General features: G+C 42.2%; 2 protein-coding genes across 6 annotated transcripts; one reads left to right on the top strand and one right to left on the bottom strand.

Annotated features, from left to right (window-relative positions):
- Positions 1–24,054: 24,054 nt before the first annotated feature.
- GALC (galactosylceramidase) lies at positions 24,055–71,102 on the bottom strand. Its single transcript, XM_036275702.1, has 17 exons — positions 70,896–71,102; positions 61,326–61,394; positions 61,012–61,075; positions 58,663–58,776; positions 56,618–56,757; positions 54,538–54,576; positions 52,950–53,080; positions 49,738–49,893; positions 46,441–46,565; positions 45,076–45,203; positions 40,956–41,045; positions 40,008–40,094; positions 37,701–37,851; positions 34,820–35,000; positions 31,333–31,496; positions 30,042–30,118; positions 24,055–24,811 (listed from the first exon to the last, which is right to left on the bottom strand). Exons 1-17 carry the CDS (start codon positions 71,088–71,090, stop codon positions 24,665–24,667), a joined length of 2,058 nt encoding a protein of 685 aa, XP_036131595.1. The 5' UTR covers positions 71,091–71,102; the 3' UTR covers positions 24,055–24,664.
- Positions 71,103–78,546: 7,444 nt separating this feature from the next.
- GPR65 (G protein-coupled receptor 65) lies at positions 78,547–93,047 on the top strand. 5 transcript variants are annotated; one of them, XR_004959313.1, is made up of 4 exons: positions 78,547–78,643; positions 88,061–88,190; positions 91,100–91,375; positions 92,250–93,047. XR_004959313.1 is itself a non-coding variant. In XM_036259784.1 (2 exons), exon 2 carries the CDS (start codon positions 84,038–84,040, stop codon positions 85,037–85,039), a length of 1,002 nt encoding a protein of 333 aa, XP_036115677.1. In that variant the 5' UTR covers positions 78,581–78,643; positions 83,596–84,037; the 3' UTR covers positions 85,040–85,772. The 5 variants fall into 5 exon arrangements, 1 of the variants encoding a protein (XP_036115677.1); XR_004959314.1 differs by having other exon boundaries at positions 91,100–91,346; XR_004959311.1 differs by having other exon boundaries at positions 91,100–93,047.
- Positions 93,048–144,179: the final 51,132 nt, after the last annotated feature.

Genomic DNA, 144,179 nt, shown 5'->3' on the forward strand with positions numbered 1-144,179 from the left:
CGGACCTCGGGGCTCCCGGAGCCCCTCAAAGGGAGGATGGGTTTGCGTGCCCGCTGCTGCTGCGCCCCCAGGCGCCACCAAGGTGCGGCAGGGGACACTGTCCGGGCTGCTGAGCCGCTGGGGCCGCTGACCCGTCTGCTCTGCGGTGTCCGATTTTCTCAGCGCCAACGGCAAGGGCGGCTCCCAGCTGTCACGCACTGGCCTGCACTGGCCTGAGGTTGCTAAGGCAACTCGCAGAGGTGCCCAGACGGTGCCCTCGGGGTTCCGCAGCTCTCAGGTCGGGGACCTGGGCAACTTGAGCCACCTCTCCATGCCTCAGTTTCTCCTTCTGTTTGTCTGGGAGATGACAAACTTTATAGAGAAAACAGTACATTATAGGATTAAATGAGCTCACAGTTAGAAAGCAGCCCAAGCAGAGGCCCTGACCCCCCTGCTGGAAGGGACTTCGCGCCTGTTCCAGGTCCTTCTTTTTGGCTGAACCGAGTGGCCCAATCCAGCAGCCTCTAGTTCCCCCGCCTCCCTGCAGACGGCCTGAGTCAGCTGTGCGGCCGCAGCTGGTGGGCTCACCTCAGACCCCCAGCCTCCCCCCTCTGCTCCTGGCTCTGCAGAGACAGGCGGAGCCCTGCCCTCCATCCCCAAATGCTTCAGCCGCAAAGCCACCTCCCAGCCCCAAACACCTCTTCCCATTCTCCAACTCTAGAATCCCTTGACTCCTTCTTCAGAAGATGTTCATCTCTGCAATGACTGTGAAAAAACAGGAGCGATCAAAATGACTAAAAACAGGGACTGTTAAATCCACAACCTCAACTGAATGTTCTATGGCTGCTAAAAATTACAATCCTGGAGACCAACTAAAAGTATTTGCAGCTCATTGTGGGACAGTGCAGACCACAGAGTGATGCTATACACACTGATTCCAGAGATGTCAGGACACCCAGAGAGGCGGAAGTCATTGTTCTGTAGGATATGAACAGTATGAGTGCTTTTTAAATACTTTAAATTTCCTTTTCATCGTGATCACGTGTACTCACAACAAATAAAATTCAGCCTAACAAGCAGGAGGAGCAGAACTTATTGAAAATTTCCATCTTAAATGGTTGAAATAAATAGAACGTCTGACTCTAAAAGTAATAGTGTTGCGTTCAATGCTACAGGCTTATGATAATAATAGCAATCATTTGTGGAGTACTTAGTACATGCCAGGCGTGAGCTAAGTACCTTTGCATGCATTAGCTCATTTAACCTGCATGACAGTACTTAGGGGATTAATTAGCCTAGTTTTACACGTAAGGATGCTGCAGCCCAAAGAAGAAAAGATCGGAGAGCAAGGGGCAGAGGTCTGTTTGGCCCACAAAACCCGTGTGTGCTTTTCGCTTACATTGCAGAGTTCATTCCTAACACAGCCAAGCACCCAAGCAGCGTTAGCAACATAAAAGTTTGGTCAAGTTTTCTGCCTCTTTTAGCAGTGCAAGCATGCCCAAATACTTCATTTGGGTAATTTATACGAGTGGAAAGTGCTTAAAAGCAGATTACGCTGTTCACATGGCCTATCTCTGAAATGCACTTAATGGGCTACAGGTAAACTATGTGATATTTATTAAAATGGACTTTTATAGCATCCTAAAGAGCTGTGATGGCTTCTCCGTGAATTTTAAATCTGCACTGACTTTATTTTCACTCTGAAGATATAATTTATGTGATTCCTTGCTAATACATTTCTTATCTGATTAGCATTTATGACAGGGCTGAGCGGCTGGCACACAGGTAGCGATGATGCTCTGGGCCACTGTGGAATAGGGAAGGGGGTGTGGACCCACTCCAGAGAGGACCTGTGGGGTTACACACGGACCCTGCAAAGCCAGTCAAGGCTTCAGGAAAACACCGCACTCGCGTTGTGTCATTTGGACCTGCAGCAGTTAGCACGAAAGGCTAATTTGTCTTAGACAACTGGTGTCCTAAAGTTCTAGGTAAACCAAGTTGCTTTACTGCATTGTACTTTTAAGGCCCTGAATAAAAATTGGCAGAGACCTACGTCCCAAGCTGCCGTGGAAAACGCACCCTTGCCCCAACAGTGTTGTCTGCTAAAATTAGGTTAACGTGCCTTTGATGAAAGAGGAATTGGAAAGTGGGGCAATGATAACTGGAGAGGAATAGAAAGGTACAGAACAATCCAGGGTATTTGCTTTGTTGTGAATAGAGGGCGGTTATGGTCAGGTTGTAAATCGGTTAGCCTCAGGAGTAATTTTACCAAGAGTTAACGGAACCCCACAGCACGCTGAGAACAAATCACCGGTGTCACCACATGCCCCAAAATCTAGACGAGATCGACGGTTACTCCCATTTCACCCGCAGGATCTCTGGGTGTCTGGGCCTTTCCACCACCTCTCATTCGGAGTCCTGCTTCTGCTGATGTGCCAGCTGTCTGGATTCTCCCTCCGTCCAATCCCTGCTCTGCACCGTGGCAACCCTGGTGGGGAATGTCAGTCCCTCCCCTCTGCACAAATCACTGTCTCTGTTTCTCTCTCACACGTTTACCCACAGAATCCACACACATCCATGCACACATGCACACACATGCACACAAGCACTTAGAAAAGGCATACACTCTGTGCACAGCACACTTGACTAAGGAGTTCAGCAAACCGGGAGGGCGGGAGAGATGCTTTAACAAGCAGCCCTTCATATTGAGCTCCTGTCACCTCAGGGCATAAAGTTCCTGAGCTCCCTCCCAACAGAAGCACTATGCTGGTTGCTTTTGTGTGTCAACCTGACAGGGCCACAGGAGCCGTCTATCTAGTTAAACATTATTTTGAAGTGTGTCTGTGAGTGGGTCGCCCAAAGAGGTTAGCATTTGCGTTGGTAGAATGAGCATAGCAGATGGCATCACCCAGTCTGTTGAGTACCTGACTAGAACAAGAAGCGTAGAGGAAGGCTGAATTCACTCAGCCCGACTGTTGGAGCCCGGACGTTGATCTTTTGTTTGGTTCTCCTGGTTCTCAGGCCTTCAGACCTGGAATATCCGGCTTGCAGATGGCGGATGGTGAGATTTCTCCATAATTATGTGAGTCGATTCCTTGTACGACATCTCTTTCTACATGTATGTATGCACATACATCCACGTGCTATTGGTTCTGTGTCTCTGGAGAAGCCTAACTAAGAGACTAGAGGCACTAGCACCTGGCCGGCCTCTGGCGCCCTCTCCAGGTCCCTCCGGTCTCCTCCTCCTCCCCACGTCTCAGTGTCTTTGCACAGCACTTTCGAAATTCCTTGGGTTATCTTGACTCCCCAAATGACTTGTCAAGATGCTTTCCTCAAATAGCTCTCTTCCTGGGAATAGTTCTGGTAGGAGATATTAAAAGAACACATTCTTCTACCAGCTATGCGTTTCTTTCTTCTCTGCCTACATTTTGTTTTATTTCTTTATAAAAATTAATTTATTTTTGTTACAGATGTTTCTCCTTCCCCCCCCCCCAGACACCCTCCTCCCTATCCCATGCTCCCCACCCCCAAGTATTGTTGTCTGTGTCCATTGGTTATGTATACATGCATTTAAGTTCTTTGGTTTATCTCCTTCCTCCTCCCAGCCTCCTCTGAGGTTTGTCAGTCTATACCATACTCTCTTCTATGTCTCTGGGTCTATTTTGTTCATCAGCTTTTTTCTGCCTACTTTTTTTGTGACTTGCTACCTAGTACCCAGGACACTACACAAATGTACATGACAGATTTGATAAAGCCCAGTAACAAAAAGAAGCATTACTTAAGTCGGGAACCATTCCATCTTTCTGGGTACACCCCTAATCTAAAGGATGTAGCTGCCCGGACCTGTGTTAAACACAGGGCGTAACGGTATAGTCCTTTGCTTGGGACCCAAACTACTCAGAGGTCCCCTCAATTCCACAGCTCCCAGCTTTATTCAAGGACAACTGGTCGTCCACCATCCACAAGATTTGAAGCCTAGAAGACAGATGTTCAGTAACCAAGAACACTGTTTGGGGGGGCGGGAGTCAAGTGCATGATTCTGTGTCAAAACAGAGGCCTGCTACCCTGGCCGGTCTGGCTCAGCGGTTAGAGCGTCGGCCTGCGGTCCATAGAGACCCGGGTTTGGTTCCCACTAAGGACATGTACCTTGGCTGCAGTTTGTCCCCGGCTCTGGTTGGGTCGTGCGGGTGGCGGCCACTGGATGTGTCCTTTTCACATTGAAGCTTCTCTTTCTCTCTCTCTTCCTCTCTCTCCCTCCCACTCTATATGAATAAAAAATGGAAGAATGTCCTTGGATGAGGATAAAAATAAAAACCAGAGGCCTGCCCAAGACTGTTTTGCGGGAACTAAAGAGAGCCATGCCAAGCAGGGGCGGGGGGTGTTTTCAAGATAGTCAGGTAGAGTGGGCGTGGAGGGGCTTGCTGGAGTGTCACTGCCAAACCTCGGTCAAATACCCAGATTGAATAGGGTAGGAAAGAATGGAATTCAGGCATAAACCCATGTGAGCTCAGAGTGGCAGGTATCATCTTTGCTGTGACGGAAAAAAGAGAGAAGGAGAGGACTGATTTCCTGGATCCATGACCTTAAACAGGGGCCAATTCTGGGTCAAAGATACTCAAGATGATGCATCAGAACAGCCTGCACCTCCACGACCACCATTTCTGCATCACCTCTGGAGCCCTCGGGCTGTCCTCTCACACTTCCCCGCACCCCCTCCGCAGCCCACATCTGCCCTACGCACACACACTCGCCCCCCACGGAAGACCGGTCCAGGCGACAGCCAAGAGGCCTCCCCCAGCTCTCAGGGAGAGCCGTACTTCACCCTGTGAAGACACCTGTCCTGGGGAGAGTTCATCCTGAGCCAGGGAACAGGAAGCAGGGTGGGCGCGATGTATGATGTGCCTGTATTTTTATCTGAAAAATCTCCCCTTTGTTCCAGAAATAATTCTCTGACTCTGCTGGCTGCTTTTTTCCGTACAAAGGGAGCAGTTTAGCCAAAGCTTATGAGCAACTTGGGAGGTACAATTTCCCTGCCAGTTGCCAAGTCACAAAGAAAATGCAACCTGTCTGGTGATAAAGGGGTCAGGAAAGAGTGGGACCAGGGAGCTCAGCGGAACGCTGCAGCAGGGAACCCCGGAGGGGGAGAAATGCGGGGTCCAGGAGGAAGAGCGAAGAGCTCTCCCGCTCAGCTCTGCAGCTAGTCACGGGAAGCCGGGCACAGGGTTTGGGGAGCAGACATTCTCAGGCCACATCTGTCACCCCAGCAGCAGCAGCAGCAGGCCCTGCGTCCTGCTCTCTGCCCTGAATCCCCTCTCCCTTGCCTCTCTCCTGCCACGGGGGCCACTCCTTCTGTCTTGTCAGCTGAGTTCTCTCCCTGGTCTCTGCACCCTGATCTCCAAACACCAGACTATCCCAGGGCTCAATCCTTCGGCCTCTCTTCTACATCAGTCCTCCCTCCCTAGCTGACCTCCTCCCTACCGCAAGGACCATCCACATCCAGATGACTCTCCGGTGCATAACACCAGACATCGCCCCTTAAGCTCAGATTCGTAGATGCAAATGTCTGCTCAGTATCTTTACCTGCACGTCGACCGTCAGCTCCAACATAACGTGTCCCAAACAGAACCTTTCGTCTTCTGCCCCAAACCTCGTCCCTCTCTCTTATTATCTCAGGAGATGGGAAAGCCCTTCTTCCAACTGCTCAGACTAAAATCTTAGTCATCCTTGAACTTTCTTCTTTACAGACCCTCCCCAAAGCCTACTGGTTAGACCTCCTAAATCTATCCAGCCTGCAGCCGCTTCTTACCTCATCACTCCCATCCTGGCAACCAGTCACCATCACTTAGCATCTGGACCATGTCAGTACCCTCCCAACTGGTCTCCAAGTTTCCATCCAACGCGCTCCCCTGGAGCGAGGAGTCGGATCAGACCGTTCCCCTATTCCAACCGTGCAAGGATTTCCAGTCTCGCTCATCAGACGTTCCTACTCGATTGGTCCCCTGCTGTTCCTCGTGTCTTATTTTTATTCTTAGCACTTAGTCATAGCTGCCATTTTATATCTCTCTTTTATTGTCTGGAACAGGAGTCGTCCAACTACAATACCCAGGCCAGCCATCTGTTTTGTAAATAAGGTTCTATTGGAGACAGCCATGTCCATTCATGTGTATTTCATCTATGGCTGCTTTAGTACAGAAATGGCAGAATTGAGTAGTGTCCAAGAGACCTATGTACCGCAAAGCCTGAAATATTTAGTATCTGGCCATTTATAGAGAAAAAAAAATTGCTGATGTCTGCTCTAATAATGTAAATTCCATGGAAACAGGGACTTTGTAAATCTTCAATAACTATTTGTTAAATAAATAATAAACAGGCAAAAGTGCAAAGTAGTGACTGGGTTTCTAACAACAGTATCATAATACGACATCCAAATGAGTGCTGTCCTGCAAAAAACAATAATCGGATCACTGAGAACAGATCCAGTTTTTTGTTTTTTGTTTTTAATCCTCATCCGAGGACATTTTTCCATTTTTTGTACAGATAGAGTGGGAGGGAGAGAGAGGAAGAGAGAGAGAGGGAAACATCGATGTGAAAGGGACACATCGAGTGGCTGCCACCCGCACGACCAACCAGGGCCGGGGACAAACTGCAACCGAGGTACATGCCCTTAGCGGGAACCGAACCCGGGTCTCTCCGGACCGCAGGCGGACGCTCTAACCGCTGAGCCAAACCGGCCAGGGCAGATCCAGTTTTTTTTGATACTGCAAATGGTTTCTGCCTCCTAAGAGAGGGGTCTCAAGTGGACTTTCAGGGAAGATGGTGTTTTGGTTTAGGAAACTATTTATTAGCAGATTCCCACCTGTGATCCCTGGGGAAGACCTCTGTGCTGTCAAGGTTGGTATTCCAGAATGTTTTGGTTAATAATGCAAATAGGGAGATTCTTTCCCCAGAGGTGTGGGCTTTGCGTTAAGCTACGGCAAACAAGCAACTCCCCTTCTGTTCAGATGCGAAGAGAAGTTAGCCCTGGACGCTGAGGGAGGGCGATGAGATGCGTGAGGCCTTCCCAGTGGCGAAGGAGAAGCTGTCCCACTGCATGGTGGCCGGCCAGGAGGTGGGCAGGGAAGTGGCCCTGGGAGAGACTGTCTAGGAACAGGTCTTGGCCTGGTTGTTTGTGGGCACTGACAAGCAGTGGTGGTTTTAAGTTATTCTCTGTGGTTTCTGGGTGTCTTGTGTGCTCCTAGGAATGACAGGATGAACTTGGCCCAGGCTAACATGGAAGAGCAAAGGGCAGAGGACAGTCCTTGCTCCCCTGAAGCCAAAACGGGGTGCTAGAGAGGGACACCGGCCCACGGAGCCATGCCCACGGGGGAGCCACCCTCTGAGGGTCGGCGGCAGCCAGGGGAGCAGTGTGAGCTCATTGCAGGGGCGGGAGAGCATTCGAGAGAACCGCGTGCAGGACTCCTGAGCACTGCTGAGAGACACCCTCAGAGAACTCCCAGAACTCCCTGGGGAGGACGCGCCTCCAGTCAAGACAGTGCAGACATTACAAGGTGGGGTTTTTTAAAGGTAATGTGAGCCAGGCCAGTGTGGCTCAGTGCTTGAGCATTGACCCATGCACCAAGAGGTCACCTGTTTGATTCCTGGTCAAGGTATATGCCCAGGCCAAATTCCCAGTGGGGGGCATGCAGGAGGCGGCCAATTAGTGTTCTCTCTCATCAGTGTTTCTCTCTCTCTCTCTCTCTTTCTCTCTCTCTCTCTCTCAAAATCAATAAAGAAAAAATATTTTAAAAATAAAAAAATAGAAAGAAAATGTGATCTTATTTTGGATCACAGCTTAGTGAGACCAGAACATTTAGCTTACAATAATATTAGCAATTTAAAGAATATTATTTCAATGACCACCATGAGTGTTGATGAAATCATTCCTTTAATAAATATTGACTGAGTGTCTACCATGTACCCATCACTGGGCAGGTAGTGGAGATAGAATGGTGAGCCCAACAGACTTGGCTGTGTTCTTGGAAGCATATAGTCTAGTGGAGGATGCAGGCAATAAGCAGAGCATTTGTGCATAAACAAATGCTTATGCACTTGTTATAAATTCTACATGGAAGAAGCACAAGGAGGAGACACCATGGGTGGGTGGGTGGGTGGATGGATGGATGGATGGATGGATGGATGGATGGATGGATAAATGGATGGACATGTAGATGGATGTGTGGATGGATGGATGGATGGATGGATGGATGGATGGATGGATGGACATGTAGATGGATGTGTGGATGGATGGATGGATGGATGGATGGATGGATGGATGGATGGATGGATGTGTGGATGTTTGGATGGATGGATGGATGGATGGATGGATGGATGGATGGATGGACATGTAGATGGATGTGTGGATGTGTGGATGGATGGATGGATGGATGGATGGATGGATGGATGGATGGATGGATGGACATGTAGATGGATGTGTGGATGTGTGGATGGATGGATGGATGGATGGATGGATGGATGGATGGATGGATGGATTTTCTGACATACCCTCATTCCAATTTTTATCCAGTCCATTATGATTTTCTGGTCATAGGTCATGCCTCATGCATAACTGGTTGGCCAGGTAACTGCATCTTATACTTCTAATGAATCTCTATCTTTCAATGTCAAGAGGACCCCACTAAGTGCAGACCCACAGATCCTGCTCCATACCCACTATGCCTCATACCTACTATAAGGAGAGAACATTCTCTTCACATCCTCACTTGCCAGACCAGGTCACTTTCTAAAACTGGGAAGGTGAGCGAGCCTCCAGCTGCCTCCATGGTGGTACAGCACTGTGGACTCACCAGCTGTTCACACAGGGACCCAAGGGAGCCATCACTGGGGGTCTCACACACTGGTGCTGTAAACACGGAGTGGACGTTCTCCCCAGGAGCTGCCCTGTCCAAAGGAACCTGCTCTGCAGACACCTCCCTACTGCAGAGAAGGGGGTGTTAGAACCGTCTCAACTCTGCCCCACTGCTTTTTGGTCACTTTCAATGATTAGAACAGTATAATTCCAGATCTGAAAGACCCCGTCTTCGTCTTAACTCTTCAAACTCATATGTGAGTCAAGCCCCGCCTGCCCACACTCCCTCTGTCTCTCTCCAGTTCCTGCTGCTGTGGTGTAGGGCAGGAAGAGCCCGAGGAGGCCCCGGCGCCTACCTGCCCAGCAGCCTGTGGCCAAGTGCCAGCCCCTTTCTGTTGGTGGCCTGTTTCTTCGTCTACCCCTGACTGGACAGCATGGGGTAGGGTTCAAAATGGACTCTCGAGAACACACTTGTGGATTTTTGTGAGGAGGAATGATCGTCAGGGCCCCCTCTTATGGGAAGTCCTACTGTGTCTATCTGTACCTAATACCCTCGGTACCCCCAGAGACCACAGGGACCCCTCTCTCCGTAGGGAGACCTTCAAGGCTGTCAGCCACCCCTCTGGGGCATGCCCGAGAGCTACAAGATGCTGCTATGTCCTTGCCTTGCCCCAGAGGTAGTACAGGCAGCGTCACTGGGGCTGCCTCTTGGCCCCATCGTCCCCATCCGGTCCCTGTGCTCACACTCCAGCAGCATGGGAGCTCGGGCGGAGGAGACACTGGGACAGAGGAGACCCCAGTTCCCACACTGGTGGAAAGAGGGATCGCTCAGGCCCCCTCTATAGAATTGGAATCCTCCTACCCCTTATTTTTGGGGAGCAGAGCAAAAGGAAATTGTCTTCACCAACAATGGCCACAAACAGACATACCCCCAGCGGTTATTTCTCTCCCTTGCCCCCAGCCCTCTTCCATCAGGGGAGAGTTGAGGCAACAGGAACGGGGTCCGTTCTCCAGCGGGAGTCTCTCAGAAAGCCCTGCAGAGAGAGGCTGGGCCTCAGCTGCTGGCAGTTCTCCGAACCTGGGGCACGGGGTCCTGAGCAACTTTGGGTCTCAGCTGTGGGGCTTCACGGGCAATTCTAAGGAGATGATCACACCCCATACCAGATAGCAGCCTGGTAAGCCTGTGACCCCATTTTCACAGCTCAAGAAAAAACTGAGTGAGAACATCAAAATTAACAAAGATCACTCGGGAAGGATGGGTGAAGCCGGAGGCAGGACCCTGATTGCCTGGGTGGAGCTCGTGGGCTCGGGGACAACTCAGGTGGGAAAAGAGGACAACTCGGCAGTCAGCAGCTGAGCCACACGCTCACGAGCCGCTGACAGAGCAGGAAAGGAATGTCGGCCTAGGCAGCCCTAAAGGGAAGAGACACGGGGGCCTCTTCCCTGTCCTCAGCACCAGCCACGCTGTACGTCTGACATGGATCGAGTCCCAGAGAAGGACGGGCACTTGGGAATCACACATGACAGCCCCTCCCTGCACCCCATCAGCCAACCCATGAGTGACAGTCTCAGGGAGGAGATGGATCTAAAAACAAACCCCCTCATCACAGCCGAGAGGAGCAACTACCGAAGCAGATGACCCCTGACCCCAGAGAGAACCAGGAAACATTCTCGGTAACATTTGTCCTGATTTTTTATTTTTTTAATCCTCATCCGATGACATTTTTCCATTTTTTGTTCAGATAGAGTGGGAGGGAGAGAGAGGAAGAGAGAGAGAGAGAGAGAAACATCGACGTGAAAGGGACACATCGAGTGGCTGCCACCCACACGACCAACAAGGGCCAGAGACAAACTGCAACTGAGGTACGTGCCCTTAGCGGGAACCGAACCCGGGTCTCTCTGGATCGCTGAGCCAAACCGGCCAGGGCCATTTGTCCTGAGTTTTGAAGCATAATTAGATCCAAAGGAAAATGTTAGAAGTGAAAGAGGAGAAACATCATCAGCTTTTCAAACAATATTATAATGGGGTGTGTTTTCTCTATCTTTACACCTCTAGTACCCAAGAATTCCTGAAATCCCCTATCAGAGATGATAAATTAATACCACATTCCCAAAACAGTCAGTGACAGTTACTTTTATCTATTTGAAGGGCTCTGAATTGGGGTAAGAGTTAAGACAGTCTCGAAGTTGATTCTGATCTAGAAAGGCAGATTTGGGGCTTAAAACAACTAATTTCTAAGGCTTTTAGCTGCCCTACAATGAAGACATCTCTCTAGAGAGAGGGACAGCTGTCACACGAGGGGTCGTGCAGAAACTAAGCCATCACACATCAGAGCAACAGAAGTGGGGTCTCGCCTCTCCTCCAGCCTCCAAAGCACTTTCCAAAGAACTCAAAACTTCCCTAATTCCGTTTTGAAGAGGACACCACTCATTTGGATGCCTCATTTCCCACATGTTTATTAAACAATCATCTCCAGGGCCCACAGGTCATCAGAACAGGAAACATCTGCCGTTTATGAAAAGAGCTAATACGCCAAATCGTCCGTCCGTTGTCAGAACCTCTGGTCGGGGGCTGGAATTCTTGCTCTGGGGATTTGGGGATGGCGGGAACAGGGCCACTGTCAAAAACATAAAAATTATAAGCTTATTTTTATGCTCCTAATGATAAAGAGAGGCACCTTCTCCCCTCAAAACCACTTTTTATTTTAACCTTCCACAGTGGTTGCCATGGTGATCTGAGCGCGTGCCCAACTCCTGCTTGGAGACCCCGGCTCCCTGCTGTGGTCCAGTGTGTTTCCAAGCATGGCTGACACTCCCAGCTTCTCTTCAGGGGTCTGGGGGCCCTGTCTGCCAATAGTGAGTTGTGTCTTATTTTAGTCAAAATAATAAAAGGGAGTTTCAACTCTCCTTTTGTTTGGTTAGTAACTTTTAAAAATGCTACATGGCACATTATAAACATGCACACATTCACACGAACATAAGAGCACATTTGAGTAAAATCACCTGAAATCCATTCAGAGAAGACCTCTTCTACTATCTTGAACACACTCTGGAAAATTCTATTGTTGTTCATATGTACAGTGCTTTTTATACAAAATAGATCTTAATGTACTTGATCTTTTAAACCTCTTTATCACTTGAAATGTCATGTCATGGTCATTGATCTTGAGCAACAAACATAACAACATCCACTATTCACTGAGAGCTAAAAAAAAAAGGAGGCATCATATTAACTCTTATAGTTCTCATAAAACCCCAGCCAAGGAGGTTATTATCTGTTATTATGCCTACTTTGCTGTTATTATCTCTATTTTACAAATGGTAAAACAAATTATGTTCCAAGATCATACAGCTGGTAAGTGGTAGAATCATGGTTCAAACGCAAGCACTGTAGTTCCAAAGCCTGTGCACATCATTGCCACCCAGTACCACCCTGAGCAATGTCTCTTTTTCAAAGGTGGTATGGTATTTTGTGGTGTAAGTGTACCATCATTTACTTTCTCAGTTCCCATTTGATGACACTTGGGTGGTTTGCAATACTTTGCCATGAAGAGCAGTACTCTGGTGCTGGGATATGCTCTGGTTAACTTCGTGAGCTCATTTCCTTTCTTAGCAGATAAGTCCCAGCAGCAGGATCGCTGAGTCAGAGGGTCTACTCTGCCCTCTACAAAGGCTTTCTGACCATGTCGTGGCACGAAGGTGCTTCTTTCCCCCATATCCTTGACAATATCAGGTTTATCACTGGTGATTTTATTTGCAGTTTCTTACTATAATAAGGTTGAACAGACTTTCATTTTTAATGACTTCCTGATTTTCTTCTTTTGAGTGACCTGCCTTCTCCATTGCCTATTTTTAAAATTAGGGCACTTATTTTTCTCCTAGTCAGCATCTCACAGCTCTTCATGTACATTCCAGGGTGTATCACTGTAGGCAGTAGACTGGCCCTTTCAACATCTGCTCTAATCTCCTCTTGCTGCTAAAAATCACACTTGCCAGACTCCCTTGCAGCTAAGATTTCCAATGTGATGTAATTCCACCACTGGGACCTGTTGGCAGGGATTTGAGTGAGAAACTGAGTCAGCACCTGAAGCACATATGACATTCACATTTACTGCTGTGGGGTCAGTGAGCTCAGTGGGACTCCTGAGCCAATGGCTCTGGCTGCAGCTTCCTGTTACTGGCTCACAGCTATGAACCCGGGACCTAATGACCAGCAGAGACAGTAGCTTCCATGGCAGCTTCCTGGGTAAACCTCAGCAGCAATTGCCCTGGTAGACCAGCTCAGGGATCTCCTCCTTCAGCCCTTCCAAGCATTCAGTCATCACTTAATTCCTTGTATTAAATTCCTTACTATTTAATAAGCCGGAGCGGGTTCTGTAATCTGCAACTGAACCCTGAACACTAAATGTTGAACCATGCTAAACACTTCTCATGAATGTTTTTCCAAGTTCGCCATTTGACTTCCAATACTGTATCCACTGTTCCCCTGCCGTTTACATTTTTTATAGTCATATGTTAAAACTCTTTTTTCCTTGTCTATAGCATCCCTGGTAAAACATCTTCTACCGCAAACTGATAAAAGCTAACTTTTTTCTCAATACAATTATTACTTACTATTTTCAATTGGTGTGGGAGGGAGGGGAGAAATAAGACAACTGCCATAATCATGTAGTCCCAGTGGTTTTTAAATGCCACCTATAGACACTTGATTGTGGACTTGATTCCATGCCAGGGGTTGGCAAACTTTTTCTGTAAAGAAACAGACAGTAACTATTTTTTGGCTTTCCTGGACATCTGGTCTCCATTGCAACTACTCAGCTCTGCTGGTGCACCATGAAAGTAGCCATAAATAATATGTCAATGGATGGGCAGGGCTCTAATTTGCCTTAGTTTGCGGATCCCATTCTATGTCCTCCATTTATTCCTGGGCCATTATCATGCTCACTGCTTTGCTACAACTTGAAGTCCTTTCTCTTTATATTTGCAGATTTTTTCTGGTCTATTCTTAACTATCTAATCCTCTGGAGGAACTTTAGAATAATTTTTTTTCGAGTGAAGAAAATCTTATTGGCATTATAATTGGAGTATAATTTAATTCATTAGTAAATTTAGAAGGAATTCCATCTCTACCAAATTAGCTTCTAATCCCCAATTATTCAAGTCTCCTCTGACCAAGGATTTTCTTCCTCGAAGGCAGTATAGGCAGAGATTCTAACCCAGCTCTGTCACTTGTCGGCAGTGTGACTTTGGGCAAGTCACTTCCCTGTCTTTTATTTTCTCACTAGTAAAATGGGAATAATAGTATTTCTTTCACAGAGTTTTGGGAGGGTTAAATGAGTTACCTGGAATATAGGGAGCACTGCTCAGTTGGTGCTCAGAACTTCCTGTTCCATCTCTCGAATCACAGTAGTTTTGCTGTGGGATTCTTACCTATTTCTAACATGGAAACGCCCTGGTTCTGGTGTTTCACCATTAAACATAATGAAAACAACTCATGGAATGATCTATTACTATATTACTATTTTGTTTATCCAGGACATGTATTGACTTTTATCAAATGCCTTTGCCACACCCATTGACATCAGCCTACGTTTTCCCTCCCCCTTTACCCATCAACATAGAGAATTACATGAGCAGATTTCCACTATCGCTCCCTCTTTGTTAAAATGAACCTCACTTGGCCATGGTGCTATCCTTTTCTGCATTGCTAGAATCTATTTGCATCTACTTTATGTAGGATTTTCATATCAATCTTCTTAGCAAAGATTAGATTTCTTAGCTAATTGTTTTTAAGTGCTACCCTCCCCCATTATTCTATACCAGTGTTGTTCTTGCTTCACAAAGATAATTCCGAAACTTTACCCCTTTTTTCTCTGTTCTAGAACATGTTTAAACAGCCTGAAGAACCATCTGATCTGCAGTCATTTCAAATTATCCAAGTGGGAACTGTCTGCACCTGATGTTTTATGACAAGTGGCTCAATCCCTTCTATGATAACTGGTCATTTTCTTTTTCTTTTTTCAGTTCCTCTTGAGTCAGTTTTAGTAAAGCCTTTTCCTTAGAAAAGCATTCATTTAGGCTACTTTTTCATTGGTTAGAAGATAATCTGCACTCAGATTTACTGGTTATAAAAAAAAAACCATAAAACAAGTTCATACTTGTTTGCTTTTTATTACTTCTTTCATTAGGTTTATTCAGAATTTTTAACTAAAAATATGCCCTGGCCGGTTTGGCTTAGCAGTGAGAGCATCGGCCCGAGGACCAAAGAGTCATGGGTTCGATTCCAGTCAAGGGCACATATCTCAGTTGCAGTTCGTCCCCGGCCCTGGTGAGGATTAAAAATAATAATAAATAAATAAAACAGTGCACTGTTACATACACCTCATTCTGCTTCTCATAGAGGCCTTCCCCTCCCTCCCCTGCCTCACCCTAATCCAGTGCAGTCTGAGACAGTCCTAGAAGCACCATTCAGTGTAAGCAGAAGCCCCGTGCTACCTGAATCAGGCACAGGAAGGGGGGAAGCCAAGGAAATCAGTAGCTGCCGGGGCAGGAGCCTCGTGAGGCTACAAGAATGCCTCTCAACCCTGACTACACATCAGCTCACCTGGATGCTTCTAAAGTAGATGCCAACGCCCAGAGCCCTCCCCAAACCAAATAAACCAGATCCTTCGGGTACAACTTGGCATCCGCATGTAGGTCTGCCCAGGTTATTGAAATGCACGTCACAGTGGAGAACAAGGCCCTAGAAGTATGGAGGGAAACAAAGCCTTTAAAGGGATGTGGCCACATGGCCTGTAACCCACACCGGACACTCAGACACTTGAGCCCTAGCCCAGGTCAGTCCCGCAGGTCAGCTTCAGGGATCCTGTTCCCGATGGAACAGCTTAGATTTTGCAGGGGTGTGAGAAACAATCACACCCTCACCACCCAACGCAGGCTTCAGGCACTAGAAATGCCTCTGGTACAAAAAGAAATACACAGAATTACAAAAGTGCTCTCCCCTCGAGGTGGAAGAACAGTGTCTGAGGCATAGAAACTTGTCAGTTCCTGTGGCTCAGTGGTCTCCTCTGCTCCCACACAAATTTGCCATCCCCGCTGATAAAAGATTTAGCATCATGGAAATAAATCCACAAGATTTCAATGTCTCTCATTCATGATCTAGATGCAATAACACCACAGGGTAGCATTTTCTTATTGAATGTGTGGCTCAGAAGAAAGTCTCTCAAAATCTCAAGCATGATAGGGTAGAAATGTTATGGACTAACTATTCTCCACACATTCTTACCCCCCACCTCCCACCCCCTCCACTATACCAGTTACCTTTGGCCAACCCAACAGGTCAGTTTTTTTCCTATTTTATTCTTCCATTTCTTTGTAAGGCTAAGTAACTTAACTTTAGTGCTAGATAACATGTCAGCTAGTCATGCTTTTAAAACTCACCATATTGACTCTAATACATCTCATATGATAATCAACGGCAACCCCCAACCCCCTGCTACCCTAGTAATTCAGGATGGAGTCAGACAGACTAGTCCATGTCCCGACACTCACTATGTTTGTATCCTTGGGCACGTTTTCAAGCTTCAGTTTCAAATATTACCTACCTCATGGGATTGTTATGAGGATGGAATGAGATAACTCATGGAAAGTGCTTAACACAGTGTCTGCCACCTCGTAAACACTACATCCACTCATCCAACAGCTATTTATTTGTTGAATTATATATTATGCATCAAGGACTCTGCTAGGCACTACGGACCCAGTGGGGCGTAATCAGACTTGATCCCGGCTTCCATGGAGCTTACAAACTAATTCTCAATAGATGCGGGCTGTTATTATTTCAAGATGCTAGGAACGGGAACGATCCTTTCACTGCTAAAAATAAATAGTGTGAGTGGCACAGCGAGAATCCGCAACCCCTTGCTTGGACTTGCTAATTCCTAAATGGCAGCTATCTCTACAGTTAAGGAAACAACCCAGCACTGAAGGGCTGGGTGACTTTCTGACTTTGATTAAACATGAAATGACAGAGCAGTGTGTGGACACAGGCTGAGATGACTGGCTTCCTGCTCCGAAGAAGTCTTCCTGGTGCATTTGAGGTCTACTGAAGACGCCTCAGCTCTGTGGGTTTTAGTTCCTTCCTCTGCCAAATGAGCACGCTCTGCCCACATCCAAGAACCCTTCGGGTCCAACACGTTCCAGTGACGTTAAAAGTGTGGGGTCTGTTTCATTTTTTTCCCCCTAATAAACCATGATGATCAGGCCTGCCCTCTTTAACAGAGCAGCACTTGAAAGTAACTAAGGAAAATGCCTTCCCACAGACTGAGACTTGAAGTCACGTTAAAATGGGTGCCCTGTGGCCGAGGCTGCCAGCCGCCTGCTCCGACGTGCTCTGCCCCGGCCTCCGCAGCCACTTAGCCCCACTTCCATTTGAAGTGTCCGGGAGCACAGCTAAAGACCTTATTTCCCAGCTCCTCCAGGGACTGTGGCTAGAATTTTTCTAAACCCCAGTTAATGACATGTAAGTAGGTCTTTCCAGTGTATCTTCTCCAACGGGAAGGGTCAGGCCCTTTTACCCCTCGTGAACAGCAATAAAAAATGGAATATGTGGGAAGTAAAATGCTACAGAACCATGCCAAAGAGGTATTTCCAAAAGTCAATTTCTGGAACAAACTTTTTACTTAAACATCACCATAACCCAGCAAGCAATGTGCACTCACTTTAGAGGATTAAGTGAATGGTGCTTATACCACTCACACTACTAGAGGGGAAAAGTCGTCAGTTAGACTGTAAATTTTGCGTTCAACATTCACTCACAAATGTTTATGGTCATTGAAGATTTCCCATGCACTCTTCTATCCTCTATGAAAAACCGCTCAAAATCTCCATGTTCTAAGTTACATTTTTATTAGAAAATGTAAGGCAAAACTCCAAAGAGATTTTATCTACTTTCATTTAGGAATTCCAAGATGCACTTCTAGGGGAAAGGCATATGTATTAGTCAGGCTTCTCCAGAGAAACAGGGCCACCCGGATGTGTCCACACTGAGGTTTATTTCGAGGAATCGGCTCATGCAATTGAGGCGGCTCCGTTCAAACCGGAGGGCAGGCCGGCCGCTGGAGACCCCGGCAGAAGTTCCCATTTGAGTCCAAAGGCAGCCGCTGGCCGAATCTCCTCCTCTTCCGGGAAAGTCGGTGAGGGGGGTTTGGTTGTTTCTTTTCAATTAAGTCCTTTAACTGACTGGATCAGGCCTACTCACTGTATGGAGGGCAATCCGCTTTACATGGTCTCCTGATTTAAATGTTAACCTCTTTAAAAAAAAAAAAAAGACCTTCATAGAAACATCTAGAATAATGTTTAACCAAATATCTGGGTGCCATGGCCTAGTGAAATTAACACATAAAATTAAACATCATAGTGTCTTAGTTTTATTTGTAAACCTCAATTGCTTGCAAAAATGACCACACTGGGCGTGAACCTGGCACAGAGGATGTGTGGGAAGAGGCCTCTGCAGGCCTGTGCTGGGACCCACAGAGGAGACTACACCTGAACAACTGAACTCAGCTCACCCAGCCTTGCAGCACATTCTCAGACTGTCTGGGAGTGTTACAGTTACACCTAGGGAGTAGCCAAGTTCACATCTGGAGTCTCTAAAGCCATTAGAAAGAAACAAGAGGGTGGAGATACCTTGAATCCTCCCATTTGTCAGCAACCTGACCCGATTCCCATCCCCATCACACAGGATCACAAGCAGCTGAGAAACCCTGCGAACTTCCAGGCCAGAGATTGTGGAAGTCCATCTGGGAGGTGCCACAGTGTTCCTCACACTGCAGAGCACCAACACACAGGTAAGTGTTAGTATCATTTACTTACACGAAATGGTATCCTCTGCCTGTGCCCATCAGGGTTTTCTGAGTGGCTGGCAGCCTCGTTACCAAACAGAGCAGTAAATCCACAGCAGCAAAACCACAGATGCCGAAGTCCACATGATTCCCAAAGCACGTGGCACCACCCTGCATATAAAATCTTTAATATGGGCTTAAAAACACTCCCCACATTTTGTTAACTACACACCACACAGTTCGAAAACAGATCAGTGCCATCTGTTGAAGAGATGCAGACGGTGGTAAACTGTCTTTTCAGTATAATCTTCAAATCACTTAATTCTATAATGTTTCCCTCTCCCTGTGAATGTAAAAACCATAAAGATTCTGTCGGAACAAAATCACTTCGACTGTCTTGCTCAGCAGTCTCCCATAATCCCTCAAAGTGTCTGCATTTTTTTTTTTTTTTAGTTGAGTAATAATGCCCAATTCTATGGAGCATCAAGTTCAATTTTATTGGAGAAGGAAGGAGAGGGGGAGGAAGGAAGAAGAAGGTGGAAAAGGAAGGGGAGAGGGGGAGAAGGAAAGGAGGGGAAGAGTGGGGGGAGGTGCAATGAGGAGGAGGAGATGGAGGAGGAGGAGCTGGAGGGAAAAGAGGGGGAGGGGAGGGGAGGGGAGGAAGAGGGAGGAGGTGGAGGGAAGAAGGGGAGGAGGAGTGGGAGGCAGAGGGGAGCTAGAGGAAGAGGAGGAAGAGAATGCATTTTAGAACAGCTTCAACTTATCCATGAACTTTAATTAAGAAAAAAAAAAATCTATTTTCAGAATATAATGAATTAGAATAACTGACATACAAGGAAAACCAGGCTCTTTCAAGTGAAAGTAAAACATTAGCAAGACAAAAGAAAAATCAAGTGCTAGGAAGAATCCACCTATGAGCAAAAACTGTAGAACACTGGTTTCTAAATCTCGCCTCTCAACTCTAGTCTAACTTGTCACAAGGTTTTGTCACCACGAGTTAAAACATTACCCGCAGTTCTGTGAGAGTGACAGTCTTTTTTTGAGCAGGTCATGTAGGTAGAAGAATGGGGTCTAGGCTTATCTGTATTACTTAAAATGAAGTCAAATACCACTTGCAAAATGATTTCACTTGAAGCCATTTTGCCAGAGTGAAAATGTAGAAGGCATTGCATGACCATTTTCAGTATGGGAAACAATGGGGGCGGGGGAACCACATTCATTTAGTAAACAATGACCTCTTCATGTAAGCAAGACGTGAATGAATTAAGAGAAACTCAGACTCAGCAGTCACGGAGTTGGGCCTTGCGGGCGGGCAGGTGCCTGTGAGCAGCCCAGCCACTGGGCTTCATGAGGCCGGAGCTCCAGTGCGGGGCTGGAGCGGTTCGACCAGAGTCAGAGAAGTAAGTAGCAGAGCTGCATTCAACCCACACGTTAGGACGCAAGTCCAGTACTCTTACCACGGAGCTGTGGTCTGAATGTTTGTGTCGCTCCAAATGCACCTGTTGAGATCCTAATTCTCCATACGATGTATTAGGATGCGGGACCTTTGGAAGGGTGGAGCCCTGATGAATGGGATTGGTGCTTTTACAAAACAGGACCCACGGAGCTAGCTCCCTAGCACCTTCCTCCCTTTGAGGACGCAGTGAGAAGTCTCTGTCATTTATAAGCTGCCCAGTCTGTTATCTTTTGCTATAGCAGACGGCATGGACTAAGAAAGAGTGTGAAGTAACTCTGTCGATCTGCAGAGTATTTTTCATCTGGAGGCTTGGCTTGGTCTGCTTCAATCAATACAATTCATGATTACCAGTAGCCACACACCTCTACAGCTAACATCACACTTAGTGGTTTTGCCCCTAAGATCAGGAACAGGGCGAGGACATCTGCTCTCACCACTTTCCTGCATTGTACTGAAAGCCCCAACTACTGCAAAAAAGCAACGCCAGAAATACAGCGGACATATAGGAACGGAAGAAGTAAAACTATCTGTATTCACAGATGACATTATTTTGTATGTGGAAATCCTAAAGAATTTTCAGGGGGAAAAGGGCTAGTAAAACTGATAGGTGAATTTAGCAATGCCGTCGGATTGCAGGCCAACATAAGAAAAGCAACTGTATTTTGACATATGCACAACAAATAATTGAAAAATGGAATAAAAAAGATCTTTCTTTCTTACAGCTGCATAGTACTCCATTGTGTATATGTACCACTGCTTTTTTATCCATTCGTCTACTGATGGACATTTGGGCTGTTTCCAGATCTTAGCTATTGTAAATAGTGCTGCTACAAACATGGGGGTACATATATTCTTTCTGATTGGTGTTTCAGGCTTCTTAGGGTATATTCCTAGAAGTGGGATCACTGGGTCAAATGGCAGATCAATTGTTAATTTTTTGAGGTAACACCATATTGTTTTCCATAGTGGCTGCACCAGTCTGCATTCCCACCAGCAGTGTACTACAGTCCCCTTTTCTCCACACCCTCGCCAACACTTGTTGTTTGATAATTTGTTGACGGCAGCCATTCTGACAGGTGTGAGGTAATACCTCATTGTTGTTTTAATTTGCATCTCTCTGATGATTAGTGATGTTGAGCATTTCTTCATATGTCTCTTAGCCATTTGTATGTCCTGTTTGGAGAGGTGTCTATTTAGTTCCTCTGCCCATTTTTTGATTGGGTTCGTTGTCTTCCTTTTGTTGAGTTGTATGAGCACTCTATATATATTGGAAATTAACCCTTTATCTGATGTATCATTGGCAATTATGCTCTCCCATAGAGATCTCTTATCCTTTAAGACAACATGGAGGGACCTGGAGAGTATTATCCTAAGCGAAACAAGCCAAGCAGAGAAAGACAAATATCACATGATCTCACTTATTTGTGGAATACAATGAACATAACAGTCTGAGGAATGGGGTAGTCCCAGAGACGTGGAAGTGGGGTACAGGCTGACAATCCCAAGAAGAGGGGTGGAGAGATAAACCACAGAACTTATATGCATGTATGCATGAACAATGAACATGGACAACAAAGCTGGGGACAGGGTGGGGAGGGAGGGGGAAGAGGGTATCAGTAGGGGAAAAAGGAGAAACATCTGTAACAAAAATAAATATATTTTTAAAAATAATAAATAAAAATAAAAATGGAATAAAAAAACAGCATTTACAATAGCATTACACTGTACACTAAAAGCTACATAAATTGCTGAGAGACATATGGAAAGCCAAAAAAATGTGGACATGGAACAGGCTCAGAGATTGAAGGGTCAATATTAAGACAACTATTCTCCCTAAAATGATCTGTAATTCCATAGTAATCCCATCAAAATTCCAGAAAGCTCTTGGCAGAAATATAGAAGTTGAGTCTAAAATTTATATGAAAATGTGCAAGGACCTAGGTTAGCCAAAACAGCTTTGAAGAACAAAGTTGGAGGGTTTAAACTGAGTTCAAAATTTACTATAGAGCTACAGTAATGAAGACACAGTGGTATTTGCCTAAAGATATACAGATTAATACACTCATAGTCATTGACTTAGGACAAAGGATGGTCTTTTCAATAAATGATGCTGAAAAAATTGAATATTCATAAAGGAAAAAAATGAACCTCAAACCTCTCATTATATACAAAAATTAATGCAAAATGGATCACAGATCTGAATGTAAAAGCTAAAATATAAGACTTCTAGAAGAAATCAAAGGGAAAAAAAAAATCCTTGTAAACTTGGGAAAAATATTTCTTAGGACACAAAAAAAACACCTACCATAAAAAGTGATAAACTGGACTTCCAAATTAAAATTTTTTATTCTTCAAAAAGTATGGACTTGGAAAAAAGCAATTAATAAAATATATACCTGACTTTTTTTAAAAAAAAGAAAAGAAACTTGCATCTGGAATATATAAAGAGCTCTTACAACTCAAAAGGACAGACAACCCAATTTTTAAAATGAGCAAAAGATTTGAACAGAGATTTCCCACAAGAAAATATATGAATGAAAAACAAGCCCATGAAAAGATGCTCAACATCTAATGCACCTACTACAAACCCACAGAGAGGGTTAAAATGATTTAAACAACAACAACATGCGGCATTGACAACAATGCGGAGCCACTGAAACTCTCAAACATTGCTGATGGGAGTGTCAAATCACACAACCGTTTTTTGGAAAACAGTTTGCCAGTTTCTTATAAAGTTAAACATTCACTTCCCAAAAGATCCAACAATTTCACTCCTTGGTATTTACCCAGAAGAAATGAAAACACATGTTCACATGAAGACTTGTCCACGAATGTTCAGAACAGCTTCATTTGTAATGCCGAAGACTGGGAGGCCACAATCTGTGGTCTAGCCACACGATGAAATGCTCTTTGAAATAAGGAGCAAACCACTGATAAACACAGCAACGTGATCAAATCTCAAAAGCAGTGTGCTGACTGAAATAAATCACTCGCAGAAGAGTACAGAGCGTATGATGCCACTTGTAAAGTGTTTGGGAACAAAGGACATGTGTCAGCGGTGACAGAACGCGGTCCAAGGCGGCCTGAGACGGGAGGGGGAGGAAGGCTGCACGGCGCACAGGTGAGCTTTCCGGAGCGATGGGGCGCTTGGCGTTTTGTTTGGGGTGCAGGTTGCATGTATGCATCCTTTATCAAGACTCACTGAACTGTATACTTGAAATGAGAACACTTTATTGTATGTAAATTATACCTCAGTAACATTAATTTTTTTTAATATGCAGGGATTAAACTAGAAATCACTTAGACTTCATTTTAATTTAAATTTGTTCTCTGTAATCTGACTTATTCTAATATTTAGTTTCTTGTGTTTAATAGTAATACAACATTTCATCTCTAGCCTACATTAAACCATTACAAATTCCAAAATCAAAGAATTTAGTCATCGTCGCTTTAAACTTTCATTATAAAGAATTCCAGAATTCACCTTATCCACATGAATAACTGAGATGTTTCTAGGAAGTACACTAATTGTTAAATATAAATTATACTTCATGACAAACATGCTTATCCATACTTAAATATAAGTGCATTTGTAGTTTACTGAAATAAATGCATCTAACCACACAAATACAAACTAGCAAATAGCTCCGTGACCCCTTCTTCTGCACGGCAGCACATAGAGAACACAGTAGCTCTTTTAGTCGGTTACCAGTGACGCAAGAGCAGACAGAATGAAAAGCACGATGAAATGAGACAAGAAAATTTGCTTCCATTTCATCTTTAGACCCACTTACAACATTGGTTATAGAGGTTTTCTTCTTCCTTCCAGCCACCTGGGAAAATGTTATAACAGGCAGTTATAAGGGTTAAACGACTAAAAGTTAGGTCTGAAAGAATAAAAAAATGCAGAGAACCCAATTAATCTGCTATTATTTATTATTGCTTTAGAGGTAGTTTATTAATGAGACATTTTTCAAATCATTCCACCCATCATATCTATAACTCAAAAGCATCATCATAAAAAGGAAAATAAGAAATACTTTTTAGAATAGCACGCTGAAGTGGTTTTCCAAAGGCAGCATTTCCAGTGTTCTTCAGCTTCCTACACGGCAGCATTACCTTAAGGACATCTGTTCACTGAGACGCACATCAGCACCCATAAATACGATCAGGTTACTGCCATCTACATGATCGCTGGCAAACGAGATGACGAGAGTGGCCTTAGCATTTACACCAAGGCTTCACAGTCTGGACCCCCCACAGCACTCCTAAGGATGGGGTCAATGTACTGTTTGAATTGTAGGGTACATACCAGGTGATGTGAAAGATTCACCTGTTTCTCCCCTTGAAATTCGTTCTAAAAATATCTTCCACAGGATCAAGTAAAAATATCTTTTCTCCTCATTTACTGTTCATTATTTTTAGCTTCCAAAGGCTCATATGTCGATCCATCAAAATAAGAATTGTTTTGGCTCTGAACCAAAACCCTTACAAAGGAAAGAAATAAAACTCCAAGGAGCATTCTGCAGTGCTCTGTGAATATCAGGGTGCAGCGTCCACATAAAAGTTGTCAAACTGTGCAAATTCAAAGGAGTAGGTCCCAATCGCAGCCCAGCCATTCTTCGGGAAATTCACCTGGATGTCTGACCAGAGAGACTTGCCGTTCAGCATGCCGGACGAGAAGCGACCCTGGGGAGAGGGAGAGGCACCCCTGGAGACATATGAAACAACTCTCGCAACTCTGTTTCCTAATAATGTGTGGCCCACAGACTAAGTGCAGCAAATACCCTTCTCACTTAAGACCTACTACGGGAAAGCAATTCCATGAGTTAGAATAAAAGTTTGAAAAACAGGAATACTTTTCCAAGAGGAAATTCTTATCTACCTATGAAAATAGTGTCCAAGACAAGGGATATCTCAGTATTTCCTTGGACTCCACCAAAATGTTGTCAAACCAACAGAAATGTGAAACTTTTCATCACATTATTATAAAACTTTAGACAGGAGCCCACTGAAACCGAAAGCGCTTGTTATTTACAAGCAGTTGCATGTGCACAGGCTGTGGCCAATCGCCACCGGTCCTTCAGCTATGACTGCTAGAGCCAAACGTCCATATAGTTAAGCCCTTTCTGTCCCCATGTACAGAAGATCACTTCAAAGTCATATGAAGAGCCCACCCTTACGTTAGAAAAATAGTCACTATCAGTGATGATTGGGGGGGGCGAGTAGGAAGGGAAGGATCCCTGGAAATCACTTACTGGTCACTGACAGAGAAAGACAAAGCAATGTCCTCTTCACATGGCTGTCATTCCCACTTAGCTAAGCGCCGGGCACACACTGAGAAAATGCTAGCTTGCTCTTATTATCATTATTACAGCACATTTGTAAGCACACATTCACAGCATACAATTACAGCTCAACATTTCATACTAGCGAAATTCAAAGGATGAAGAGCTGAAGAGCCAAAGCATGAGGACAAGAACTAAAATCTATTTTTAAGTGATGTAATGCAATGGACTTCAATTTAGTTCTTTCGTTTTACAGATGGAGATACTCAGACTTAAGATTAAAATATCAAAGTCAAGATTTACCAGCAGAGCTAGGAACGGAATCCTAGTTGTCAACATACACCCCTATCCCTACCACACGCACAGCTACCTTCAGCTCTACAAGTGCTTGTTGGACATCTCCTGCCACTTAGGAAACGATGAATGTTAACACTGAGCCAAGGGACTCACATACACAAACCACAGTGAGCACAGCCGCTGTCTCACAGGACCCCATCTCCTTGCCCCTGCCCCTCACCCCCCAGGCATAGCCCACCTGGCCTGGCTGCTCCTCACATCAGGCCAGTCGCAGGGCGCCCTCAGCTCACATCGCCCACTCCAGGAGGTCTCGCCTGACCTCTCTCTCTAGAAAATCTGGGCAGGGGAGCTACTTACCTCATTCCTCTTTTTTTTTTTTTTTTTTTTTCATAATTTTATTTATTGATTTATCTACAAGTTCACTGTCTTAAGAACAGGAGTCAGCCAACTCTGGCCTACAGGCCAGCCACCTATTTTTATCAATAAAATTTTACTGGAACAGAGCTACACCCATTCATTTACCTAGTGCATGGCTCACTACAAAAGCGGAGTTGAGTAGCTGCAAGGCAGACCACGTGGCTCACCAACTATCAAATGGTTACCATCCAACCCTCTGCAGACGAGCTCGCTAACCCCTGGCGGAACACAGGCTCTGCGAGCAGGGACCTCGTCTGGCTTGCTGGAGGCTGTATCCCCAGAAAAGCGCACATAGTAAATGCTTAACAAAAATATGTCAGATGAAAGAATAAAAACATTTAACCCTAACGCCACCTTACAGAAGTTATCTCCATTTTACGGATAAAAATCCAGAAGCTCAAAAAGGTGAAATAACTTTCTGGAAACTTCGGGATGTATCAGAGAGGTAACAGGAATGCTGGCCTGTCTGGTTCCACACACGCCGGCTCCTGAGAACGTTGACTTGGTCCATTCAGTGCTTCCAGAAAGTTATTTCGCCTTTTTGAGCTTCTGGATTTTTATACGTAAAATGGAGATAACTTCTGTAAGGTGGCGTTAGGGTTAAATGTTTTTATTCTTTCATCTGATACCTTTTTGTTAAGCATTTACTATGTGTGCTTTTCTGGGAATACAGCTTCCCACACATCAGGGACTGGACCAAACTTTCAATATATTGTCCTATTCAGTCTTCATCAGAAGGGTGTGTGTTCATATTACGGATGGGCAAACAGAAGATGTGCAATATAAAATACTTGCAAATGAGCACAACAGACCTCAAAGTCCCTTTTCTAAACACGACAACAGTGCTGAGGGTAAAGCACCCAACATGTGCTGAGAAGAAATAAAAAAAAATGGCCAATATTAGAGTGAGAAAATCCTCGTATTAGCTATAATTTAGCTAAAAAACAGACATCATAGAAGACATTGTTTTTGCTTTGTTGTTTTAGTTTACGTAGCAAATATTTGCATGCCAAATGCGTTAATGCACTTGGAATTTAGGATGCATGAGAAAGACAGGGTCCCTGCTTTTTCGGAGCCTACAAGTACACATGCACACGTGCACACACATGTGCGCGCGCACACACACACACACACACACACACACCATAGGACCTAAACGATGAGTGGCAGGTGAAGAATTAAAACAGGTCGCTGTGGTGCAGGTGCCCAAGAGACTACTTTAGCCCCGGCCGGTTTGGCTCAGCGGTTAGAGTGTCGGCCTGCGGTCCAGAGACTACTTTAGTCTGGAGCGCTGGAGAACTTTCAGAGAATGTGCAGAGTTGAGATGCAAGAGAGGAGCAGAACACACAGCCGACGGAACACACAATAATGGGCTGGTGGAGGTGGGGTGGGGGATAAGTCAGCAAAACCCCCACCCACCCAGTAGCGAGACCAGAGCTAATTTGTAAAAGTAATGAACCCCACTGTGTTAAGGAGACAGCGGAAGAAACAGCTGCAATCAGCAGAGTGGCTGCATCAGAGAAGCAGAGCCCAGACTGGGGATGAGAAAGGAACAGGGGAGGGAGGCAGGAGGCAGCTGTTTTCAAAAGCTCCTTTGATTTTTTGTTACTGTGTATGCAAAGTACCTAAAAAAAATTAAGGAAACTTATTTTTTAAATCCCCGCATGAATTCAAAAAATGTATAAAATTATGAAAAATAAGCCTCATAAGAAAAGTATAAGAATTACAAAAGTAAAAGGACAGAGTAGATCTTAAAAAATGGGGAGGTGAAGCCTGCTCTTGGTCCCATGTTCTTGTTCCTATGTTCTTGTTCCCATGTTCTTGATGGGGAAACACATTATTCTTTTAAAAAAAAGTTATGTTTGCCCAAATTGATGTATAAATTCAGTGTAATACTGGCAGCATTTTTCATGGTATTGAAAAGATGATTTAACAATTCAAAAAGAAAATTATATATAGAATAGCAAAGATAACTTGGGAAAAGAACGCGGGTCTTGCCCATGGGGTATCCACTCCGGCTCAGTCCTCTGACCTTTGCCAGGAGCCCTCCCAGGTGCCGGAGAGCCTGCAGTGAGTGAGACAGACAGGCCTGTCACTGCAGGGGCGCCACCTAGTGCAGGAAGCCGGGACAACACACAGACTCTCAGCGGGGGTGCAGGATGTCAGGAGGTAATCAGAGCTTTGGGGAAAAACAAAGCAGGGGAAGAGAGAATGCTATTTTATACAAGATGGTTGGGAAAGAGCTTTAAAGGAACTAAGGGAGCAAACCACGTGATCAAAGAGTTTAGAAAGTTAATGCAATTTAAAGTGTCATACTGGATAATAATAGACAAACCATGAAATATAAAGAACAGAGAAATGCTCAGAAACAAGCCTATGCCCACAAGGTGGCTTTTAAATCATAGGCAAAAGGTCAGTCATGATGATAGCTATCTATTTGTCATATATATATATATGTGTGTGTGTGTGTGTGTGTGTGTGTGTGTGTGTATATATATATATATATATATCAGGCTCTTAGCATTATGATTCACAAATAAATTCCAGATGGATTAAAGTCCTAAAAATAAAACGAATCCTAAACTTTGTTTAGCTTAGGGGGGAAAATGTTCCTAACCTAAAGAAAAGGGAAGGCCTCCTTAAATAAAACATAAAACAAATAAAGAAAAAGTGAAATATTTGACAATACCAAAATTTTACATTTCTATTCACAAAATATACCATAAACAAAATTAAAATACAAATCATGAGAGAAAAGAAGAAAATATGTGTAACACATTTAACAGACAATGGGTTACTACCCAGAATATATAATAAATTCATACAAGTCCATCAGAAAATGACAACACAATAGGAAAATAAGGAAAGAATTCAGTGGGTAATTTCAGAGAAAATACAAATGACCAATGAACATAAAAGGTACAGTGCCTCCCTACTTATCAAAGAAATAAAAATCATGTCTATTAGTTTGAAAAAATATCTTTAAGACTCGATAACACCAAATATTATTATAACTGCTATAAAAATGAATACAGTTTAGCTAGCAATAGTATCTGTTAAAATTTAAAATGCAAGTCCACTTCTAAATATCTACCCAAACAAAAAATAGAATATGTGCACCCTGAGAGACACATAAAGGCTCTCTCCCATCTATCTGCAAGTAAAGGCATCCCTTACTTCCTCAGAGCTCCAAAAAAGGAAGGGACTGGGGAAAAAGTGATGCCCATCAAGTGTGGTATAGTTAAATAAACTATGATGGTCAACGCATATTGATACTGCCTGAAAAGTTAATACTGTCATTTTTGGTGGTTGGGTAAGGAAAGAGAACAAGTTCAAAAAGTTACATGAATTCCATTTTTAATCTCTATTGTAATCTGAACAAAATAATGCCAGGACTATGTTGGCAGAGAGCAATATATTCATATAGAAGAATTTCTCCACACAGCATCTCTTAGAAGCATGTCAATCAATCATCCATGATCAGCCAGTGACTACCAAATATTTTTAGATGCCCATGGTACTACAAATAACCTGGTATCTTCTCTGACAAACATAGTCACAGACACCAACTTCTAAAATATTGTGCTGACAGTCAAAAATCAAATTATATTCAATCATTGAAAATAAATGTGTGACTTTGCTTATACCTATAAGTTCCCATTATAATCTTCATTCAAGTAAACTTGAAAAAAATAGTTCAGTTACTGGGGTGATCAAGTCAACAGCTGATGGTTCTCCTGTGGATTCACCCTGACGCATACTCTCATTCTAGAAGTGGTGGTTTGCTGGTATCCTGGCAGATTTTCTGCCTATTTCCATTATTGTCACACTACCCCCTTCTCATCTGTTAACAGAGGATGCTAGAAAGAGACAAGGGAAGACATCTTACCTGCAGGCATTCTGATAACAATACTTACCTCGACAGTTAAAGTGAGTGTATACCATTCCTTCACGGTAACGTCAACTTGCCCTACAGCATAGATGAGCCATCCCGCTGTAACACAAAAAGGTCATCTAAATCACAGATCACAGCACTCACTGTGGGCTCTCGGGTGGCATCTGTGCGGTAAGGTCGACCTCAATAAAGATCTACATTTTGAGATCTACAACTGATTTAAAACAAAACACCTTTCATTCAGGCATGCAACCAACATGCACACATTGAGATCCCACTCTAGACCACATACCATATGAGAGCTCACAGGAGAAGCAGAGAAATAGACTCACAAACCAACTGTGGTATCATGCATCAGCTTCTATAACTGCAGTATGTACCTGCCCCTGACTGAACTGTCTACGGAGCATAAGGAGGAGAATAAGACTCCCATAAGATTTCCAGCTGGGTAACTGATGACAGAGTAACAGCATTCACTGAGAATTAGAGAGAGAAAATAATTCATTAATTTGGGGATGTGTTATATTTCAGGGCCTGAGAAAAACCCAGGATGAGATGCCAAGGGGCCAGTTGAAAAGATAGGGCAGTGGGGACTGAAGACAGAGATTTAAATTCTCAGTCCCAATCCTGACGCCAACTCATTTTGAGACCTTGGGCAAATCAACGATCTGTTCTGGCTCTCTGCTTTGGACTGGAAAATGTGAGATGCCTTCTAATCAGTCACACTGTGATTATGCAATTTCTACTCTAATGTCCTCTTCCTCTCTTATTTTTAGTGCACTTATGAAGCCCTTTTCACCTCAGGAAGAGGCAAAGAGCAGCAAACCGTAGGAGAGATTTTTTTTATTAAAACAAGATGAAAGTCAGGAGACTGAGAACCAAGAAGAGTCAGCACCATAAGGTCTAGTTTCAACAGAGCAGTGTGTATACCAACGCCCAAGGAACTGGATGGACTTCAACATGAACCGAGTCTAAGCACCTATTCTGGATAAAACACTATTCTACATATAACAAGGGCTGTTAAGGCGAATGAGAAAAGGCATGCTGTCTTCAAATTATTAACTAAATTAGGGACTAGGACTACCCCATTTTAAGCATATCCATCTCCTTGTATTTCCACAAGCTCGGTGGCCACATTATCGTCGTGCTTTTACTGACAATTTTTCCTGAGCATTCTCTCCCGCTACTGCCTCACCCCAGTCTATGCCAATACCACCCTGACAGCCAGCTCAACTCTCTAACACCCGAAAAAGTTTGCACAATTTTCTCCTTTACTGAGTTGCCTCTCGTGTGCTGTAGAGCAAGTCACTTACCCAGATCACCTGTAACTTTGTAGGTTCCGTTTGCAAAAATCCAAAAGAAAATTCCTCTGGCACTTCTAATCAAGATACCACCTTTATTTACTCTTCCGGCAATGAACACACCTCCCTTCTCAGGGGTCTCTATGTAAACATCACACTTGATAGTCATATTGGACCTGCAGAAGGAAACTGTTGGTTAGGCTTCTAATGGTGATATCCCAGGGGCAGCACAAGGTGACATTTCACAGCCACATGCTACCGAATCTCCCGTGGAGGCGAGGCTGTGATTTGCTAGATCTGTGCTTGTAGCAGGAATGAGCCTCAAGAGTCTTCGCTGGTGATGGTTTTAAGTTTTACATGACTCAAGTCATTTCATTGTCTCTTTTAATGAACTAATAGAAAATAACATTGACTGTTTTTAAGTTTCTTAAGAATATTTCTCATCTCTCTATAATAAAACAACTTCTCGTCCTAAGACTATATCATGATAAAAGAAGCCATCTTTTGCTAAGAATACATACAAACTAAGTTTCCACACAAGTCTAAGCAAAAAGGTTTGTTACACTTTCACCAGCGAAGATGAGCAGTGAGGGCAATGACAGGAGTCTGGGGAAACATGAACGGCTCAAGGGCGAAGATTTAGGCTTAACCCCAACAAGACGTAAACACTCCAGACCAGATCTAGAATTATTTCTGTGCAAGGACGGAGCCGACTCTGTGCTGACTCTGCAGCAGGGGTTCTCAAATCTGAGCACACTGAAATCATCTGGAGGGCGTGGAACACAATTTACCGAAAAAAAAACTAAGAATGCCCCAAAACACAGGGTACCCCCCAAAAATGTATACAAGGTATCTGTAGATTCTATTACATTTTGAAAATGATATTTATTTTAATAAACACTGGTTTTCTAATTATTCAAAGTTGTGTATACATTTTTTGGGACACCCTATACACTGGAAATGGAGGAAAACTGGATCTAGAATTATGTGGCTTTAACACTTCTTGGAGTTCCTTCTTACCAATAAAATTTGCACAGTGGAATTTTACCACGTACACGAAAAGGTAAAGAAGAAGCGCCTATAACAGGTGCACAACGATAAGGGACATCCAGGCTTAATCCTGTCATCAGAGCAGGGCTACTTCACAGGAAAAGCCACGGAAGCCAGGTCTCTCCGGACGCCCTCCCACAGTACATTGCCACCAGCAAGAACCCACTAGCGATCAACATGCTCCTCACATCCCCACCGCTTTTCTGGCCCATCAGAGTCTGAAAGTGCTACAGACACAGTCCGCACCACGAAATCATTCTGTTTAGAGGGAGAAGACCAAACTTTTCTTTCCTCCGGCGCCCCGTTCCAGAATCAGTGATTCCTGCATCAGAACTTGCGGGCAATTTTACAGATGATGAAGTCAAATACCTGTGGTCTAGTCTTCCATGGCCACAATCCCTCAGTAGTGCTGAGAGAACGAAAACCAGCCCACACATTAAGCAACTTTGATCAAAGGGATGCGGAGTTCAGATGTGTGTAGCGATAGGTGACTCTGGGACTATCTTCAGATCCCAACCAAAGCTTACTAACACGATGGAGCTTTGGTGAAGTCTCCTTAAATTCCTGTGCTGGTACTTTACTACGTGTAAGTACGAGAGAGGAACTTCTCCTGCAAACACAGTCCAACGAACCAATGGCCCTGTGCACACTGAGAACTAATTCACTAAAACAGAACTATAGAGAACACGCATTAATGTTCCTTTCCGACTCCTAGGAATAAGACGATGATAAAACAAAGCTGTGAGGTGTGGCCCAAAGAGCATAGGCTACAGAACCAGAGAGATCTGGCCTCTCTCCCTGGTCCTGGAATTTACCAGTGTGGAATCATGGGAAAATCTTACCCCGAGGCCTCAGTTTCCCAATCTGTAAGCTGGGAGGATGGTACCTCTGCCATAGGTGGTTGTGGGAACTCACAGTGTTAATGTCACCTGCAGTAGGTTCCAGGAACTCTGCATAGCTGACAGTTCCTCAAGATACACAGAGCTGGGGACTAGAACTGTGATTTATAACAGGAGACAGGCAGTACAGAAGGGATAAAGATTTTCTGCAGCATTCCACAGATAAACAATTCAAGGTGCTTCTCAGAATTATATTCCCTCCCCTGTCCAATTTCTCAACTACTGATATGCCTGTTTGGTGGCCTGGCATTAATAGCTAGTATCACTAAACCTGGAATGCTTCTGTTTTATGTTTCACAGTGGAAATATACTAGCTAAAAGAAAAAATAGAAATAAAGAAAAAAACCTAAAACAGGCATAATAGTCAGTATATTGGAATTCCATAACTGACTTAAAGGGAACAGGGAAATTTTGGGTTGTTCATTATATTTTAACTGAAGGATAAATACAACTTGTCTCTTTACAAGATGCTTAAAGAAAATAGTTGAATAGTCCTACTGGTTTGGCTCAGCGGTTAGAGTGTCAGCCACGGACCGAAGGGTGTTGGGTTCGATTCCCGGTCAAGGGCATGTACCTGGTTTGCAGGTTCAATCCCTGGCCCCGGTTAGGGTCATTCAGGAGGTAATCAATTGATGTGTCTCTCTCACATCGATGTCTCTCTCTCTCTCCCCGCCACTTCCCTTCCACTCTATCTAAATCAATGGAAAAATATCCTCAAGTGAGGATTAACAAAAAGAAAAAAAAGAGTTGAATTCACTATCCAACTAAAAGCTCATTTCACTTTTTATTTTTTATTTTTATTTTTTAAATCCTCACCCGAGGACATTTTTCCATTTTTTGTTCAGGTAGAGTGGGAGGGAGAGAGAGGAACAGAGAGAGAGAAACATCGACGTGAAAGGGACACATCGAGTGGCTGCCAACCACACGACCAACCAGGGACGGGGACCAACTGCAACCAAGGTACACGCCCTTAACGGGAACTGAACCTGGGTCTCTCTGGACCGCAGGCCGATGCTCTAACCGCTGAGCCAAACTGGTCAGGGCTCATTTCACTTTTTAATAGTCAGGGCTCATTTCGCTTTTTAATATTGCCATCTACTGTCACCTGGTAAACAGATTTTTTACTAAGGCTAAAAAGGTGTAATTTTAGTGTAAATCCAGCAGGTGGCAACACCAGATCAACAAGCCAAAAAACAAACCAAAACACACACACTCAAATTATAAAGTCTGTAAATTAATGCTACATTATTATTGGATGCAAAAAGTCCTCAATTTTAATACTGAAATCATCTGCTACTGCAATAATCACTATTAAACTGGGCAAATTTGAGGGAAGGAAACTGACGCAGCCAAACAAGTTGCTACTCTGTGGCCACCATGATCTTCAACAACTATCACACACCTGTTAGGTTCTTGGATCAGGAGGGCTGTGGAAAGTCTTCATTTCAGAATGTGCCCAACAACATTACAAGATTGTTGATCTTTCCTCTTAAACTGCATTTAAGAGGAAAATTCAGTCAAAAATACAGTTAGAATACCACATTACACACCATTTGTAATCCCCGATGATGCTGATGGCGCTGTGTGCGTCGGCAGCCCAGGTGATGGGCCGCTGGTTGAGAACCTGGCGCAGAGTGAAGCGATGCTCCCCGTGGTCTTCCATATTTATGAAGTATTCAAACACGCCGGTCTGATCAGCAAAGTTCGGAGCTTCACTAAAAACCGGGTACTCTGTTCAGAATATAATAAATTCTCTGTTTAATATCCAATCTTTACAGAGTATTTTCTCTCTGAGATTTGATGCTACATTTTAAAATACTTGAAAATTTTTAGCCCTGGCCAGTTTGGCTCAGCAGTTAGAGCGTCGGCCCACGGACCCGGGTTCGCTTCCTACTAAGGGCACGTACCTTGGTTGCAGTTTGTCCCCAGCCCCGGTTGGGGTTGTGTGGGTGGCAGCCAGTTGATGTGTCTCTCTCACATCGATGTTTCTCTCTCTCTCTCTTCCTCCCTCTCTCCCTCCTGCTCTATCTGAAGGTAAATGCAAAAATGTCCTCGGGTAAGGATTAAAAAATAATAATAGTAAATAAAAATAAAACACTTGAAAATTTTTAAACAAGGAAATGAAACCCATAACCAGTCAAAGTTCAGGATCTAGGTTAATAAAGAGATATTGATTTTTACATCATCAGTATTCAATGTTAATATGATCAGTTTGACATACAGACTTTACATATTTAATCCATGCAACTGTTTAAGAGGAAAGATCATGAATTCTGGAGTAAGGCGGACCTGGGTTCAAATTCTACCTTAGTCTGTCCCCCTGTGCAAGTTGCTTAACTTCCCTGTTTCCCCAATTTCCTCATTTCAAAGTGGGGAAGAGGATAAGAGAATACATGAAAGAATGTATATAAACTGTGTATATAAGCCAGCCCCCAGCAAGGGCTCAACAAGAGACAGTTCTGCCATCTCTAGTAGCTGTCAGGCAAGGCTGTAGATCATGCTCACAGCCGTCAGCTGAGCTTTGCAGAAGGCTCACTATGCCAAACGCAGACTTGCGAAATTATGTATTTTCTTCCACTTCTAAAAGGGAGCAAAAATAGGTGTTAAGCTATCAATTTCTTCCTAGTTTTATTAAATTAAATTACAGTCTTACAATGATGAAGGCTCTAGAAGGGCAATTGTAGTCGTAATACCTTACAGCTATTTCTCACTCCAGGATTGTCCAAGCGTTTTCCCATTCCCCACATCATTTGAGATATTAAGAACCCTATAAAGTAGTAAAGCCTGGCCTATTGTTTTTAATTTCAGTTTATTTGCAGCCAATAAAGCATTACATATCAGGTTTGAAAGTTCAGAACTGCCTCTCAGTCTTCGAGTCACGGGATAAATGGCTGTGGTGCAGAGGTCCCGGTCACAAGGCGCTTCCCACACAGACGCCTTGAGGCTGCAGGCAAAAGAGCTACTGCTGCCGCCAGGGGCCGACCCAGACTGCTAGGACGCTTGAGGCCAGCCAGCGCCTCAAGACAACAGAGCACCACACTCTGCTGTGCAAGGAGGGTCACTGTGGTCTGTTACGCAAATGATTGAGAGGACAGGTCACAGTCCAAAGACCCTTGTACCCCAGTCAGCCAGGGCTCATTTCCTGGGAAAGAAGCTGACACAGGGCCCAGCCAGTGTGGCTCAGTGGTTGAGCATCGACCCACGCACCAAGAGGTCGCCAGTTCGATTCCCGGTCAGGGCACATGCCCAAGTTGTGGACCAAGTCCCCGTGGGGAGCATGCAGGAGGAGCCAATTGATGTTCTCTCTCATCAATGTTTCTATCTGTCTCCCTCTTCCCTTCCACTCTCTCTAAAATCAATAAAGAAAAAAAATGTTTTTAATCAGAAGCCGATGCGGGGACTACCGGGCAGGGGTGGTGGGAGTCTCCGTGCACGGTGGCACCAGCAGCCCTGCAGCAACAGGAGGCTCAGTCTCTCTCCAAACCCGGTCTCCCTTGCCCTTTCTCCCCTCAGCTACACACTGCAGGGGCCGAGCACTGACCCCATCTGTGAGTCCACAATGCCAGGCAACAACACCTAGCAGTCACCAGCTTCTGTCGATGACTGAGTGATCTAGGAATATAATGACACCATGCCTTTGAACTTTGCAAATAGTTTTCCTAATTTACCAATAATCAAAAGCTTTTCTAACAGCGTTAGGACAGATCTTCCCAGAACACCAGGAGAGCACACATGTAAAACTCCCAGGCACACGAGAGTGGACAATGAGGGGGGTTACCAAGGACAGCACAACTGCCCGTGAGCACTCAGTCCACTAGCACTGTGGGAAGACAGATGCGAAAGTGCCACAGATTCTACACAAAGGACAGTGGCTTTCATGAAAAATGGATGGTGGGGCAAGTAGCGACGTTGTAACTCTTAAGTTTCACCAAAAACAAGTTAGAATCCTAACTTTCGTCCTGACAATGACCTCATTGCTTTTGCTGGCACTGAAAAATACAGGGTCCTCAAGTTGAGATTCACCTTGAATAAACATAAAAATGAGGTCATGTTTGCCCTGGTCGGTTGCTTAGTGGTTAGAGCATCAGCCTACAGACCAGAGAGTCCCGGGTTCGGTCTCCGCTAAAGGCACGTACCTCAGTTACAGTTTGTCCCCGGGCCTGGTTGGGGTTGTGTGGGTGGCAGCCAGTAGATGTGTCTCTCTCACATCAACATTTCTCTCTCTCTTCCCCTCTCCCTCCCTCCTGCTCTATCTGAAGATAAATGCAAAAAGTGTCCTAGGGTGAAATTAGGTCATGTTTACCAAATGGAGATTTAGAGCTAAATGAACGTACTTTTCACAGATGTTCTGCCATAAGCTGCTTTGACAGGTGGAACCTCTCCACTACTGCCGAACACAGAAACCCAGTGAGTGTAGAGGAGGAAACTTACCGACATTGAAGTCATCCTTATAGACGCGTGGGAAGGGCTGGGACTCCGGAGGCACCGGGTAGCTGCCTTTGCGCCCGGTGGTGATAGTGGTGAGTGTGAAGACCTCGTCCTCGCGCAGCTCCACTGTGAAACTGCCACCGCTGTCGTGGAGCTAAAAAGGAAGCATCGTGGTCAAGGCACGGCGCTTGGGTTCATCTCATCTGGGCAAAATAGCTTTTCTCAAAGTAAGCTTCAAGACAAGTCAAATTCATTTCTGTTAGATCTTCCTAACCACTTGTAAAGGACATACCCCATATCATGGCCCTCAGAAATGTTTGTACGGTATTTTGAAGGTTTTATAAGATTATACCTTATAGAAAGCATTTTTAAAGGAATTTCACTACATGGAGGGAAGGAGGACTAGATGATCCCATAGTCTATTTCTATTAGTCTGTTCTTTTCCATTAGACTGTCTGCTCCTTAAAGCTTATATATATTCAATACACCTTTAGGACTTTACTCATTTTTTACTAAGGTAGAAAAATCCATAAAATCTCTGAATATTGACTCAGGTGTAAGTCCCAGAAAACCTTTTACTATTAAGAAAAAAAAAACAATTCATTCTATGTTCAATACATATTTCAATTAGCAAGTTAGGTTTATAACACATTTATGATCTTAGCAACTTAATCTCTTTAAGCCACAATTTCCTCGTCTACAGAATGAGGAAAAAATATACGTACTTCATAGTGCTGCTGTGAGGACTATATGAGATAATATTTCTAAAGTGCTCCTAGCCCAGTGTGTGAACTATGAGAAACACCTCCTCTCTCATACCTGCTCTATGCTAGAGGGTGACCTCTGGACACACTGGAGTCCTGTGCACAATTAATGCGGGCATTCGGTGTATGCCTGTTTTATAATATTTGAGCAGCTTTTTTTCTACTTTGAACCAAAGGGGTTTATTATATTCTATCTTTACTTTAATAATAAATTGTTGGTCAGATCTATGAAATATCTAACACCATAGTCTGATTCAGAAATAAGCCCAAATGATATTGTTTTTCCCATGGAGACAATCAAATTTTTATTATGCTATTTCTAGCAGTTTGTTGTACAAAAAAATACAGACTGTCTTTTTTTCCAGGAATTTAATATTAATGAATATTCAGTCATTGAGAGTGACTAGTGGGTTCACAGGATCTTCATAATTACCAGAAAAAGTAGCAGATTTGTGTCAATTAGATAAAGCGACGTGCTTGTTTGGCCAATCCATTCTTTGAAATACTTCCTGAGAAACCACAGTACACTTAGCACTATTGTAGGCACCGGGGATAAAAAGCGGAATAAGGCAGGGCCCGCCCTCAAGGTGTCCCGTGCAGAGGAAACGTGTTAAACTAGCCACGCAGGTATCCCTAGGTGGCCAGGAGCTAAGGCTGGCGGGAACAGCCCCCAAGGAAGTGACACTGGAGCCGAGTCTCGAAGGATGACAAAGAAATGTAGGAAGGCATCTCAAAGGAAGAAAAAGCATGTACTAAGTCACGAAAATGATTCAGTTGGCATGCCATGCTCTGGAAATGCAGAAGGCTCAACCCGTGAGGCCAGTGTAAGAGGACATGCATCTAGAAGGAAAGCAGTCTTTCCCCTCTTGAGGTGACAGCGAGCGTCACAGGCTACACAAAGGGACAGGAGCTTACAGGGAAAATCACTGAGGCACTTTGGGAAAGAGATTTAAACAATCAGATCTGCATTTGAGACACATCACTCTGGCAGCAGTGATGGGCCTGGAGAGTCAGACTGGGGGTGGGGCAAGAGAAAGGAGCTGAACCGAGCAGGAGCAGCGGGGGTGGGGAAACAGGACAGACAAGAGAAACGCGAGCAGGACAGAATCCACACTCCTGATCACCGGAGGTGTACAGAGTGTGAGGGGGAAAGACAGTTTCAAATGAGACTCAAGTTTCTGACTGGGGCAGCCAAGTGATGGTGGTGCCATTCACCAAGACAACTAAATATCTAGAAAAACAAACACACCTATGAAACACAAACTGCCTTCAAGAGGAGAAAGAAAGAAAGAAAGAAAGAAAGAAAGAAAGAAAGAAAGAAAGAAAGAAAGAAAAGAAAGAAAGAAAGAAAGAAAGAAAGAAAGAAAGAAAGAAAGAAAGAAAGAAAGAAAGAGAGAGAGAGAGAGAGAACGAACAATTGGGGGTAACTTTATCTCTATTAGGCTTCAGCTATAAAATCAACTATAAAATTAAAAATTCTTAATTAATTAATCCAATCTCTGTTCCCTTCTACTGTTCAGAATATAGGAATTTATTTTAAAACTACCCATAGAGAATCCAGTTGTTTAAAAAGAAATGTCTCAGATGATTTTCCAAGTCTGGTGTACCACACCTGTAGCTCTGGTATTTCACTCTGGGGAGAAAACACACAGAAAGCACAGCTGAGTGGTTCATCATACCCTTTGTGAGGATTTCCAACATTAGCACCAGCAAGAATGAACCAGTGACCATGCCCACTCTTTTTCCATCCACCAAAAGGCCCCCCTCGAATTTTAAATATTAACACTTTGAACATATAAAGGCATTATTCAAGCAAATATTTTATTTCTTCTATATCTATAGACTTTTGGCAAATGTTAAATGATTGTAAGGCCGTGGCTTCAAAAACACTCAATGTTATACTTGTGTAGAAGGCATTTTAAGAATGTTCGGGTATGAAACAGCAATTCTTAGACAATCAGTAGTCAGAAAGGGCGCTGTATTGTCTGTATTCAAATCTAACAATAGGTGGAGTAGCTAGTATCTGGTGTTTCTTGTTTTGTACAAAATACTGTAAAGATCAATGCCTGAAAACTCCCTCGACTACGACGCTCCCACTTACAAGAGCGACTTTCTTGCAAGTCCCTTTGCTGAGCGCTCCTCAGAGCTCGGAGTTTAGCTCCGAGTGGCTTCTGCAGTGTTCGACTAGAACAGTCAGCAGAAAGAAGACATCACGGCATTTGTCCACTCATACAAAAACTTTTTAAAAAAATTTTAGTAAACTTTATTGCAAAGAAAAAAAGAACACGTTATTTTAAATGATTTTTCTCACCCACAAGAACATGGGTGGCAACCAGTAACATTATTACACAACTATTTTTCTTTAAGATGCTAATGGGACAATAGTTGTCTTCTAACTGCAATATAGGACTTCACTTAAGAATTGCTAGCCTGTGATAAAATATATAAATTCTCAAAATCAGAACCAAAATAAAAGGCCCATGTATTTACTTACAAAAGAACCCTGAAGGGTGAAGGTGGCAAACTGGTGGGACACGTTGAAGTAAGGAAGCAGCGGCCGTATACACTTAGAGTGTTTATGGCTCTGAGGAGAAAAAATCACATAGGTTATCCAAATGATGTGCATGCCATCTTGGGAAACAAATCAAACATGTAATGCCCAAAGATTAACAGAAATTGTGAACGTTAGGTGACAGCTGTGAGTTTATTTTAAATGTTTAAAGACATTTTTCTAACATAACCTTTATTGAATGCGTCTGACTAGTCAAAGTGAAGCTCACTGGCATTTTGACAGAATCAAACTTTGAATTCACAGCCAAATTCCAGTGATTTTACAGCACACACATTAATTGTTGTTATAACTATTTTCCAAGTAAAATACTTCAAAAGAGCAAATGCTTGGGAGGTTTTTACTGAAAAGGCATCTCAACTAAATATAACCTTCAAATACACACCTAAGGTCAGCTAAATACATTTAACAAACAATTCTCACGTTGTCAACATCCTTTTTCACTAAACAGTCACTATATGGGCTCAGATGTCACGAAGTACGAGACATGGTCCCTACTTGAGGGGATTCAACAGTCACAGACACAGGGTTCTGGGCCAGGTTTATGGACAATTATTATTGGAGATTTCAATACTCTTTCCTCACTAACTGATACACAACTAGACAGAAAACCACAAGGATGCAGGCCATCTGAACACGGCCGAGTATCGTGCCTGGACTGACAGCGACAGATCACTTCTCCAGCGCCCGGAGAAGGCGCGTCCCTTCCCAGCGCACAGAGAGCATTGCCAAGGCATAGCACGTTCCTGCCGGTGAAAGACGTCTTCGTAAATTCAGAAAGGTTCAGGTCACATGAAATTCAGAAAGTGCATTCTCTACCACAGAACTAAGTCAGAAAAGAATAACAGAAGAACCTCTGGAAATTTTCTAAATGTTTGAAAACAAAATAACAAATTTCCAAATAATCCATAGCTCAGAAGAATATAAACATAAAAATGGAAAAATAAAAAAAAATTTTGAGCTCCATGAAAATACAACACATCAAGGTTTGTGAGATGTTCCTAAAGTAGTACTTAGAAGAAAATGTACAGCACTGAACACCTAGATTAGAAAAGAAGAAAGGATTTGAGACTTCAGCTTCCACCTTAAGATACTAGGAAAAGAGGAACAAAATAAGCAGAAGAAAGAAAATAATAAAAATCATAGCAGAACCCTGGCTGAGCAGCGGTTAGAGCTTCGGCCCACGGACCAATGAGTCAAGAGTTCGATTCCAGTCAAGGGCACGTACCTCGGTTATGGTTCGTCCCTGACCCTAGTCTCTGTCTCTGTCTCTGTCTCTCTCCCTCTTTCTCTCTCTCTCCCTTTTTCTCTCCCTCTCCCTCTTCCGCTCCCTCTCTCTCCCTTCCACTCTATCTGATGATAAATAGAAAAATATCCTCAGGTGAGGTTAAAAAAAAAATCAAAGGAGAAATCAATTAAACAAAACCCAATGAAAACAAAAAAGAATAATTAAAAAACCAAAAGCTCATTCTTTGCATTCTTTGAGAAGATCAATAAAATTGATAAACTTCAAATATTAACCCTGTGATTTCACTCTTACCTATATTCCCAAGAAAAATGAAAACACATGTCCATAGAAAAAGTTATACACAAATATAATCTCAGCATTATTCATAAAGACGGGAACGTCACCCTCATAAATGGTGGGCATGGAAAACATAGTACTTAATGTTAAGACTCAATGCTTTCCTCCTATGATCAGGAACAAGACAGGAAAAGCTGATCTCTCTACTCAATTCAATATCGTACTGAAGAGTCTAGTAAGTCCAATCAGGCGGAAAAGAAACTAAAGATATCCAAATTGGAATAAAGATGTAAAATTATTTTTATTTTCAGATCATCTACAAAGAAAGTCCAATGGAATCCACGGAAAAGCTACTAGAACTATATGTAAGTTTAGCAAGGTTCCAAAAAACAAGATTGTTACACAAAAACTTATATTACTAACCAGGCTGAGCAGGTTTTTAAAAAATAGATATTGAGCCCAGCTGGTGTGGCTCAGTGGTTGAGCACTGACCCCTGCACCAAGAGTATATTTCATTAAAGTATAAATAGATAAATTGAACTTCATAAAGATTAAAATCTCCTGCTTTTCCCAAGACACTGTTAACAAGGGAAAAGAGAGGCTACAGACTGGGAGAAAACCTTTACAGAGCACTTATCTGTAAAGGACTTGTAGTGATAATGTATAAAGAACTCTCAAAACTCAACAATAAAAAACCAACCCAATGAAATGCAGGATTGTTTGAACAGACACTTCACCAAAGATTACTGAATAACAAAGAAGCACACAAAAAGCTCATCATCATCAGTCACTGGGGGAATGCAACCAAAAACAAAATGAGATACCAAAACACACCTATTAATAACTAAAATTTTAAAAACTGATCCCACCAAGTGTTAGCAATAATAAAGAAAAACCAGAACTCTTATGCCACTGATAGGAATTTTAAATGGTACAGTCACTGCCCTGGCTGGTTTGGCTCAGCGGTTAGAGCATCATAGGTTTGGTTGCAGTTTGGTCTCCGGCCCTGGTCAAGTTTGTGCGGGAAGCAGCCAATCGATGTGTCTCTCTCACATCAATGTTTCTTTCTCTCTTTCCCTCCTTCCCTCCCTCTCCATCTGAAGATAAATAGAAAAATATCCTCAGGTGAGGAAAATAAATAAATAAATGAATGAATGAATGAATGAATGGTACAATCACTTTGGAGAATAGTTTGGCAGTTTCCTAAAAAGTTAAGCATAAATATATCATATTACTCCATGTATTCAACCAAGAGCAAAGAAATATATATCCACGTGAAATTTGTACACAAATGTTCATAGCCTAAAAGTAGAATCTACTACCAAATGTCCATCAACAGGTGAATGGGTAAATGAACTGTGGTATGTCCCTACAATGGAATACTACTCAGCAATTAAAGGAATCACACAACATGGATACTGAGTGAAAGCAGCAAGACAAAAAACAGTATACAGTCAGCCCTCGTTTATCGTCATTAATCAGTTCCAGACTCTACCGCTATAAATGAATTTGCATGAAGTAGGATTTTTTGTTTATATAGTATAGTGTTTGAAAAAACTGCGATAGAGTGAAACTGTGAAAGTCAAAGCGCGAAGTGGCGAGGGACAATGTATACTGCATGACTGAAGAAAATGCAAACAATTCCTTAGTGACATAAAGCAATGGCCAGGGAAATCACAATGTATGGTAAGGAGCAGGACAGAGGGATTATTTATACAGGGACATGAGAACTCTTGGGTGGGTGATGGATACACGTTCACTATCTTGGTTGTGATGATGGTTTATTGGGCTTATACATGTTAAAACTTATAAACTTTAAGTATGTGCTTGAAGGGGATCAGAAATATGCCACCCCAAAATATGCCACTTTGGTATAAAGATTACTTTAAGTTGAAGATATTTGAGACTCAAAAGATACGGGGGGAAAAAAGTCTTCTATGAGCTTCCCTTATTTAACTAAGCATCAACTTCTGGGAAATAAGGCTACCATAAAATTCCTTTTCAGTGTGGATTTACCCCCAGAAAGAAGGAATGGGAATAAAAACCTACCCCAAATCTCTAGGGGAGTTTTATGGCCCTGAAGGAGAGGGCAAGACCCAGTACAGTCAAACACTATCACAGACTTTCTCATCTCCTGTTTGTTCTCCTAAAAACCCATGTATCTTTCCCAAAAGTTGTGTATTTCCCCAAATGTTCCCTTTCTCCTTCCTCTATTAGGTACTAAGCTAGGCATATAAACCCAAATTCTAACCACCTCTTTGAGGTATTCAGAGTTGCTCTCACACATATATGCATTGTATTCACAAATAAATTCTGTTTTCTCAGGCTATTCTGTCCTTTGTCAGTTTAATTTGTAGAGCCCCAGCTACTGAACCTAAAAGGGTATAAAAAAATTTTTCTTCCTCCCCCACGTATTATTCATTATATGTATAATCTTCAAAAGCTGCTCTAAAAAAAAACAAGTGAGTTAACCCCTCCACCCCCAAACAACAACAAAGAACAACAACAACAAAGACTTACCATGGTTTCAATGATGATGGTAAGGTTACCTAAGCCATCAGTCAGAGCTACGTAGCTTCCTCCTCTCTCTAAATGGCCAACTGTCTTCAGGTAATACCAACCTGGTTGAGTAAACTGAGTAGTATGAGCTACAGAAAAGCAGAGAAAGACTCAAATAAGATAAAAACGGTAATAATAGGGATTCTTATAAACAACAAAAAATCTGTCTGCTGATTTGTGTCTGCTTAAGTCTAACAAGCTATTTTTTATTTTGGAAGAAAATACTTGCCAATTCCCATGTTGCAACTTTGGAATAATTAGTCCAGTTAAATGGTACAATTGTGGGAAAATTCTTAGACTGACTAGTAAAAATAAATGAACCATACTCTGTCATTTCAAGAATATTCATTGTTTTTTTCTAAGAGTAAAATTAAATGATCCCTTCCCAACCTCTGTTCACCTCTATTTGACCCATCTTAATATAACTACAAAAATAAGGTTTAGCCCTGGCCAGTTTGGCTCAGCAGTTAGAGCGTTGGCCTGCGGTCCAGAGAGACCCGGGTTCAGTTCCCACTAAGGGCATGTACCTTGGTTGCAGTTTGTCCCGGGCCCTGGTTGGGTTGTGCAGGTGGCAGCCACTCAATGTGTCCCTTTCACATTGATGTTTCTCTCTCTCTCTCTCCCTCCCACTCTATCTGAACAAAATATGGAAGAATGTCCTCGGGTGAGGATAAAAAAATAAATAAAGTTTGAAAGGTTAATAATGCATTTCAAAAACTGAGTTTTATGGTTTCAAACAAGTTTATTTCCACAATATATATTTATTGGGCACCTCCAATGCTGACCCTGAAAATGTGCCGAGCAACACTCTACGTTCTGACTCCACATCCAAAAACACCAATTTCAGCACCTAAGGAGTTAATCAACCAGGAAAAAAGCCAAAGTAGCATAACAGTTATTTTTAATTAAAGTTCCTTGAGAAACAGCAGTGCAAGAAGGACACTCTGATTCTCCTCTCTATTCCCCCAATTGCACCAGGAGGCAGGCAGCACCCTGCTGCCAGAGGTTGGAAAGTCAGAGCGGAGAAAGCTGTGTTCGGAAACTGCTTCGTTTCTTCACTAATTAAGCATTTGTGTTGTCTTGGCAGTTCTTCCCAAATGCGCTCTTTGTCTACAAGGTGTATCAACAGCCTGTTCTGATCACGTCTTAGGTCCCATCTGTGAGGCCTCCACATGAACAAACTTAAATTTGATTGTTTTTTCCTCCTGATAATCTGTCTTGTAAACTGGGGGGAATTTTCTGCCCTCCCGGACAATCCCCTCTAAGTATTTTCTGCTTTGTCTCTTAGAACAAAATCTAGGGAGCGAGAGGTGGAATGGGAGGTACCTGATACCCAGACAGGAGACTCTACCACATAGTGCCCGCTCCAGGGCTCCTGAGCAGTCATCAGGCCGCTGCGTCCGTATGGCAACTGTTCATAGTAACTGGCCACCAAATTCCAAGCGATTGTTCTGAGAGATTTGTTTGATAAAGGAGAAACACAGAACGGCTTGTGACAAAAATGTAACTGTCTAGAAGCCTACATAGTAAAAAGACCTACACATAATTTATATAAATATAGGTAAATAATGAAAAATGACCACCCAAAACATGAAAATGTTCATATACATTTTCCACAATATCCACTGTTGGATGCATCTAAATATTATTAATGGTGAATCACATAATAAAAAATTCCAAGCCCTGGCTGCTTTGGCTCAGTGGTTGAAGCATCGGCCTGCGGTCTAGAGAGACCTGGGTTCGGTTCCCACTGAGGGCACATACCTCGGTTGCAGTTTGTTCCCGGCCCTGGTTGGGTTGTGTGGGTGGCGGCCACTCAATGTGTCCCTTTCATATCAATGTTTCTCTCTCTCACTCTCTCCCTCCCACTCTATCTGAACAAAAAATGGAAAAAAAAAATTCCAATGAATATAAGGTGTACAATTTTCTAATATTTTTTTATTGATTTTAGAGAGAGAGAGAGAGAGGAAGGAGAGGGAGAGACAGAAACATTGATGAGAAACATCAATCGGCTGCCTCCTGCACGCTCCCTACCAGGGATGGAGCCCAAAACCTGGGCATGTGCACTGACCAGGAATCAAACCAGCAATCTCTTGGTGCATGAGACAACGTTCAATCAACTGACCCATGAAGATGTACAATTTTACTGTGCAGTGGTATAAACAGAACATGGATCATGCCCTACCAGTACCAGACATGTCACAAATTTGAGTCAAACACAAATAAAGGCTTTATCCATACCTGCTTTCCTTGTGATAGTCAGCCTTCTTAATGCCCCAGTTTCATGATATAATTTTATGAACTTGACTCTGGGTAGCTGCAAAGCTTTAAAATTGAGAACTCTTAGACTCTGACTGCCTGGGTTCAAATCATGATTCCACCACTTAACCTCTCTGGACCTCAGTTTCCTCATCTGTAAAATGAGGGTAAGAACTGCACCTAGCTCGTGAGACTGCTGTGAGAATTAGATGTACGAATTCATGTGAAGAGGACAGAACCAGGTCTGGGCTGTGGCACTGCTATGATTCTGCTTCATCTATGAATACTAATTGGGTCAGCTTGCTGGTCTGTATTTTGGTCCCTTCTTTCAGATGGCCACAGGGGTGCTGACCCCTAAGACTGTGACTCAGTGGTTCTCAGGAAAATCCAAGGGCAAAAGGGAAACTCTGGACCCTGGTACTGCTGGGTTCCTCACAGCTAAAAAGAAAAACCCAGGGCTTACACACAGAATTTTATTTTTCTTATCAAGTCCTCATCCATAACAAAATGACAGACTGACATTCTTAGAAAATCAAGGTCTTCTAATTCTATCAATGCAAGTAGAAATAATAGTCCCAATTTTCAAAAACCTTACTACCAGTGAAAATTTTAAGAGCTCTCACGATTTTACCCATGGCTTACACGGTGGTGGTATCTCCTCTGGCTAGAGCTAGAAAATATAAATTAAACTATCTGGAGAGCACTTTGAAATATACACAAATACCTTGAAAATCTATATATCTCTGACCCAGACATTGACTCCATTTCCAATAACACACCCTGCGGAAATAATCATAGATGTCTATAAAGATATCTGTATACAATTGATCATTTCAGGGTGTACTGAGCTGTTAACTAAAAAAGAAACAACTTCCATTCATCGGGAGAGGAGAATATTCAGTGAGGTAGAATATATTTTCGACATCAGTGTTTCCCAAAGCCTTGTGATATCAGAATTGCGTGGAGCACTGACAACCACCAGAGTCCCAGGAGCCTTCCCTGGAGATTTAGGTTCAGCAGGTCAGGGCAGCTGCCAAAGAATCAGTGTAAGCAAGTGTAGCAGGTGCTTCCAGAGACCTGGCAAGTGTGGGAATCTGCTTTATGTAAAAGAACAGATGTAAACATTAAAAATGATGAAGTCAAATTATACTTTAAAATGAGGAAAAGTTCATAATGCCTTGTTAAGTGAAAAGCAGCTTATTCCCTGACTGTATATAGTACAGTCTCAATTTTGTATTAAAATTTTATATATATAATGTAAATGGGAAGACATATCCCAGTGTTTTTAAGAATAGTCACTTCTGGATGGCAAAACTTGTGTGATTTTATTTCCTACTTTGTATTTATCTGCAGTTACCAAATTCTCTGCCTTGAGCATGCTTGACTCCCAATACCAAATTAAATCCTTAGACCCAAACTCTGCATGAGAAGCATCTTTTCTTTCAAAAAGAGAAGAAAAAGAACAAAGAAGGCTGTTAGAATAGCATAAGCTCACATTAACATCACAAAAGCATGTATTGGCTTGCTTTTGTTCTATTTATTTTTGTTTTAGAAAGCTAATTTGAATCTAATTATAATGAAAGCTTCTCAAAGATAAAAAATGCTTCCCTGAGAAGTAAAAGAGTTGTGTTCTATCCAGAACCTCTGTTCCGGAAACAGTGACACAGATTAAGTGGCACTATCAGGAATCAGTGTCTAGATGCCCGACAGTGGTGTCTAGTCCACAAGCACTTGTCTAGTCTTGTCATGAAAAATAAGGAAGGAAAGAAATTTCCAGATTAAAAGAGATTTTAGGGTCATGCCATCTAAATGCAATGCATGGTGCTTCACTGGCTATTACATTTTTTAAAAAAGTTATATATAAATAACACTTTTGAAGACAATTAAGAAAACCTGAATAGAGACTGGGTATTAGAAATGCTTTTTAAAATATTCTTATGCGCTTATATATCAAAATGATATTGAGATCATACAAGAAAATATCCTTATTTTTGGAGCAACATGGTATATTTAGGGTAAAATGTCATGACACCTGTAATTTTACTTTATAATCATTCATTAAATGTCTATATACACACACACAAACATATACACCTTGTTAAAAATCATAGAAGTGCATGAATTTTCCTATGTAGAAAGCTCAAAAAACCTGACTTTATTCAATACAGATTATATTCAAATATAGGAAAATAAATAAATGTAGCTTAGGTATAGATATAGGTATAGATGAAGCTAATGAGGCAAAATGTCTACAATCACTGAATCTAGGTTGTGAGAATATGGAAGTCCATTGTACATTTTTCTATTTATTGTGTTTTAGAAAATTTTCAAGGTAAAAACCTTTAAAAGTTTGTAATAACTTACGAAGTCATGTAGCCATTGACATAATTCTGATTCAAAATGCGACCCCAGCAGCCGGCGCCCGCGTCATTATTTAAAGTGCTAAAATCTTCAGACGCCCAAAGCTTCTTCCCTGTCAACCTTGCATCCTTGACTGAATGGGTACCAGGGTAGTGAGCTCTAGAAAAGAAAGGGTGGGAGGAAATGGGAAAAGGTCAAGATGGGGCAATTACATCCATTTGTTGAGTAACTGAAAATATATGTCTTCTCCAACGTGTTCTACTTTAAAACAATGGGCAGCTTGCAGGCAGATGTCAGAGTGATTTTAAGTATCTGCTTCCCATCCTGTGTCTCAGAATGCCCTTAAGATGAGATAAACCTATAACCATGTACAAAATGGGAAGGAAAATCATCGACGGATGAGAAATTTCTGTTTCTGGAAATCATGAAATGTTTGCAAGCTTGCTGCTAGATAGAGGCAGCAGGAGGCCACGGCCTAGAACACTCCAAGAGATGGATGAGGCAGAGACGGGACTCGGCCTTCCCAGGGGACGTAGGGTTTGGGACACTGGGAAAGGAAGAGTAAGAAGGAAGCCGCAAAGAAGATTAATGAGTCTGTTACATAAAGTAGTACTTCCTCCCTTTCTCCTACCCCTAGGAGACAGAGAAAGACAGCTTGGCAGTTACTCCCGGAGAAAAACAAAAAATAATAAAAACCCACACAGAGTTCCTTCTTGAGCAAACCACCTGGGAAAACCACAAGTTAGAATCCCAGAGCAGCGGTGTCTCACACAGGGCGATTCTGCCTGGCAGAGAAGGCAGGTTTGCTGCTGGTATCTAGGGAATGGAGGCCAGAGATGCTGCTAAACATCCCACGAGGCCCAGGCCAAGTCTCCACCACAAAGAATTATCCAGTGAAAATATCAAATATTTTCTGATTTGATGAGAAACCCTGCCCCGGAGAAATGAACCCTTCCCCTAGTCTAGCATTTGAGAGGAGTCATTCAGATGAAGCATAAATGTATATTTATGATTCCAAGAGCAAACCACTGTCATGATGATGATTGTGGAAACTATTGATTACTGAATAAAAACAACTAAGAAACGTCAAATGTGAAATAGGAAACAGACTGACAGTTAATACAATAATAAAAGAGCACATTAGCTAAATACCTTTAGGGACACGAGTATATACTTTTTAGGCCAACAATTATTTACAAAATATTTAATAACAACACAAGCAGATACTAAAGATTGGATTATCTCTTTGTGGTTTGGTGTAGCCCTATTCATTACATTATAAGAATGATTATGAAGTCCTGTTTTAGGTTGCAGTTATTTAATTCCATTCAGGTTATGAATCTTTTAAGAGAAGGTCCTATTAGGGAATTCATTATACCTAATAAAGATGGATTAGGGCACAACATCAATTTAGCATTTCATGACTTCATGAGAAAAAAGTATATATAATAGAAAATATAAAAAGAAATATTTGGAAAATGTGCGGTCCCACTGAGATTCTGTCGAGTCACTGACTTCAGCTGAAAACAGGCATATATACACTAGAGAGACCACAAGAATAAGCCAGCATCTAACAGGGTTAACACATCATTGTCTTGGCACCATAATGGCCAACTTGGAAAATCTGACTACTAACATTTGTAATAATATTAATTTTAATATTTTTTTTATATTTTCGATTTATTCTTCTATCCTAGAACTTCATTCTGTGATCATGACATTCAGCCTCAATGCCTCAGCCAAAGCCAAATGTAAGTTGGGTATATCTCTGGTTAAAATACACTTGTATAAAAAAAACAGCAAGACTAGAAAATAGTACATTATTATGTTACCAATAATTTGTAGATATTAGGATTATGAGTAATTATAACTCTATAATTTTCTCATTTTCCAAATTTTCTATAATGAGTATACATTATTTTTATAATCTGAAAAAGTATCTCCTTTAAAATTATAGAAATAGGTGTTATATCCCTCATTCAGAAAACAATAGAACTGTTATATTACATTTAAAAGCTAAGTGATTAAATGATCTGATTAAAGAAGGACAGAACTAATACTATATCTGGGTCTCTTTCAGTATCCAGTTCTTTAAGAATTGTCTAAGTGTATAAAATTAGGCAAAACATCTCTGTCACTTCACAGCATGATAAGGCCATGGGTTCATCTTTGTGGAGGCTGAGTAATAGGAACATGAATATTCATTATATTATTCTGCTTATATTTGTGTACATTCAAAATTCTTCATTTTAAAAAACCATTAGCAAGCAGAGTCTTCACAGTGAATAAAGAACAAATTCCACACATACATGTATTCTATTTTTCAAATGTTTATATACATTGTCATGATAGATAAAATTAAAATTCACTTTTTAAAACATTGCTGGTAAGGGTGGGAGTGGAATTGGAGGAAGGTGGTCGGAGGTAAAATTCCAGTTATAAGATAAATAGGTACTAGGGATGCAATGCACAACACAGTGACTAGATAACGTTGCCACGCAATATCTAGGAAAACTGTTAAGAGAGCAGGATCCTAAGAGCTCTTGTAACAGGAATTATTTTTTATTTTCTTCTTATTGTATCCATATGAGATGACAGATGCTAACTAAACCTATGGTGGTAATCATCTCACAACATATGTAAATCAAACCATCACGCTGTTTAGTTTAAACTTACACAGTGATATTTGACAATTATTTCTCAAACTAGAAAAAATAAAATAAATAAGGAAGGGGAAAAAAATACTGCTGGAACACAGTGAGGGCAAGGCCCAGAAGGCTGAAAAGTGGACTGGAGCAGGGTCAAAGCCATACTGCTAAGGACACATAACAAAAGTCACGGTCAGTGGTCACACCTCCCACCCACAGGAAGTCTGAGAATTAGGAATTAATTTCACAACATTGCTTTCTATAACTTCTAAAACTTAAATACTATTCTGCCCCTTAATCTAAACAAAGCCATGTTTTATTACTGCAAACATTAACACATTTTTTAAAAATTACTAATACCTTTCATTGTCATAGAAAATCCCCAAATTCATACATGTCAAAGAAAAAGGAATGAAATATCAGTCATACAAGCTTTCACTAAGTAAATACAAGAAAGCTACTTTCTGAAAACGTAATCCAATCGGGAGGAAAACACAAAAAGGAGGGCTCAGTCAACATTCAGAGCAAGCAGCGGGAAGCCCAGTGTTAAAGTAAGACATTCCTTACCCTACAACATCGACCACCTTCAAGAGCTCAGGGTCCAGCAACATGGAGGCAGAAATGGGTTCCCAGAGGTTATCGCTCGCTATGATTTTCACTCGCTGGAGACCTTGGTAGTTCAGCATTCTTCTTAAAACCTTTTGGAGGATAAACAGGACATAGGAAAGGTGACAAATGAGTTTCAGCTGTTGAATTACCACCAAGGTAGCTAAAGTATCTTCAAAAATCAGCATCCTAGACAATAGTGTCAATATTATTTCTCAGTAGAAGCATGCCTCCTGTGGAAAATAAAAACATTATTATCCAGATAACCCACTTCATGGGAATGTAAACAGAAAATCAACAAACCTATGAGGTTAAGATGCCTTAGAGGGATTTTCCCTCTGCCTTCAAAATTATGTTTAACCATCAAAATATTTGGGTGGGAAGATGGAAGTTAAAAAGAAAAAAATCATAATAGTACTACCCAGAAATAACCACTATTGTTTTGAAGTTTATTGTTTATTAGGAAATTTCTTAGGCAGACACAAAATAAAATTGGGGTCATATTAAATATACCATTTGGTAAAATGTTTTCAACTAAAATTTTATTTTTAGTATTTTCCAGTGTCTTTAAATATTCTATTACTGAAAATATTACAGTTCTCAATATTTTGTAACATACTAGAAATAATAAGAAGAAATTTTCCATTGCTATCCTCAAGTCTTTCACATGTGTAGACAGGAAAGGCAATAAAAATCTACCTGCAGAACTATCCACCCAGGGAAATTAAAAGCAACAGGCTAAATTCTAACAGGAAATAAATCGACAAAGAACCAAGAGCCTACTCTGGTGCCCAGTCCTGTCCAGAGATACACACATCCCTTTCCAACCACCACCCTCAGACCCCAGATGGGATTTTCTAGACATAATTTTAAAACCACATTACTGAAAACCCAAGGTAAATCTTAAATACAATGTAAATAGCAAAAATAAAATAAATAAGAGCCCTGCCATCTTTATATAAATCACTTGATTATATTATATTAATTTCTCCTCTTAGAAACAAATACATGCTATCTCCAGGGGCCATCTTACTACACTGTACGGAATATATATTCATAAAGCTTATCAAACCTGAGTACCTACATTCATCTGCCATTACTGCACTCTTTAAGTGGGCATTTTAACAAACAGGACACAGATTCCAATAAAATCTTGCTACAAAATGTCAATTACACACTAAAAGTTTTTATATCCTGAGATGTTTTACTGCAGGTAAACTAAAGGTTGAGAGAAAAAGAAATGGTTTAAACTGTTTAAAACAGCAGTTTTTCAAACCAGGTAAGTTGAATTAGAATACAAAGGAACTGGAACAGACTTGTAATTGTAAAAATATATATAAAATAAAATTTGGGGCTTACAGGGAATTACATATACTTTAATCAGGAATATAAATATTATTAAGGTTTTGCTCTAAATTGTGTCACAACTATCAAAACCAATAACTGTGCTGTAAAAATATACATAGTTTTTACTACTAATTTCCATAGAACCACAAAAGAATTATTCACTAATAACTTAAAGATGAAAAGATTTTTAAGTTGTACAGACCTTGATATAATTAATGTCAAATGACCTCTCATTCCAAATCTGTAAAACAAAAAGTCAAAAGTGTGAACTAAAAGATTTTAAGTGTCAGAAAACAGACATTATCATGAAATGCCATTTCTCTCATCATCTTTCATATCACCTGAAAAGGCATTTAATTTACTTAATGGGATGGCCTGTTATAGAATGTATTGATATTTATAAGACAACATAAATTTTAAAATTAAAATACTGCCCAGCCAGTGTGGCTCAGTGGTTGAGCGTCAACCCATGCACCAAGAGATGCCAGTTCAATTCCTGGTCAGGGCACATTCCCAGGTAGTAGGCCCAATCCCGAGTGGGGGGACAGCCAATCGAAGTTCTCTCTCATCGATGTTTCTATCTCTCCCTCTCTCCCTTTCTCTCCCTCTAAAATTAATAAAGAAAAAAAATTTTAATTAAATTAAAATACTATTTTTAAAAAGCTTAAAATATCTGTTGGTATCTTCAAAAACTATTTATTCCAGAGATTTCCAAAAATGAAATGTTCATTGAATTTTTCTATTAATTCTGACAATGTGCTATGTGCAGGAACTACACTGGCACTGGAGACCACAGGCAGAGGGTGGCTGCAACAGTTCCTACAGGATCCCTACAGGCACACCAGAAAGCCAACTACTGCAAGTACACTGTACAGGAGTAACTTTTTGGCACACACAGAGAATCACAACAATGTGCTACATCACAAAAGCAAACTCTTAATAAGGAACATACACAAATCCCTTAGGTTCAGGATCAAGAAGTATGGGGATTTAGAGCTGAAAGAGAACCTCCATGACTTCCATTTTGCAGTTGAGAAAAACCATCAATAGTCCAGATGGGCCTGGAGTCCAGGTGCTATAACTCTTTTCAGTCCCTCCAGTGATACAGGAAAGAGTTTCTTATCAAAGAAGCTCCTCACCATAGCATGTGATTATTAAGAGTCTAAAAAAGATGTGAATCACCCATTATTTACCAGAAAAGAGTTTCTAAGTGTGACTTTACAATAATAGGCCCAAACCTACATTTAGTCTCATTGTAGGTTAAAAATACCTTAACATTTAAGAAAGTTCTCAAATACAAACTGATTTTCAGTTATACTTTAGAGAAGGGGTTTAAAAACAAGTGTGCTCGTTTCTGGCTGACAGCCCTTGGCTCACCCTCGTTTACCTGCCAGTGTCTGCTCCTCTCTCAAACTCAAGAGCTTACAAATCCTGGTGTCCCTGAACATAAGAGTCACAGTACCTGCAACTCAGCAGGAGCTCAATAATTGCTGGCTGATGGTGTGAAAACGTTCAGGTCAGTTTTGACAGATGGTATATTAATAAACAAAAGGGTTTGGAGACCCACTGTGTGTGTGTGAGGCTCTGGAGGGTACAGGCAGTCGGAGGCATGCCTCCAGCCTGTCAGCAGACCAACTGGAAAGACAACATACGTGTGTTACACATTTTAAATCCTTAAATAACAGTTTAGGCCGATGGTAGGCAGATTTCGGCCAGCCTGCCAATCTGCCACACGGCTTGTATTTTTATAACCTGAGGACAAAAGATGCTTTTCCCAGTTTTTAATGGATGTGTTTTAAATGGTTATGTAATTACCTACATAATATCCTTAATCATACCTTGTGACCCACAAAACCTAAAATATTTACTCTTTGGTCCTTCAAGGATGTTTTCCACCCCCTGGTTTAGAACAACAGAAGACTCATAGAGAAAAATGAGATTAATCATTAAACAGTATAGTAAACATACTATGTTTTAAGAACTAGAGAAACTAGGGAAAGCTTTGAAGAAGGAGAATTTGAGCTGGGGTGATACCAAAAACAAACATTAAAAAAAATAGTTCAGAAAAGGTAAATACTTAATATATTTTTCAGAAGTGGAAAGAATATGGATAGGCAAAGAGGAGGAATTAAAGGGTTACATGGAATTAATTTATTTTATTGTCAGGTACCAACAGAACAAATTAGTCTCATGACACAAAATGGTTAGTCAACAACGTGCCACTTTAACAAAACTACAAATAGATGTCCAAAAGGTAAACATGTTTTAAATACATTACTAACCCCAATATAATCAATGTCCAAATCATGATAACGCTTGGCACCCACAATCCATGACATGACATAGTAGGCAGTCAGCTGAACATTTACATAAGGCCAGTTGAAATGTTTCCCCAGCCATCCAGGGAATGACCATGGCAACCCTGCGGAGAGGGAGAGTGGGTATAACAATGCTGGTACTGTGGAAAACAAAGAAAATAAACGGAACACAAGCAAAGCAACACAGATCTGGCTAAAGGAAAGACTATATTTCATGCACAAATTCTCAAAATCCCTTCCAGTCTATGGATGCTATAATTCCTTACAGAGCCCTAGAGTCAGATTCAATAACTCTCAATGCTCTTTCAAGAAAAAGAAATAAAATAAAAAAAACAGCAACAAAAAAAAAAAAACCCTCTCACAAAGATACTTACCAACAGAAAGAAATATAACCTTAAATTGTTATACTTAACAATTGTTATACTTAACTTCTTATCACCTAATATAGGGTATGTTCAATAACCAATTTATGTTCTCTGAGTTCAAATCAAAGAGTACTGAAAGGTTATGCTTAACTACTCCTATGAGGTAAGTATAATACAAATTCCTCATTCATTACCAACGCTACTTAAAATATAAATAAGGTAATCAAATAAAACTATTTTGTCCTTATATCAATATAAATGCCAATGACTCCATTGGGAAAATATACCTTTGTTAAATTATGTAGATTAAATAATCCACATTGTTCCAATACACTAATTATTAAGTAAAAAAATAAGAGTAGAGAAGCTCTAACTACAATTGTACATCCTAATTCTGTCACCAATATATTAAAATAAACTCAAAGTTAAGTTCCTTAACTGTTTATGTTACCAATCTAGTTCACCACTGAAAATTCAAAATCAAAATGACAAACTTTATTTTTCTAAACTCCAGAGGAATGCCTAAGAGTATTTACATAAGAATGTGACATTAAAATAAAGGAGCATTCTAAAACAAGGAAATGCCAAATACATTCTGCAAGCCCACCATGTGTAATTCTCTCTTAGATTCAGCATGCCAGATTTTCTGCATTTAAATGAGCACTGACCTTGAAAGCAACCCAATGGGTAAATAAGTACTAAAGTCAATGGTGCTTTTTACTGCTCCAAACATTTCTGGAATTGCTTACAAAAGTCCATTTACAAAAAAAACACACTGACTCCTCATTTTTTGAATTTAGAAAAATGTATACTTGTCCTTTAATTGTTGAAAGTCATTTTTAAAATCACTTGAAATCAAGTCTATGAAATACATCTCATTAATCTCACTGAACTTAGCCTGAATGTACTAGCCTGTTGCAAAAAAATCAAATTAATTTCAAATGATGAAAGTATGCCACCACTGTGTATGTTTGAAATATTTTACAAGTGTGTACACTGCTACAAGAGAACTGTGAAATGACAATAGCCCCATGTGAGAATCATCCAATGATCCTGCCACTAGAAGCCAAGCTCCACAAGGGCAGGAGTTGGGGGCTGGATTGTTCGGCATTTCCAATGCCTGGAACAGGGACCACCACATCACTGAGATTCAAAGCACACAAACAAGAAACCTTTAATATGTGCCACTTCTAGAAATGGGGTCTACTGCTACTACATGTAATATACAATTTTGCAAACAGTTGGAATGTACTGCTGCATGTAATAAATAATTTTATAAGTAACACTGCCCTTTGACAAATTTTGTTGAAGTAGCTTAGCATTAAAAAAAAACCCACCAGAATGGAACAGTTTCTAAATCTAATTTTGCCACTTAATAATTATCTGATCTTAAGTCAGTGGCATAACCTCTCTAAGCCTCTACTGCTTCTTCTGTAAAATGGGAATAATAATGCCTTACTCCAGAATTATTATAAAGATAAACAATAATATATAAGGGCAAAGAAAGGACCGTGCCTGGCACATGCTTTGCTACTGGTAGTATTAATTACATTATTAGTACTTCAGCATTAATAGAGCCTTTGTTCAGAATTTGAAAGTTAAAGGAAAACCTACTGCAAAAGTATGGCCAACTTCACTTCTTACCCATCAGTGTGATATTAGGGTTCCGCATCTTAGCTTCCTTCATTAACCACCACTCGTATCCTCGGAAGTAATTCTCATCTAATGCATAGTGCATGTGGGAGGGCTCGGTGCCATCTGAGTGGGAGAGAGCCAAGGGAAAGGCAAGTCCATCAGTGGTGCATCGTGGTGCCACTGGCCCAAGACACACAGACACACAGACACACACAGACACACACGCTTCACAGAAGTAGTATTGCAATTCCAGTCCTGAAGTGGGGTAAATGGGGGGGGGGGTATAAGCCAGGAAAAGATACACCAAACAACAATATATGCACAACCAATGGACATAGATAATAATACTGTGAGGGGGGGAACGGGAGTGGGAGGGAGGGTGTTAATGGGGGAAAAGGGAGAAACATCTGTAACAAAAATGAATTAATTAATAAAAATAAAGAGCAAGTACCATTTGACAAGCACTTGGGATACTGGGAGGGGAGTCAAAAAAAGAAAAATCTTATATAACTTGTGGCTAGATGATCCAAGCATAGTATTTCATCTGTTTTCATTATCCTAAGCATTGTGAGCATCTTCGGTTATAAAACTACAACTTTCTATTATAAGCAGTGTTGAAAGAAGGGTTGCCACCTCATGTAACTGCAAATTCCTAGAACTACATTCTGCTGGGCTTTTGGCCTCTGGGGTTTTCAAAGCCCCATTTCCAACCTCAAGTTCACATCACCTCAGTGTCCAGCTTCTCAATCGTGGATGTGAATCCCTGGGCTCCTGACACCAACTCTCACACTCTGTTCCTTTCAACATAAATTAAACACAAATACCACTACAGACATATCTGTTTAACAAAACTACTGTCAGCCCTAAACAGTTTGGCTCAGCAGTTGGAATGTCATCCCAGGACCAAAAAGTATCAGGTTCGATTCCAGTCAAAGACACGTGCCTCGGTTGCAGTTCGTCCCCAGCCCTGGTCGGGGTCGTGCAGGAGGCAACCAGTCAATGTGTCCCTCTCACATTGATGTTTCTCTCTCTCTCTCTCTCTTCCTCCCTCTCTCCCTCCCACCCTATCTGAAGATAAATGGAGAAATATCCTCAGGTAAGGATTTAAAAAACAAAATTACTTTCAGATCACTAACAGGAACGTAAGTACACAGACAATAGTCTAGAGCTCACTACAGTGGAATCTGACCTATAAATAATGAGCTATATATAATAATTGAGATAATTAAATTCATTTTCTTCCCTTTTTCCTTCTTCCTGGAAACTACTGGCCCATAAACTTTTTTTTTTAATCCTCACCCAAGGATATTTTTCTATTTATCTTCAGATAGAGTGGAAGGGAGAGAGGGAGGGAGGGAGGGAGAGGGGGAGAGAGAGAGAGAAACAACGACGTGAGAGGGACACATCAACTGGTTGTGTCCCACAGGACCCTAATCAGGGTCAGGACGAACTGCAATGGAGGTACGTGCCCTTGAGTGAAATCAAACCCACGACTCATTGGTCTGAGGGCTGACACTCTAACTGCTGAGCCAAATGGGCCAGGGCTGGCCCATAAACTTTTAATTGACTACATGTACTACACAAAGTCAACCAAAATGGTCACAATAAAGACTGAAGATTTGGTCGTTAAAAATAATTTTATTTGAGCCCTGGCCGGTTTGGCGCAGCGGTTGGAGCGTCGGCCTGCGGTATTGAGAGACCCGGGTTCGGTTCCCGCTAAGGGCACGTATCTCGGTTGCAGTTTGTCCCCGGCCCTGGTTGGTCGTGTGGGTGGCAGCCACTCGATGTGTCCCTTTCACATCGATGTTTCTCTCTCTCTCTCTTCCTCTCTCTCCCTCCCGCTCTATCTGAACAAAAAAATGGAAAAATGTCCTCGGGTGAGGATAAAAAAAAATAATAATAATAACTTTATTTGAAAAGAAAAAAAAGAGTTATATATGTGAAAAACTGAGTACTTATATTTTCACCAATTTTATTTAAAACCAATAACACCTTACATCTTTTACACAATATTAAAAGTTTATTTTTAAACTTTTCAATACAATTCCAAACTGCCCCCATGCTCTATCTAGTGAGTATAGCTCTTAAAAAACTGTGGATTTACTACTAATTACTTCAACTAAATAAACAATAAATCTAAAGTCCAACTATTGTTTTTGATAGGGGAAAAAATGCATCTTTTGATACAATTTTTAAAAAATAACTAGAGGGGAAAAGGACCTTAAGGAACAAATCTACTAAGCAATAATTAATATCAAAAAAAGTCAGTATTATTTATATTTTGAAATCACAATCCATAAATTTAAGTATAGATTCAAATGCTGAGGGGGGTGGGTCCCATTCCCCAGATATTCCTACCTGTTGTCTGCCCATCACCACCTATTTCGACTTTTAGAATATGCAAAGAGGCACCGAAGTTTGGCTGGAGAAAGAAGTGACAGTATTAACCTGTGACTCATTGTATGAAGGACGAAACACTTCAATTGCTTGCCTTTGATGTTACAAATGAGAAAAACCAAAGCAAAACTTCAAATAAATAGCAACTTATCCCAAAAGTAATTTGTCATTATTTTTTAAAAAACTAGAATTGTGAAGGTGATCAAATCCATGAGTGGATTTCACCAGAGTTTATAAAATATCGCAGCTAGCATTAAATAATTATTTTCCATTACCTTAAAGAGATAATCCAATATTTGAGAACGATAGGGTTCTGGGTAATTTATTAAAAGCCGGGAGGTTGCCTAAAAAAAAAAGTTTCAAAAGTATGAACAAAACAAATCCAATCATGAATACATTTTCATAGTACACTCCACCTAGCACACCCATATTTAGCCAGCTCTTAGGCAAAGCCGAGCTGTGGAAAGTCATTTCCCAGGTTATTTTTTTGCTTATATCTGTTCTACCAATCACTGGGCAAATGGGGCTATTGTTTGTCCAATAGCTAAAACACAGGTTCCGTACAAGCAAGTTTCTGTTCTGAGATGAGAGTTGGCTGGGAGGTAAGCTTGCTAAGTCTATTGATGAACCTCATGATTACAAATTTATCTTGAGGGCCTTGACTCAGAGGGTGTTTTTTAAAAGAAATGAGCCCTGGCCGGTTTGGCTCGGTAGTTAGAGTGTCCAGAGAGACCCGGGTTCGGTTCCGCTAAGGGCACGTACCTTGGTTGCAGTTTGTCCCTGGCCCTGGTTGGGTCATGTGGGTGGCAGCCACTGGATGTGTCCCTTCCATGTCGATGTTTCTCTCTCTCTCTCCCCCTCCCACTCTATCTGAACAAAATATCAAAAAATGTCCTTGGGTGAGGATAAAAAAATAAAAGAAATGAAACTTTGGTTCTCTATCTTAAGACCACTTGTCAACCATAGTACCTAAGGGCCAGGATGGGAAGGATGAAGCTCAGGTAATTTCACCCTCAACATCTTGCAGGAAAATGTTACAAGCCGCAATGCTGAAAGGAAACACTCCTCTCCTCTTCCTTGTTAGAGATTTGTAAGTGCTCTCTGTTTCTGTTAAGAATGATTCCCCAGTATAGGCCGCACTAAGGAAACCTCACACAAGACTGGCATCAGAATGCATGGGAGGACAGAGGTGGAAGGTGCAGGGACCAACATCTGACCACACCTAAACTGTGGCTGATGACTGCTTAGACAAAGAAATCACAAAACCAGTAAGTGAGCAATAATGTATACTTCGGTGAGCAACATAATCAAGGGGAAGAAAGAAAATAGGTTTTATCATGACACACTGGCACATCACTAGGCTTGGAAGGCAGATTAAACCCTAGGTTCAAGCCACTGACACCTTGCCAGGTGCATGACAAGGGCAAGATACTTGACTTTTAGAGGACACAGCACTATGCCTTACACTCTCATGTACAACTACTTCTGACATTTTGGTGGTGCCCATATCTATCTCCCTCACACCTAGAACCTCCCCAGCCTTTGCCACTGAGCCACAGACCCTCCAGCCACCCCAAGCTCAACACATCCCCAACCAGCTCCTCTCCTGCATTTGCTATCTTAGTAAAGAACAGCAATCTGCCTAAACCAAAACTTAGGGTCACCCTTTCACCACACTTCCCATCCATCTTCAGTCACCAAGACCTCCTCGTTATCTCAAAAAACCCATCCCCTCCTCTTCAACCCAAAGGCCTTCATCTAGGCTCCTCAATTAGTAGAGTGGCCCGAACGGTCTAAGTCTCCCGTCTGCCTCCCTGTATTCTATTGTCACACTACTGGCCAGATTAATTTTCCCAAAACACATATCTAACCATGAAACTATTCAGTTTACACCTACCAAGATCTCCCTTTCCCACAAGAGCTTCCAAAATAAAGTTTAAGTTGCTCAGTTTTATACCCAAATTATTTGGATCCTAACTCTGACACTTTAGGCCTTGCCGCTCTCACATCTTCTATCTACATATATCAAACTGTGTTTTCTCTTTCCTCGTCCTGGAATGCATTCCACATCCTCATTTGGCCAATTCCAATTCATCCTCCAGCCTTTGGCTCAACCTCCACCTGCTCAAGGAAGGGTGCCTCTCCTGTGGACTCCCCTCCAGCATCTTTCAGCCCTGTGTCTTAATCACTGCTTTACTCTTCTCACTTCTATGTTCTTGAGGACAGGGATTGTGTCTTGGTTAATCTCATATCCCATTTGTTCTCTTATTTGGTAAACACTTATTTAATATCTTTTATATTCTCGTTTGTTGCACTGGCATAAGCAACCTAATTGCATCCTGATTCCATCATTTACAAGCTTTGTGACCAATGGCAAATTACTGCAAAGTGGGTTATCTTACTAATTCAGCTGTTCTAAAACTAAAATAAGATGTATGTAAAGGACTTAGCACAGTTGCTGGCACACAGTCAGCTCTCAATAAATGTTGGGCATTATATGCACAAATTGTTTTTAATAATACAGCCACTGTTCTCAAATAGCTTACAGACCAGCAGAGTCTCAAATACTTAAGTAGGCACTCCATAAGTGAATGAACACTATATATGCATACTAACCTATCTTTGACCCAATGTAAACAATGCTTCCTGCCCTGCATCATGCCATTAGAATGGTGTGCTTTATCCAGCCGGTATGGTTCAGTGGATGGAACGTCCTCGCATGGACTGAGAGGTCAGGGCACATGACTGGGTTGCAGGCTCCATCCCCAGTAAGGGGCGTGCAAGAGGCAGCCAATCGATGTTTCTCTCTCACATCGATGTTTCTCTCTCTCTCTCCCTTCCTCCCTCTCTAAAAAATCAATAAATACGCCCTGGCCAGTTTGGCTCAGCGGTTAGAGCGTCGGCCTGCGGTCCGGAGAGACCCGGGTTCGGTTCCCGCTAAGGGCACGTACCTCGGTTGTAGTTTGTCCCCGGCCCTGGTTGGTCGTGCGGGTGGCAGCCACTCGATGTGTCCCTTCACGTCGATGTTTCTCTCTCTCTCCCTTCCTCTCTCTCCCTCCCACTCTATCTGTACAAAAAAGAAAAAATATCCTCGGGTGAGGATAAAAAAAAAAAAAAAAATCAATAAATACATTTTTTTAAATGGTGTGTTTTGCTGTTTTGAGGGGTTATTTTGCCCTCTCTACACTCCTATCCTTAACACCGAAAGTGCCAAATGCAGGTGTGTCTTTAAGCAGACACATCACATCACTATGCTACTGCAAGCCCATAGTCACATCCAATGCAAAAGGATTAGTCAATGACAAAAGTCAGTTAAGAGTAGAATAGCCAATGTGGATATGCCACCATCATGCAATAACAAATTGCCAAATTACTAATCACATTCCCAGAATAAGGCCTGGAGCTGTTTCCAGTCAACACAGGAAGAAGCCTTAACACAGCAGCTGGCACAATAAGCTTTCAATAAACGGCAGGCATTATATACCCAAACTGGAACACTTTTTTTACTTACAGTCCTTGGGATAACTTCCTCCTCCCCAATCTATGAAAATAGAATGATATTAACCAAAATCAATAGTGTACCTGATGCCATCCTAAGTAATTTACATATATCCTCACAATACTTCTACCTGGCATGTATCACTGTGTCCTCAGAAAAGAAACCGAGACACAGAGAGGTTAAGAAACTTTCCCAAGGCTGGAGAGTGAGTGGCAGGGCCCAGAATGGACCTCTGACAATCTGCTCCTAAGTACACATTCTTAACTACTACACCATGCTGCTTTCCCTATGGGATATGAAGAGTCAATGAGAACATTCCAGACACATACTGCCACAGACTGTGCTAGGTACCAGGGACTCCAAAAAGAAGTTTAAAATGGTATGCAAATATTGTGTTGCAACCATTTTCTTTAATCAGTATTTGAGCTTCTAAGATGACTAATGCACTATACACAGCAACACTATCAAAACAAAATAGATAAGATCCACCTGCTCTGAGTTATGAAACAATTCTTCTCATTTGAATAATTTTAAACCGAGTTCAACATAATCAAAGACTTCCATTTTCAACAAGTTTAAACACTGGATTTAATACCACAAGAACTGATAGCAGGACAGATGGGTCCTCATTTTATGATACAGTAGCTAGTCCAGGTTTAAATCACAAAAATAAGGAAAAGGATAACAAATTAGCCCATTAGTCGACAGGCTACATTGAAATATGGGCCAGTACCTATGAGTGGCATTGCAACATAAGTAAATAAAAGTGTAAAAATGAAGAAAAATCCATTGGGTTATGGGAAAACAATTTTTTCCAAGCAGAAGGTCAGATCTGTGGTCGGGCGGCAGACCACCGTAGAGTAGTCCCTGACCGAGGGCTTTTATTTTTGGAATGCAAGGGCCTGGCTGCAGCTTTGATTGCCAGGCATCCACTTTCTCACAATTATGTTTCATGGTATATCCTCTTAAAAATAGTCACCCAGCCCTGGCCAGTTTGGCTCAGCAGTAGAGTGTCGGCCCGTGGACACTCCAGTCAAGGGCACGTACCTCAGTTGCAGTTCGGTCCCCGGCCCTGGCTGCAGTTGTGCAGGAGACAACCAATCGATGTGTCTCTCTCATATCGATTTTTCTCTCTCTTTCCCTCCTCCCAACCCCCTCCCTCTCACTCTATCTGAAGATAAATGGAAAAGTAGCCTCAGGTGAGGATTAAAAAAAAAAATAGTAACTCAAATCTTTCTGGTAACTTGAAACCTTAGTTTTGCTAAGTTGAAGTTAAATGATAGAAACTCGCTGAATATAAAGATCATTGCCAAATAATATAAAATAATACATTAATTATTGAATAAAGGTTTATCTACTTTTGGTTTATTACAGAGAAACTAAATATATTTGGATCTGACAGTAAATGTCTTGTGCTACACTAAAAATTAATGTCATTTATAGACATTTATTGTTTTCATCTGACACTTTTTCAAGTGTTTCTGCATGAGCGCTTCATCTTCAAGGAGACTTGTGGAAAGCACTCTAGGAGAGGGTTGTGACAACCTTCAGACCATACCACTGCACTGGTAAGAACTGACAGAACCCTTAAAGTAAAGGGGGATTCATAGAACTGCTAACAAAATATCAACAAGAATTAAAGGAAAGCAAATGAACCGATGAGGATGATCATAATTTTTATGACTTTCTATTTGAAACATTGTTGGTTCTTTCATGTTGTATGTTTTCCAGACTTAAGGAAACCTTTTTTTTCTTAAGCTATCTATGACTTACAGCAATTTGATAAAGTATATCCCTGTGGACAAAGATGAAACCATTTTTCTCCCTTCCTGATCCCTCCAGAATTCAGAACGTCGGTGTTCTTATCTTCTTGGCAGTATAGCTGCTCGCTTAAGTTCAATCAGAATCTGCCTCCCTCATGACAGGACACAATTGGAAACGCTGATTACCAAGGCTTTAACTGGAATGGCATATTTGAGTCAGATGTCCGTAGAGCCAGATATAACAGACAGACTTGGAACCAAGGTTGACCTTATAAGCCCCTTGGAAAAATTAGCCTGGTACCTTGCTGACTGAGTTCCCAGCAGCCTTACCAGGAGAGTAAGGAAGATCACTTCTTGGCAGGTCCAGAAACTTCATATTTTAGGGACCTCAAGAAGAGAGGAATTGGCCAAAATCTACAGGTATTGTAAGTAAAGTCTGATGGCAAGTCCTTGGCTTGGCTTCCTAACCTTGGGAGACTTTAAAGAACACAAGCTAAGACTCCTTATGAAAAGGTCGAGCAAATCACACTTAAAAGAGCCTTTTTGGTCAATCACTGTTCTTTCTGCACTTATATAAATAATCAGGCCAAGTTTAATGAAACAAGACTTATTTTGCAAACAAATTAGTCTTACTTTGATTATCTCTGATAAAAGTGGGGGTGACTGTAGAGAGAAAAATTATGTTTCAGTAGAAAACTATGGAACACCCTTGTGTATATCCAATTGTAGTCTTTGAGGTTTTCCACCTATAAACCAGACTGCACACTGAATTCTTCTTGTTTCCTCCAATATCTGGCTACATCCCTCCAAACTAATGTTTCCAATTTCTCTCCCACCCTTCTGACTTGGAATCACTGAAAACTAAAACTGCCCTTTTCCTGAAGCCATGCACTCTAGAGTGGGACAACTTGATACAAACTTCAGAGCAAGCACCACTGCAGCACCTTGTGCCTGTTATTTTGTGGGCCATTAAGAACCATCACCAGAGACATTCAAGCGCACACTAGGAAATCTGTTAGACTGCCACTGCCTGCCCTCACTCCTTCTGAAGATGTTTCAAGCCTCACGTCCAGAAATCATCTCCACTGACCACCCTCAGGACTCAGACTGGGTTTATAGCCTGCTCCAACCACGAACCACTGTTCGTCTTTTGTTTCCATAGAAATGCCTCTTGTTAAATAACTTGATGCAAATACTTAAACCATTGGGAGCCCACTTGCATCATCGCCTCCTGAAATGAGACACAGCCTTTAAACTGAACTGACCTATTCTCAGAACTGAGACTGGTTCAATGAGATATGGAGCAATCTACCGACTCAGGACAGGTTCAAACCCACTTCCACCAGATGGCCCAAGATGTTAAAATATTTCACAATATTACCAAAACCTTTGAACACATTCCTAAGGCCCCTAGATCACTTGACTTGGGGCCCATAGACTTGGGACAATGGCTATGGACTGGATTTTAGGCTATTGCTTGTATAATCATTATAGGAGTGCTACTATAATCCTATTTAGGTGTATACTTTCTGGGTTGCAAGGTGCCCTGCCCCTGATTTTTAGCATATCAGCTCCCAGGCAGTTAATGTTATCATTGACTCTGATGCCTCAGCATCAAGGATGAGTTGCACAGATAGCCCTGATAATTGGTTTCTTCTTTTTCATAACGCCAGTGCCTGACTTAAGCTTTGATTGATGAGGCATCCACTTCAAAGAGGCATCCACCTCAAAGATGGCTATCTCAAATAAAGGCATTGCCAGCTACACAACTAGATAAAGAACCAGGTTGGGGCGGGGCTTTTAAATTTAAATTTACCAATAGAGTGAGTCTGCAAAACACTCGGCCCCCACCCTCCACCCCAATAAAAGCAGACACCCCATGCTACCACCACCACCCCCCTTCCTCACCTGCCAACTCTCTGTATGGTCCCAGGTGTTCAATGAGAGATGGAGCAATCAACCTTGTACTTTCCAGGACTTGTAACAAACTTTTTTTTCCTCCCAAGTTTCCTGAAGGTTATTGCTATGTGCATTGCAATCATAAGAACCAGTCCAGCCACAACACTGGTTATCAGCAGGCTGAAACCAGCATAAGACATCCACCCAGCAAACAAGCATTCAAAGCTAGTCCTGAATTGCATTTGAGGGTGCAAGTTCCAATTGATTCAACCCAACAAACAACCCAGTCAAAAGTTCAGCCTTAACATTTTCAAATAAAATTAGCTTTAGCTGTGGTCTGGGGGACAAAAAAGAAAATCCCTCTCAACCAAAGGTCCACCACCATAAACCCTACAGACCCAAAGGTTACCAAGGATCAAAGAAAGACCAAGCAAATTCCGACACCTTGGAGGCGACCTGACAGCATGACCAGGGAGCTAAGGAAATGATCACCTGTGCCCACACAATTCTGCACAAAGCTGGAGTGGCCCTTATGTCTCCCTCACATAAATCTCATAGAATGCCCAGATACACTAACTCAGCTGTAGCAGCTGAAAGAGGACTAAAGAGACATGCCAATTAAATGTAACTGGTATCCTGAAGAGGACCCTGAACAGAAGAAATAACATTAGGTAACAACTAAGGAAATATGAAAGGAAATACAGACTTTCATTAATGTTATCAATATTGGTTGTAACAAATGTACGATACTAAGGTGGGATGCTAATAACAGGGAAACTGCCGCAGGGTACATGAGAATTCAGTATTGTCTCAGCAACTCTTCTGCATACCTAAAACTATTCTAAAATTAAAAGTTTATTTTAAAAAATTCATCCCTTGCTCCAGAGATCCTTGAATCAGAAAAGAAAAAAAAAAAAATGTCTCTTGATATTCAGTATGGGAATCAACTGGTGCGTTTGTTAAAATTCAGATTCTTTTTTTGTTTGTTTGTTTTTGTTTTGTTTTGTTTTATCCTCACCCGAGGATATTTTTCCATTTTTTGTACAGATAGAGTGGGAGGGAGAGAGAGGAAGGGAGAGAGAGAGAGAGAAACATCGATGTGAAGAGACACATCGAGTGGCTGCTACCCGCACGACCAACCAGGGCCGGGGACAAACTGCAACCGAAGTACGTGCCCTTAGCGGGAACCGAACCCGGGTCTCTCTGGACCGCAGGCCGACGCTCTAACCACTGAGCCAAACCGGCCAGGGCTAAAATTCAGATTCTGAGGCCCAATTCCAGAACTGCTGTCAGAATGGGGGGTGGGGGTGGCCAGCACCTGCAGTTCACCAAGCACACCAGGTGATTCTTATGCACTCTAACCATGGCTAGCCACAGTCTAGTCTGTTGACCCAATGTTTCCCCCCTCCTCCCACACAAAAATGAGGTACAGAGGCACTGACCACTTCTAGTGGGCAACTCACCCCTGTGGGCCTCGACCATCTGCAAGCAACACAGACCCCCAACAATAAACAATCCTAGACTATCAGTTGATACTAGTATAGCCTGCCACTTAAAAAAAAAAAATACATTTTTATTGATTTTAGAGAGAGAGGAAGGGAGAGAGAAACCGATGGGAGAGAGAAACATGGATCTGTTGCCTCCTGTACACACCCCAACCGGGGATTGAACCTGAATCCTAGGTATGTGCCCTGATCCGGAATTGAATCAGCCAGACCTTTCCACCCACTGGAGACGTTCAACAAACTGAGCCACACTGGCCAGGGCTAGCCTGCCACTAAATAAAAAATAAAAATAAATAAATAAAACTCCCAGATAGTTTCAGGCCTTACTAAAGAGACCTTGGGGCACCGCTCTCCTACCTCCAAGAAAAACCTGTTCGGACTCAAATACACAGAGAACAGACTGATGGTCGCCAGAGGGGAGGGGTGTTGGGGAGCGGGGTGAAACAGGTGATGGGAGTAAGAAGTACTCATTGGAACTGGTAGTAACAAAACAGGCCCCGGGATGTAAGGTACAGCACAGGGAGTACAGGCGGGCGACCCTGCTGTCATACTCTGTACGGTGCCGGGTGGGCACTGGAATTACCCGGGAAACACTTGGTAACCTATCTGAACGTCTATCCGCTGTGCTGTACGCCTGAAACTAACACAAAATAGTGTTGAATGCAAACTGTCATCGAAAAATAAAATTAAAAAAAAAAAAAAAAGCAGCTATTGGGCACCGGCCCGCCCGGAGTCCAGCGGCGCCCAGCACTAGCGGCCCAGCCCCCCCCCCCGCGGCCCCCTCCATGCGGCGGGGGTACAGCCCCCGACGCTCCCTGCGCATCACCCCGGCCGGGGCCGGCTCCCTGGACCTGCAGCAACCCGCCCGCAGCGCCCGCTCGGCGGCGCGCACAGCCGGGCGCCCCCGGGCCCAGGCGCGGGTTCGAGCCCAGCTGTGACTGCCGGCACCTGTCCCGGCGGCGCGGAGGACCTCGGGATGCTCGTCTAGCGCCGGCTGCGCTGCAGGTTCATCCCCGAAGGGCAGGCGCGGGCCGCAGCCCGCAGGAGGCGCGCAGGGGCCGCGAGCCAGGCCGCCCGGCCGCAGTGCGTCGAAACGCGGGGCTGCGTCGCGGGGGCCTGTGGCGCGGGACGGAGAGGCCCGGCGCCCCCGACCCCCGACCCCCGACCCCCGCCACCTACCCCGCCGCCGCTGATCGCGCCGATGCCGTCGAACTCCCGGCCCAGCCCGTCGGAGTCGTCGAGCACGTACGCGCCGCCGGGCGCCAGCAGCGCGCACAGCAGCAGGGGCAAGGCGGCCCGGCCCGCCGAACCCGCGGCGGCCGTCATGGCTCTCACGCCGCGTTGCCGGGAAGCCCGGAGTAGGCTCACAGCCATTGTGTGGGTCACAAGACTCCGGCGCTCAGGGAGGCGGGTCCGGCCGGCGCCATGATGGAAACGGGCAGGAGGCCGCTGACCCCTCTGTCGCCATCTTGGATGCGGGCCACAGGCCGCCGACGCAGCCGCCTCCCTGTCTTGCGAAAGCAAAGGACCCTTTACTGGTCACTGGAGCGTCGGGGTCGGGCTCCTGTCTTAACGAGTGCTCACTTCGCTGCTTCTCCATCCCCTGCTAGAGCACATGAGCAGAGGGAAGGGATGTCAAGGCCTGCCACGCCCTCCACCAGCATCTCAGGTGCATCTACCACGTGCCAATGGTGCAAGAAAGTGAACTGACCCATGGGCTTGCAGCCCTTAACCAAGCCCCAGTTCAGCTGTCACTTGGTCACATAGCTTTGTGAGCCTGTTTCCTTTGGTGTGAGATGAAACAGAGCAGCCTCGTGGCGACAAAGTTGTGAATTGTCCCGGAATTTCTGCCACATCCAGCATTGCTCTGAGATTTCTGATTTCCTTGGTATTGGCAAATTGAAGGGTCCCTGAGAGGCTGCCAAGAAAAACAGCTGTACTTGCTCTTTCTCTCTTAAATTACTGTCATTCTAATCTGGTTTCCCAAGGACCGTCCCAGCTGTGTCTATTGCCCCTTCACCCTCAAAAGTGTTCTGGTTTGGGTGATAAGCTATAGAGTCCCCTATATATGAGTCATTTGTTTTCTTCTATTACTTTTTTTTCCTAGTACCATGCATACCTGAACTCTCTACCTTCCCTACCACCACCATCTATGATACAAGTTAGTAACTATCCAACTTGCATAGATTGACCTTTCCAGAACTCACTGATCCATCTGCTCTAACACAGTATGTAAAGCATGAGCTGGAGCAACAGTAGATGAGAAGCCAAGTGAATGCTAAGCTGCCTACCAACCCCAGGATTTTATTTGTATGCTATACGTATAACGTGTGTATAATAATGTCACTAGAAGGGAAATACCAAGGTGATAATAGAGGAAAATACCATGTAACATGAGGAAATTGAAACTGTCCAGCATTAGTCATCCTGCAGTGCATCATCTCACCTTGTATTTGGAAGGCACCCCACAAATATTTTTGTGCAGTGTGTGAAATCTACAGAAGAGGAAACACAGAATATTTAACAGAAACTCTAGCCTTGCCTCCAAGGCTAACCACTAGTTCCTATTATTTCAAATACCAAAGTAATGCCTTACAAGAGAAAATATTTCCTGTTTCAAATTTATATTCTATGCTCAGGAAACCATTAGACAGGGAAGTTTCTAATAAAAAAGCAAGAAAAACTGAGAAAGGGAAATCCTTGGACGACTGGGCACAGCACCCAAATTTGCTCAAGATGTGAGAAAAACGGAAATGGTAGTTAGACAAATGATCATGTGTGGGCCTTATCTCATGATTTGGTGGCTGGCTTCCTTCAGACCAAACGATCAAAGAGAGAAGGAGAGAGAGAAGAGGAAGTCACGACATTTTTGACCTTCTTCCAAAATAGCACGCACGCCTTTGCTTCTGCTTTATTCTATTCATGAGGAGTGAGGTACTAAGTCTAGCCCATACTCAAGACAAGGAAAATTAGGCTTCACTTTCTGAAAGGAGGAGTGTCAAAGAATTTGTCAACATATTTTAAAATCACCACTCATACCCATGATGGTTTTAGCAAATCACTCATATGATGTAGCATTAAATACTGCAGTAACTAATATTGAACTTATTGAAGGAAATGGGTATTATAAAACATCATAAAGAGTTTACTCAATTACTATGCATTTGCAAAGATATTTTAGCATCCTCTTAAAAAGCACTGGGGAGAATAAAGACTAGCATTATTTTTTATAAAATTTTAGCTATTCCTATCACTCGTGGGTTTTCACGATAATCTTTGCTCTGCTCATTCTATGGATTTTGATGTTACCCACAGCTCTAGGTAACAGACCCTTTACTGGGCCTGATGCCACAGAACCCACACCAGTCACACTGGCCCCAGATCTTCCTTCCTGTCTTTCCCTAGTCACTCTGCCTCACCTGGCTCAATTTTTGCCAATCATCTGTATTTCTTCTCTGCCCTATCCTTTGGGTTGAATCCCCTTAAATAATAATGAATGCCTTGGTTAAACCTGAATTCATGAAACACTTTTTGGATCTTAAATCTTAAACTATCAACTGTCTATCCCCATCATAACAAACTTGACAGAAAAAAACACTTCCAGAAGAATCTACACTTATTATCCTGACTTCAAAAATTAATCTAATCAGCAGTCTGCACACCCAAAACACATCAGAGGAAACTATTTGGAGTTAGTAGTCTTCTTAACATTGGGTTGTTAATTTAATATGTGGACATAATGAAGGCATCAAAGCTATTTACATAATTCACAGACATCAAGAAATATATATCCTCTAAAAAGGGGTTTAGGATATTAACGACTCTAGTCTTTAGTTTGATAACACATCTCCATTTTAACTATTACTATATTTAAGCATGTTCTGACTTAACCTTGAAGTCAAAGACATTTGCAAGTCTGAAATCAGAAGCTCCTATTGGCTCAAATTTTTATAGAAGGTGAAGCCAAATGAACTAATGGTACAATGATGCATAAGGGAATTCAATTACTGATGAAAAGTCAGTGGGGTTAAAGTATCCAAAACAGACAAGAATTCCAACACAAAATGTTTCCACCTTCCTCCTTTTCAGAGGTTCTGTTCTCCCCCACACCTCACAGTCTCTCACCCAGGCACCCATCCTGTACACCAGTTGTTCTCAAGCTTGGGAGCGTCAGAATCAGTTGGAGGGCTTGTTGTAACACACATTGCTGGACTGCCACCCCAGAGCTTTCGACTCCCTGAGCTTGGGGTGAGACTCAGAACTGTGGTTCTCACACTGTCCCGAGTGACATTAATGCTACTGCTCCAAGAACCACACTTGGAGAACTGATGTTACTGAATCCTGGGGAGCTTTGCCATACCGTAGCAGCCAACCAAGGTTTTTGCTCAGCAGTCTTATAAAAAGGCTTAGTAAATGTCTGTTGTGTTACACACCTTGGATCAAATGTGTGATCTTAACCCAATCTTAACCCCGTGGATTCTAATCTCAGGACATAACCACAGGTGATGCAAGCGATAGAACATTCCTTATCTTTCTATAACGCAACAAAAATGCTGTTTCAAGCCCCCATTCTACCAAGGTGGTGGAAACTTAGTCAATTCAGGGTCCAGCCTTTTCTTCTTCTGTATTAGTGTTCTTAGGCGGTCATAACAAAATACCAAAGACCGAGTGATTTAAACAACAGAAATGTATTTTCTCACAGTGCTGGAGGCTGGGAAGTTCAATATCAAGGTGTCAACGTGTGCTTTCTTCTGCCGCCTCTCTCCTCGGGTTGCAGTTGGCTGGCTGTGTGCTTTCCTGTGTGCCTACATATGCCTGTGTCTCTTTCTGTGTCCAAATCTCTTCTTATGAGGACAAATTGGTTTAGGGCTCATGCTAACAGCTTCATTTTAACTCAATCACCTCCTTAATGCCCTATCTTCAAATACAGTTACACTATGAGGTACTGCAAGTTAGGACTTAGACATATGAATGTTAGCAGAGGGATAGGGATCCTCAATTCAGCCCATAACACCATCTAAGATCCAGGGAGTTTGCATATTGCCAAGGCTGGAAGGTAGTAGCTCAAGCCTTGGTTCCCATGGCAGCGGTCTATCAATGCTGCTGGCCTGAGATGCCCTCATTCTGATTTTCAGTAGTTAGCCCATGCAGGACTCACCTGAGTTATCCCTCATCAGTAGCTGCAAAGGAGCTTCTATGACGCACAGGGCCACTGGAAGCACCATTAAGTAGGCTGAAGCCTTCCATCACTTCTGTGTGCCCCTCAGGGTCCTTCCAGACATCATTCTACCTCACCTGTTCTGTGCTGGGCACAGGGAACCTGGTGAGGCTGCTTCAGGCCTCTCACAGCTGTATTATTGAGTCTTGCCACCTATCTGGACTTCACCCTGGATGTGAGACACAGGTCCATTCTCCTCCCCAGACCATGTGATTCATCCAGCATCACCTGAACCCCACCTCAGAGCTTACTGGGGTGGATGCAGATGATACTGTTGTAATTAGCCAGTTATTAATAATAGAAAAGGAGAAAAAGGGAGACCAGACATTATAAGCATGGTCATTTGGGCAGCCGCACCAGGAAGCAGCAATTTCACACTACCCAGGGAACCACTGGCCCACTCCCTACAGATAACTGGGGGAAGGGACTGAACAAAGGGGAAGATGGATGCATGTACAATGAGTCAGGGTGACACAGGGAAAGTGGCTGTCAGTCAAGCCTGGGGAACCATGGACTGGCTAGAGTAGTCAGGGCCATTGCAAGCCCACAAAAAGTTGGGAATACATAATCCTGTAGACAAAGGAGTTCATTCTCTCTTGGCTCTTGGCTCTCTTGTATTCCTTGGTGCAGCTCACCCCACATGCAATGGACTAATGAACTGCAGTGGGGAACAGAAACTAAGCTCCCCTGATGCTGGTCTCGACACTGCTCCAATGTGGAGTGACAAATCTGTACCCTGGCTTGGATTCTAGCCCTGTTGAAGCCACAGCTACACTTTTTCCTTGGTCCAACAAACAAATGGGACCTTGGAAACTCAGGGTTTTGATTTCACAGAAATAAAGCTTTCTACAATAACTCACCCTCCTGTGCAAGTCTTAAAAAAGTCCTTTGCTTGGGATATCTCAAGAAGCCCACTCCCACAAGCAACAGGTGGGTACGAGGACCTCTCCCCACTGATAACACAGGGAGTCGGGACTCAGGGTCCCTGTCTCCGTCCACCACATCTGAACTGTCGTGACTACATCTCTTATAACCCTAAGTCCCACCTCCTCCAGGCAGAAGAACACTTTTTTCTGTTCTTGGGGGCAGGAAGCTTTGCTTTATCTCAAGAGATAAAGATCTCACAAGCATGTTGTCTGCGCCTCAGTCCTTTACATTCTCCTGAGTTGCCTAAATCTTTTGAAGCTCAAAACCTAAGTAATGTGTTCTCCCCACACTCCACCAACCTACTTTTCTCCCAAGAATTCTTTCAAAGAAGCAATACGTGCTGCTTTAGCTAGTGAAGTTGCACCAAACAGACGGTGTGGCCTCACAAAGACCCCTTCGTCAGCAGATTGGACTCTTGCACTGTCAGCCACATGGAGAAGTTGGAACTGAGCAGAACCACATTCTCTTCCCCTTTCCCACATGGGTGGCACAGGTGCCCCGCCACTTGCCAGTGTTGGGTGTCCGTTGTTTAGCTTCAGAAGACCAGATAACTGACACATCAAAAGTGCAAATCCCATCAAGGCAGTGTTTTAAATAATTGCTTATTGGCTTTTTCTTCCCTTGGCATTTAAAATGTCACAGAGACTCAACAGCTTTCAAGCCAACCCTCCTAAGATAGCCCTGTGGTTGAAAATGCAGTATTGCCAAATATTGTGGACTAAATGAAAAAACAAATTTGTTAAGAGTTATGAAATGTCTTACTGTGTAAAACATGTTTCAGCATAGGCCAGCCAGTTTTCCTCCTATTTAATCCAAAGTGAAAGTTTGTGTTTCTTCTTTTTTTAACTACATCCTTTTTTTTTTTAATGACCAAAATACATAAGTATTTAATATGAAAAATACCCTTTTCCTAAAAGCAGAAGTATAGTCTACGTAGATAAAATAGGAGATAAGGAAGGTACGGAGAGTCATAAAACACCCATGTGTAAATGCAACAGATAAGCAGATATGCAGAACCGAGCAAAAATGAGAACTCGAATCACGACTAAACTGAAATCATTACTTTTGTTTTTGTAAAGGCTTAAGAGTTTTATTATTAATTTTCCATATTATACTTTAATGTTTTCATAAATTTGATAAAAATATAAAGTATTCTAAATTTTATATTAATGTATGCTCAATTACTTTGAAAATTCTTATGCACTTTATAAATTATAAGTTATTACTTTTATTATTCTCAATGAAAGACCTACAAAGGAAGTATTGAAAACCTTTACATTCCTGTTATATCCTGTATAGCCATGGTTATATCACAAGACATCTTTTCCATCTCTGGAGAAAATAAAGAAAAAGTACAAACAACAACCCCTAATATTCCTTTACAAAAATAGACTCAAATTGTCCTGATTACAGTGGTTCTAGTTAAATATTTCCATCTCATTAATTCTTTCCTTATAAAGTAATATGCTCCCATTTCATTTGTAATAAAAGATTGAGATGACAAGATTCAAAAATGATATCCGGCCCTGGCTGGTTTGGCTCAGCAGATCATCAGACCACAGAGTTAAGTTTGATTCCCAGTCAAGGGCACGTACCTCAGTTGTAGGCTTGATCCCTGGCCCTGGTTGAGGTCATGTGGAAGGCAACCAATCGATGTGTCTCTCACATTGATCTCTCTCTCTCTCTCTCTCTCTCTCTCTCTCTCTCTCTGTCTCCCTCATTCCCTCCCACTCTATCTGAAAATCAGTGGAAAAATATCCTTGGGTGAGGATTAAAAAAAAAGTGATTTCTGACTTTTTTATATCTGAAAAGTTCTAGGAGCTAATTTCACTTCATATTAAATCACTTACAGATTTGGCGGCAACTGTCTACGTGTTCAAGTACTACATGAGTTTTCATTACTAGAATCCATACCTTTCTCAAACGAATTTTCAAGTTTCATAAAATCATTAATTTTTCCAAACCAGTTAGTTTAACTAGTTTTAGCATGGTTTCAGCAATCATGGCCTTCTAGTCCAAGAATCAAAGGAGAAAATGGTTCTGCAATACAATACTATATAGCTAATCCACTTGGTCCCTTTAAAGAACAAAAGACTTTGCACAGTTGACTACCTTAGTTAGTTCCACTGTCACTCCCATTAAGCAATGAAACATGCTTAGTATTCACCCAGCCCCCTCCCTCTGCTATTTTTCTTCCAAGGATGTTGACCACCCTGAATCCATCTACAACATCCTAGCCTATCTCACATCCAGTGATTCATCCTATATTTCTGTACCTCTCTCAGAGTGTTTCTCTATTTTTTGTCATTGTATGATGGTTATTATTGCATGTACCTTTCTCCTTCACTAGGTGATGAGCTCCTACAGGCTATAACCAGGTCCTAATGATCTCCCAGAGCTATGTGCTAAGAGTATAGTAGATATATTTGTTGATAGAGCAAATGAATGACTAAATCAATGAATAAATGAATTCTAGTACATAGTCTATTAAATAATTCCCTTATGATATTGATATACAATTATAATTAATATGCAAAGAGAAAAGCGAGTTATAAAAATAATACTATAGTAAATAATAGATAAAACACCTTTTAAAGTATTTAAGAGACTTTTTTTTTTGTTCACACTTGGGTACAGTATATCCTTCTTGGTAAGGTGCTGCTTCCTCATTGGTTTATGATGAAATATGAGTGCAATTTCCTGTCCCCTCAACAGTGTGGATTTCTCTTTTTGATGCTAGCAGATTTTTCTGGCTCCTCGGTTGACACCCCAAGAAACTTGGGTAAGTATAAAATTTTTTAATTAAATAAGATGTTTAAGTAGATAACACACTTTTGTATGATTGTCAGTGTTGTTGGCAATACTCTATCTAGTTTGGGTTGTATAAAAGTGGCAACTCGGAGCATTATAAGAGAGAAATGAGGATGACATGGTTTCCTCTACTTTGAGCAGCGGTAAAAGGATGTCAAAATGTGCATTTACAAGTAGTAAGGTAAAACTATCCTTATAAAAAGAGGGATGTTTGTGCTCTGTTTCCTCTTCTGAAAGCAGTATATTGGCACACTGAATTAATTGGCTAGAAAGCTCCTGGCTGTAAAGCTAGTTAATTTCCTCATCAGCACAGTGATCTACTGACATTTTTTGTACCATCGGAACTGATGTGAAATTTGGAAATAATATTTCCACTACTAATAAGTATCAGTTAATAACTCTTAATAAGTGAGTAGCACAGCGTCTGTCCTGGCACATCGTAGAATCTTAATAACTAGCTATTAAAATGATAACTGAAGTCAAATGTTTTCTGTAACACTGTAGAAAAACATTTTATCTTTCTGTTTTTGTTAACCCTACCCAAGGATGTTTTTCCCACTGATTTATTTTTTTAGAGTGAGTGGAAGGGAGGGCAAGAGAGGGAGAGAAAGAGAGAGAAGCATCCATGTGAGAGGGACACATGGATTGGTTGCCTCCTGCGTGTCCCCTGGACTGAGCCAGGGATTGAACCTGCAATCCAGGTACATGCCCTTGACTGGAAATTGAACCCGCAACCCTTCGGTCTCTGGACCAAAGCTCCAACCGCTGAGCCACACCGGTCAGGTCAAACAGTTTATCCTTTGATCACTATCATCAATGATTTGTACTATTTTAGGAACTGGTTAAGAACAGATATATTTTACTATGCTATAGATTATCTTCCTTTGGCAATTGGTAACAATCAAAGCAAAAAATCAAAAACTTCCATTTCTGAGAACTGGTTCTAAAAATAATTTTTCTCAAAGTTTGATTAGTTAAAATAATATCTGAAAAGATGTATGAATAGTAAGAATTCTATATTCATTAAAATTTCAGATTCACACTAATTAATTGAACAACTATTACCTGCAGAGCTGGTATCATATGTGAAATGTTAGTATACTAATTACACTCTGAGTTCTTTTGGCTTCTCTGCTGTGTTCTGAGTAGGTGACCTCCCTTTTGGAAATGTAAGGGGCAGCACAAAGGACACCCCTGGACTATTGGTATTGTCATTAAAACAATAATAGCTAATGTTTAATTAAGGCTTACCATGTGCTAGGTACTTTGCTTCATGTGTTATGTCATTTAATTCGCACAACAACTCTATGAAGTGGGTACTATCTTGCTACCGTACACCTGTGAAAGCTGAAACTTAGAGACAGGAAGAAACACACATGGTGACCAGTTCCCCAGGACTGCTGAGGGCATTTCAGTCTCCGGAGCCCACCCACTGCCCCTGTTGCCCAACAGAGAAGACACCCAGTATCTACTTCATCAAACCATTGTCTTGCAGTTGTTTCAGTCAAGACAGGAAATGGTTTTACAAAGGAAGATATGTGTTCTTCTGAGAACTTTATAAGTCATCCTAAAATCACTTTCCATTTTAGTTATCTTATCCTTTTTTTTTAGAGAGAGAAAAGATGCATATTTATTGAGTAGCATGGATAAAGGAGGAAGGGGCCCCCACGGGCCATCACCCTGCCCTCTCAGTCCTGGTCCTGAGAAAGAGTATTTGCATGGTTCAGGTGTTCTCCCAGACACACAAGCCTGGCAATCAATGCACATGATGCTGTGTGCCCATCGGAGTTCTGTTCTCAGCAGCTTCCTCGTCCTTCATGCATCTCAGACTTCTTTCTAGTGTCATTTTCCATCTTCGCTTACATCCTTTCTTTAATAAGGATTTGGGGGGTAAATTTTCTCAGTTGTAGTTTATCTGAACATGTCTTTACTTTTGTTCTGCTTTCGACATTGAGTTCTGTCGGGTACACAATTATGCAATGACATACATTTTCTCAGCAATTTGGAAATATCAATCTGCTGTCTTATGGTTTCTGTTGTTACCGCTGTTAAGAGGTCCTTTGTCAGTGTAAACTTCGTCCTTTGTAGCTAGTCCATCTTTTCTCTGTGGCTCTTTTTTCTTAGTGTTTGTTGATCTGCAGCTTGATGGCAGTATGTCTAAGTAGAGATTTCCATCTTCATTTGTTTGTTTGTAATCCCAGGTGGGAATCGCTGGGCTTTATAAATTTGAGGATTCCATGTCCTTCATCAGTTCTAGACAAGTTTCAGTCACAGCTGTTTTGTGTTATGTGTCTGTGTGTGTGTGTGTTAATGAGTTCATATTTGTTGGAAGTCTATCTGTGAGAATTCTTTGAAGCAGAGCTTTCCCGAAGAGAGGATTTGTATTTACTCCCTCTTGGTGCCTAGAATAGTTATTTTTGGTGCATTCATTTTCATATTGTCTAAATTACCTTTGTGTTGTTTCTATGAATTATTGCTTTTTATGTGTGAGGAAAAAGTTAAAGCAAGTCCTTTCTGAGGAAGACATGCTCCATCTGCAGGTGAAACAGATACTGATTGTGGGGATTCTTCACATCCCATCTCGCATAGACTTTTGATTCTACTTTTTAGTTATTTAATTGCAGTTAACAAAAGGCAAAAGACAACATAGTTAAGAGGCTCTAACATAACAATCTAGGATTGTGGCTCAGTTCTACCGAATATTGCTTATATCATTTGGGGTTCGTTGCTTAATATGTGGCTCAATTCTTTATTTTTCATGTGGGCTTATAATAAATAGCACAGAGTTGGAGTGAAATATAAATTACAACAAGTATGCATGCCATTTAATACAGTGCCCAAAACATCTAGCCCTCAGTACATGGGCCTCCTCACTGATTTTTGACAGCATAGATTAACCTTATCTGGTTTTTAATCAGATACTGTTACCCTTTCGTGCCTGCCTTTTTCTATCACCCTGCATTAGGTTTCTGAGCTTCCACCATGTTATTACATGCATATAGCAATCATTTGTTCATTTTCATTGATGTATGGGTTTCAATTGTGTTGATATATAGCAATTTACTTATCTATTGTACTGCTAATGGGGATTCCAGTTGGGGGACATTACAAATAGTACTGCTGTGAACATCCCAATTCTACCACATCTTCTGGAAATCATAGGCTGTATTTCTGTTGAGCACCGAGAAGTAGAGTTGCGGAGCCGTATGGGATACACAGTGCCAGCTTTCCAACCAGTAGTATGCAAGTGGTCCAGGTGCTCTGCGTCCTCACAACGCTCCGTGTTTTCTGTCTGTTTCATTTCCTTTATTCTGGTGAGTGTGGAGTTGTATGTCATTGTGGTTTTAGTTTATGTTTCCCCGATATCTAATGAAGATCCAGTGTTAACTTATTCTTAACCCGAAGTTCGAATGGTGTAGACTCGGACCCCATTCTCAAGTGAGGACCAGCCAGAAGCCATGAATACGTGAGGATTCTTTAAATTACAGCTTTCCCTAGAAACAAAACTGAGACAAGGAACTTGCCGACTTACCCAGCTGTCTGCAAAGATCTGTCCATTTTGTTATTTTATTTTGTTTATTTTCTAGTTCAGCCTTCACTTGAAGGCAGGGGCTCCGGGATCCCAACATGTATGGGGATGGCCCAAGACCACTCCTGCCTGCATGGCCCACACTCCATTTCCAGCTCTGCTGGGTTCTCGGGCCGCGGTTCCTCCAGGTCCACAGCGGCCTCCCCGAGCTTCACTGCTCACTTACCTCCCTGATCACAGCTCCCACTTCCTTTTTCTATCACATTCCCCCCCACCCTCTCTGGAAGGTACATCCATTGACTCAAAGGGCTGTTTTTCACATTCTATTCACATATTTGGGTGTGATAAAACTAGATTTCAGTTCCTCGTTTGGTTTGAAGAGTGACATTGTTATATTATGTGCTCTGGATATTAGTTACTCTACTGTCAGAATCCTTGTGCCTTGTGGTGACAGGTCTCTTTTGTGCTTAGGGCTCAATGACACTTGGAAGGGGGTGGTTTGGGTCTCATCTAGGCCCCACAGCACACAGGAAGAGGTAAATCTTCCTTCTTTTGCCCAGTGGCTCTACAAAGTGTTCTGTGAATGTGCCCACTGATAAATCATCTAAAGCACCAATGGGCCTTGCTAGTGAAGGGAGATGGACAGAAGTATTTCTCTACTTCGTATGGAGAGAAGGATGGGTTTTCTATTCCTACATGAACCTGTGAAGTCAAACCTCTACATGTTTTTTAAAAACTAACCTAATAAAGAAGGAAACGGATGATCCCAAGGTTTTAACCAGAACTGAGAACATGTTGCCCCCTATTTCACAAGAGTATCAGAACAATAAAATTAGTTAACCCGCAAAAGAAGCAAAGGAAAAACAGAAGAAGCAATATTGTCTAATTCTTGATGGAATTTTAATAAGCTGTGCTAGTTTAAAATACTTCATCGGATGTCTTGGACAATATTTTCTTGGCTACTAAGCTGATTTTGAAAGTGCCTTATACTTGGAATGCATATGAAATTAAAAATGTGAAACTGTACCGCTATATAGTTTATCATACACTCAAATGCCTTTACTGAGTACAAATAAATCAATGCATTTGCCATCTTTTTTATTAGCTCTTAAAATGACTTCTCAACTTTAGTTTTGTGTTCTTAGATCATGCCCAGTGAGAAATATAATTTCCTCTAACCTAGCATTCCTTGGATAGTTTTTGTTTGAAGTAGGTAAAATATGTCAGCTTGATTTTATTTACTAAAGTCAATTAGATCATTTTCCCTTTAAAAACACCTTTATTGTAACTTAATGCATTTTTTTATCTCTAATAAATGAACAAAAGAAGATTGTTGCAAAACCATGATGTATCTTTTAAACACATAAACTATTGTAGTTCATCTTTTATTACAGAAACAAAGGCATTTTAAAAAGAGATGTCAATCTCTGTGAAAATAAAGTCGTATATATTTGCGTTTGCACCAATCTCCTGAGTCTCACAGCAGGAAAAAAATTGAGGACAACACTCTCTGAAGATTGATCCTGGAGGGGTTCTTCATTGGCATTCTGTGATGACAAACACGTGGACATCTGCAGATCAAAATCAACTGGCCACCCTAGCTAACTGCCAGGTGCCTGGATTCTGACTCGGGACCATCGACATCTGTGTGAAAAGTGGTCTACATTCATTCTTTCAAAGCATTAATGAATTAATCAGAACTTTTGGAAGCAAAGAAAATTTAAAGAAATCTTAGTAAAAGAGAATTAGATGCTGAGAACAAACTAAACAAGGCAAGACTTACTTTTCTTCTTAGCTCCTAAGAACTGATGCAATTTCCACGTTAAAAAGAAGAAAATGAACAGCACATGCACTGATGAACAGCACGACCTGGATCACTATTTGTTCCCAATTGTTTACATCTTCGTGGTGATAGTCAGCATTCCAGCCAACATTGGCTCTCTCTGCGTGTCTTTTGTACAAGCAAAGAAGGAAAATGAGTTAGGAATTTACCTCTTCAGTTTATCCCTGTCAGATCTGCTGTATACACTCACTCTCCCTCTGTGGATTCATTACACTTGGAATCAAGACAACTGGGTTTTCTCCGACGCCTTGTGCAGAGGGTGTGCTTTCTTCATGTACGTGAACTTCTACAGCAGCACTGCCTTCCTCACCTGCATCTCTGTGGACCGGTACTTAGCAGTTGTCTACCCTTTGAAGTTTTTTTTCCTAAGAACAAGAAGATGCGCGTTCATGGTCAGCCTATTCATCTGGGTAGTGGAAACCATCTTCAATGCTATCCTTCTGTGGGAAGATGAGACATCTACAGAATATTGTGATGCCAAGGAGATTAATTTTACTCTGTGCTATGATAGATACCCTTTGGAGAAATGGGAGATTAAGTTCAACTGGTTTAGGACGTGTACAGGCTACGTCATACCTTTGGCCATCATAATGATTTGCAACCAGAAAGTCTACCAAGCGGTGCAGCGTAATCGGGCCACGGAAAACCGTGAAAAAAGAAGAATCATAAAACTACTTGTTAGTATCACCGTGACCTTTGTCTTGTGCTTCACTCCCTTTCATGTGATGTTGCTGCTGCGCAGCATTTTAGAGCCTATGTCTGACCACAGGTATGGGAAACAGACGTATAAAATGTATAGAATCACAGTTGCATTAACGAGTTTAAATTGTGTTGCGGATCCAATTCTGTACTGTTTTGTAACGGAAACAGGAAGATCCGATATGTGGAATATATTAAAATTCTGTACTGGGATGCTTAATAAATCAGAAAGGCAAAGGAAACGTATACTTTCTATGTCTACAAAAGATACTGTGGAGTTAAACACCCTGGAATAGAACGAAGGACTTTTTTCCAGGTACACAATATTCTGTCATCACTATTTTAATATCCTCTCCAATGGGAAGATTTAAAAAGTGCACTGTACAGCTCCCTGACTTTTATTAAATGGCTATTAAACAAAATTTAATATTTTTCTAATGACTCAAGATGTTTATTGTTGATGGAACGGGTTTGGTATCTGTGTTATAATCCCTCAGAGGTTAGCAAAATATGCAGGACTGTGTGTCTTTAATTCGGTGACATTTATGTCTGGGGTCTATGATTTTTCTCACGCTTTCTGTAGATTTCAGGCTGTCAGCTATAAATTCTCCCACCTGTATGGACTTGTCTCCAACAACTCCAACTACAAAATACCGCTTCTAATCTTCTCACTCGTTACTAAATATGTATTGAGCCGACTCTATGTACTGCTTCGTGTTTAGTATTGGGGTTTCAAAGAAATATGGTCTCACAAAGCCTTGTGAAGCCCACGTCAGTTCAGAAATCTAGTCACTTGCATGCACAGGAAACGCGAAGGGGCTCAGAGTGACGCCGGGAGGCTCTTTCCACAGCAGAAAAGCACGTGAGCTTGGGGAAACCTCTCTCAGCTGCTCGAAGACCTTCTTTACTGTCTTTCAGATCACACTTTTTGTTTTATGTTGATTTTTTTAATATTCACAGTTCAGTACATAAGTTGAAATTACCAGAAGTTTAATGTTAAGACAAAAAGACATTATAGACACACACACACAAAAAGACATTTATTATATTAAATCTTATATTCAGAGACTTCTTTTAGGATGTGGAATATTTGGAGAATCTTGATATATTCTTTTGCGTTCTCATATAGAAATGACTCTGCCTAGTTTTAAGTAGCTATTAGGTGAACATTTTCCATAGCCAATGTATTTTTAAAGATTTTTTTATCCTTTTCTCCTTCATTCTTTTTCATATCAGTTTCTTCTACCCCACCCCACCCCCAAATGATCAGATAGCCAATGTTTTTAATGCATTTGCTACCCTCACAAAAAGCCAGGTAACAAGAAACATTCATTTCCTTTCAATAATAAATTTCTAGACACATGAGTGCACAGACTACGTTTTCCAAGAAAGTTTTCCATGATGGTGGGTACATAAGAGAAAACTTTGCTTTGAGTTCATATGTGCATTCTATGTTTTTTGCATTTTTCTGGTCAGAAAGTTTAGAGAGTTAATAAATTGTGTCAGGGCACTCAGAGAAACATATGTGCTGAAAAACTGAAGATATCCCATCAAAATAAAGAGTAACTAAAACAGCCCTGGCCGGTTTGGCTCAGCGGTTGGAGCATTGGCCTGCGGTACAGAGAGACCCGGGTTCGGTTCCCCCTAAGGGCACGTACTTCGGTTGCAGTTTGTCCCCGGCCCTGGTTAGTCGTGCGGGTGGCAGCCACTCGATGTGTCCCTTCACGTCAATGTTTCTCTCTCTCTTCCTTTCTCTCCCTCCCACTCTACCTGAACAAAAAATGGAAAGGTGTCCTCGGGTGAGGATAAAAAAAAAAAGAGTAACTAAAACAGGCCTTGGCTGGGTTGCCCGTTGTTTAGAGCATTGTCTTGCTACGCCAAGGTTGCAGGTTCATCCCCATCGGGGCACATACTTACGAATCAACCAGTGAATGCACTAATAAGTGGACCAACAAATTGATGTCTCTCTCTCTCTCTCTCTCTCTCTCTCTCAAGTCAATTAAAAAAAAAACAGTAACTAAAATAATTAGGCTGTTTGACTAATTATTGATAAATTATTGGCAGCTTGTGAATTGAATACTTGTAAACATCTTGTGTCTTATCCAAGATCACAAGACTTCCCAAGAATCCTGAGTTCCCACTAGAGTTGCTTTGCCCTTTTTGTTTATTCATTTGCTTCTTTAACATTTCTACTATTTCTCTTTTTAGGCATGCTGCAGACATATGTTCAGGGTAGTCATTGAATTTGGATCAGGGAACGAGAAAAAGGAGAGTTGTTTCATTAATTAATACCTCTGGGAATATGATAAATCATATTGTCCTTAATTAAATTGTTGCAGAGAACTGATTAAAATTTTATCTGAGCCCTGGCCAGGTGGCTCAGGTGACTAGAGCATTGTCCGGCTCATCAAAAGTTTTCTGGTTTGATTCCTAGTCAAGGCACATATCCAGGTTGCGGGTTCCATCCCCACTTGGGACAGGTATGGGAGGCAACTGATCTCTCTCTCTCTCACACACTCTGGCTCTCGCTCTCGCTCTTGCTTTCTGCCTTTCTCTTTCTAAAATCAATGAGAACATGTCCTCAAGTGAGGATTTCTTTAAAAAGATTTTATCTCAGTTGATTATATGAAGAGATAGCAAATACACATGTGGTACCTTTAATAAGAATGTTCCACCTAACATTATAGCAAACAGCAAAACTATCAATTTAGGATGTTGTGAGATAAGTCCCAGGATACATCAGGCTGCCAAAACCTTCGAGCAGCCTAACCTCTCTGTCAGAACAGGGCCAATCATGGAGAATCCGCCCTGGGAGAATCCTCAGAGGACCTAGGGGAAAGCCCCTAGACATGATCCAAAATTATTTATACTCCCAACATTGGGAAGTTAAGCCTTTTGTTTTGAAAGGTTTTTCAGGCTCTTGATTAAAGTTCTACATTAAACTGAAAGTACTTCTGGAAGAAATCAGGCCTTGTAGCTTTCATCACCAGGGGCTTTGTTGTCAGAAGACCGACTGAACAACCCATTTTCGTATGAGATGTTTGACCTCAAATATTTTTTGTGTTCTCCCTACGGCTCGGCTTCTATAAACTGCAGGGACAATAGTCACACTTGCTTTCGACAGGTAGATGTAAAAACATTTTGTAAATTTTGATGGGATTTCTTACTGTTCATTAGTATTATTCTCATCTCTATCAGGATTAGTGGACAGCTACCCAAGAGATAGAAAAGTCCCTGGAGGAGCACTGTGGGTAGGAGGGTGCAATGTGGTCGGTGGCAGCTGGCTCCAGCTGGCACTGCTCTGTTGCTTCCTCCAGGTGGTTCAATGCATCCACTCAGGTACCTGAAGGGCCTTTACTGTTCCTGTCTGTGGAACATCTTCAATATGCCTACTCATAGGTGTTCACTGTTCGGAGGAGCCATGCTCAGGACGTTATAAACACACAGGTAAATATCCAGTTTGAATTCGTTTACATTTTTTGCTTTTTATTTCTGCATTTAGAATGTTGGTTTTTTTAACTTATGAACTCAATTAGACCTCTGGATAGGCCAGAGAAGGGACTGCGCACAGTGAGACGTCCATTTAGGAACCCGAAATACATCCGAAACAACCACCTCCCCAAGGGCATCCTCAGCAAATCTGCTCCCCCAACCTGATTTAGTTCTTTTTCTCTTTTCAACTTAAGCTAAAAGCCCTCCCTAAGACCTTATATTTCTAATCTTTCATGTCTTGATCAAGTAAATAATTATTCACCAATTGCCTCTGTTGACCTTGTAAACCTGATTTATCTTTAAACAGAGGTACCAATTTTTAAATAGAATTTGTGATACATAGCATGTAGGCATTTCTTTTTACACTTTTATCTTGCCCTGGGCTTCTTTTTTTGCCAGTCGTTGCTGTCATCATTCTGTCATTTATGCACAGGGCCCCTGGTCTTTTCTGGCCAATCCTATCCACAGGTTGCTATGGAAACACAACAGCTACTATAACACCCTGTCCCAGGAAGGCCTTTGTGATAATAGACTTCTTTGTCTAGGTCCATCAGGTGACTCTGCGGTGAATCAATAGGCTGTTCCTCCAGCAGACACACCCACACACAAATACATATTCATAGACACAGGCACACAAACAACCTGCCCCGTCTCACGAAAACTAACAAACAAAAAAGCCCTGGTCTCTTTTAGCACACGCTTGTACTGTTTTGTAAGCTATCTAATACAAGCTAATAGGACACACATCACCTCCTTAACTTCTGAAATAACACACCATGTGTTCGCATTTTCTTGTTTACGAACTCAGCAGCCAGGGGACGCTACTCAGATCCTTCCTCCCTATCCTTCCTTCCTCCTTTCTCCCCAGCCAAAAGTGGCTAACCAGGGAGCTGTGGTAAGACAAAGCCTATCTACTTTTTTTTTTAATTCCTCTGCGATGCTGGAAAAATTATTCAGTTCTGGCTGAGATGTTTTATTTACATCTCCTGAGTAGATGCCTTTGGGAAAAAATAACAGAAGGCTAATTTAAAAGAAAGCCAGAATGCACCCTGGTCGGTAATGTCCAATGGTTAGAATGTTGGGCCAAGCGGAAGGGTCTCAGGTTTGATTCCCAGTCAAGTGCATGTACCTGGGTTGCAGGTTTGATCTCAGGCCCCAGTCAGGGGGTGCATGTGGGAGGCAAGCAATTGATGTGTCTCTCTCACATACATGTCTCTCATCTCTCCGTCCCCCACACCCCCCCATGCTTCCATGCTCTCTAAAAATCAGTGAAAAAAATATCTCGGGTGAGGATTAACAACAACAACACAAAAAGCAGGAATGTCTTGTTTTATTTACTTTTGTAGTATGAACACCCTATTCAGTTCAAGTAAAAACATGTTTTGACCAGTACGTTTTGCTATTCTGTGGCATTTCATACAGCTTAAACATGGAGCATGGAGGGATTGAGCTCGCTAGCAGCTGCATTAACTGAATGCCCCTCCTTTGCAGGAATAAGCTGAGATGGCAACACCGAGTCAAATTTGGGTGACGGAAAGTGATGTGGGAATTAAGATTCCTCTCCTCCAAAGATCCTTTTCTTAGGACATCATTTGTTGCTGTAGTAACAAATCACAAAGGGACCCTGTCTGTGGCCACTAGGTGTCGATCATGTTCCATTTGGAACCTTGGAGTTCTTGGCCAACTGCCACTCCCCAAGAGCAAAGAGGAGATTAGGGTGACATCTTTCTATCCAAGAAACAATTTAGAATAATATCGTATGAATTGGAAATAGATGGGGAGAAAGGCTGAAGTTCACTTTGCATCATTTATTTCTCTGCTTTCTGATAAATGAACATAGGCTAAATTTTGTAATTTCTGCAAGATTGTGACTATAACATTGGTGATGTGTCCTTTATTTAGTTATCTTACTCACATAAGAACATACTAGCTACCTTTACAGGTAAACAGAAACATAAAACATTTGAGCTACAATTGTTTGCAATTTTGTCTACTATGATGAGATTACAATCTGTAAAAGTCAAGATATAAACTCAATACATGTACGATTTTTAATTTCTAATTTATTATTGTTAAATCTCAGCCCTAAGAAATTACATTTGTTATTTCGAATTGTTTAAATCTCTTTGCAGTCGTGGTCTCATTTAACAGTATTTGCATACTATTAAACATATAATGGCCCATAATCTATATTTTTCTGCCTGTGATTTTATTAAGCTCTTTATTAAGCACCAGTGGATTTTTTAACACATTTAAAAAATAGGTTATGATTCCTCAAATGATGTTGCAACCTGGTGTTCAAAAAGCAAGCCATACAAAGGAATGAGCTATGGAAGTCTTCACAATGCTGTTCAGTGCAAACTTTAGAATAAAAATATAAATGTTCTTATCTAAGAAATGTGTGCTCAATTAATTTCAAATTAAACATAATCAAGATCTTGTCCTGCAATGACTTGGCTTGCCAGTGCTGTGAAAAATATGAACTTCAGTTCTCAGCACTTATTGGCCAATCTTGGATATTTCACTGAACTTGTGAACATCCTTCTGAAAGAATCCCGTTCAAATTTCTGGCCTAGGCTCCAGGACTATGGACAGTTACTAAGAAACAGATGAATTTGGAACCCCTGGTTCTTTTGGCAGTTAAATGGAGCCCATAAAGGGATTGCAGTAGTAGCCTGAGGAGGGCCTCCGCAGAAATGCCACCGAGAGGTGTACTGTGGGCCTTTAGGAGTGTGCACAGGATGACCGTCGTCCCTAGTAGGCTTTATCCCTTTTTAAAAAAATATATATATAGCACAAGAAATATTCTCTCTCATGATACTCACCCACTCATGGAAATGACACTTGCTGTTTTGAATCTTCAGGGAAATGCCATCAGTGCTTCTCTGGCAGCTCGCCCAAGAAAAGAGAGTGTGACATCCTGCGTTCAAAAGGACTGTGGGACAGGAAGCTCTAATGCGTTGTCAACACTGGTTCAGTCCTCCCCCTGCAAGATTGCCAAGACAAAGCAGGGTCTGGAAGACGCAGAGATTCTCTTTCTTGCTCTACAGATCTTGTTCTGACCCCTCAAAGGACTATTCTGGTCATCGGAATTGTTTATTGAGTGAATAAGTGATAAGTTAATTAATGAACTAAGAATGGTACAATTTTACACTTTGTCCTAACACCAGAGTTCAGTTTTTGAAACCCTTGGAAATATTTGTCTTTTCAGTTGAAAAATTTTGGGATTATCTGGGGGAAATAAGGTTGAAAAAGGGTTTCCTTTTAGGAAAGCTTTATTAATATTTTTAACATTTATCAAAGTAAAATAGAAACATATTACCAATGACCTTTTATTTATCTTAAATTAGTAAAAAGAGAAATTGTCATACTGATTCTCATCTATCATTCTTTACTTATGAGAAACGTTTAAGGATATTCTTTCCTTACATTTTTAGTAAGATGTTTACAAACGGACTTAATTTTGTTGCATGCTATACAACAGCATACACCTGTTTACTGATTCAATGCTACAAAAAAATATTGCTGCCTTTTCTCGTTAAGTCAACTTAATAACTCCCACCCCACATACCACCAAGCTACAGGAAATCCGGTCTCAGTCATCACTGGGTGGTCCTCCTCTGTCAGTTTCACACCAAAATCTGGGAGGTTTTACATATGCTAAGAAATGAAGGAGGAACCTTTGATTGGCAATCTGTAAGGATCACCAATGACAGTGACATTATCTAAGTTTTGTGTGGTCCTTTGAACCTCAGTGGTACTTGGCCACTGCCCTATCTTGGGGACACAGGGCACATTGACAAGACTGAGTTCATGCCAGCTAATGACCTAGACTCCTGTGTGTCAGGTAGACAGACATTCCCATCCAAATCCATGCAGTTCTTGGCTTCATGAATGGAGCGTGTCCTTACATTAAGCCAATCAAAGCAGTCCAGTCTCCTAACTGGTTCAGTGGTGGGCATGTGACCTACCCTGCTTAGAATGCTGAGACAAAGGCTCTTTCTTTTGCTCCAGAAGATGCGATGTGCAGATGAGATGCCTGGAATCTCTGTGGCCATTTAAACTGTGATTATGAAATAGCCAACACATAGGAGGAAGGAGAACTCAGAGAACCAAAATGCACTGCAGCTGGATCCTATGACATGACCAGTCTCCATGAACTAAATAAACCTCCTTGTTCTTTAAATGAGTCAGGTTGTTCTTTCTTGAACCCAAGGAGGTCCTAATGGAGTGTGGAACATGGAAGTAGGGGTGATGGGAGTGGCAGAGTCTAAATTGCTGAAGAGGCTGGGGTGACGGAGAGATGAAGTTATCAGCCCTTGTTATTAAAGGGTGGTTGCAAAATAACTACTTGACCTGTTCCCTGCTACATCCTTGGACTCAGAAAATGCCTGTCAGAAAAGGTTCTCACATCGGGAAATTGTTCTGAACAATTCACAGCATTGACTTCTTTTTACAGCCTTCAATCAGGTTCTACCAGGGAAAGGTAAAATAACGCAATTTTTTCGTGAAAGCTTCCCTGGTATATTTTCAAATCTATAAAATACTGCTGTCCCCCAAGGGGCCCATCTACTAAAGCAATGTGTTTTCATGCTTTAGGGAAAAAGTGAATTTTAGCTAGGAAAAGAAAGCCAACATTATTTGTGAGTCACTAGAGAGCAAAGTCTCAAAAGCCAGACAGTATGGAGAAAGAAAAAATTCTAAAAATCCCCTAGGCACCCATTTCATACCAAGAACTAGGCCTGGCCCTGGCCGGTGTTGCTCAGTGGTTAGAGCACCAGCCTGCAGTCTGGGGTTCGATTCACAGTCAAAGGCAGGTACCTGGATTGTAGGTTCTATCCCTGCCTGGGTCAGGGCGCATATGGGAGGCAACCAATCAACATGTCTCTCTTACATTAATGTTTCTCTCTTTTCCTCTTTCTCTCTCTCTTTCTTCCTCTCTCCCTCTCTTTCTCCCTCCCTCCCTTCCACTTTCTCTAAAAATCAATGGAAAATTATCTTCAGGTAAGGATTAACAACAACAACAAAAAAGAACAAGAACCAGGTCTGGCCCTGGATGGGTTGCCCAACTGGTTGGAGTGTCGTCCCATACAGCAAAAGTAGTGGGTCCCATTAACAGTTACGGTACAGTCCAACCAGTGGTTCAGTGGCTGTGCGTCAACCCATGCACCAAGAGGTTGCTGGTTCAATTCCTGGTCAGGGCACATGCCCAGGTTGTGGGCTCGATCCCCAGTGGGGGGCATGCAGGAGGCAGCCAATCAATGTCCCCTCTCACGGGTGTTTCTCTCTCTCTCTCTCTCAGTTCCTCTTCTGAAATCAATAAAGGAAAAAAAATTGGATTAAAAAAAAAACAGTCACGGCACGACACATACCTAGGTTGCCAGTTCGATTCCTGATTGGGGTTCGTGCAGGAGACAACAGATTGATGTTTCTCTCTCACACTGATGTTTCTCTCTCTCTCTAAAATCAATAGAAGCATAACTTTGGGTGAGAATTAAAACAAACAGATAAGAAAAGGACCAGGCCTGGATGGCTTAAATTTGGAGTTTTCTGTAATTCAAGGGAAGTTGGAAAGCAGTTATGATGTAAACAAAGTTCCTGTTATGCGAGACCATAGAAAAGGCTGACCTCCTGACGCAGTGGACTGTGGGGAGGAGGCTAGGAAGAATTAGAATGAAACCATCAGGCACAAATGTTGAAGCTCATGGACTGAGGGACAGTAGAAACTTCCAGCACAAGGGGGTGTACAGTCAATGCTTGTAATTTGCTCTCCCTGTGGGGGGCTGCAAGCATCTGGGAGAGACCCCCTATCCATCCCGATGCTCATCAATACGATGCAAAAACGGAGCGCAGAATACAATTGTGCACAAGAAATCCATGTCTACAGGGCACCATTCTTTCCAGACTCCATAGATTTGTACATTTATTATGGAAGTTTCAGAGTATATGGTGGCAAAGTGTTCTAACAAAATCAACAGGACCCAGGAAGACCATTTTCCAACCCTGGAAGAAAAGTGTCTTAAGGAAGACGCATCTTTTTCTAATTTGCACCGAATGCCATGAGAGCAGCTGAACCTGCCCGGCTCCTGCAAGCCCAAGGCCCTGTCAGCCTCTCCCACCACACAGCCACCACGGGAGGAGCCAGGGCAGGTGGAGTGCATCTGAAAGATGCATTTAATCCCCCAAAGGAGCTGAGTTAACCCACTGAGGCAGTTTAAGCAGGAAGAGATGGAGCTATTTTTAACTCATGAGTGAAATATTTTTGAAGCCTGCTATCCAGCAGGTTGGGGACTCAAGGAAAGAATAGACCAGGAACAGAAAATAAAGCTACACTTTTGTGTGCACAGTACAACCATTGAGTGGTACCCTGATCATTGCCGCTCAGACGTCCAGGCTTTGACTGGAGGTGGCCTGCCAGAACGGAGAGGGAAGGAAACATTTCTTGCTTTAAGATAATTCTGTCTGCCTGTGACCTACAAACCAGTTTGACTCTAGGTCCAATCATGATTGCAGTGGTTCTCAAACTTGAATGTATGTAAGAATAAACTGGGAATCTTAGGTTCAAAGATTCTTATTCGACAGATTTGAGGTGGACACCGAGATACCACATTTCTAACAAATTTCAGGGGATGCCAAGGCTGCTGAGCCCTGGGTCAAGGTGTTGAGTTCCACAGTTGTAGAGTCTAGAGCAGTGATTCAGACTTTCACATGTGACAAAATCACCTGGAAGGCTCGTTAAAACAGACTGCTGGGCCCCTGTGATATTGCAAATTATAATAAGAAATATATATTTGGTCTTCATTCTCGTTTCAGACACAGAACTCCTAAAACCTTCATCATGTCCTAAGTGATACGAGCAGTAGGAGCATCATTTGTTCTAATATTTGGTCTTTCACTCCGTCCCTGACACCAAATCCCTGACACTTCTAATTTCCTGGGTAGGAGGAGAGTCTTTGTTTGAAGGAGGTGACTGGGTGGGGCTTCTGGAAGAGAACTAGAAGGAATGATCCATGATTGGATGAGAATTTCCATCCCCACCCACCATCCTTCAAAGAAGGGTAAGGGGCTGGAAATGGAGTGAATAATTGATCATGTCTATATAAGGAAGCCTTCATAAAATTCCACAAGTACAGCTTCCAGGTGGGTGAATACATCCACACCAGGAGGGGGACAGACCCCAACTCCACAGGGGCAGGAGCTCCAGCAGACAGCCAGCCTTCTCAGGGGACTGCACTGGGACCAGCATGTAGTCAAAGGATGCAAGTGTCCTTTCTCCCAGAAGCTGTCTTGTATCGATATCTAAAAAGAGAGAACAGGAATCTTGAATTTGACTGAGTATCCAAAAGATACTAAATGAGTCTTTAAAACAACAACAACAACAACAAAAAGACTGTTTGAGGCAGCAGAGACTGACATAACTTTCCTGTGCAAATTTAAGGGCTTTTTTCTCTTCATCAGTAGGATTGGGATTTTCAGGGTAAGACAATAATAGTTTGTTTTTTTCCCACATCCAAATGTGGTAGGTGAAAATGGGACCTCACAACTCAACAAATGTTTGGCCAATTGTACAGGCTCATGCTGGTACATTCATTTTACATAAGCCCCGTTTATTTATGCTCAGGTTTCATCGACTGAAAAGCAAAAGCAGAAAGCAGAGGCCCTGTGACCGGCCCAGAAACACTGGGGATGGAAGGTGAGGGCATAGATTAAGTACCCTTCAAAATTGTCCTTCTTCTCCTCAAAACTCATTTCTTTCTCTGGCATTTATTTGATAAGATGAATTGAGTCCCTTTCAAGGAAGACACCCATAAAGATAGAATGTTAATCACAATACCTAGCACCACACATCTTACTTATAGTAAGCATCAAATATTTATTTGGTCATTTGATGTGCTGATTAGATTGGAAGAGAGAAAATTACCTTGTGTGCTAGGTTGGCTGAGTTGAAATGGGGAAGATGAGATGAGATCTAGGAATATCAACTGGATGAATAAGGCTGGGCGTGGCCTCTCTTTGCAGCGGCCTCTATTGGATGGAGAGCGGGGCTCCCTGTCTGCTATCCTAAACGTGCTGGGAACAGACATGAGCTCACTCTGCTGTGTAACTATCCCCCTATCTGAGTAGGAAGGCTGGCCTCTGTTTCTCCTTCTCCATGTGCAGCTCTAGAAAGGCATTTGCAGAACATCTAGTATAAAACACTCCTATTAGAGATAAAGAATATGCACCCAGAGAGGGAAAATAATTTGCCAACTCCACACAATGTCTAAATGACAGAGACTGGAATAAATTTCAAGTCTCCCAGATCAGGAGTTTATCCTTTGCTACAGACTCTTCTGGATGCAAGCGATTAATCAAACTGTCAGAGGGAAGAGAAAAAGTATTGGCCCAGAAAAGAAAAGTCCAGGTGCAACTTCAGGTATGGCTGAATGTAAATGCTGAGCTCTTGCTGCCAGGAAGACATTTTCACCATCTTCCTGTTCCACCTCGGGTTTGCTATTTTTAATCTTTCTTTCTTTCTTCCTTCCATTCTTCCTTTCTTTCTTTCTTCTTTATTTTTGCTATCATATCAAAGACACTACCAGCATCTCCCAGCTTAGCTTCCACCCCTTAGGAAATCTAGAAGGAGGAAAGAGTCTCTTTATTGATACTTCTGATAAAAGTCACAATTCAGGTTCCCCTGCCCTTGTCCCTCACTTTAAACTAGGCACTGAGGTTGAGGTTAGAAGACCACAGCTCTCTTATAGGCCACACCAGCTCCTGGAGTAGGGTACAGTCACACCTTAACCATGAGACTGAAAGGGGAAGGTGGCTTCTCAAAAGAGCGTCAAAGTCTTGTTACCAAAGGAGGGAAAGAATCTGTTTCTATGACCACATCCTTCGAGGCCCGTGACACCAGACACGCACCTTGCATTACTCTTAATTGAAAGGGATGTTAGTGTATTTTATAAAAGGGGAGAAATTAGACGTCTTTGCATAGAGAATAGACACCTTCCACAATGTTCATTCTGGAAGGTAATGTCAAGAAGAATCGTGGCAGGCAACTCAAATTTGGACAAAATGAGGAGAGTTTAATAAAGAGATATTTAATCCAGCAGTGTGGCTCAGTGGTTGAGTGTCAACTCATGGACCAAGAGGTCGCCAGTTTGATTCCTGGTCAGGGCACAGGGCAGGCTCGATCCCCAGTAGGGGGCATGCAGGAGGCCGTCAATCGATCTCTCATGGATGTTTTTATCTCTCTCTCCCTCTCCCTTCCTCTCTCTCTAAAAAATTAATAAAAACATTTAAAAAATAAAAATAAAGAGATATTTACAAAGGCAAGGGCAGGGTTCGGGGGCCCCACAGGGATGGTGCAGTACCTGGGGCAGTAACATCTGGGGGCACTGACATCCTCAGCCCCGAAGGGCAGGAAGAGGGAGTGGCTCCCAGACCTGGGGATGGCAGCTGAACTGAAGCAGGGCCCTTAGTACTGGTAGAGCCTCAAAATAGGAGCTGAAGGAAAGAAAAACATGCACAAAGCTTCCTCTCCTCCCTCCTTCCCTCCAGTTTTCTGCAGGGGCTCCCGATTGGATGAACCATGAGGAAGTCAGAGGCAAGGAATCCCCTTGTTGTGATTCAGAAGGTCAGCCTCTCTGGGCACAGAGCTGGATAGAGAAGGATGCAGGGTCCATGTGTCTGGAGGAGAACAGACATGTGTTCAGTCGCTCAGTTTATTTACACTCTAGTCACGGTCAAATCAGGGAAGTATCCATGAGATGTCTGGACATATGCCCCGCCCCAATTCCTAGACTGCAACATTACCATTGAACTCCCATTTGACCCAGTGATCCCACTTCTAGGAATATACCCTAAGAAGCCTGAAACACCAATCAGAAAGAATATATGTACCCCCATGTTTGTAGCAGCACTATTTACAATAGCTAAGATCTGGAAACAACCCAAATGTCCACCAGTTGACGAGTGGATAAAAAAGCTGTGGTACATGTACACAATGGAGTACTATGCAGCGGTAAGAAAGAAAGATCTGTTATCCTTTGAGACGACATGGAGGGACCTGGAAAGTATGACCCTAAGCGAAACAAGCCAAACAGAGAAAGATAAGTATCATATGATCTCACTTATTTGTGGAATATAATGAACATAACAGTCTGAGGAATGGAGTAGTCCCAGAGACATGGAAGTGGGGTACAGACTGACAATCCCCAGAGGAGAGGGTGGGGGGGAGAGATAAACCACAGAACTTATATGCATGTGTGCATGAACAATGGACATGGACAACAAAGCTGGGGACAGGGTGGGGAGGGTGGGGGAGAGGAAATCAGTGGGGGGGGGGGAAGGAGAAACATTTGTAACAAAAATAAATTAATTAATTAATAAAAAATAAAAATAAATAAAAGGTATATGATTCTTTTAAAAAATTTAATTAATTAATTTTAAGTAATCTATGGAAACACACGGATTGTGCATCCATGACACCAGTCAGTGAGGCCGCTGGAGCTGCTTCTTGGCTTCGGGCCTTAAGTGTTGTGCTAGTTTTCGTTACTTGTTTACTAGCTGTGTGACCTTGAACAAATCCAATAAGCTCTCAGAGACTGAGCTTTCTCATCTTTAATAGGAAAGTATTTCCCCTGCCCTTCTGATGCTCTCTCTTATTCAGCACAAATGAAATATTGGATATAAAACTGTTTTGAGAGTGATAAAGCACTAATTTTATATCGATCGTGTCAACCTTCATGTATATGAGAAATATATTCAGATGTTTTATTTATGGGTGTGAATTTTAAAATTTTTTCATCAGAAAAAGTTCTAAAGCCCATTTGACTCATTCCGTATGTGGCAGCATTTTTTGCTGTGTTACAGTAGAAATGAATTAATGATAAATTAACCTCCAGTTTACGCTGGGCTTGCATTAAGGAAATGATTTTCTGTGATTCTGCTTATTGCCGAAGAAAATTAATCAAGTTTGCTGCCTGACAAGCGAGTCACTGTGCCCATTATCTGTTTATGAGTAGGCAAACGCACAAAGCGTCCGTGTGTCCCGCTGAGTTATGGAAGTCCTTTAAAAGCAGAGTATTAGCTATGGATCTTCCTGCTATCTCTCCCCTGCAGTTTGCGGAGAACGTTTTCCGTAATACAACTAGGCTTGCCACGATTTATTTCTGCACTGCTGATTCCTAGGATGATTGCCTAGATTCCTAAACCCCACATTGGGAGCTGTGGTCTGGCTACTTGACAGAAAATGGCCTTCATCCCCTCGTCCTCTCACATCTCGCCCTTTCTCCTCATCCCCAGCCCTCTCGGAATATTCTGGTTCCGAAGGCTCCTTTGATCAGCTTCCTTTAGTGGCCCAGTTCCTGGGAACTTGTCGGGGTAGCTGCCACAAGGACACTGAACGTGGACTGTGTGTTGAGAACTCTGCATCCAACATTTTACGAAGTTCCCCAGCTATCTTACAAAGTAGATGGGATTGTCTCTACTGCACATGGAAACACTGAAGCTTAGAAAGGCTAAAAGCAGAACAAGGATTTTAACCTAGACGTCTGGGTCCAAAGCCTGTGTCACAGCCAGCGTACTATGTAGACGATTGCTTCTCTGTTGCTCCAGCAGCTTTTTCTTCCTCCCTTACGGTGACGTCTGGCTCCTTGCCATTGAGAAGTGGGTCTCACTTGGGTCAAGAGGCAGAGGAAGTTTTGTTCCTCTTGTTTCAGCAGAAATGTGTACATATGGCAGATAATTATAGATAGGTCGCTGGGAAAACTGTTGCTGTCCCCTGAGGACCCCATGCTAACAGCTGAGAAGGGAGAAGCAGTATCACATCACTGTTCCCTATCAGTCACCACGAAGTCTGAATTCTAATTATTATGATATCACATCAAACTCAAGGCCACCAGCGAAATAAATGGTCAAGAGGTAATGTGTTCAGCTTTGCAATATGCTATTGTGATAAAAGTATAACACAGGATTTTTTAAACTATAAAAATATAGAAGAATGCTAAATGGTTGAGATCTAAATAGAGAATTTAATCACTGTTTCCTAGATGATGACTATGAAAGGTTAATCCAAATGATAAAAAAAGACTTTATCTCTGGTAAAGTTCCCAGTTTCCTGCATTTCAGATTCCATTTCATTTTATGTCTTAAGTACATAAGAGAAATGTATGAAAAAAGAAAAAAATGCACTTATCTTTTTTAAATGATAAGAGATATCATATAAGAGATAGTGAACAATTTAATAGAAATAAAAGAAAAGCACTTTATTTATTAGTTCTTTCAATGAATTTTTGTGACGTGCCTAGTTTTTGCTAGGAGTATTGGGAAGCCTTAGTTTATTTATTTTTATTTATTTATTTATTTGGGGGGGGGTATGTGCCGAACGGGGGATGCTCTGGTCCGCAGGCTGACGCTCCAACCCTAAGCCAAACCGGCCGGGGCGGGAAGCTTTAGTTTAATAGAGGATCCAGGGACAAGCAATAGTGAGTGTTACAGTATAGTGAGTTGATAGAGAAAGGTAAGTAAGAAGGGTAGGTGGGCATGACCACTAGTAGCTCAGTCTTGGAGGGTCCAGGGAAATGTCCAAGAGCACTCACTGAGACTGAAAGGTGAACAGGCATTGGTTAAGTGAGGGAAGGTGTTTTAGGTTGAGAGGCAGCACATATAAAGGCCTGGCTCCATTTTAAGGAAATGAAAGTTGTTCAGTGTTGTTGGCGCTGGCTCTGAAGGAGGAAGTGGTAAAAATTAAAAGATGGAAAGAAGCAGAAGTTAAATCTTAGAGCATCTGTCAACTAAGATAAATACTTTGGACTTCTATATTAAGGTTGATAGGTAACCATTAAAAGGATTTAAGCATGTGTCCTGGCCAGTTTGGCTCAGTGGTTAAAGGGTCAGCCCCTGGACCAATGAGTCACAGGTTTAAGTCCGGTCAAGGGCACGTACCTCGGTTGCTGTTCGTCCCCGGCTCTGGTTTAGGTCGTGTGGGAGGCAACCAGTCGATGTGTCCCTCTCACATTGATGTTTCTCTCTCCCTCCCACTCTATATGAAGATAAATGGAAGAATATCCTCAGGTAAGGATTAAAATGATGATAATAATAAATTCAAGCACAGGAATGACATGATCAAATTTGTGCTCTAGGGAAATTACTCTTGTCTCAGTGTTCAAGAGGACACTGGTTTAGATTGGTGTCCTGGCGGGGTGACTTTGACCTTCATCTGTGAGGAGTCTGAGCCCTTATTTGCCTTGCCTTTGTTGGGCCATAGTTGTTAACAATACAACTATGTATAAACTCTCCATATGGCAAGCCCATATTCAGTTAAGCATCATTTCCTATAAGGACAATTTCTGTACCCTCAGAGTGGAAGATGTCTATTGTAATCAACCTGCTGCCAAAAGGCTGGCTGATCCCCTTGGTCTCCGCTGATAGCAGGCTGGACGTTCAAGAGTAACATTACCTAGATCAGAGAGAGCCCATGCAAGCCTCTGTCTCTGCCACATGACCACTCTGTTCTTGGGCCCATTGGCCAGCACAGAGGCAATCAATGAGAAAGATTGGCTGATATGCACAGGATGAGCCATCCTTTTCCACTGATCATTGAGAGACTCCTCTGCAGTGGATGTTATCTAGTAAGCGATTGTACCTGTATACACGTGCCCTCTCCTGTAGGTCAGTCTACATACCTCTTTTCCAGACTGTCTTGTTCCTAGTTTTCCAACCCTGCTGCTTCCAGACTGTAAACCAGTCAACCATACAAAATTTCCCTCTAGGTAATTTCCTATTTCTCCCCTGACCAATGGACAGTGCTGAGATGTAGTTGTTATGTTTTCTCAGGGACAGACCCACAAAATTGAGCAGTCACACTCCGTGGCAGCCTGATTGCTAACAAATCCTCATACTGGCTCTGCTTATGTCCCTTCTACTTTCTCCGTGTCCTTCACTCCTGGTCTCTAGGATTATACTCAACCCTCTGCTTCAAGCTACACTGGTTGATATCAGGATTGGCCCTAGTAGTCAAATCATCAGAATGAAATTTTCAAGCTATATTACTAGTGGTAGTTCCTGGTGTCCTGCTTTGGGTAAATAGGAGCTGATTGAATATTCACCCAAGGCTGGAAAGTTTTAACTGTAACATCATACTAATGACAGCTATCAAGAAAGAGTGCTTACGGGTTCTAGATTTATGTTTCTCATCCTCACAAGCTTAGCGTTCAATGGGCAGGAGCAGGGACCCATCACCATGTTGTCATATTTTCTGAGCATCTGAAGGAAAGCTGTATCTGAAGAGCTCTGGGTGAACAGGTAGATAGCTAAGCAGGTGCTGTGGGTGATCAGGCACATTAGTTCATTGTGGAATATTTCAGTATCTCGTCTTTCTGATAATTTGGTAACTGATGGCATTTTTTGCCTTCGTTGATTCCATGTTGTAAATCAATGAAACTACCTTGATGGGTACAAATAAATTGCCTGGGTACTTAAAATATTGATGGATGGACTCCACCATTTTTTTTTCTTTATTGATTTTAGAGAGAGAGAGAGAGAGGATGGGAGTGGGAGAGAGAGACAGAAGCATCGATGAGAAAGAACATCGATTGGCTGCCTCCTGCATGCCCCCCACTGGGGATTGGGCCCACAATCTGGGCATGTACCCTGACTGGGAATGGAACTGGTGACCTCTTGGTGCATGGGTTGACGTTCAACCACTGAGCCACACCGGCCAGGCTGGACTCCACCGGCCAGGCTGGACTTCACCATTTAAATCAGAGTCTCTAAAAGTGCGGCCCAGGTATCTGTATTTTAAAAGCTCCTCACATGGCCCAGCTGGTGTGGATCACTGGTTGAGCATCGACCCATGCACCAAGAGGTCACCAGTTCAATTCCCAGTCAGGGCACATGCCCAGGTTGTGGGCCTAATCCCCATGTGGGACATGCAGGAGGTAGCCAATCAATGTTCTCTCTCATCAATATTTCTCTCTCTCTTTCTCTCTCCTTTCCTCTCTCTCAAATCAATAAAGAAAAAATATTAAAAACATAATAAATAAATAAATAAGTAAAAGCTCCTCACATGTGCATCCAGGGTTGATTACACCACTTAGACCAACAGAAAAAGGGAGAGGGAGGGGAATTGAGCATGCACTAATATTGGCATCTTCCTAGATATATAGTTTCAATAATAAAAACATAAAAAATGTGATCAGAATTATTCCACCAGTTTGGTAGGAATCCTTTGATAATAAGTATAGGTAAAAGGTGAGTCAACACAGTGTAGCCTCCAAAATCAACACAGTGTAGCCTCCAAAATCACATGCACGTGACAAGGAGAGAAATTAGGTGGCTTTTGAGGGACTGGAGAAGAGAATGCAAAGAAGAGGAATAGGAAAGCAGAAAGTGCAAAGCAACCTCCTGTGAGCCTCCAGACCTTCCAAGGACCGAACTCCCAGTGTATGGGCTGAGGACATCTTGCAGACACAAGGCAAGTGCTAAGGTTTCTGCCCAGGTGACATGGTCAGCATGAATGCAGGAGCTAGATTTCAGGAATGTTGCTGCTGAGGTCTGGGTCTCAACCATGGTGATGGCTAATATTCATTCAGGAGGTGGAAAAAGAAGTTGGATTTACTGTCACATTGTGACAAAAGAGCATCTGCTGACGTCAGGAGGTCACCTTGGGGAGGGCTCACAGCCAGAGGCTCCACAGAGAAAAACTGTGACCAAAAATGCTCCCGCCCAACCCCTACAGTGTTAAGCTCCTGGAGAGTAACTATGAACCAGCACTTCCCAAAGGGTGTTCTGTGGAACCTTGGGTCGTAAGGATGTTAAGTGAAAAGATTAACAAGGATTCCATGGTCAAAGAAGTCTGACAAATGAGTTAAATAAAAGGACTTTCAAAGCCTTTACTATGCTAAATGGGTATGGTGACACTCCAAAAGAGGGGCATAGACTACAGATCTCTTTGCATGTTCTCATGGACTATCGCAAAGACCCAAATTCCCTGAGAGTCATTTTGGGAAACACTACAATAGTTCCCCTTTATCCACGGTTTCACTTTCCAAGGGTTCTGCTACCCTTGGTCAACTGCAGGCCAAAAATAATAAATGGAAAATTCCAGACATAAGCATTTCACACATTTTAAATTTCGAGCCATTTTCAGTATCATGTGACACCATCATAATAACCCAGTTATTAATTAGCAGGAGAGGAGCAAAGGGGAGACTAGATACAGTAGGCATGCCATTTGTACAGCTTTGCCAAAAGCTGCAATTCAACATTCTTCAGGTCTGCTCCCCACAGATCACTGGGGGCCTTGGATGCATGCCCAGTAAGGTCTGGGGGACGTGGCAAGGTGCTTGCCTGTCAGTTGTGCCTGGAAACAGGTAATTGGCCAGAATAGGCGTGGCCACTGCAATCTCAGGTAGTTTTGATATTTAAACTCCCGAACAAAGGGAGTTCCCTCCCTTGGCCCTCTTGCCCTTCTTACTCCATTGCTGCTTGTGCCCGCCTTCTGGCTTGTGGGGCTCCCATGCTCCTGCAGTCACCCACAGGGCTCATGGCCATGTGCACCCCACACACATGGACTGATGGACTATAATTAGCTTGATGCTACACCAGATTCAACTCCACCAGGGAACGGAAACTCTGGACACTTCTAACCCTGCTGAATTCCCATCGATCCCTCTTCTAGGACTGGATTAAGGGAACTAGGACTTTGCAAACCAAAGGCTATAATTCTACACAAATAAGTCATTCATCCTCCCAAGCGGGACTCAGAAAATTATTTCTCTCGAGATATCAAAAGAACCCCACTTCCACTAGCAACAAAGAAAGGCAATCCACGCAATTCTCCAGTAACATCCACACTGTACACGTTCTCCTCCCACTGGTCACTTGGTATCTCAGTTATCGCATATGTTGCCATATCACAGCATTTGTGTTCAAGTAATCTGTACTTACTTAATAATGGCCCCAAAGCACAAGATCAGTGGTGCTAGTAATTCTGATATGCCATACAGAAGCCCAATAACTGTTCTGTTTTATTAGCCATTGTTAATCTCTTACTCTGCCTAATTTATAAATTAAACTTCATCATAGCTATGTGTGTACGTACAGGAAAAAAAAACATAATATATACAGTGTTCAGTACTATCCACTGGGGTCCTGGGAACTTATTCCCCCGCAGATAAAGGAGAACTACTATGCTATAGGCCCATGTAACTGGTGGTGACACAAGACCAACAAATGACCACAGACACAAATATATAAGGACACACTAATACGTTTTAAATTTTCCTCCTTTTTCAATAGGAAATAAATAAAACGAAGTTGTTTGCCCTTTTGATACCTTTTTCTAGAAACAAACCTTTTTTGAAACAAGCTGTTAGTTGGCCAGAAGCTTCATGTATTCTGTGGATGTTTACTTCAATGGCTGTACATGATGTAATGGCTCTGCGTGGTTTATTTCACTGATTCCTTGGAAACTCATTTTGAGAATTGGAGTCATATATGTAAGAACAGTAGGGAGCCCATAAGTAAAGAATTCATCCTGCTGAATTTCTCCTATCGGATATTCATGATGATATTCCAGGAGTTGAATGCAAACCGAAAAGCAGTTAATGTCTAATAGCAGGTAGTTAGAAATAGATTGTGCTTCCAGGACAAGTTACCCTTACTAATGGATACAGTTAGGGAGCTGGAGGCAGACCTGAATTCCAGTCCCAACAATTCCACAGTTTTGCTATGTGCCCTGGGCCAGACACACAGGTGTCTCATCCACAAAGTGAGGGCTAAAGGACCCTGAAGTTTTCATCCAGATTAAATCTAGGTGCAGCTGGATAACTGCATGAAAATAAATGTAAGCCTTTCCAAAGTTACTACAGAAAACCTCGGAGAACTCAGAATTTGCAAAAAGGGCCCTTCTTAGGAAAGATCCCTTCTTAAGAAAAAGCTCCAGAATTTTTAGAGCCATGATCCCCAGTGGGCCTGGGGATAAGGATAGTGGATGCTAAGTGAGAGAAAGCTTAAGTCATTCGGGCTCCTTCCCTTGCTCCACAGGAGGTTACATGATGCTGGAAGAACAGTGAGAGGTCCAGGCCCTGAGTCTCTGCCTAAGGTTGCTGTCCAGCTCTCTCTGGCCTTTCCCTTGACTGTCCGGCCATGATGCTCCTGTACTTAGCCATGGTGGCCGGGGCTGTGGTCCTTCGGGCCTGCACATTCCTCTCTAGCACCACTGCCGCTGTCCCTGACCTGAAGTTCACCACCTTCTCTCCCTCTGCCCTTGACTTCCTCATGCAGATCACTCAACAGAGCAAACTTTTTTCTGGGAATGGTGAGAAGCTTAGTCTTCATAAGGGTGACAACCTTTGTCCCATCGCCCCAGAATGTTCAGCATAGCTTTTCTTAGAAGTTGTAAGATCACAAGATGATTGGATTTTCATATACTGTCCTATTAAATTCCCAGTAATTGACCTGGTTTTACCCCCTGCTAGAATTTCTGCTGTCTGAACTGGAAGGTTGGAGTGGCCAGGAAGTGTACACATTTGACTCTTGGACAACACAGGCTTGAAATGCAAGGGTCCACTTACATGTGGATTTTTTTTTCCTACTAAATATACAGTTGGCCCTCCACATCCCCAGGTTTTGTATCTGCAGATTCAACCCACTGCAGATAGAAAATATTGTTTTCAGTCTCTGGTTGGGAGTCCATGGATGTGGAGGGCCAACTGTATGTCTTATTCTACACCATCGTATACAGGGGACTTGAGCTTTTGAAAATTTGGTCTCCAATGGGGTCCTGGAACCAATCCCACACAGGTATGAAGAGATAATCGTAGTAAAGTTTTACGGGAGTCAAAAGTTGTAGGTTGATTTTCAACTGCATAGGTGGAGAGGTTGACTCCCCGAGCCCCCATGTTGTTCAAGGGTCAACTGTAATCTGAACAAAGTTCTTCCAAGTAATTCTAACCTGCTCTTTCATCTCTCCTCTCTGCAGCCCAAACACCAGGCCTACCTCCTTCCTCAGTCCTTTAGCTCAAAACCTAGAGAAGCAGGCCATTGTTGTTGGCCTTAGCAACTTAGAGAGCTTCATTTCATTTGGGGTGTTAGCCTTCCTATGTATAACTACGGAAAAAACTAACAGAATGCTTTTTTGCTCATGTGACCTTTTCCCATTTTAGATACACCCTTCTAAAATGTCTCATAACACCACAGCCACCCCCCTACGCCAGCCCTGGCACAGCTGATGTAACCTCCAGCCTGGCCTCTCCATGTCTACGCCTGACCTTTCTTACCCACTTTTCACACAGCAGCGAGGGGCACCCTTCGAAAAGTCTGATCAGGGCTTGTTGCACTGAAAACTCTCTTGGCTGCTACTACTCTCAAGATAGATTCTAAAACTCATAACGTGACCCACGAGAGCTTTGTGGTTGGAAATAGTTTTAACACTAGAGCAAGGCTCAACTCTGGCTGCTTGCCCCCATTTCTTCTGCTTCTCTCTCCCTGGGCTCCTCCGCCCCGCCGGGCTCCTTCCTGCTCCAGGGCCAGTGCCGGTCCCCAGCCCAGGACCCTCTGTGCCTCATTTCTTCGTGTCACCAATTATGAATTATGTAGGTGATAAGTATGTCACTTCCTTGGATTGAGGAGTCTTTGATTTAAACTGAGAACACTGGCTGAAGTTAAATTTATTTTTTATCCTCCCCCGAGGACATTTTTCCACTCTTTTGTTCAGATAGAGTGGGAGGGAGAAAGAGAAAGAGAGAGAGAAACATCGACGTGAAGAGACACATCGAGTGGCTGCCACCCGCACGACCAGCCAGGACCGGGGACAAACTGCAACCGAGGTACGTGCCCCCAGCGGGAACCAAACCCGGGTCTCTCTGGACCACAGGCCGACGCTCTAACCACTGAGCCAAACTGGCCAGGGCTGAAGTTAATTTTAACGAGTGGTGTGTGTATGTGGTAACACTCAACTTATATATTTTTTATATTTTCTATTTTTTACACATGGGAAGCCAATGTTGGGGGGACCGTTTATTGAATATCCATCCCTCCTCACCGTACAATGCCACCTTTCCCATATTCCTTAACTGTGGCGTGCATGCCCTTTTCTCTCTCGGTGAGTGTCGTGCCTACTTCTGCAGATCACCCCACTGTGTGAATTACCATATCGTTTTATAATAAATCTGTAGCCCTGGCTGGTTTGGCTCAGAGGTTAGAGCATCAGCCTGCGGTCCAGAGAGACTCGGGTTTGCTTCCTGCTAAGGGCACGTACGTCAATCGCAGTTTGTCCCCGGCCCTGGTTGGGTGGTATGGGTGGCGACCACTCAATGTGTCCCTTTCATGTCGATGTTTCTCTCTCTCTCCCTCTTCCTCTTTCTCCCTCCCACTCTGTCTGAACAAAATATCAAAAAATGTCCTCGGGTGAGGTTTAAAAAAAAAAAATCTGTATCTGCTAAGGAGAGTTCTTCCCTAGTTAACTTTTCATCTCCAAAGTTTTCTTTTTACTCTTGGCCCTGCACCCTTCCGTTGGACTTTTAGATTCAATTTATCAAGTTCTGTGAGGAAACTCTGTGGAGATGCTAGTTGAAATTGCATTGAATTTTACAGATAAATTTTGGAAAATCTTACATATGTCTGACTTTTCATCCAGGAAGCTAGCATATGTTTCTATTTTATCTAAATCTTCCTTTATGCCCTTCAATAAAGTTTTATAATATTCTTCTTAGAGAACTTAGGAGTCTGTATCGGAATTACTGCTAGGTCACTTCCAGATTGTGTCACTGAGAGATTTTTGACACTGTAAATGGTATGAAAAAATTTATCTTGCAATTTCTTGTTGTTGATGTACAAGAATAGATTCATTTTCCATGAGGTGATTTAATATCTAGCAACTTTGATGACATCTCTTATTAGTCCTAGTTATTTGCCTTCAAATTTCCTTCATTTTCTACATAAATATTAATTTTACTCACAAATAATGACAATTTGATTTTTCTTGACTTAGGTTTGTCTACTTTTATCTATTTTCATATGTTATTGTGCTAAGACCTCCAAATTAATGTTGAATAAAACTGGTATAACAGACATCCTGGTCAGGTTTCACCATTCAGTATAATATTTGCCCTGGACTTTTTTATGATTTCCTGCCTCAGGTTGAAGAAATGTGTTCTAACTTTCTATTATGAATTAGTAGTCACATTAAAACTTATTAGTATTATGAATGCTTTCTCTGAATCTATCGAGATTAGTATATGGCAGAAAATAGAGGAAGACTTTTCTCTCTTTTCCTATTTTCTAGACCAGTTTGTAAAAGATAAGAATTATTTGTTTTTGAATTGTTAGGACTTGCCTGTAACATCATTTGGACCTACAGTTTTGTTTTTTATTCCTTATTTATTTCTCGCCCTTGCAGAAAGTCTTTGTGAAGTTAGCAAGCACTTTTTTTTTAAAAAATTTTTATCCTCACCCGAGGACATTTTTCCATTTTTGTTTTAGATAGAGTGGGAGGGAGAGAGAGAAAGAGACAGAGAGAAACATCGAGGTGAAAGCAACACATCAAGTGGCCACCTCCCGCACAACCCCAACCAGGGCCCGGGACAAACTGCAACCGAGGTACGTGCCCTTAGCGGGAACCGAACCCGAGTCTCTCTGGACCGCGAGCCGACACTCTAACCACTGAGTCAAACTGGCTAGGGTGCAAGCACATTTTTTTAATTGCTATATGTAATATATAGTATTTTGAATTTCTAAATGTCTTTGTAAATTTTTATATTAACTTGACCCACCAGCTTTCTAGAGTAAAAAGTCTTGGACTATTTATTTATAAAATGTTCTGCTTACTATTGTGAATGAAGCTTCTATTTTTTAATATATTCTTGCTAGTCAATACTGGTATATAGTCAATACTGGAAAATGGAGAGCTTCTGAGGTAGCTGGCAAACTGTTATTTCTTGACTTGGTGTTGGTTATAAAAGTACTTGTCTTTTAATCATTCGGTTATGACTTTATATCATGAACTTTTCTATATCTGTGTTTTATTTTGCAATGGAAAGGTTTTTTTTATTAAAAAAAAACAAAACAAAACCTTTACTGGGTGCTTAGAAGATAATAGTACTACCATTCAAAACATAAGTGTTATTAAAACTGGTTACTTTGGGGGAATCACAGCCAAAATCTAAACTTTGATTTTCTGTCTAGCTCCTGCTGGGTTCCAGGAGAGAAAACCCAGTTCAGATCCGACTCAGCCAAACATCTAAGCCTCTTTGACATTGCATCTGTTCACCCTTTCACATTAGTGGAGGAGGAGAGCTGTCCCTTCCCCAGAATAAAACCTATTCTCTCATCCCGTCCCAGTGAATGGCAGCGGAGACATCCATTTCTTTTCAGGAAAACTCGCACCTCTGCCCACAGCCTGTAGCCTGACCCCAGAGAAGCAAAGGTATCACAATGTACATTTCCCAGTCTGAGATGTTCAATACAAACAGCACCACATGGGGGATGCCACCCCCTGAGCCAGGTGTATAGTCAGGGGAAAATCATTTCTGTAGCTCTTCAAAAGCATACTCAGGCTAAGGCAGACCTCAGTTCATGTCGTAAGCAAAGCATTATCATTTCATTCTGAAACATAAATCGAGATGTATGGTACACTGTTTTCTCCTTTAAAAGAGCTTCCCCTTATGATTTTTATTTTTTCTCAAATCCTATCTTGGGGTTGTCTTAAAACAAAGGAAATTCCAATTTCTAGGGATGAAAAAACCAACAACCTTCAAAAGACATATCTCCCCATCTATCTCCATTGCTGTAAATCGGATCAAACCGAACAAACTTTTGTCTTTATTAACCACTTGTTATAACTAATTTCAGTCATTGATCCCTCAAAAAGTCCTGCATTTAACCCTCAGCTCCTGCTATAGATCTATGACCTCCCCTCACTCTCCCAGAGCAGTAACAACCCCTCAAAGACCTTAAGTCCTCCTACAGGAAGAATTAGTCCCCTTACTTGTTCTCAAGGACCACAAGCTGACCACTGGAGTTCGTACTTCCTCCTTCCTGGTCCCGTGGCTGGAGTTTGTTTCCCTGGTTCCCATACAGTTTCACGTGACTAAGGTCTCACCAGTGGAAGGTAAACAAATAGTACATTCCGCTCCAGGCCAAGCTCGCTACAACCTCCCACTCATGCTCCTCCCTGTGCTTTCTTCTTTCTAATGGATCAAGCAGGTGGCCCTAAGGAAACCTTGGCAGCCACGTGTGAAAAATGGCAGACTCATCATCACACTGGAAACCCCTAAGAAACTATGTCACTGGTGCTGAGCTAAACTTCCTCCATGAGAGAGGGGCACGTTTTTCATTTAAGCCGCTGAATTTTAACCGTCTATTTGTTTACCATCTTCCCTAGTCAAGATGAAAATTAGTACCTAAAAGTGAGTTACCATAACAACAAACACCTAAAATATATGGTATCTAGCTTAGCATTCAGCCTGAAGGAAGGAAGAAAATGGATATTAAAGGCTGGGAAGCTAGAACCCCATGTTATCCATTGGGGGAAAAACAATAAAAGTATCATCTATGATAACTTGGAAGAGAGACCAAGAGCCTATTAAGTCTGTAGCTCTGGGAAAAGAATTGGAAAGAGCAAGAATATTTGTGTCTGTTGACTAGTATTTACTTATTTTAGCAAAGCATTACAAGAAAGAAATGAACTCGGGCAAGAATTGAAATGGAACTGAGTAAAAAGACTTACAATTCAGGGCTATTCAAGGCAGGGGAAACTGATGGTTTCTGACTTCAAATGCTAGAAGATAAGGTTTATAGGTCAAATTTTTTTAAAAAAAAAAAGAGAGACAGCCCAATGGCAAAGATATATCAAAGATGTTGCCTTGCCGCCCAAGTCTGTTGTCTGAGACATCAATGTGGATCCCATGAGGGCAAGATAATGGTCTGAGAAGAAAAGCAGGCTTAGGACAGGTCTAGAAAATCAGGGGCGTATTTACTACTACATGAAACTGGCTGGAAACAAGTAGGTCAGAAGCCTATCAAGTCTCTGAGCAAACTGCATTGCTCAGACACCACAAGCTTGTGTCTGTAAAATTACTCTCATGCACCAGCAGAAAGTGGGCTATGAAATGTGTACAGCCGCTAATAACAGACTCTGCAATATCCACCCCAATGCAGCCTTGGGGATAATGGACAAGAATATTCTCCAGATGGGCAGAACCTATCAGGGCCATCAAGAACAATAGAAAAGAAAATTCCTTGAAGAAGACTGACCCAGAGTCTACTGAGATACATTCTCCTAGGGGCTGGAGGTCTTCACAATACTTCCCCAAGAGGATTCCATAATTGCTGTGGAGCAGGCATAGCTTTGAGAGTTTTGGTTGTGGTTGTCGTGTCCATGTTTGCATAGTGCATGGGCAGGTGAAGCACAGGTCATTTGTCTTTTAGTTCAAAGGCTGCTGGGCCTTCCGGACTACATCTGGACCTGAGGGAAAGGGCTGAGCATCTCCCGGAGATCCTAGACTTTGAGATAGAAGCAATACCTGAGTGACATTTTGGTTTTCTCCCCTAAGGAGTGTGTATGTTTTATGTAAAGGAGCTTAATGCTTGCCAAAGGGGCTAATCATGATAGAGACTGCCAGCTGTCGACCAAAACCCAGACTTCCCTTCTTTCTGGGAACACAGCTAGACCTCATTTCTCAGCTCCCTCTTCAGAGAAATGACTAAGTTCTTTCCAGTGGAATAGAGTTGAGGTGATACATGCCACCTCCAAGCATGGCCCACAAAAGCCTCTCACACTGTCCCTCTGTGTCTTTTGTCACAACCGGATGACTAATGTGGCACAGTTTTGGATGACCCCCAGATGTCACACGTTGAAGTTGGCAACGTCACCATCAACCAGGCCCTTAAATGACTGTGCAGAAGAGAGCTGTCATCAACTTGAATCCTATTATCATGGCTTTTGTGCTTTAAACCACTGACATTTGGGTTTTGTTTTAACTACATCTTAGCACACATGTTAAAAAGCAGCAAAGTCTATTTTGCACAATTTGCTAACTTTTCCAAGAAAGGCTATAGTTGATCCATTGAATCCCAAACAGTCTCTCATTACTAGCACATCCCTTTATGACCAAATCAGATTGCATGGTCTCATTTCTTATGACTCCCTTGAATAAATGCACTCTTAATCTCTTCTCTTCCTCCCCCAAGTCCGCATCTCTCTCTCTCTCTCTCTCTCTTTCTCCATCCCCTGACTGACATCCAATTCTCAATCTACTTTCACATTCTCAAAATTTAAATTCATGACTGCTGACATAAAATAGGTTCAAAGTGCTGTCCAGAAATCTCATCACATTTCCACAGTTTATTCATTCATTTAATTTCTTTTAGAGTTATGTCATATTCTTTTCTCTCCAAAAATATCCATTTCCTTCTCCCTCCTCCTCAATCTCAGCTGATGAGCTTGAATTCCATTTCAATAAGAAAACGGAAGCAATCAGGGGAGAATTTCCATTAGCTCCCACCACCGCCTCTACTGCCTACCTGCATCTGTTCCCAAGTAATTTGCCTTCCCTCCTGGGTGAATTGTCTGTGCTCCTTTCTAAAGCCAAAACGTCCATATGTGCACTGGGCACCATTTCCTCTCATCCTCTGAAGGATCTTACTCCAATTCTCTTCTGAGTCATCAAAATTTCCCTTCACATTGGATCTTTTCCATCAACACACAGAACATGCTACAATACATCTCATCTTAAAAAAAAAAAAAAAAAAAAAACTTGACTCCACGTTCTTCTTCAACTACTACCTTATTTCTTTGCTAGCTTTTATAGGTCTATTCCTGGGGGGGAGGGGCTGTCTACATTCACCCTCTTCCTTTCTCTAATTTTATTCTCTCTTGAAAATACTTCAAGCAGGCTTTCTCTCTCACCATTTCATTGAAACAGTTGTATTAAGGTCACCTATAAACATCATGTTGCCAAACTCAATGGCCAATTATTAATTTTCATCTTACTCAACCGGAGTTTGATACAGTATATCGTTCTTTTTTGAAATACTTATTCTCTTGGCTTCCAAAGACGCCCCTCCCCCCCCCGCCCCTTGTTATTTGACTTCCTTGCTGGTCACTCCTCCATCTACCCAACCCTCTAAATGTTGGAGTGCCTCTCAGTATCTTATGGTTACTCTTTCCTAACTACACTCATTCTTTAGGCAATTTTGTTGTTTCATAGCTTTTAACACCATTTCTATGCAGACAAATCCCAAATTTCTATATCTAAGCCACAGATCTCTCTATAATCCTAGGCTTGTATATCCACTGTCATCATCACCTAAGTGTCAAAATTTACTTTCCCTAAAATTAAACTCATGATTAGTCTTAAGCTTTCTCAATCAATGCAGCTCCAATTCTCAGTTGCTTGAGCCAAAAACTTCATCATCCTTGACTATTCCCTAATACCCTACAACCAGTGCATCAGCATTTCCTCTTGCCTCTACCTCAGAGTCTAACCAGAATCCAACTGCTTTGCATCAGCTCCATCACCATCACCTTTTATCTGGATTACTACAAAAACATCCTGTAGTCAAAACTTCTTATTACCTCTGAATATCTATATCTCCTCCTTCTACACTAAGAGAATTTTTAATTAGGTATCTGGTCTTCCAGAATGTATATTTCCTAACATTTCTTCCAGTTTGGTATAGCCAAGGGGATATAAGCAGAAATGTCTATGAAACTTCTGGGCACCTGCCTTAAGAGATAGCTGTAAGGTACCCTTTGTAGCTTCCTATTTATTTTTTCTTCATCTTGCTTTCATCCACAGATGACTTCTAGTTTCATAGAGAGGCATCCTGATGTATATTCTTTACTATGTGCATTGATGCTCTAGGTGAGTTCTCAGAGCTATGACTTGGGGAGTTTTTGAGTCCCTGAGAACTTGGTCAACAGAGCTGCCATCTACCTCTAGATTCAGATCTGTGGACTTGTGAGTAAGAGAGAAACCAATTTCTATGCGAAGTCACTCTTACTTGGGTAATACTGTCACTGTTGAACTTCATTCAAACCAACTTGCCTTCTGATTCATTCCCTGCTTCTGCTCTTACTCCTTTACAAACTATTCCCCCCACAGCATCGGCCAGAACGATCCCTTTAAAACCCAGGTTGGCTTATGCTACTCTTGCGGTCAAAGCCCCCCAGTGGCTCACCTCCCATTGCAGTCTCCACCAAAGCCCTTACTAGACCCAACTGCATTTCCGCACCTTGTCCCTTTTGCTCCCCTCTGCCCTTGAACCCATTCATTATTCCCCCCAGTTGTTCCATTCCAGACACAATGGCCACTTGCGGACTCTCAGACACATTCCTGCAGCAGAGCTGTGCATGTCCTTCCTCTTCCTGGAAGACTCTACCTCTGACTATCTGTGGCTTACTCTCTCACTCTCAAAACTAGATTCAGATGTCACCTTAGCAAACAACCCTTTTCTGACTGGCTGATCTAAACCACCACCGCCACCACCACCAGGACATTTCCCTTAAAAACTGGGATTTTCAGCTTCTTTAGAAAATGTAACTTCCCTGACAATATTGGGCTCAGTTCTCACAAGGCAACAATGGACCTGAGCCAAGGATAGCACCAAGAGAGAGGAGCTTTGGTTATTCCTCTTATATAATTCCCATCAGTACTTTGTCCCTACTCCTTGACATGAACTACGGAGGTTTTGTTCATTTTGTGTAAACTGCTATGCAAGCTTAGCTTCAAGCATCCCCATCCCACCCCTACCCCCAGCTAGATGGTCATCCTTCTAAATAAATGGTCTAAAGTTGCTATTGACTAGAAATTGGGTGACACAGGCATCTATAGTTCACAGTCCTTCCAACTCCCTGTTGTTCTACATCTCTCTACTTTAATATTTCATCGTTTGCCTGGTTCTTCAAGGCATATGATTAGCAAATAATGGGTTAGAGTATTTTAGTGCCCCTAAATTTATAGGGGGAAACTCAAAAGAGTAAGAGACTTGTTGAAACACAAAGGAATGACTTTGTGGAATTCTAGGCTTTAAGAAGCAATCATTCCACATAGTGCCTTTCTATACCTGCTGTTCTCAAGTCTGAACTCTGTCTGCCAGATTATTTTACAAAGTCCTGTGGCCCATTCCCAGAGAGTTGTTTCATTTGGTTCAGAACCCAGGTCTGTTTTCTTTTTAAATGTTAATGCAGGACAACCAGGCTTTGAACATGTTCAGAGATCATTGCAAACAGGTTAAATTTTCCTGGGAAGGGACCTAGTCTTGTGCAAAGGAAATGCTATTTTAAACAACTAAAAGGTGAATAGCACTATTGAGCTGGAAATGCTATATTTAGAAGTTACTAAGGACAATTGCTAGTTCAAGTGAAGTTCAGATTCCTCAAAGTGAATAACTTGTAAGAGGTTTATGTAGAGCATGGTAGTGCTCTCTTATATATTTTTATCAAGTTTCCATTAAAGGAAAGTGTTGGTGTTTCCATGTGAATTTTACCATGTCTTCTTAAATGCTTTCAAAAACCAAATTCTTGGAAAATAGTAATAAAAACTGCTTTGAATGGATCTCATGGACTGTTCATCTTAACAGTTTGTTCAGAATTAAAAATTATTATAAAGCCCAGCCGGTGTGGCTCAGTGGATTGAGCATCATTCCATGGACCGAGAGGTCCCAGTTCCATCCCCAGTCAGGGCACATGCCTGGGTTGTGGGCTCAATGCCCGGTCAGGGGCATGCAGGAGGCGGCCGATCGATGCTTCTCTCTGACATAGATGTTTCTGTCTCTCTCCCTCCCCCCACCCTAAAAGAAAACATATAAAAAATAGTTGCTATACAATAAATTCATTCATTCATTCAGCAAAGTCATGCATTAAATATTTATCTAGCAATGCCGGTCACTGCTCTAGGCATTAAGTTCAGAGCAGTGAACAAAAGAGCAAAGTCCCCTCTCTCATGGAGGTTATGGTCGTATTGGGGCAGGGGAAGGTGGGAGGCAGAGATAGTAAACAAGTAAGTGTGTAAGATGTGGGATTATGAGGTAAAGTGTCAGCAAAGCAGACAGAGATAGAGTTTCATTCACGTTTACATCACCAGCATCTGGAGCTTCAAAGGAACTTAAGAGGAATTTATGAATGGGTTCATAATTTAATATGATAAGCTCTACCTGCAGAAGCTCTGCTCGGATATAACATTTGCTCTACCGAGTGGGGAGGGGGCCTGCATGCTTATAGTTCCAAACTGGGGGCCTTGTGTGTTGGCTGTGGGTTGTTCCCAAAAGGAAAAGCCTTGGGAGACATAGTCCTTGTTTTGAGCTCTGCCTTCAAACCCCATCACCACCCCCTATATCCCGAGGGCTTCGGAGAAACTTCACCTCCTCTAAATGTTGAGATTCTTGTGAAATTGAGAAACCCTCAGTTTGATGCGCTGCAGTATCTAAAGCAAATAAAACTTCTACTTAGAACAAAGGTGACATGGTTGTGTTTTCTGATAAACAGCCAGCACTTCTTATTTCCAAATACTGTGCTGAGGTGACAGAGTCTGGCTGGGTCTTCTCTCTCTTAACAGCTCCAGGAAGATGGTATCTTTACTTGCAGGCTTGGCCTACCCTTGAACAGAAACAAACAGATGTGCTTAAATGCTGAATGAATATCTTTGTGAAAATCATGAAAACCAGTGTTAGCTTTGGACTTATCAGGAGCCTCTGATAAAAACCTTTCTGGACCACAGTCCTCTAAATAGCAGAGGATATGGTTGCCTCCCACCAGGTCAACCCAGGAAGTGTAGAGCCTGGGTAGGAGCCAGAGGCTGAGAGAAGAGAGAGGGTGACCTAATTTATGACAAATAAATGTCAGGACTAGGTTGTAAAGTCAGTAAAGTTGCTCAGGGCTGCAGTATGACTTCTGTGGGCCTGGGCACTTCTGTCTGTGAGACACCCTTTAAGTAACATTAAAAATTAAACTTGATGACAGTGTTTGTATAAAGATGACTATAAACCAGAATAGATTTATTATTATAGATGTAGTATGATTATAACCAGTTTTTGTTCTTATTTCAAAAGAAATGTAAAAGGTTTTGTGGGCCCCTAAATGTATGGGGTACCCCAGACACTTGTTTCCTGGGCCTAATGGAGAATTCAGCCTGAAGGTGGTACTTTAGCAACTTTGCCCTTCTTGGGGACACCCTTCTTTTCATACAAATATCTCAGGCATCTAACCTTCCTGCTTCTACTGCCTGTCTTGCCCGCTGACCCATCGGAACACTGTGGCCAGCTGCGGAGTGAGGAAGGATTCGAAAAACCATGGACCTCCCATGCATTCTGTATCTAGTCCTGTGCTGGACACCCTGTACGCGTTGTTGTAGCCCAGTGTTCTCTCGGTGGCCTTACCAGACTGCAACAGTCAGGGGCATAATTACCATCCTAAGAATAAGAGCCAACATATGTTGAGCTTGCATTATAAACTGGGGAGTCTTTTGAGTGCTTCCCATGTATGTAATGATGTAGTGTCTTCCCATTTTTCAAGTGAAGCAATAGGTTCAGCGAGGGAAAGGGACTTGCCCATGACCACACAGTCTGCAACCAGATCTGTCTGACTCCAGAGAGTGTGTTCTTTCGTCTTCCCACCAGACCACAATCTCCTCATCACCCCCGGAATTTCTCTAGATGAAACTGCCATCTGGAGGATGTATGTGCTCCAGGGTAATAAAACATGTTCACAGGAACTGAGAGAAGGTGACCACTCAGCCCAAACAGGCAAAGTTTGCAGGAAATCTAACCCTAAGACCCTAATTTTAAGGAACAACAAAATATGAGTCACAATTCAAAATAGCAAGAACAAGGCATGGGACTCTGCTTACGCCAAAACAGATGCAGGGGCTTAGTTTCAACCACAGAATATGGGAGGGGGACGTTCTGCTGTAAGTTGAAAGGTCTGGAGAAAAATGGGCATTCTAGATATAGAAAAATGACTATTTACTCCTAAATGACAGAGATGTATGGGTTTAATAAATTCTTGTCATATTCTACCCTTAGAAAAGTTATACTTAATCAGTAATGTATGCCAGTATTGGAATCATTCTTAGAAAATTTAAATTTGAACTTTTCTTATTTTCTATATTATATTACAAAATAATCCATTGAAGACTCCCAAGTTGCAGTTATACACTATCCCAAAATATTTTTACTACCTATAATTATAGTAAGAAAACAGTTATTCTAACAGCTTTTGAGCTAAGAAACTGAATTTGATAGATTCTCCCTCCCCCATTATTATTTGTGATCATTATAATAGTTAATATTTTTCAAGTGTTTGTTGTTTCCCAGAAACTGAGCTAAGAACCGCTCATTATTTTATTTTATCTATGTAACAATTCAAAGAAGAAAGCATTATTAATATCTTTATTTTACAAAAAGGGAATTGGAGATTAGAGGGGTAAAAATCTTGTACAATATCACTCAACTACTCTGTGGTAGTATTGAGATTCAAATTAATGATCAATCAGTTTATTTTAGTTTGGAAGAATTATTCACCTAGCCAGTGCCCTTTCTATGTGGACCCAATCCGTTATGTTACAAAGTGGTTGATATCAGGCTGAACAAAAATGACCTGATGTATTACCAAGTTCTGAGCATGAAGAATTAAGGCCCTTCCAAAAGTAACATTTTAATAAACTACTCCAAGAATTGGCTTCTCTAGGGGGTACAAAGAGACCTCACTTTTTATCACTGTGATTTACAGGTAGGTTGCCTCCCTGTTGAACTGTGAAAGCCATCAGAAAGAGTCAAAGCAACAAATGTGAAAAGTATGTCTTTTCAGCCCTGGCCGGTTTGGCTCAGTGGTTAGAGCGTTGGCCTGTGGTCCAGAGAGACCCGGGTTCGGTTTTCACTAAGGGCACGTACCTCGGTTGCAGTTTGTCCCAGGCCCTGGTTGGTCGTGCGGGTGGCAGGCACTCAATGTGTCCCTTTCACATTGATGTTCCTCTCTCTCTCTCTCTTTCTTCCTCTCTCTCCTTCCCACTCTATCTGAACAAAAAATGGGAAAATGTCCTTGGGTGAGGGGAGGATTGAAAAAGAAAGTATGTCTTTTCAAAAGCAGTGTCAAGATTCACTCTCAGAGCATGAACTTAGGAATCATCTGCACCACTCTGTGACTCTGTACTCACTTGGTGATCCATGGTGACGCTGGAGCTGGTAGGAACAAAGAAATGGACTCTATCAAATATCATAATCTCCTCTGCCCATCTTAGTCCATATGACATACATATTAAAAGCTGTAATCAAAACAGCCTGGTACTGGCACAAGAACAGGCAGATAGATCAATGGGACAGAATAGAGAACCCAGAAATTGACCCAAGGCAATATGTTCAATTAATATTTGACAAAGATGGCAAGAGCATACAGTGGAGTCAAGACAGTCTCTTCAATAAATGGTGTTGGGCCCTGGCCAGTTTGGCTTAGCAGTTAGAGCGTTGGCCTGTGGTCCAGAGAGACCCGGGTTCGATTCCCACTAAGGGCATATACCTCTGTTGCAGTTTGTCCCTGGCCCTGATTGGTCATGCGGGAGGCAGCCACTCGATGTGTCCCTTTCACATCGATGTTTCTCTCTCTCTCTCTCTCTCTCTCTCTCTCTCTCTCTCTCTCTCTCTCTCTCTCCCTCTCTCCCTCCCACTCTATCTGAACAAAAAATGGAAAATTGTCCTCAGGTGAGGATAAAAAATAAATAAATGGTGTTGGGAAAATTGGACAGCTACTTGCAAAAAGATGAAGCTAGAACACCAACTTACACCATACATGAGAATAAACTCAAAATGAATAAAAGACTTAAATGTAACTCATGAATCCATAAAAATTCTAGAAGAAAATGCAGGCAACAAAATCTCAGACATCATACACAGCAGAATTTTCACTGATACATCACCAAAGGCAAGAGAAACAAAGAAAAAAATGAACACATGGGACTACATCAAACTAAAAAGTTTCTGCACAGCAAAAGAAACAACTATCAAGACGGAAAGGGATCCCACTATATGGGAGACCATAATCGCCAATGATGCATCAGATAAGGGTTAATTTTCAAAATATATAGAGTATTCATACACCTCAACAAAAGAAAAACAAAGAATGCAATTAAAAAATGGGCAGAGGACCTAAATAGACACCTCTCCAAACAGGACATACAAATGACCAAGAGACATATGAAGAAATGCTCAACATCACTAATCATCAGAGAGATGCAAATTAAAACAACTATGAGGTGTCACCTCACACCTGCCAGAATGGCCGCCATCACCAGATCATCACACAAGTGTTGGTGAGGGTGTAGAGAAAAGGGGACTCTAGTGCACTGCTGGTGGGAATGCAAACTGTTGCAGCCACTGTGGAAAACACTATGGCGTTACCTCAAAAAGTTAAAAATTGAGCTGCCATTTGACCCAGTGATCCCACTTCTAGGAATATACCCTAAGAAACCTGAAACACCAATCAGAAAGAATATATGTACCCCTATGTTCATAGAAGCACTATTTATAATAGCTAAGATCTGGAAACAACCCAAGTGTCTATCAGTAGATGAGTGGATAAAAATGCTGTGGTATACGTACACAATGGAATACTATGCAGCTGTGAGAAAGAAAGATCTCTTACCCTTTGAGATGGCTTGGAGGACCTGGAAAGTATTATGCTATGTGAAACAAACCAAGCAGAGAAAGACAAATATCACATGATCTCACTTATTTGTGGAATATAATGAAGTAAACAAACTGCTGAACAAAATTAAGCCAGAGACATAGAGGTAAGGTACAGACTAACAAGCCTCAGAGCAGGGGGGTTAGGGGGAAGAGATAAACCACAAAACTTAACATACATGTATGCATTACCAATGAACATAGACAACAAAGCTGGGGATGGGGTGGGGGGGAAGGGGAGGAGGGTGTCAATGGAGGAAAAATGAGAAACATCTATAACAAAAACCAATTAATAAAAATAAATAAATAAATTTTTTAAAAAGCTGTTTCTGGCTCAATTGTTAAAATCTGAAAGAAAATCTTGAAGAAGTAGAGGCACAAGGTACATTATGGGTGTGTCTTCATAAAACCGATCCTTGATTAGTCTGATCCAATGGAGTGACTCTGCGCTTCATACGTGGCAATATGCCTTTCCTGGGCCTGCCTCCCCTCCTGGGTGTTTCCACTCAAGGACCCCTGATGATATTTTGGAGTCATCAGGCAGATAAATGTATATAAACATCCTGCCACATGCTGCAGAGGACAGGTCCTATAAAAACAATTACCCATTAAAATCAGAGGTGTCTGTGTACTTTACAAACAACAAGAGCCGCCTCAAGAGTTGCACGGACTTTGAGAAATGTTTATTCTCAAGAAAGCCATGTATTGCCACCCACGGAAAGTGGCAAGACTGTTTAGTCTACCTACCTGAGGGAAAAATTAGTCTGCCTCTCAACTCAGTGACTAGCAACAAAATTATCCATCCCTAACTATAATCACCATAATATACTCATGGGACCATCAGGTTTGCTTCCTATTCAGCAACTGGAGAAATAAAGAGACACTCCGGTTCCTCTCCTTACAAGGCAGAGGTTGGAATCCAGCAAAGGCTTTCTAACATTGAAACTCATAGGCTAAGATTCATGCATGCCAGCTCCAAGACTAATACTACCCAAGCATGACCCCAAAGTAATACCATGTGTTCCCACAGATCCTGCTCTGGTTGTTCTCAGCCAGAAAGAGGTGGAGTAGCTCTGACCTCGGGCGGTCTAGTGGTTCAAGATCTTAAGTATATGAATTCCTGGTCTAACACCCTAGAATCTGTCTACTTCACGGTTCTATTAAAAGCACCGTGGTTCTGTAGTTAAGAAAAAAATGGTCCAAGGGGCATTCTAACTATTTCTTTCTTTTGAGTAAACAGGTTAAGCCCATAATCTTCTACCAGAATCTAACTTTACACTCCTTGCCTTGAAGAGAAAACTACCTTAAAAACTAGAAGACTTTTAGGGTCTCTGTTGACCTATCCTCGGCTGTTAGGAATGCTAATAAAGATCTTGCAACATAGTCCCAAATGCAAGAGTCACAGTGTTTGGATGGAACCCTCAAGCATATAAGATGGTGGTCATAACACTCCAGGGTGGGTTTTGTCTCCCGCGCCCCTTTTTCCATTTAAGATTGTTGATTAATAACTTGATCCCATTCATGGATTTGCCACCTCCAAGGAACCAAAAAGGGAAAACAAGCATTTCTTCATAAATGTATGATATGGTCTTTAAGAACCATGGGTCTTAAAAATAGGAAGGACTTAAACTAACGAATGATCTCATGAGATATTATTTGCCAGAAACAGGACAGCTGATCAGCTGGCCCACTATAGAAGTTATAGCCCTTGGTTGCTGGCGTCCCCTCAATGCTGTCCCGGTTTCCTGCTAAATCATCAGAAACACCTGGGCTACATCAGCATTCTGACAGCAGTACCTCCTTTGAGTGATGATTTAATGTGAGGTCCTTGGCCGTAGGGAGAATTTTTCTGCAACTTTTACAAAAGTAAAACTGTGTTAAGAACATTTTTAGTGTCTTTCATTGAAGAATCCATGTTGTGCCCTGGCCCACGTGGCTCAGTTGGTTGAGCATCGTGCCATGCACCTAAAGGTTGCCTGTTCAATTCCCGTTCGGGGTACATGTCCAGGTGACTGGCTTGATCCCCAGTAAGGGGCATGCAGGAGGCAACCAATGGATATTTCTCTCTCCACTGATGTTTCTCTCTCTTTCTCCCTCTTCCTTCCTCTCTCTGTACAACAATAAAAACATATGTTTTTTAAAAAGAAGAATCCATGTTGTAAATTCCTTTTAGGATTTAGGAACACAAAACCACATAACATGCACAAATTAGTTTATAACGAAACTCCTATGTGTTTCTCTTCATTTTTAGAAAGATGACAAGGAAATGAAACCAGCAACCATTTTCTTCCTCCTGAAACAACCACTTGCTAGTTCTCTTGAATGATTCCCAATTTTGCCTTTTATTTTTATTTAAGTGCATCGTGTATATTTTATAATCTAAAAAATACATTCCCCCAGAATATGTGTATGTTTTTCATTATGTCTCTAATATGTATGTTTTACTATTGCTTTTATCATGTATAGAATCATTTATCTATAAATGATAAATAAATACATATCTAGATACCAAAGGTAGCCTACTATAAGAATCCCAGGAGTGGTGGAAGCAGACTGTTAATCAGGTCTGTGACAGAGGGCAGCTCTCCAGCCACTTCAGGTAAACCTGTGAAAGAGGTGACAAGTTCTGCATCCTAGCCTCCCCTCACCTCTCTGATTATCTATTGCTATGTAACAAATCACCCCCAAACAATGGTCTCAAAACAATACCAATTATTTATTTTGCTCATTAATCTAGGGGTTGACTGGGATCAGCTAACCATCTAGAGGTGATTTTTTTCCCCAGGAGACTTTTGTAAATGTCTAGAGGCCTGTTTAGTTGTTGTAACTGGGACGGTGCTGTAAATATGCTATCATACACGGGAGAGCCCCCACATCAAGGAAGTAAACAGTCCAAAGTTGAGAAACCCTGAGCGATGCAGTTCTCATATGAGGCCTCTCATGCAGTTGTAATCAGGTGGTGTTTGGGCTGGGAATTGTCTTGAGGGCTTCTCCATCCACATGTCTGGTGCCTGGGCTGGGAAAACGCAAACAGCTGAGGACTGGAAGAACTGCAGCACCTCAAGCATCTCCCATGTAGTTATCCCACAAAGTCTCTCCACGGGGCAGCCTTGGGGTTTCGGAGCTTCTTACCTGGTGGCTGAGGGCTCCCAGAATGAATGCTCTCCGAGGTTGGTAGAAGCTGGCTGGCCTTCTAACCCAGGCTTGGAAGTCCCTCGGAGTGACTTCCGCAGTAACAAAGTAACAAAGATCGCCTCCTGCCGGGTGTCAACGGAGAAGAAGGGAGGAGAAGAAGGGAAGAACCTAGACTTCCACCCCTGCCAGGTAGTAATGCGGCAGCACCATCAGACCTTTAGAAGCCAGCCAAAGCACAAGATCTAAATAAGATTCAGACTCTTTTAACATAACACCCCAAACATGTAGGTCTTAATGTAAAACAACTTACACCAAGAACTAGGAAGCTCTCAAGCTGAATGAGAAGACAGGCAACAGATGCCAACAGTATGACATGAATTATCTGTCCAGGATTATAAATCAGCCAACCCCAAAATTCCTCAACAAACAATTATCTTCCTAGCACCTTATTCCTGCTCAAAACTTAGGATAAGAGTTAAACAGCATTGGGCTAACAGGAATCAAATAACTTGGGTTCTGGTCCTGACTTTGCTACTACTTCACCCTGCGACCTTGAGCAAGTCACCTAACCTCTGAGAAATGAAGTGGTTCTTTTCAGCTCCGGAGCCCACAATTGTACTGCCTCTAAGTGTGAAGACTGGAATGTAGGTGCTGTCTCCAAGACCAGTGCTGCGGATGGAGCCCCATCCCACGTCTGAGCACAGCAGAGTATCTTTCCTCCAGTCTTTTGCTTTCTTGCCTTAGCCTCTCTGAAGGGACTTGGATGAGTTGCGTGAAAGCTTCCAATAACTCAGGGTCTGTCCACTGTGGAAAATGTCAACTCCAAGGTCATTGTCTGGTGAGAGATGCTACTTTAGGATTGATTGGGTACCTCAGTGATTGCTTGGCTTCAATAAGAAATGTCTGTGCATTTAAGATGTTTCCTTCACACGACCTTTTCTGAATTTGATATACATAATACCTTTTTTGAATTTTTGTAAATTTTTCTGAATGTGCTATATTCAACAGTATTACTGGCGGTGCAATTAGGGAGAATCGAAACAGTCTTTGATGGTATATTTCAATGAATTATGATGACAGGTGATAATAGTGTTCACGTTTTATAATGTTGGCTGAAGATATTATGATGAGGAATTAATGATGCTGACATAACTGTATGTAAAAGTCAGTAAAGAAAAATGCAGTCCACAGATGCCAGCCCCACTCTAGATGTTACTTTTAAATGTTTTTCTTGGGAGAAGGTGCTGAGTTAAAAGACTTGTCATCTTTACTTCTTTTCAGGCACATATGAAATATAATCCAAATGTATGTTTTTCTACCCTGAATGAATGAGTGGCTTGTGGGAAGAAGAGATGCAATGTCACAAAATCTTAGAGCGTGACAAAAAAAAAAAAAAAATTCTCAGGATAAATGAAGTCAATTCTTTAATTTTGCAGTGAGGAGACTAATGTCCATAAAGGATGTTAAGTTGCTCAGACAGCTGAAAGTGGCTAACCATGTCTCCCTCCATACGCCTTGTCTCTATAACTATGTAGATCTAGACCTTAGTATCTATCCAATATCTAATATCGAATAAATATCTTTGTTTACTGCACCATTATTTCCCAAATTTCATTAGCTTATGATTCCAAATCTGTGCCATGTGCACCAACCATCTCACCATTATTTTTTTCTTTAAATCAGCTCACATTTTTCAATTAAATATATTTAAAAGCACATTCATATTACCAACATAAATAGAAAACCAATATCACTTGCCATAAATGGATGGCAAAAAACATCATTTTGTGTCCAAGTGCCAGTGGAGGGGTTTCCCCCCCTCCCCCCCAAATTTTGTAAAATTCTGTCTTTCTCGGGATGCTTTGCTTGCACAATAATAATGTACCAAAATTTATCAAATATCAGGAATCACTGACCTAAGATAAAGACAATAATCAAGATAAGCATGCAGCCTTTAAAAGAAGTTGTGATAAGTTGAAATATTAAGAAAAAGTGCTTTCTGTTTTATTGCAATACCTTCCCTTGCCGGCCTAGACACCTGGATGTTGGCCCATTCGTTATGCCCAGCAAGGTGAACCAGTCTTGGGGAGAGGTTGTTGCTGTGGCACAAATAGAACCTGAAGTCAGCGTTTCTGGCTGGAACAATTCTGACTCTGCCACTCGCCTGCTGTGTGGTATCAGACCAGCGGTAACATCTCAGAGCCTCGGATGTTTCTCATTTGAAAAAATGAAGACAGGCAGTGCCTCTTAGAGTTACTGGAGGATTAATGAGGAGACATGCATATAATCATGACCCTGATATGAAGAACACAAGGGACTCTCAGCACAGTTAACTATATGGCAAGTTCATTTTCTTCCCTAATCTCCCTTTTCTAGAATTGTAATGTAATTCAAAAATAGGGAGCAGAGCCTGGCTGGTGTGGCTCAGTGGTTGAGCCTTGACCATGCACCAAGAGGTCACTGGTTTGATTCCCAGGCAGGGTACATGCCCAGGTTGTGGTCCAAATCTCCAGTGAGGGGCATGTAGGAGGCGGCCAATCGATGTTCTCTCTCATTGATGTTTCTATCTCTCCCTCTCCATTCCTCTCTCTCTAAAAGCAATAAAGAAAACAAAAAAAATTTTTAAACAATAAGAAAAATTAGAAGTAGGGAGCAAAGAGAGATTTTTATAGAGTTTGAAGATATAGTCAATTTTGTCCCTTTTTTCAGACAAGGAAACTGAACTGTACGATTTGCATAAGTAATGGGTCTGCTATGCAGTCAATAAGCGGTGAAACCAAAAGACGAGCTTACACTCTTAATCATTAGGCAATCTACACCACATGTGGTGGCTTAGTAAGAATGTCAGATTCTGTAACACTCTGTCTACCATGAGGTGGCCTCTATGCTCCCTCCCCTTAAATCTGGGGTGGCTCTGAGATTACCCTGTAAAATATGGAGCAAGTGATGCTGTGCTGGTTTCCTGGTCCAGGTGCTCAGAGACTGGCAGCTTCCATCTCTATTTCCATAATGACTTGTTCTTGGAGCTCTGAGCCTGTATGTAAGAGATCAAATTGCCCTGATGGAGGGACCTGGTGAGAAGCTCACTATTGCATAGAAGGGGTGCACGGTCCTGCTGCAGCCTCAGTCCACCACCAGGAGATCCGGGAGGCATATTCTCATGGCTACTGCAAACAAACATTTTTATGCACCAAAAAAAGAGAGAGGGGTTGTAGTGTAAACAGGAGGTGCGGACTGTAGTCCAACCCGCTCCTAACCCACTACATATCCTCCAGAAGCCGCTCTGGTGAGCCAGCAAAAGCCTGGGCATTCTCACCAATACTCCCAAATCTGGAGAATTGCAAACAGAAGAGAGATTTTTTTTTTTTTAAGTTTATTCAATCAGGTTGTTGATATATTCTTGGCTGGTTTGCACTCTCCTGCTCTCATTTGCTAGGTATTGGACAAGAGAAATTATGTGAGTTGGCTTCCATTTATTATCTTAACCCATTTGTTTTTATGGTCACATCTGCTGTGTGGGGAATGAATGAAAGAAAAGCAAATTAGAAACAAAGAGACCACTTAGCTGTCCAAACTAAAGTGGTGGCAATGGAAATGAGAAGAGAATTGGTGAAAATAACTTGGAGATGTAATCAATAGGATCACTAATGGATGAAAATCTCTGCCTTCAAATATTTCACACACGGACACACAGTGGGAACAGAGACTGTCAAAGGCAGACGCAAAGGCTATCATTACTCAGCCTCCACCACGATCCTGCCATGGAGAGATCATGTCAAAGCCTGCTTTTAACTCCAGCCAATCCCGCACTACCCTGTTGTGATTTCCACAGGAAGGCCCATCATTGTCATTTGTGTTGGTTAATATTGTTTTTTGAATTTTCTTTTCCAAATGATCTCATCTACTAAAAGCAAATGAGAACTCAAAATCATTTTATAAAACCATCTGGAAAATAATGTTAGAGCTCAGCAATTTTCAATTAAGTGGAGACAATGTCCCAAAATAGGAATGCACCAGAAGGTTGGAAAAAGGACGTACAAAGCATATACCAAACGTCACTGTTAGCCCGTCATGTCTAAAACCACGATACCTCACTGAATTTGTCAGTGAGAACAATCCAGGGTGACCTTAAGAGTTTGTCTTTGATTTCCTTTCTGAGCACTATAGCTGCTCATTTAACCTAAATGAAAGTGTATTCTATTAGATTGAGATCAACCTATGAATAAACCCAGCTACAGACTTTATTCTTGGAAAAAGAAAGTCTAGGGTGAGCGTGCGAGGACATCTGCTTCCTTCCATGCACACCAACCTCACTGTCACACCCTTCTCATAGAGGAATCAGTAACGTGCCTTCGAAAGGGGCGTGCACGTTTGCATGCAGAGAAAGGAGAAGGAGCACCATGAGGGACAGCAGGACCACTAGCTCTGCAGAGCAGGGCGATTTGGAAGGAAAAGCAGACCTCCTGAGGATGCTTGGGGAAGCAGTCTGCTTTGTGTCGTGCGAGCCCGGTCCTCCCTCTCACCTATGAATTCTTCAATGATGTCTACATTACACATGGAGGCAGTTTAATGAACAGTTGGAACTCAGCGATGATAAAATACAGAAATATTTGTATTTTTCTTCTTTCACTACTTCCAGCATGTTCTGATAGATCTACTTTTCGCTATCTTTGATGATATTCCAGGCAGATCCTGTGAGCTTCCAATCTCTTTGGTTTCATGAACAATCTCCTTACTGTTGTAAGGGCTCATTTTCAGATACTATAGAGTTCTGTCCAACAAAACGAAAACTTGAACCTCATATCTAATTCCAAGCTCCTTCCCTCCCCCTTGTCCCCACTCCCTGCCTCCACTGCCCACATCTTCTCCAGTCAGGCCTGATCTTGGCTTGGGGACTTGCAGTAAGGATTGAACATGACATTGTCCTCTACCTTAATTCATTTCTTCTCACTCTTTCAGGGACAATGCATGGAAAAGATCGTTTAGAGAAAGGGGCAAAGTCTTTTTTGTGTGTGTTTTCTTAAATGGTCTCCAGTACGTTTCTTCCATGGCTGACACCGGGTAGCCACTTCTGTGTTGCCTTCATTCAAATGCTGGCTTTTGTGGAACACGCACGTGGGTTCTTCAGTCATGGTGGGAACCACTCTACTGCTCAGTTCCCAGAGGGAGCATGCGCTCTCCAGTTGTTCTCTGTGAACCATCTCTAGCTCCTGCCTCCCATCCGACCTCCTTCTATCGAGTCCCCCTCCCCATGTATGCTGTCTTCTTAAGAAAACTTCTTTGGATGGCTGTGATGGACGGTATGTTTGTGTTCCACAAACATTCATATGTTGAAACTCTAATCCTCAATGTAGTGGTATTTGTTGAAGGAGCCTATGAGAGGTGATTAGGTCTTGAGGGTGGAGACCCCATGACAAAATTATTTTAAAAAAGGCAGGGGAGAGCGTGCTCCTCTCTCTGTTCTCTAGGACACAGCAAGAAGATGGCCATTTGCAAGCCGGAAAGAGAGATCTCACCAGAACCTGACCATGGTGCACCCTGATCTTAGCCTCCAGGACTATGGGAAATACATTTCTGTTGTTTAGACCACCCAGTCTATGGTACAGCAGCCCTGGTTGAATAAAACAGTGGCTTAAGTCTGACTACTATCTGTGTCAAGGGAAAGGTAGGCTAAATGTTGTCCCTCTCCTCCTTTTTCTCCTCCCAGCCACTGCAGGCTGTACCATCCTCCCTCATATCTCTAGAATTCTCCAGGTCGTAATTAAGTTCCACTCTCCATATTCATAAAGCCCCCTAAACTCCAGGATCAAGGAGCCAAGCCCTCCAAGGGCTCTCTCCTGCCCCCTGGTGGCAGAGCTGGAATGGCTGCCGAGTTTCTGAGCTCAGCCAGCTTCCCGCCAGGGGGTGAGATGCAGGCTCCCCATTCTTGAAGGACCCACCTCTGAACTCTAGGACAGTTTTCTTGGGACCTGGAGATGAGAATTCCACAGCACTCCCCACGAGGCCTAAATTCCCCACATGGATAAACTATTGGGTGAGCTCTCTTCAAAAGTCACATCTTTATACAAGATTGTTGGAGAGTGTGAGAGGGTGAGAGTAACAGGATCAATAGATTATCTTAGGAAATCATAAAGGGCCTGTCTGCCAGCTCTCTGTCACTCTCAAGAAAGTGGGGGGAGGGGCTGTCTGCTCTCCTCCATTTTGGGCTTCACAGGAAACTAGGAAAACAGAGAAAGTCTCGTGGATGAGCAGGTTGTGCACACTAGTGCACTGGTGTGAATGGTCATTCATTGTAAACATAAGAGGAATGGAGGTTGCATGTCAAGGTTGGCACTAGTTGAAAACCAAAGAGCTGGGGTTAGGGGCATGCAGAATGGATCCCCACATAAGGGGCACTTTATTACCAGTTTCGAGCCTCCCTTTGTTGAGTGGGCAAAAGTACATCAGAGCCACATAACAAGGGCATTTATAATTAATGAGCAGTTATTAGTAAGAACCATCAGTGTGCCAGGCACTGTGACAGGTGCCGGAGGTATAGATATGAACAGCACCCGAAAGTAGTAGCAGCGGGGCAGGTCTCATTTACAAAACATCATTCAGGCACCGGAAGGATGAATGAAAGCAAACTAAGCCTCCGATCACACTCCTTCCTAAATGGATTTGTAATTGCATTCATTGGGAGCAGATTGCAATATCAATAACTACAATATAATGAACTGACTTGCTATTCAATTTGTAGGAGGAACTTTGCAGTTTTCCAGTACACTATGAATCATGGTTATTTGAAGACCAATTACCCGGCCCCCACACCTGATATTCACCGGAAGAAGCACACTCATCCGAGAGGCTCAATTATTCCCTCTAGCTTCCCAGCATCAATCTGGAGAAAGCTCTGAACACCATACATCATTGCCTTTGAACTGTTGCTAATTTCTCAGAGTGTTTTAAGAACTCATGTGAATGGTTGTCTTTAAGGATGCATCATTAGAGGGGTAAATGAATACTATCCTGGAGTTAGGACTCCCTGGATTCCATCAGTGAGCATTTCCTTCTGCCGGTTAACCCTTTAATCACTGTGACGCACACTACCCAATTCCCACACATGAGGACTAGGTTCCATTTACTTGCACAAGAAGATGTTTGTTTGTTTATCTGAGTAAAATCTTACTAGGTGCTGGAAATTTAGCACAGATTATTCTCTTATAACAACTCTAGAAAATAGGTAATGTTATCCCCATTTAACAGATGAATAAATGAGGCTCAAAGACATTAAGGAATTTGCCTACACTCATGCAATTAGCAAGTTTGGACTGAGAATTTTCTCTAATCCAGAGCCTAGACTCTTCCCCTACACCATCTGTCTAAAGAAGGTTAGAGAAAAATATTCTAAGAAATGTAGCCTAGAAGTGAGAAGAAAAACTCACACTCCTCTACTCAGTGGGTCAGCAGCAGCTACACCCCACCTGGGATATGCCCTTACTAAAGGGGTTCTCTAAAAAGCCCCAACATGAGTAACACAATTACAAGATTTCTCTAGTGCAGTGGATGCTATATGCAAATGAGAATATCCACAGATCTCAATCTTGCTATTATCCGTGAGTTCCCAAAATCAGTGCATGTCAGAGTGGGGTCTATGCACCACCTGGCCCCACAGTCCCTCCCTAGACTCTCCACATCTCCTCCCACAGGTCCTCCAGCTCCTGCTCATCCACGGTCGGGGGTAACTCACTGACCCCCAGGCAGCCCCTCCCATCTGTGCACGTCTCTGCGAGAAAACACTTCCTTATTCTGAGCACGAAATCGCATGTCCTGTGGTTTCCATCTATGGGTCTGCCTTTTGGGATTCGGAATCATTTTAGTCTATCTTTTACATCTCAGGCAGTCTCATATTTGAAGGCCTCTCTCATCTTCCCAGTTGAAACATCTAAGCCTCCCCTGGCTATTTAAAAGACAAATATGACATGATTTTAAGTCCCTTCATTATTCTGGTCCCTCCCCTCTAGTCTCTGTCCTTGCCCCTGGCTCCGAGCCTGGCTGATTGCAGAAGCTTCTTGGTGGTCCTCTTGCTTTGTTCTTAAGCTCCTATAGTCTAAACAAGTGCCACTCAGGGCTGGAATATGTTTTTAATGTAAACATGACATGTATCTCTCCGACTCAAAACCCTCCAATTTCACGTGTAGAACAAAATCCGTACTCCTAACCCCACTGTATTAGAAGTTCACTCTTGTTCTCGGAGGGTGATGGGCAGCTGACCCGAAACAATAAAACTTCAGCATTGCTGGCCAATTTTGAAACTGCTCTGCATTTTATTCACATTTAGATGAAAACTTATGTGGAACATGTCCAGAGCAGATTAAAAAATGAGGTTGGCTTCCAAAGTCTGAAATGTGAGCAGGTCCCAAAGTGAAAAACCTTAACTTCTGGCTTTGACGTCGGCAATGCTTCCTGAGCTTTTCAATCCCTTGTAGATCCCAGCTCTTCTGACACGAACTGACTTTTCCATTGTTGTGAACATCTAGAATGTAGCATTTATTTTTAATCTTCTCATCAAAGAAGGACATTTACCAATCATTCAAAAAAAATCCAAAATATGATAACTGCAAATCCGAGCCCAGTATGCTGTATGCTACATCATCTAAACCAGGAGTTCTCAAGTCGTAGTGTACAGGACTCTGAAATTATCTATGAAATAGTGTGTGTATGTGTGTGTAGTGTGTGTGCGTGCACACACATGTGTGTAAAAGAGGTGGAGGGAGAGAGGGAAGGAGGGAGAGAGGGAAAGAGGGAGAGAGGGAAGGAGGGAGTGAGGGAGGCCACATGGAACAGCACTGAGGTGCCAGACCGGTGAGTAAGGGACCGTCTGGGACATCCAGTACGTACGCTCTGATGACTCCCGCTCCAGCAGCTGTCTACCTGCAACTGCATGAGAGATCCTAAGCCAAACCGAGCCTTGTCAACCCACGGAAACATGACAGATAATAGCAAATTGTTTTAAGGGAGTGAGTTTTGGAGTAGCTGGTTATTATACCACATTAGATAACTAGAATACATTCCAATGACCACGTTAAAATTCACTTGGGGGCTCACCCTAATAGAACTTTGTTTGAATCATCCAACAGGACCTCCTGAGGACATGTATTCAGGTGTTCTTACTTGGGGGACAGGAAAGAGGAATTTGGCCTTCCCAATGGAGCCAACTCTTACCTGCCTATGTGTCAAATCATCCCTTCTTCTGGACAGGAGAGAAGTGACTTGGACCATCTCTGAGAAGGCCCTAGCCTGGCCTTTGACCTGAGTCTCTGTGGGAGACCCTACCAGTTCCTTCCAGTTAACTACACTGTGGTTTCCAGACTCTTCGTAAAAGTCCAACTCCAAGGCAGACATTTCTCCAACGCGTGGCGTTTCTCGTTCTCACAACAGGTCACTGCACTGCCAGTCTTATCTTTGCTTTCCAGGTCCCAGTGTCTGCTGGGGGAGACCAACTTTCTGCTCCTGTCATGTCCTTCAGATGCGTCAGGGCTGGGAGACAAGGGAGCAGGAAGAGGGAGAGGAAGCATCCCTCCTTGAAATTGGCAAGATGTTTTTGTTTGCACAGCTTGCATTATTAATATTCCTGTTTAGCATAATGAGCCCCCTTCTCTGGCTTACACACCAGCAGCATTTGCGCCGCCGTCTGAGAGCTGAGCCATCAGCAGAGCGGTCCATCCCCTGAAGGCTGAGTGCAGGTGGTTCCGGATGCTGCAGGATGCCAGTCGCTCCGAAAGGCAGGAGACTGAGCTTTAATTGTTGCTAAAAATATTTCACTCAACGATCCAGACTCTTTCAGTCTGTCTGGAGCAGATAAAAGCATCTCTGGATTCCGCAAGAAGAAAGGCCCCGCAGAACAAAAGGGAGGTGGACAAATGGGAACAGATGAACTTTATTAATGGGGGAGGGGAAGATAACTAATACAGGACAGCATGACTTGTCTTTATTCATATAATTGGCAGCCCATATTACTTAGACAATGGCCACTGCCTCCGACTGTGATTTCAGACTCAGCAAAGCAGAGCGATTTAAGTTCCATCACACCTCGCTGTCAAGCTTCAAGCAGTCTGGGATAAGTTATTCAACATCCCTGACAGAATCACGGGTTATTAAAGCTGAAAGAAAGCTTAGAGTCAGAAATGTGCATTGTATGATATATTATTATTATAGGGTGTATTGTATGTATTATTTGTATATTATTATTATATGTACAGTTCAGTGGCCTGAGTTAATATCTTTTTCCATCAGCCACTAATTCACTACTCAAGAAAAGTTATTCATAAGGGAAAAAATTACTTCATTTTGACTTGTTAGAAACGAGTCCGAGTAAAAGGATATACACATAATGGGGATGTGTAAAAGCAACTCTCCCGAGTTTAGTTAGCAGAACATTGCCATCCAGCACCCAGCAGGACCTGGGAATCCAGGTCAAATAATACTCTGAGCAGATATTAATATGCTGCTTATTATGTGCTGGGCACTGTTCTCAGTGCTGTCTCTATGTAATTCATTTAATCCTTTAAAAACTCCTCTAAGGCAGATGCTATTACTATTCCCATTTGATTTACAAGGAAAATGAGGCATAGAGGCTAAATAAATCACCTACGGTCACAGTGCTATTAAATGTCAGAGTCAATGCCCTGGCCGGTTTGGCTCAGTGGTTGAAACGTCAGCCCACGGACCAAAGAGCTGCAGGTTCAATTCCAGTCAAGGGCACGTTCCTCAGTTGTGGTTCAGTCCCCGACCCTGGTCAGGGTTGTGCGGGAGGCAGCCAGTGGATGTGTCTCTCTCACAACGATGTCTCTCTCTCTCTCTCTTTCACTCTCTCCCACTCCATCTGAAGATAAATGGAAAAATGTCCTCGGGTGAGGGTTAAACAAATTTTTTTAATTGTTAAATATCAGAGTCAAGGTTTGGACCTAGGCAACTTGGTACAAAAGTCCGAGTGTTTCATCACTACACTGTACTGCCTTTCAACTCAAAGTCTAATGTTTCCATGTTTACCAGTTATCACGCCTGTTTTACCTCAAAACAAGCTATTTTCTCAGTTTAGTGTTCATTTCCTGTGCAAATATAAAGAATGCTTACAAATAAATATTAAAGTAATACAAACAATTTGATAGAAAAAAAATGGACAAAATACGAACAAATATTTCACAGACGAGGAAACACGTGACTAGTAAACATATAAAGAGATGTTGAACATTATTAGCGAGCAGGGAAATGCAAATTAAGTCCAGAATTAGGTACAAATTTCCATGCCTTTGATGGGCGAACATATGAAGATCTATCTATGGCAAATATTGCTGAAGAGAACCATAGGATCTCTTATACACTGCTGATGGAAAAGTGAATTTGGAAAAGTTTGACATTATCTACTAAAATTGAACATACATATGTTCATTCCTATGTATATTCTCAAAATATAATCGTATCCATCTACAAATGGAGACAAGTATAAAAATGTTTATATCAGCACTCTTCACAATAGCAAAAAATCTAAAAACAATCTAAATGCCCATAAACATGACAGTGAAAGAATACACTATATTTTCAAATTAATTTATGGGATATTGTATAGCCATTAAAAATGAATGGAGTAGCCCTGGCTGGTTTGGCTCAGCTGTTAGAATGTCGGCCTGCGGTCCAGAGAGACCTGGGTTCAATTCCCGTTAAGAGCATGTAGCTCAGTTGCAGTTTGTCCCCAGCCCTGGTTGGGTCATGTGGGTGGCAACTACTCCATGTGTCTCTTTCACATCGACGTTTATCTCTCTCTCTCTCTCTTTCTCTCTCTCCCTCCCACGCTATCTGAACAAAAAAATGGAAAAATGTCCTCGGGTGAGGATAAAAAAAAAAATGGAGTAGAAAAACACACACCAACATGTAGGAATCCTAACCATATAACACAAAGAGACAAAAAAGCAAGTCTCAAAGGATAAATAACCTATAGAAAAAGGAAAGCAAAAGAATGGCCAAATAGATTTGGGAGGGAGAGAGCCAGGTACCTGGGTTATCAGAAAGATTTCATATAGGTTATATGTTAGGCAGAATTCTAAAATGACCCCCAATGAGTCATACCCTTTTCTAATCCCCTTTCTTTAAGTTTTGCTGGGACCTGTAACTTGCTTCTAACTAATACAACATGGCAAAGGTGGTGGGATATTATCCTGGGTGGGCTTGGCCTAATCAGGTGAACACTTCAACGAGGATTTAGAAGTCAGAGATGTAAAGCAGAAAAGATCCTTTCCCTCCAATGCCAATTTTGAAGAAGCAGCTTTCATGAATTCTGCAGCCTCAAGGCAACTGATTCAGCCAATAGCCTGAGGGAGTTTCACTAGTCAAGCTTGAAGATGAAATCATGGCTCTCCTGATACCTTCTAAGACTCACAGCAAGGACCCAGCTACAGTATAGCCCACAGAATCTGTGAGATAACATATGGGTGTTGTTTTAAACTGCTAAGTTTGTGGTGATTTTTTAATGCAGCAATAGAAAACTAAGATAGATAAAGATTATTGCCAAAATCTTAGTCTTTGTTTTAAAATGTAGTCCACCAGGATTAAGTTACTAATAAGCAACTCAATAAATAAAAGCAATCCATTTGCAAAACAATAATAAGAGTATGCAATGAACAAGAGATTCTAATTAATTTATTTCTAGATTAAAATGTAATAAAAATGAAGAAGGAAGAGAAAAGAAAAGAAAGAACAGTCAGCTTGAGACCCACTCTCTTCCTTGGGCAGGTAACACAGATTGGAACTCCCAATCCAGAGCACATTCTCACTCTTAATTCAAAGCCAAATGTCTACAATCCCTAAGAAAAGTTCAGAAATCAGTGGTTATATAAAATTCTATTCAACCTGTGAAAACTTGAGTGAATCTCTCCATCTTTCTTCATGCCAAATCTCAATAATTATGCCTTTTCCCCTGTTGGCGTTCTTTGGGAAGAGTCTATGGTGCCTGGAGAGACAGGCAGCACCTCAGTCCCCATAATCCTTTACAACTAACTACTCACATATCAGAGATTGAGCCAGGGTAATCACTGACCCAAAGACCACCATTGATAGGCTGGCCTAAACCCTATGAAGAAGGCTGGCGCAACAGTTGGACTAGATGGAGTAGGTGTGAGAGGTGGAAGACATCTTTAGGTGCATATCCAAAACTCATTCCTTTTTCTTTTGATGAGATATAGGGGAAAAAAAGAGCAAAGGTTAAATATTCCATTTATGTTTTTGACTAGAAAAAGAAAATAACAAGGACAGCATGCCCACGCTTTCTGCTGGACACATGTCCAGCTTGAAGACACTGAATGAGGAACCACATGGCAGAGAGTTTGTGAAAGGTGTAGCATAGCCTGCAGCACTCTTGGTGACCTTGTGGGGGTGGGGACTGGACAGACCACCCAAAGACAGTACTGGAAGATAACAGGCTGACCCCATCAATCCTTTGTATGGAGAAGACAATATTGTTAACTGGGCAGTAGGGTGGGCAGAAATGTGTACACATAGAAAAGGCAAAATGTAGAAGCCATAGGTAGTAGAGAATGTGTATAAGAAGATGTCATGTGGTAGAAAGAAAGTGAGTAAAAACAGCTAGCAGTAGAGCTCAGTAGGAGGGCAAAGGCATGAGAAGTAGTGACAGAGAGTAACTGAGTCACCATAATTGTGGACAATAGTCTAGGAAGCGATGGACCCATCCTACGAAAGGAATAGCACCAGGGAATCTCAGGTGACCACTGATATATTATTATTATTTTTTTAATCCTCACCCAAGAACATTTTCCCATTTTTGTTCAGATAGAGTGGGAGGAAGAGAGAGGAAGAGAGAGAGAGAGAGAAACATCAATGTGAAAGGGACACATCAAGTGGCTGCCTCCCACATGACCCAACCAGGGCCGGGGACAAACGGCAACCAAGGTACGTGCCCTTAGTGGGAACCGAACCCGGCTCTCTCTGGGCCACAGGCCAATGCTCTAACCGCTGAGCCAAACCAGCCAGGGCCACTGATATATTCTTTATTTTTCTGACCTCTCTATCTTAAATCCAAACTTACCTTGCTTGAGATAACATAAGAGTGTCTTTGTTCCTGACCCTCATAAGAAACCGCCTAGTGTAGCGATGAAGGGCATGAGCGCTAGGAGCTACACTGCCTGGGTCTGCATCCCAGCTCATCACTTCCAATGTGACCTGCAGCAAGTTCTCCAACCTCTCTGTGCCTCCATCTTTTCATCTGCAAAATGGGGATATTATCAATACTTACTTTGTAGGATTCTTATGAGGATTAAATAAGTTAGTAGGTGTAAAGTGCTTAGAGCAGTACTTGGCACGTAACAGGTGATATATAATTTTTCGTTGAATAAATAAACTTTTCAGGAGGGGAACTCTTTTTCCCTATGCCCTCATGCTCCCTTCCATGTGGGAGGACATCAATTAGTGTAACACTCGGGCTGCTTCCCACAATTTAATCACTCCTTTCCTCACTTGGTGCAGAAGGAGACAGAATGATTGATCTGATTGGAGAGTATATCAGTTAGATTGGCACCCAGCTTTACATGTCCAGTAACTCCAAATAGTAGAAAATAAAGGTCATCTCTCTCCCATAAATAAAGTAGCCCAGGACTAGTATGATGTGTCCAGGGCCCCAGGCTCATTGTGGTTTGTTTGCCACCCTCAAAATTCAGTTTCCATTTCATGGTCCAAATGAATATTCCAGCTCCTTTTCTTAACAGAAGGGAGGAGGAGAGCTAGGACGAGGCGTGCAGATCCTCAGTCTTTCCAGAAATTTCACACAACACTTCTCCTTACTCCCACCCCATCGAACTGGTCACATGGCTACACCTAGATGCAAGGGAGACTGAGGAGTGTAGTCTTTATGCTGGGGAGCCACTGTGCCCCACTAAAAGGTGGGGGTTGTATTACTGTAGAAGAAGGAAATCGAGGGGCTAACTAGCAGTCGGCCACAGTGAAAACCAGGTGTGCTTAATTCATACAGTTGCTTGGGAAAAGGCCTGTCCTAATCCAGCAGGACTGAGAAGATGTCAGGGCTCAGTATTAGGAAGTTGCCTTGGCCACGAATAGAAGCCATATTCTCCAATATTGTCTTTAACACCACACAGGATATATATATATATCTCCATCTGCTGAACAACTTTGTCTTGAATTGTTTCAGACCCTACATGGGGAAGAGGGGTGATAAAATTATATATCTTCAAGATTTCCAGTATAGGTTTTCTTTTGTCAAAGAAAATATGACCTGAGCAGAATTTGTCCACACACAGAGGGATTGTATAAAATTCCCCACATTGCGGACTCATGCCATAGGGAGAATCCAGGGTGCATTTGTGGCTACATTTCCATTGCAATACTCCCGGATCCAAAATTTCTTTAGTGATGTAATGTTTTCTAAAGCCCCAGGGAAATGCCATTTCACATTCTTCGTTCTCGGAAGATTTTATACTGGGTGGGATCCAAGGCTTTAGTGTTAATCCTTTAGCAGAGTGGGGGATTTTTTGGATGTAAACTGACTCTTTTCTACCATGTACTGTTTTAACATTTAGAAAGTGTCCATTTTTAGCCAAATCACAGCTGTGTGAATGTAGCATATTGGTGTGGAGGAGGGTTACATCTCAACATGCTGTATTAGACAAGTAAGAAAATCACTCACTCTTGGGTCTGGAAGGAAACTTGGAGATCGCTGAGTCAACCCCTCCTGTTGTGGATGACAAAACGAAAACCCAGATAGGGAAAATGACATGTCCTTGGTCACTTAGACTAATCAATTATAGAATTAGATAAGAGCCCAGTCCCTGCCATTCCAGTACACTTTCCAGCATGCCACATCATGCAAAACTCTCCTCTCTTCCACCCTCCACTTACCCTGCAGTCCGTAGCATTGAGGAAGAAATGAGGTGGGTTACTTAAATTCTTGATGCCTCACTTTTCCATCTGTAAAATGAGAATAACTCCTGCCTCACAGAGTTATTTATAACTGTTAAATTAGATAATTTTGTTAATACTCTAATACAGACAAAATAAATGTAATAAAAAAGAATAAAGTCTCAATTGTAGTTTTAGTAAAAGAAAACCCCATATAAAATATTAAAGTGCTAAGAAAGGACTTCTGTGATGTAATAATTCTATCACTTGTTTATTCAGTTACTCAACAGTAAACAAGTAGTTCTTGAACTGCCCTGTGGCAAGCATTGTGTCGAACTCCGAGGTTGTAAAGGTGACCTGATGATGCCCATAGTGTAGAAGAGGACATAAACCACCACATAATATATGAAGGGCAAAAATGGAACAGGTAAGTACATGTATGAGGTTAAAGGAGTGACCAACAAATTCTCTTGATTAGGGGAGGAGGTTAATAATGATTCCCTGATGGCAGTGAATTCTGAGCTTGGTTCTCAAAGTCAAGTAGAAATGTGTCAGGTGGGAAAACATCTCTAAAGGAAGAAGTAGCATGTGCAAAGGCACTGAGATTGGAAACACCATGTTATTCACGGAAAAATAACAGCATTCACTGTGGCTAAGGTGCAAAGTGGACAGAAATAGGAGGTGAGGTGGACCGGAACAAGAACATGAAGTCTGTTCAGTCCACGTTGAGAACTGAACGTGTATCTACAGCAGCGAGGAGCTTGTCGAAGGCTTTTTGAGCAGAGAGAGGTATGCGTAGATCACCTTCCATGTGAGATGAAGAAAAGGGGCAATTTATTAAGGCAGGAAGCAGGGTAGTCAGGAGAGGAGGTTGAAACTGCAGGCTGTCCACCAATATCTAGTCTTCCTTCTTTCATAGAAACAGAATTTCTACCTGAACATCAGGCTGCCCAGCATGAACATGACATTTCCTGGCAGTGAGATGAGGCCATGTGACGAGTCCCGTCCAATGGGATGTGAGTTTCAATTAGGTGTAAAACTTCTGGGTTCTGCCTTAAAGGAAAGGGACATGCCTTCTCATTTTCCATCTCTTCCTTCTTTCTTCCTGGAACGCAGCCATGATGGTGAACCATGTTGGACCACGGAGATGACACCAGCATCTGAAGATGCTGGATCAACAGGATAGAAGGAATCTGAGCCCCTCTGGAGGAAGTGGGGCCCTAGACCAGTCGGCATCGTTATGCAACAGAGAAAAATGCTCCTACTTTGTATTTTAAACCACTGTTACTTTGGATCTCTGTTGCATGCAGTCAAATCTATATTGTAACAAATCCATGAGCTGCTGCTGCCCCCACAAAAGGAGATGGTCTGAGATGGGAGCAGAGGGAATGGACCATAGACACACACGTGAGGGAAGTCACTGGACTTAGGTAAAAGATGGAAGAGACAGGAGGAAAGGAGTTATCAATTGCGCCTTCTGTGGGTTTTTGCTTGAAGACTAGGTGGATAGCAAAATCACCAAAGAAAGAGAATACAGGAGATATTAAATTACTTTCAAACATTTTCAGTTCATTTGTTCATTGATTCCTTTTTACTGAACAAAGGAATCTCTATAAGGAGCAAGCAGCTAGTCTTCGAGGATTTGGAGTTCTCATTTGCATGAGGACAGACAGTCAGGAACCAGAGGTGGGGGCTTCTGTCTATGTACACCAGCTACCCCTTGGGTTCCGGGAGCGCCCTTCCCTCTTGACCAAAGACGGAAGACTGCATTTCCCGGGCTGAACTGAAACGCTGAAGACGTGTGCTAAATCAGGGAAGGTGCATCCCAGAGAAGAGCAGAGCAGACCAGCACTGGCCCAGAACAGACAGACCAAAGCACCGCTGAGCAGACCAGTGCAGCACAAGGCACCCAGCAGAGCTATGCATCGGAGAGGGGCCTGGCCCCAGGGCTGCCTCACAGCTTGTGCTGTTTTCAGAGCCCTGCTGCAACACAACAGAGCTGTTTTTCCCTGAATAAAGTTTTCCTCACTACACCCCAAATCGGGGATTCCAGTTCTCACTGAATCGGTGCCAACCGACCATCAGTTGACAGTATGTACACTCCACACATCCTCAAACACAGCCTTGTTTAAATAGTCTTTGCACCATTTCACAGCAGACTTTCTCTTTGCATCATGTATCCTCTCCCACACGCAGTTTAAAGAATCACTCTACGTGACATTCTGGACTTCCTGAGTAGAATAGCTTTTCTCATATCGAGTAACAATCAAAGTCTACCTGTAAATCCGGAAAGCCGCTTAACATTCATGTTAACATCCATAAATGTTCGACGGCCACCAACATATCCTAAAATAGGGTCTTTAAACATAAAATACACTGGAAGGAAGACTAGGTCATCTGGTCTATTCTAAGTGTCTTTGTGGACCACCCGGGTCATGTTCACCTCACCCAGTCTGGTTCCCTCCGCGTTCTCTGCTGCGGGTCAAAGGAAGATGTTTTCAGCTACGTCAAATGAAACGTGTTGCCTTAATGAACTGGCATTCAGTGCAGTTCATCAGGTTATTCCTTGAATACCTGCTCGGTGCCAGATCCTGCCCTAGGTTTAGGGGGATGCAGAAGTTAAGTAATATTCAGTGTTGCCTGGATACAGATGCAGCAAAGAAGCCAAAGGCCTGGAGGGGCCGATGAATTCCTTATGGCTGGGATCACAACACACTTCCGAAAGAGTCCTGCATTTGAGCTGGACTTGGGGAAGGAGGAAAAGCTAGACCTGCCAAGGAGGCCAGCTGGACATTCTAGGCAGAGGTAACTAGCTCCTCGGGCAGTGGGAGGGGAGCACAGAGCCAGTGGAGCGGGTTGTGGGCTATGCAAGATGTGTGTTTAAGGGCTAAATTGTGTCTCCCAAGTCTATATGCTGAAGTCCTGACCTCCAGAACCTCAGAATGTGACTGTATTTAGAGACACGGTCTTTAAAAAGATCATTAAGTTATGTGAGAACATTAGGGTGGGCCCTAATCCAATATGACTGGTGTCCTTTAGAAGAAGTAGACATTAGGACACATGCACAGAGGGAAGAACATGGGAAGACACAGAGAGAAGACAGCCATCTACAAGCCAAGGAGAGGGGCCTTAGACGGTACAATCCTGCTGACACCTGGATCTTGGACTTCCAGCCTCCACAACTGTGAGGAAACACATTTCTATTGGTTAAGCTACCCAGCCTGTGGTCTTTTGGTATGGCAGCAC

This window comes from Molossus molossus, unplaced genomic scaffold (assembly GCF_014108415.1).
Source record: "Molossus molossus isolate mMolMol1 unplaced genomic scaffold, mMolMol1.p scaffold_m16_p_1, whole genome shotgun sequence".
Lineage (NCBI taxonomy): Eukaryota > Metazoa > Chordata > Mammalia > Chiroptera > Molossidae > Molossus > Molossus molossus.

Excerpts from the sequence above, each read along its gene's own strand:
- GALC (XM_036275702.1), bottom strand. The coding sequence starts at position 71,090 with ATGGCTGTGAGCCTACTCCGGGCTTCCCGGCAACGCGGCGTGAGAGCC. Across the intron at positions 40,095-40,955 it reads TCACCCTTCAGGGTTCTTTT|AGTGAAATACCAGAGCTACA; the intron begins GTAAGTAAATAC and ends TTTTCTCCCCAG. Across the intron at positions 31,497-34,819 it reads ATCATCGGGGATTACAAATG|GTCCAATATGACTATCAAGT; the intron begins GTGTGTAATGTG and ends TTCCTTCTGCAG.
- GPR65 (XM_036259784.1), top strand. The coding sequence starts at position 84,038 with ATGAACAGCACATGCACTGATGAACAGCACGACCTGGATCACTATTTG.